Source organism: Callithrix jacchus, chromosome 4 (assembly GCF_049354715.1).
Source record: "Callithrix jacchus isolate 240 chromosome 4, calJac240_pri, whole genome shotgun sequence".
NCBI lineage: Eukaryota > Metazoa > Chordata > Mammalia > Primates > Cebidae > Callithrix > Callithrix jacchus.
Window position 1 is genome coordinate 41,060,858 of NC_133505.1, and position 143,319 is coordinate 41,204,176.

The 143,319-nt window shown below is 42.0% G+C and overlaps 5 protein-coding genes, 3 long non-coding RNA genes and 1 pseudogene across 12 annotated transcripts; 3 read left to right on the forward strand and 6 right to left on the reverse strand.

Annotated features, from left to right (window-relative positions):
- Positions 1 to 17,518: 17,518 nt before the first annotated feature.
- LOC128931734 (HLA class II histocompatibility antigen, DO beta chain) lies at positions 17,519 to 35,495 on the reverse strand. Of its 2 annotated transcripts, XM_078370649.1 has the most exons (6): positions 35,439 to 35,495; positions 24,581 to 24,672; positions 23,086 to 23,355; positions 22,367 to 22,648; positions 21,684 to 21,874; positions 21,154 to 21,292 (listed from the first exon to the last, which is right to left on the reverse strand). In XM_078370649.1, the coding sequence occupies exons 2-5, from the start codon at positions 24,669 to 24,671 to the stop codon at positions 21,699 to 21,701; spliced, it is 819 nt and encodes a 272-aa protein (XP_078226775.1). In that variant the 5' UTR covers position 24,672; positions 35,439 to 35,495; the 3' UTR covers positions 21,154 to 21,292; positions 21,684 to 21,698. The 2 variants fall into 2 exon arrangements, with proteins under 2 accessions (XP_054109828.1, XP_078226775.1); XM_054253853.2 differs by lacking the exon at positions 35,439 to 35,495 and having other exon boundaries at positions 17,519 to 21,292; positions 24,581 to 24,741.
- A 1,636-nt stretch (positions 35,496 to 37,131) lies between these two features.
- TAP2 (transporter 2, ATP binding cassette subfamily B member) lies at positions 37,132 to 47,938 on the reverse strand. 2 transcript variants are annotated; one of them, XM_054253851.2, is made up of 12 exons: positions 47,818 to 47,938; positions 46,896 to 47,389; positions 46,692 to 46,806; positions 44,809 to 44,939; positions 44,321 to 44,526; positions 41,176 to 41,373; positions 40,891 to 41,019; positions 39,146 to 39,334; positions 38,789 to 38,962; positions 38,455 to 38,614; positions 37,970 to 38,103; positions 37,132 to 37,601 (listed from the first exon to the last, which is right to left on the reverse strand). In XM_054253851.2, exons 2-12 carry the CDS (start codon positions 47,383 to 47,385, stop codon positions 37,422 to 37,424), a joined length of 2,106 nt encoding a protein of 701 aa, XP_054109826.2. In that variant the 5' UTR covers positions 47,386 to 47,389; positions 47,818 to 47,938; the 3' UTR covers positions 37,132 to 37,421. The 2 variants fall into 2 exon arrangements, with proteins under 2 accessions (XP_054109826.2, XP_054109825.2); XM_054253850.2 differs by having other exon boundaries at positions 37,967 to 38,103.
- A 1,605-nt stretch (positions 47,939 to 49,543) lies between these two features.
- On the reverse strand, positions 49,544 to 52,802 carry PSMB8 (proteasome 20S subunit beta 8). 2 transcript variants are annotated; one of them, XM_035297652.3, is made up of 6 exons: positions 52,616 to 52,802; positions 51,750 to 51,897; positions 51,480 to 51,591; positions 50,948 to 51,077; positions 50,345 to 50,549; positions 49,544 to 49,871 (listed from the first exon to the last, which is right to left on the reverse strand). In XM_035297652.3, the coding sequence occupies exons 1-6, from the start codon at positions 52,760 to 52,762 to the stop codon at positions 49,783 to 49,785; spliced, it is 831 nt and encodes a 276-aa protein (XP_035153543.3). In that variant the 5' UTR covers positions 52,763 to 52,802; the 3' UTR covers positions 49,544 to 49,782. The 2 variants fall into 2 exon arrangements, with proteins under 2 accessions (XP_035153543.3, XP_054109827.2); XM_054253852.2 differs by lacking the exon at positions 52,616 to 52,802 and adding an exon at positions 52,426 to 52,570.
- Positions 52,803 to 53,966: 1,164 nt separating this feature from the next.
- TAP1 (transporter 1, ATP binding cassette subfamily B member) lies at positions 53,967 to 61,884 on the reverse strand. The gene is made up of 11 exons (XM_008994222.5): positions 61,244 to 61,884; positions 60,596 to 60,710; positions 60,317 to 60,447; positions 59,323 to 59,528; positions 58,707 to 58,904; positions 57,740 to 57,868; positions 57,393 to 57,581; positions 56,663 to 56,836; positions 56,259 to 56,421; positions 55,822 to 55,958; positions 53,967 to 54,540 (listed from the first exon to the last, which is right to left on the reverse strand). Exons 1-11 carry the CDS (start codon positions 61,839 to 61,841, stop codon positions 54,334 to 54,336), a joined length of 2,247 nt encoding a protein of 748 aa, XP_008992470.4. The 5' UTR covers positions 61,842 to 61,884; the 3' UTR covers positions 53,967 to 54,333.
- A 507-nt stretch (positions 61,885 to 62,391) lies between these two features.
- PSMB9 (proteasome 20S subunit beta 9) lies at positions 62,392 to 71,421 on the forward strand. Of its 2 annotated transcripts, none has more exons than XM_078370650.1 (6): positions 62,392 to 62,491; positions 64,269 to 64,336; positions 65,376 to 65,507; positions 66,118 to 66,247; positions 66,483 to 66,624; positions 69,892 to 71,421. In XM_078370650.1, the coding sequence occupies exons 1-6, from the start codon at positions 62,432 to 62,434 to the stop codon at positions 69,966 to 69,968; spliced, it is 609 nt and encodes a 202-aa protein (XP_078226776.1). In that variant the 5' UTR covers positions 62,392 to 62,431; the 3' UTR covers positions 69,969 to 71,421. The 2 variants fall into 2 exon arrangements, with proteins under 2 accessions (XP_078226776.1, XP_002746462.1); XM_002746416.4 differs by lacking the exon at positions 69,892 to 71,421 and adding an exon at positions 67,504 to 67,682.
- LOC103792383 (uncharacterized) lies at positions 65,527 to 105,301 on the reverse strand. The gene is made up of 4 exons (XR_013534786.1): positions 105,184 to 105,301; positions 93,262 to 93,369; positions 92,521 to 92,642; positions 65,527 to 65,661 (listed from the first exon to the last, which is right to left on the reverse strand). It is a non-coding gene; the product is annotated as an uncharacterized LOC103792383 (long non-coding RNA).
- Positions 89,957 to 90,843, reverse strand: LOC144582324 (protein phosphatase inhibitor 2-like; annotated as a pseudogene).
- On the forward strand, positions 104,652 to 105,351 carry LOC144582325 (uncharacterized). The gene is made up of 2 exons (XR_013534787.1): positions 104,652 to 104,787; positions 105,124 to 105,351. It is a non-coding gene; the product is annotated as an uncharacterized LOC144582325 (long non-coding RNA).
- A 151-nt stretch (positions 105,352 to 105,502) lies between these two features.
- Positions 105,503 to 106,735, forward strand: LOC144582326 (uncharacterized). Its single transcript, XR_013534788.1, has 2 exons — positions 105,503 to 105,740; positions 106,112 to 106,735. It is a non-coding gene; the product is annotated as an uncharacterized LOC144582326 (long non-coding RNA).
- Positions 106,736 to 143,319: the final 36,584 nt, after the last annotated feature.

The following is a 143,319-nucleotide window of genomic DNA, read 5'->3' on the forward strand; positions in this document are numbered from 1 at the left end:
GCATTCATCTCTCTGACGCCTTCATAATGGATTTTGAGGCTTATACTGATTTATGTATTTGTTTGTTTTTAGAGATGGGGATCTCGCTGTGTTGCCCAGGCTAGCCTTGAACTCCTGATGTCTAGTGATCCTTTCACCTGGGCCTTCCAAAGTTCTCAGATCATGGGCATGCACCCAGTCACATTTTTAACCTATATAAATAGAGATGGGGAAAAAAAACAAAACTCCAAAGCATTTTCCCTACTGTCTTACACAGTTACTTCTGACATCAGGTGTGTGGAGATTTTTCCCCCACACCAGGTAATTCTCCAGTAGACACTGGCTGGGTGTCCAGCTAATTCAATTCAATTCTGACACTATTTACCTAAAAATAGCATCAGATCCCAAAGATTGAGGGCTTAGTCATACAAACCTGCCCCCTCCCCACTTCAGATGTCAGTTGCTAATAGGCTGTCACCTGTACTTCTGACCATCCAACTATAAATTGTGGGTTTCCACAAACCTTTCCTCGGGTTCCATTAATTTGCTAGGGCAGCCCAAAGAAGTCAGGGAAACACTTACTTACATACACTGGTTTATTACATAGGACATGACAAAGGAGACGGATGAACAGATTGATAAAGAAATGCAAAATGCATAGGACAAAGTATATGGGAAAGAGTGTGGAACTTCCATGCCTCCTTTTTTTATTTTTATTTTTTGAGACGGAGTCTTGCCCTGTAGCCCAGGCTGGAGTGCAGTGGCGCAATCTCGGCTCACTGCAACCTCTGCCTCCCAGGTTCAAACAATTCTCCTGCCTCAGTCTCCCAAGGAGGTGGGATTACAGGCACTCACTACCACACACAGCTAATTTTTATATTTTTAGTAGAGATGAGGTTTCACCATGTTGGCCAGGCTGGTCTTGAACTCCTGACCTCGTGATCCACCTGCCTCAGCCTCCCAAAGTGCTGGGATTACAGGCGTGAGCCACCATGCCTGGCCTCTTCCACACTTTCTTCAAGAGCCTACCCTCCAGCCATCTTTCTGTGTTCAGCTATCTGGAAATTCTCCAAACTCTGTTCTTTGGGGTTTTAATGGAGGCTTTGTTATGTCAGCATGATGGGTTGATTAAACCATTGGTCAACTCAGCCTTCAGCCCCTCCCTTCTCCTCAGAGATTGTGAGCGGGTTGAAAATCCCAAACCTCTAATCCTGCCTTGGCCTTTCTGGTGACCAGCCCCCGCCACCAGTCACCTCATTCTTATGCAAAAGGCACTCCTATCACTCTGGAGATTCCAAGAGTATTAGGAGCTGAAGGACAGGAACCAGGGTCAGAGACCAAATATATACTTTCTATTATATCACAGTGTCACACACACTAGCTTGGGTCAATCAGTTGCATTTGTTAGATAGAGTGAACCCCAAGTTTCTCTTCAAAGAATTAGTACATCAGTATGTTCAGCTCTCTTATTCTTTAATTCTCTGTTTTAAAGTTTCACTTCCCTGTAGTTTCAGTAAACAGCCTTTTCCACCAGTTCTAATCAGGAGTTCACATCTATTCCCTGGTCCCCTGCTCCATCGTGACTCATCCCAGTCACCTGCTCCATTCACCTGCTTTGACCCCTGCTTACTTGTTCTGACCTCCCCATAACCGTCCTTCCCACCAAACTACCCACCCCGCCACTCCGGCTCATACCCCTACTCCCTTTAAAATGCCAATCAGAGTTAGACTAGACTGTACCATCTAACTCTAACCAAGAGGGGGATGACAGCAGTAGGGGCGACCTCCGTCAGGCATAAGTACCCCTTCCCCTCCCTGTCCAGGTGTGCACTCCCCATTGTTCCATCTGTGAGCCGCACCTTTCTATAGAAGTAAATTACCTTGCTGAGGAAATTTATATTCGAGTGCTACTTCTTTTGTGGCATCAAAAATTCTACTTATAACACATGAATTATTTGTGTACAATGTGAAGTACTCTTTTTTAGTCACAAATTTGTCTCTTTTGAATCACCAGGTAGGAAGTCAAAGAGAGCATCCTTTTTTTCACTTTTGGAAAACGAATGAATAAACTAAATTAGTAAATTCATGACATTTCCACTTCTGTAAAAATGATATGGACCCTAGAGGCCTGTTACAAATAATAGATGAGCTTTGCAATGAAGAGCTGTGCATGTTACTTTTTATTAGAATGAATATGGCTTCACTTTTTATGTGACTATCGAAAGAGAAATGTGGTTCTTTTGTCTAATTTAGAGTTTATTTAATAATGGTCCGTGAGCTCCTGTGACCTCTCTTTAAACTAAGGAACATCTCACCATTTCAACCCATGCCTGTGTGTCCTGCTCAGTGATTCATCATCTTCCATACAAGGGATCCCCGGCCTAGCGAGCTCACCTGCAAACATATAGTCTTATTCTTTGAACAGAGTTCCCAAAAGCAGAGGCACACACAAAAAAGTCTGTATTTGAGAGCTCAGGAGAGAAAGGAGCCAAAAGAAACATTCTACCAGCAGCTAATGGTTTGGCTCCTGAAGGGATTCGCTTCCATGAAGAAGAATACAAGTGGGTACTCCCAACGGTATGTTCCCCTTATCTGTACGTGCCTGAGATGAGTGTCCTCTAAACCTTCTGTGATGCTAGGTACACTCAGCATCGTCCTCTAAACCTTCTGCGATGCTAGGTACACTCAGCATCGTCCTCTAAACCTTCTGCGATGCTAGGTACACTCAGCATCGTCCTCTAAACCTTCTGCGATGCTAGGTACACTCAGCATCGTCCTCTAAACCTTCTGCGATGCTAGGTACACTCAGCATCGTCCTCTAAACCTTCTGCGATGCTAGGTACACTCAGCATCGTCCTCTAAACCTTCTGCGATGCTAGGTACACTCAGCATCGTCCTCTAAACCTTCTGCGATGCTAGGTACACTCAGCATCGTCCTCTAAACCTTCTGCGATGCTAGGTACACTCAGCATCGTCCTCTAAACCTTCTGCGATGCTAGGTACACTCAGCATCGTCCTCTAAACCTTCTGTGATGCTAGGTACACTCAGCATCACTTTCTTTCTTTTTTTTTTTTTTTTTTTGAGGGAAAAAGAGAAAAAGAGGGAAAAAGGAATATTACTTCATTCCTAAAATGGGTTTCAATAATGGCCGATCAATATTTTGAGTGTTTAAAGTGGTTAATGCACATTTTATGTGTTTAAAATGGAGACCTCTATTGTGTTTATTTGTTCTGGCTCTGAGTTCAAGTCCTGGATATCGTTATCAATTTGTTGTCTCGTTGAATCTAAATCTCATTATGTGTCTTATGTATCTGGGTGTTAAGATCTCTTATTGTTGCATTAATCCTTTTACCCTTGCATCCTTGTAGCTTTGGAATCTATTTTATTAAGTGTGAGAATTGCAACTCCTGCTTTTTATTTATTTATTTTTGCTCTTCATTTGGTTGGTGAGTTTTTTTCCATCCCCTGTTTTGAGTCTTTGTATATCTTTAGATATATCGTTAGATTTTGTGGATAATGTATAATGTGTTTAAAATGGAGAGTTCTATTGAGTTTATTTGTTCTGGATCTTAGTTCCAGTCCCGGATATCGTTATCAATTTTCTGTCTCGTTGAATCTAAATCTCATTATGGGTCTTATGTATCTGGGTGTTAAGATCTCTTATTGTTACATTAATCCTTTTACCCTTGCATCCTTGTAGCTTTGAAATCTATTTTGTCAAATGTGAAAATTGCAACTCCTGCTTTTTATTTATTTATTTTTGCTCTCCATTTGGTTGGTACATTTTTTTTTTCCAACCCTTTATTTTGAGTCTATGTATATCTTTGGATATACCGTTAGATTTTGTCTGTATCTTTTGATTGGAAGATTTGGTCGATTTAAATTTAGGGTTGCTGCCATTTGATATTAACTGGCTATTTTGTCCTTTCGTTGACAAAAATTCTTCTTTATGTTAATGCTCTTTACTTTTTGGTGTATTTTTAGAAAGGGTCATACTGGTTGTTCCTTTCTGTGTATAATGCTTCTTTTAGAAGTTCTTGTAAAGCAGGCCTGGTGGTAATAAAATCTCTGAGTACTTGCTTGTTCCTAAAAGATTTTATTTTTCCTTCAAATGTAAAGCTTAAATTGGCAGGATATGAAATTCTGGGCTGAAAGTTCTGTTGATTAAGTATATTGAATATTGGCCCCCACTCTCTTCTAGCTTGTAGGGTTTCCGTTGAGAGATCTGCTGTAAGCCTAATAGGCTTACCTTTATGGGTAACTTGATCTTTCTCTCTGGCTGCCCTTAATATTTTCTCCTTCGTTTCGATCTTGGTGAATCTAACGATTATGTGCCTTGGGGTTGGTCTTCTTGAGGAATATCTTTGTGGTGTTCTCTGTATTGCCTGGGGTTGAATAGTGTCCTGCTTTGCTAAATTAGGAAAATTTTCCTGGATAATGTCCTGGAGAGTATTTTCCAGCTTGAATTCATTCTCTCCGTCACATTCAGGTACACCAATCAAGCGTATATTAGGTCTTTTCACATAGTCCCATATTGCTTGGAGACTTTGCTCATTCCTTTTTATCCTTTTTTCTCTATTCTTGCCTTGTTTTGTTTCATTAAGTTGGTCTTCGACCTCTGATACCCTTTCTTCTGCTTGATCCATTCGGCTGCTTAAGCTTGTACATATTTCACTAAGTTCTCGTATTGTATTTTTCAACTCCATAAGTTCATTTGTATTCCTCTCTATATTGTCTATTCTTTTCAACATTTCATCGAACCTTTTTTCCAAGTTCTTAGTTTCTTTACATTGGGTTAGAACAAGTTCCTTTAACTCCCAGAAATTTCTTATCATCCACCTTTTAAAGTCTACTTCAGATAATGGAACACAGTCCTTTTCCATCAGGGCTTGTTCGGTTGCTGATGAGTCCTTTTCCATCAGGGCTTGTTCCGTTGCTGATGGGTTCTGATTTTGGGTATGCTCAGCCTTCTTAGGCTGTTTTTTTCCCTTCATTGTAGATGAACCGCCTTTCTAATTAGGTTTCTGAGTCGATGTCCGACTTATTGATTCCCAGTGCTGGGATCCCAGCAACCCACTGTGGCAGCCTAAATAGCAGCGGTGAGACTGATGGTGCTCTTCTGCCCGGGAATCTCTGGTCTGGCTTCCCTCTTGAGTCCGCAACAAGCGGCTCTGACTTCCTGGAGCTCCAAACTCTGGTCAGTAGGTGAAGCAGTCCCGTTGGCTCTGCGTGAAGAGCTGCTGTGCCGAGACGCCGGCAAAACCGCTGCGGCAGCCACAAGAGTCGCGCTGGCGACCCGTGGGGCTCCTCCACTGGGAATCGGCTAATCGGTGAGTGACGAAAATTCGTCTACAAGTGTGGCGTCGTCTCGTTCTCTGAGCTTTCACTGGGAGCTACAATCCCGAGCTGTTAGTGGTCGGCCATCTTGGATCGATCTCCAGCATCACTTTCTGTAACTGAGGATAATAGCTTCCCCTGCAGCCCTCCAGCTCTATTGTGGGAAAATAATCAGAAGATCACATTTTAAAGTAGGAATAAACTTGTTTTTACAGAATCAGCTCCCCTTCCTCTGCACTTGTGGTTTCCATGACTATAAAAGAGAGCACTGAAGTCCGAAGATAAACTTATTTTTACAGAATCAGCTCCCTTCCTCTGCAATGGTTTCCATAACTATAAAAGAGAGCACTGAAGTCCGAAGAAACCGCTGTGCATTTCCCTTGGGGGGCCCTGATTTCCTGCCCATGGCTTTCATGCTTCCAAAATTGTTTCATGCCACCATGAAACTGCCTCCATATGGTGGCCATCCTTTTCCCTTCACTCATATACTCAACATTTCCAGAACCAGAGAGAGAGACAGAGAGACAGGGCAGGTCTGACTTCAACACCACATTTTCCGACAGAATATGCAGCACCTGTATTTTGTCAGAGGAGACAAATGCTGTTGTTCCTCAGATTGGCAGGATTCATGGGCATTTCTTCCTCATAATATGAGACTGCATGAGGCAGTGCCTCCTGGTATCCAGAAGCCATGTGAGTTACACCACAGAGGAGAGGAAGTTAGGGGGTTAAAATATTTCAAAAAATAAGGAAGCCAAGTCATACTCAGAAGTTAAGAACAACTTTGGGGAGAGAGGAAGTCAAAACACAGAAATGCATTCAAAAAATAGTTTGGGATGTAGACGAGGACGGATCACCATGAGACAGCCATCCAACACCCATATTTCCTGTTACAGTAAACCATGTCTTCAGATACAGAGAGAAAAGGCCACATGTATACTTGCCTTGTGTGAAGGAACACTGTTCTTTAATGAATTCTATCTCTTCCCCTCTTTTTAGTCCCTTCATCCTCATTGTGATGACAAGACTGCTGGGGATGTGACCTGCACAACTCTTGTCCCTCGTTTTCTTTCCAGCTCAGTCTTTCCCTTTTCTCCACTTCAGCTTTTCCTGGTGCTACCTGGGCTCTCCCCAGGGGCTGCTCCTCACCGGGCAGCTGGTTACACGGCCACCACCACCCTGCCGTCTACACAGAGGCCGCCACCACCCTGCCGTCTACGCAGAGGCGGCCACCACCCTGCCGTCTACACAGAGGCCGCCACCACCCTGCCATCTACTCAGAGACGGCCACCACCCTGCCGTCTACGCAGAGGCCGCCACCCCCCTGCTGTCTATGCAGAGATCCCTCCATCTCTCTGTGACAATTCGATGAGATCTCTTTTTTTCATGGCATCCATCTTGGCAGTAGCAAGTCCACAGCCAGGAATAAGAGGAATGCATGTTGGGATACACAAAGGAATTGAAACCTTGTTAAAATTCGTGGCCCAAATCATTGTTTATGCTTAACAGAAATAGCAGCAATAAGATTGAGTGAGGAATTGTCTCACATACTAAAACAGAAGATCTATCCTTTCGTGGGAGGTGGTAGCCATGAATCCAGACCAAGCCTAGTAGTAGTACATTCCCCAGTGTGCTCAGAATATGCATCGAGAGTTTATACCAGGGCGCAGGACTTTCCAATCCTTCCATCTGCATGGCCAAGCCCCATTCATGTTAGTGCTGGAAGCATTCTTCCTGGATCTCATTGGTTGCTCAGGCACTTTTTCTCAATGTCTCCATTTAAAAACCTTTATACAGAGTTCTGGTTTCTGCTTGGGAATTCAGAGAACTGGAAATAATGATGCTCCCTTGCAACAAGAAAAAGTCAGACAAATTGCAAGGTTGCAATTTTTTTGAACCCTTCACAGAGCTGAGGTTGAGCTTCCAACTAGCTAAAAGTCTAGGAGAGTTGTGACCTGAGTGCTTTCTTACCTAAAGCAAGTACAGCTGGGCACTGGCAGGAAGAATTTAGCTGGAATCATTTAAAAATTAAGGTCAAGTGTGGGTAGGAAAGAGTGCAGAGCCCCAGGGGCACGCGGGTATAGCAGGGTTCACACTTTCTTGCAAGCTTCTTATCCAGGAACCCCAGTGGGTGTTCACAAATAAAAAACGGGAGAGTCCTGAGACGGTGTTCCTCATGCTTTTCAAGGAAAAGAATAAATAGAAGTTAAAGGCTTTATACACTGATGTGTATCAAATGAGTTAATTACTAGAATATAAGGGAAGCAAAGACTTTTTACTATCTCATGATGAGGACAGATCACGTATTCAAACCCCATTTCATCTGGTTTGTTTGTTTGTTTGTTTTAAGACAGTGTCTCACTTTGTCACCCAGGCTGGAGTGCAGTGGCGAGATCTCGGCTCACTGCAACCTGCGCCTCCTGGGTTCAAGCGATTCTCATGGCTCAGCCCCCCGATTAGCCAGGATTACAGTCATGTGCCACCATGCCTGGCTAAATTTTCTTTCCTTTTTTTTTTTTTTTTTTGTATTTTTAGTAGAGACGGAGTTTCACTGTGTTGGCCAGGCTGGTCTCAAACTCCTGACCTCAACTGATCCGCCCACCTCAGCTTCCCAAAGTGTGGGATTACAGGCGTGAGCCATCATGCCCAGCTTCCTCTGTTGATATATTATCATTCTTCTCTGATATTCTCAAACGTACTTAATTTGTTAACGTAATATATGTGGACATCTCATTAAATATATATCTATTTATTACATGCTAAACAGCATGTGTGTAGTGTTATAAAACTTTAATTTATGTTATGAATATTTAACACTTACTGAGTGCCAGGCATTCTTTTATGCATTTAAGAAATAGCAGACAGGCATGGTGGCTCACTCCTGTAACCCCAGCACTTTAGGAGGCTGAGGCAGGAAGATCACTTGAGCCCAGGAGTTCAAGACCCTGTGGTCCCAAAGGCTGAAGTGGGAAGATCACTGGAGCCCAGAAGTTCAAGACTGCAGTGAACCATGATTGCACCACGGCACTCCAGCCTGTGGCACAGAGTGAGTGAGACCTTGTCTCAAATGAAAAAAAGAGAGAGGCATAGAAATGCATATGCACACAACGATTACATGGTAGAGCTGTTTAAATTACTCAAACATTCTGGCTCCAGAGTCTGTGCTCTAAACCATTATTGGTATGCTATTTCTGCCTGGCTGGTCTGGAAAGCTTCACACCTCCCCTTCTCCCTTCCCTGAATTTCCATATCTGCTCCCTCGCGCCTCCTCTTCGCGCATTATGCTTTTCAGAGTCTCGCAGGTAGAGGTGATGTGAGAGCGCAAGCTGAGGCTAAGGCTACACGGGAAAGCCCCTTGTTAAACTTGGGGTTTTCACGGGGATTCAGTCCAGAAGAATGCGAGGAAACCAACTTAAATGACGGTCTCTGTCGCCATCTGGCGGTAGAAGTGCCGTATTACCTCCTCGAAGCAATGGCTGGGAACGTTACATAATAGAACGGAAGTCAAATTCCAAATTAAGTTTCTGAATTTTTTCCATACGGGATTTCATTTGATGATTAATCTAGCATCGTGTTGGTGTCCTTCGTGTTGACATGAAAACCCAGTCTTCCTTCCCGTTTATTAGGAATGCAAAACAATAAATTTTTGTTTTAAGCCACTAAATTGTAATTTTTTACAGCACCAATAGGAAACGAATATACCTGTGATTAAGAAGCAACATAACTCAAAGCTCAGGTTCTTGGGCCATATGGACTTGAGTTCTTATCATAGCTCCATCACGTCCTACCCATATGAACTTCCTACCCATATGGGTGTGTTAATTAACCTCCTTAAGCCTCCACGGTCTTACTTGTAAAATGGGACTATCTACTAGAATTTCTGTCTGGAAAGAGGAATGGGGAGGCAGTGTGTCAGCTGTTTTGCATAACAAGCCTTGTAGAAATACAGATGCTCCTTGACTTAAGATGGGGTTGTGTCCTGATAAACCCACTGCAAGTTGAAAATGCATTCAATACCCCTAACCTATCAAAATCAAAGTTTAGCCTGGCCTACCTTCAACATGCTCAGAGCACTTACATCAGCATGGCTGACTGGGAGGTGCTCCTCGCTGCTGCTGCTCAGCGTCAGGTGACAGTGCTATATATCACTAGCCCAGAGAAAGATCGAAATTTTAAATTTGAAGTACTTTCCTCCAGAATGTGTACTGACTGCTTTCACACCATCATAGCTGAAAAATCTTTTTTTTTTTTTTTTTTTTTTTTTGAGACAGAGTCTTGCTCTGTAGCCAGGCGCCAGGCTGGAGTGCAGCAGTGCGATCTGGGCTCACTGCAACTTCTGCCTCCTGGGTTCAAGCAATTCTCCTGCCTCAGCCTCCCAAGTAGCTGGGGCTACAGGCACAAGCCACCACGCCCAGCTAAGTTTTGCATTTTTAGTAGAGACGGGATTTCACCATGTTGGCCAGGATGGTCTTGATCTCTTGACCTCATGATCAGCCGCCTCGGCCTCCCAACGTGCTGGAATTATAGGCATGAGCCACCTCACCCGGCCAATAGCTGAAAAATCTTAAGTGGCGCCATCATAAGTCAGGGGCCATCTGCATTTAATGTTTTAAACCATGTATAACTTTTTTAAGAAGTTATTTTAAAAAAAAGGTAAAATAATTTTAAATATTAAAATAGGAAAAATTTTTAAAGAAAAAAACTTTCACTTTCTAAAGTGAAATTTTCAGACATTTAATTTTAGTCCCCTTCAAAAAAGTACTATGTTTATGAGATTTATAGAGAACTCCATATAGTTAATATTAAATGCATTCCTACATCAGAATTTAATACAAAATCAATTATTTTCTATTAAAATATTAACACTCTTCTGCTTAATTATCACTGCAACTGTGTAACTTCAAAACGCTCAGGATTGTCAACAGAGGAAACAGAAATTGACATTCTTGCACAGTAGTCAAAGAAAATTGACTATACAAGATTTTGGATGCTCGTTACACTGTTAAAACAATTCTAAACAACTCAATGTACTCGGACAGAGTGTGCTAAGAAACCAACAAAAGCAATTCATTTCTTACTTAGCTACACAAGCTGAGAAAATCACAAATGCTGACAGCAAAGAAAGCTTTCCAAGCATAGAAATAAACTCTGATAGATTATTTCAGATCCACGATATTTGGAAAATAAATCAGGTTGCCTTTTTGGATAAATCCTCAAGAATCACACAATTATGCCTTTTGAATTCTTTATTAATGGAAGTTACAACAGCCTGAATAACTTGAAAAGCAGGGTTGGCCCTCAAATAACATGGAGGGTTTGTTTTAGAGGAAACACGTGACATGACAGGACTGTCCAAAAGCAGGTGCTTTCAGACATAAGGACATGCACCTGTGGTGGCAGAGGACATATAAATGTTGTGAGTCCAAATGTATGGGCCACTTGTTCAAGAAAAAAAAGTCTAGGAGGCCAGGCACAGTGGCTCATGCCTGTAATCCCAGCACTTTGGGAGGCCAAGGTGGGAGGATCGCAAGGTCAGGAGATCAAGACCAGCCTGGCCAACATTGTGAAACCCCATCTCTACTAAAAATACAAAAAAATTAGCCAGGCGTAGTGGCGCATGCCTGTAATCCCAGCTACTCAGGAGGCTGCAACAGGAGAATAGCTTGAACCCAGGAGGCTGAGGTTGCAGTGAGCCGAGATCATGCTACTATATTCCAGCCTGGGTGACAGAGAGAGACTCTGTCTGTAAAGAAAAAAAAAAGAAGACACTAGGAGTATAAAAATGAATCAAATGTAGGTGCAAACTCACGATAGAACTAAACTACATGAGGCATAAAGCCAAAATTAGGGCTTAAGTGGCAGAATTAGTATCAATTTATATTGGAAACCTGAAAGAGTAAATATATGACATAGAGTCCATGACATTAAATAGAAAGGATACAGCTCATTCGACAATGTAGAAAAGACAGCTATTTTTTAAAAGTGTAATCCAAGTTAATTATGTACATATATGAGATATTAAAATATATCATTCAATGGCCATTCATGATAAAATGCTCAGGAAAATACAAATAGAGAGGAACTGCCTCAACTTGATCAAAAAAACTTCTGCAAAAAATCTTACAGCTAACTTAGTGGTAAAAGACTGAAATTTTTCCCCACAAGGCAGTGATGTCTGCTCTCATCACACTTATTCAACATAGTGTTGGAAGTTCTAGCCAGTGCAATGGGCAAGAAAAAAAAATGAAAGGCATGCAGATTTCAAAGGAAGAAATAAAAATGGATCAAAGACTAACATTAAAACAAAGTCACAAAACCGTCAGCAGAAAATCTTCAGGACCTAGGGTTGAGCAAAAAGCTTTTCAGCTTGACACCAGAGGCATAACCCATAACAGGAAAAGTCAACGATGTGCAACTACTAGAGTTCTGTTCCACCAATTTGTATTTGAGGTTTATGGGGATACTTAGACACTTAATTTAGTTGAAAATGTTAATATGTTGTATTAAATTATACTTTTTATTGTGATATAATTGTTGATTCACAGACACTTTTAAGAAATAACATGGAGACATCTCAGGGACATTTTACCTAGTTTCCTCTAATGATAACATCTTTTAAACGACAGTAAATTATCACAGTCTGGATGCTGATATTGGTACAGTTAAAATAAAGAACACTTCCATCACTGTAATGTCCCTCATTTTTCCCTTTTGTAGCCATAGCCACTTCCCTCCCATTTCCACTTCTTCGTTAACTCCAGCAACTGTTAATCTGTTTTCCATTTCTATAGTTTTTGCATTTTGAGAATGTTATTTAAGTGGAATCGTTTAGTAGATAACATTTTGCCATTTTTTTCACTTAGCGTAATTCCCTGGTGAGTTATCCAGGTCGTGGTGCCTATCTTTAGTTTGTTCATTTTTGTTGTTAAGTGGTATTTCATAGCACGGATATATCACAGTTTGTTTCCGGTTTTTGTCTGAATAAAGCTGCTATGAGCATACGTGTGCAGATTTTTCTCTGAACATAAGTCTTCATTTCTCTGAGATAAATGCTCAGGAGTGCAACTGCTCAGTTGTATGGTGGTTGCTTTTAAAGAAACTGACAAACTCTTTTCCAGTGTGGCTGTACAATATTACATTCCCAGTAGCCAAACATGAGTGATCTATTTTCTCTGCATCCTCACCAGCGTGTGGTATTGTGCCTACTTTTTATTTTAGCCATTGTGATAGGTACATAGTGATATCTCATTGTGGTTTTAATTTGTAATTCTCTAATGGCTAATGACATTACACGTTTTTATGTCCTTATTTTGTGTCTATGTATCCTCTTTGGTGAAATATGTTTTTTGCTCATTTTCTAGCTAAATTTTTTAATTTTTATGGATACATAGTGTATCTGTTATTTTTTTTAACTTTTTAATGACAGCCATTCTGACTGGACATGGTATCTCATTGTGGTTTTGATTTGCATTTCCCTGATGATCAGTGATGTTGAGCTTTTTTTCATATGCTTTTTGGCCACATGTATGTCTTCTTTTGAAAAGTGTCTGTTCATGTCATTTGCCCACTTTTTAATGGAGTTGTTTTTTTCTTGTAAAGTTGTTTAAGGTCCTTATAGATGTTGGATATTAGACCTTCATTGGATGCATTGTTTGCAAAAATTTTCTCCCATTCTGTAGGTTGTCTTTCACTCTGTTGATAATTTCCTTTGCAGTGCAGAAGCACTTTAGTTTAACTAGATCCCACTGGTCCATTTCACTTTTGTTGCAATTGCTTTTGGCATCTTTATCATGAAATCTTTTCTGGTATGTCCAGAATGGTATTGCCTAGGTTGTCTTCTAGGGTTTTTATAGTTTTGGGTGTACATTTAAGTCTTTGATCCATCTTCAGTTAATTTTTCTGTATGGTGTAATGAAGGGGTCCAGTTTCAATCTTTTGCATATGGCTAGTCAGTTATCCCAGCACCATTTATTGAATAGGAAATCATTTCCCCATTGCTTGTTTTTGTTAGGTTTGTTAGAGATTAGGTACTTAGTTGTGCAGCCTTATTTCTGGGTTCTCTACTCTGTTCCATTGACCTATGTGTATGTTTTTGTACCAGTACCATACTGTTTTGGTTACTATAGCCCTGTAGGATAGTTTGAAGTTGGGTAGCATGATGCCTCCAGCTTTGCGCTTTTTGTAATGCCCTTCTTTGTCTTTTTTTATTTATGTTGGTTTAAAGTCTGTTTTGCCTGAAACTAGTATTGCAACCCCTGCTATTTCCTGTTTTCCATTTGCTTGATCGATCTTTCTCCATCTCTTATTTTGAGCCTGTGTGTCATTGCATGTGAGATGGATCTCTTGAAGACAGCATACCAATAGGTCTTGGTTCCTTATCCAGATTACCACTTTTAATTGGGGCATTAGTCCATTTACATTTAAGATTAGTATTTATATGTGTGGATTTGATCCTGTCATCATGATGTTAGCTGGTTACTTTGCAGACTTGTTTATGTGGTTGCTTTATAGTGTCACTGGTCTCTGTACTTCAGTGTGTTTCTGTAGTGGCTGATAACAGTCTTTCCTTTCCATATTTAGTGCTTCCTTCAGGAGCTCTTGTAAGACAGGTCTAGTGATAACAAATTCCCTCAGCATTTCCTTCTCTGAAAATTTTCTTATTTCTCCTTCACTTATGAGGCTTAGTTTGGCCAGATATGAAAATCTGGGTTGAAATTTGTTTTCTTTAAGAATATTGAATGTTGGCCCCCAGTTTCTGCTGACTTGTAGAGTATCTGCTGATAGGTTCCCTGTTAGTCTGATGGACTTTCCTTTGTAGGTGTACTTTCCTGGCCTTCTCTCTAGCTGCCTTTCCCTTTTTTTTTTTTTTTTTTTTTTTTTTTTTTCATTTCAAACCTGAAGAATCTGATGATTGTGTGTCTTGGAAATAATCTTCTTGTGAAATATCTTACTGGGATTCTCTGCATTTCCTGTATTTGAATGTTGGCCTCTTTAGATAGGTTGGGAACATTCTCATGGAAGATACCCTGAAATATGTTTTCCAAGTTGATTTCATTTTCTCCATCTCTCAGGAACACCAACAAGTCATAGAATTGGTCTCTTTACATAATCTCATTTTTTTTAGAAGTTTTATTCCTTCCTTTTCATCCTTTTTTCTCTACTGTTGTCTGTCTGTTTTATTTCAGAAAGCCAGTCTTGAAGCACGAAGATCCTTTTTTCCAGTGGGTCTATTCTGCTATTAATACTTGTAATTGCAATATGAAATTCTTGTAGTGTGTTTTTCAGCTCCATCAAGTTAGTTATCTTCTTATCTATACTGGCTATTTTATTAGTTCCTGCATTGTTTTATCATAATTTTTAGCTTCCTTAGGTTGCATTACAATGTACTTCTGTAGCTCAATGATCTTCATTTCTACCCTTATTCTGAATTACACTTCTGCCATTTCATTCATCTCAGCCTAGCTCAGAATCCTTGCTTGTGAGGAGATGGAGTTGTTTGGAGAAAAGAAGGCACTCTGGCTTTTTGAGTTGTCAAGGTTCTTGCCCTGATTATTTCTTATCTTTGTGGGCGTATTTTCCTTTAATCTTTGAGATTGCTGACCTTTGGACAGCAAAGGTCATCTAACCCTTTTAATTTATCCTATTTGATGACCTTGAGGGTTTGATTTGGTATAAGGTGGATTCAGCCAACTGATTTCATTTCTAGAAGATTTTAGTTGGCCAATATTCTATCACAACTCCTGGACTGCATGCTATAATTCTTTGGGACCTGTACTGGGCCCTGACTTTGTTCTCTGTTTCCTCAGAGTTAGGAATCCACTGTGATGGCGGCGGGGAGGGGAGAAGGTGGCAGTCCAAAGTGCTCCCAGACCACTGGTCAGTACACACTGATGAGTGGTGTCAGCCAAAGTGCTTCATAGTGCAGTGACAGTAGGATCTGTCCTTGTTTGCATTTGCCAGCAGCAGTGGTAGTGGCAGTTGCAGCAGGGTGCTAGCAGGTGCCAAGGTGCCTGCCTCCCTGCAGGCATCCACCACAGTGGCAGAGACCATGCAGCTGTTAGAAGGGCTGGAGGAACTCTGCTAACAACTGTGTGTGTGGTCACACAGGAGGCGGTGTTGGCTCAGGGGCAGGGCATCAGCAGGTGCAGGTCTGCGTGCCTTTTCTGTGTAGGAGTGGTCACTCGGGGTGGGGGCGGATCTGCTGTTCTCTGCACAGTGTTAGCACAGGGTGGATTGGGGCTGGCTGGCTCTCTGCCCACCAAGAATCTGTCTGCAATGGGGGTCAGTAAGGGAGTGATGGGGGGGTGAATTGCACTCCCACTTGCTGATGAGGCAAGGAAAACAGCAGGCAGGTACCAGCAAAGTGATGTAGGGAGTTGCTGTGGGCCCAGGGGAAGCTGCAGTGTGGGGAGGGAGCATGCAGGCTGGTGCCTGGTCAAAGGGGCCCCCTTGCTGGAGCTCTCCACTCACTGGCCAGGCATGGTCTGCCAGTGTAGAAGCTATGGTGCAGGCCCACAGGGCTCCTGAGGCTGCCCTGCAAGCAGATGTGGCCAGGCTGGGGTCCCAGGAGAGGGCAGAAGATGAAGGGGTGTTCAGATAGAACCAGCTCCATCTGATGGGCAAGACCACCCTACAGATTTCAGGACTAACAGTTCCCCTAGGGCTAATGTCTCCTATGGGGGTAAGTTCAGCCTAGAAAAATGGCCATTCCTGGCCATGCTCCACTGTAGACACTCCTGCACCAAATCCTCTGGGCTCCACACCAGCTGGCTTGCTGCCCCCGCCACTTCTCTAAATGGCTCTCCCTGCCAACTCAAGTGTCCATGGTGGTGGATGGTCTCCTCCTGCCATGGTTCCAGAGGCTGTGAGAGTGGGTTGCTCCTTGCCAGTCCAACTCACCTATTTCCCTAGGGCCACTGGAGGACAGGAATGAGTCCGGATGTGCTGTAGCCTCATGTAAGCTTCCCAGCTTTCTCCCCTTTCAGCCCAGGCTCTGTGTCTACCCTCTGTCCACTCTAAGTGCCTTCCATCTGAACATCTGTTAGGGACACACCAGTCGTCTGGGTTCTTCGGTGAGAGCTGTTCCATCTGGCTGCATCTAGTCAGTCATCTTGCCCTCCCCCCAACGAGATATTTTTCAGTAAAGTTTGTGGATACTAAAGAAAAAGAAAATACCATCTGGACATCTCAGCAAAAGTAGCAATGACTTGTTAATAATTAGGGTATCATCAGACTTTTTGATAGCAGCTATGTGAAAATGTAGTAACTTTTTAAGATACTCAAGAGCAGAAAGTAGAACCGAGATTTTTATATCCACAAAACTGACTTTCAACTATGAAGTGCAAGAACTTCCTGCTATAGACTGAATGTGCCCTCCCAAGATTCATACAATGAAACCCAAACATCCAAGGTGATGGTAGTAGGAGATGATGCCTTTGGAATTAATTAGGTCATGAGGGTGTGGCCCTTGTGAGTGTGATTAGGGTCCTTATAAGGGAGACTCCAGAGAGCTCGCTCTCTTTCTACCATGTGAGGACTTAGTGAGAAGATGCTGCCAGCAGCCCTCACCAGATCCCTACCGGGTTATCGCCCTGATCTCGGACCCAGCCTCCAGAACTATGAAAAATACATTTCTGCTGTTTTTAAGCCATCCAGTCTCTGGTAGTTGTTATAGTAGCTCATACATACTAAGACACTTTCCTTAGTCTTCCTGAGGCACCTAGGAGAAATAATTTCAAACAGTCACAATGACTACATCCGTAGTTTATAATTCTTTTGGTATCAGGATCCCTTTTTATTCATAAAATTGTTGAAAACACCAAGAAGCTTTAGTTTATATGGGTTATGTAAAGTGACATTTTATATATATATCTATTTAGTCCAAGGCTTGCTCTGTCGCCAGGATGGAGTGCAGTGGCATGATCTCAGCTCACTGCAACCTCCAACGCGCTGGTTCAAGGGATTCTCCTGCCTCAGCCTCCCTAGTAGCTGGGATTACCGGCATGCATCACCACGCCCAACTAATTTTTGTATTTTTAGTAGAGACAGGGTTTCACCATGTTGGCCAGAATGGTCTCGATCTCCTGACCTTGTGATCTGCCTGCCCCAGTCTCCCAAAATGCTGGGATTACAGGCGTGAGCCACTGCTCCCGGCCCCGTTTATTTGTTTTTAAATAACAACGACAAACGCATTACATGTTACCATAAATAACATATTTTTATGGAAAATAGCTGTCTTTTCAAGCACAGATAAATAGTGAAAAAGAAGGAATTATTTAACATTTGTAAAAATCTCTTTAATGTCTGGCTTAATAAAACTAGCTTGGTTGTATATTCTTCTACATTCAATCTGTAACAATATGTTGTTTTTGCTGAGGTACAGGAAGAAAATCTCATCTCACTCAGATACACAGTAGGAAAAAGAGGAAAATTTCAATAGCCTTTTCAGCTATTGTAACTATTCTTCCTTGATAAGACACCAAAACTCAACAAATGGCACATTCTTACAGGTTAGTTGCGGTGTAGAATCTGAAACCTTATCAATTAACTTTTCATATTCTGTTATGTAAAATTCACTAATCTATCTTTAAACGGATCTTTTCATCTACGCATGACTTAGCAATATCATGCATTGATTATTTGTAAATTATTGGTTCATGGGGTTATGCAGATCTTAAAGTACTGACATATTTTATGAAACAATGTTTTTAAAACCGTATTTGTTAATATCACCACCAATCTCATCAGGAAAATCTTTAAGTAGTGAGCAGCTGCAGCACACATAAGTTTTCCAAAATTTTAGTTTTCTCTTGAAATTCCAATTTCCACTGTCAATATTATTTTCTTTGATAGGATAAGCTCATTTTGTTCATTTTTGAGAAAATTTCTACCAAATACCCAAGTCTGAATAATCACATTGTGCCTTTCAGCCATTCTTTCAAGGGAAATGATGACCCACCCATTAAAAAAAGAAAAAGGAGTGTCTAGCTTCACTCACAACTCATGCAATTATACAGTGGCTTTTCCACAGAACATCTGCCTTTCCATCAGTGCGCACCAGAAATGCTGCCTATTTTCTTACACTGGATATTAAACAGATGTGTGCTTGAGGTTTAAAATTTAGTAAACTAATGATTTTATTGCTTCATCAAAGTCACTGGTTCTTTCTTTCTTTCTTTCTTTCTTTTCAGTGCCCTAAGCTTAGGGCACTGAAGAACATGACTACCTACACGGCTTGGTGTCACCACCTTGATTTGTGCTAAGGCACTAACAGTCTCACTTACCATAGATTTCTGTACCACTATGCAAATAATACAGTGAAAAAGGCAAATAACATCATACTATTATTACAAAAATGCTTGACTTCGTAGGCCCCTTGAAGGGTCCCAGGGACCCCCATGGATCCAAAGAACACACCTGAAAACACCGCATGACAGGGACATCAGCATAGGGAATGATGGTGAGCATTACACACAGCTCCACTCATAGAACCAGGACTCATAAGGGAGCAAGTAGTCTCTGTGATGGCACGAGATCAATTAATATAGACATAGTTCAACTGGAAAGGTGGGGAGAACACAGGTAAACATGGAGGATGCAGCTAAAAAGAATGTCAGCCGTTTTCAGTCGCCATTTTGTGGTTGCACTGTGAGTGTTATTATCCTTAGACTGCTGTCTATGTTAATTCAGGAAAAGCAAGTAAGTGTGGACTTTCCAATTGTGTCTGTCCCTGCGTCCTTGAAAACTGGAGCTCTTGGTGTAAAAGAAAGGAGGTGCAGATGTAATATGGAAAAGACCGATGTTTTTAAATGTATACATATGTAAATGGTATCTTTCCATTGAACAGCTGGACACAATGCCCACTCCTATTTATTTAGGCTCCTCCACTACCCCCTCCCTGCTTTCTTTCCATATCCTGACCGAAAAATCACAGAATGCCTCTGTGACCCAGCCAACTGCAGGTTTTCCCCAGCAGGCCTGAACCCAAGCCAAGGCCTTGAACACTCCAGGCACTAGGTATCTAGGTTGTTGCCCTGAACACCGAAACTGTGTCCCAGCCCTGAGCCAAATTCTTTAAACCCTCATATAAACTCCATACCCTGACCCCCTCACTGCAGAAATACCCAGGCAGAACACCCCTTTTCTCTTGCTGTCTGTTAGGACTCCTGAACCCTCCGCAGGTAAATTCCCCAAATAAATGCCTGGGACTGATCACCCTGACATGTCGTGCTTCTTTCTTTCACTCCTGACCCACACCGCCTCAGGATGGTTTGAACCACTTCCTTGTGGAAACTCCCTTGCTGCCACTTTTGAGGTGACTCAAGCAGTGGGTTCAGTAGGATGAAACTCCCTAACTCCAGATTATAGTCTTAAGTCATTTCCCACTAAAATAAACCAGGGATTTCTGAAAGGAATGGCTACCTCCAGGTCTGGGCAAGAAATGAGGACGGTGAACCAGAAACATCTTGTCATCCCAGATAACAAAGAAATTATCAAAAGAACTTGGTGTCAAAGGAACTCAGTTGCATTTTTAGCCACTTGAAGAAGTTTTCACTCACCAAAAAGAAAGCATATAATCTTCAACAAGCATAAAAATTGCAATAGAGTAAAATCTAACAAACATTTAAATCCTTCTGTTTATACTTACTTAAAAAATGAAAAGTTATTTAAGAAAAAAACTTTTTTTAAAATCAGGCCAGAAAGCCTGATTGGCATCTGTAGATTTTATTACTATTAGGAAACCAACTTATTAGCTTAAAAATTGGTAAATAAAAGGAGAGTCAAACATTGATTCTGCCTTTCCACTGACTAGTAAGTGAAGTGTCTCTTCACTAGAAAGGAAAGGAATTGTCCCTTTATAGCATTAATGAAGCATATAAATGAAGAAAAAAACGACAAAATATCACCATTTAACAATCCCCAACAAATTAACGACCTAAGCAATTAATATCAATGATTACAAACATCACAAAAAGAGAAACAGCTGGAATTTTATCTCATGGTGAAAGACCACAGTACCACGTACAGACTTTCCAAAGGAAAAGATCAAAGCAGAGTCTGATCCAGCCTCTGCGTTCAGATGCCAATTTGCAGGAGATACAGAGGGCAGAGGACATGTTACATGTACCATGTGTATGCAGCCAGCAACATCCAGAGTGTGGGAAATGCTACAGTCAAATGGCTCGAGCTTTTCAGCAGATTAATCATAAGGGGACACAAAGGCAGATGAGAAAGAAACCGGTGAAGTATAAGAGATTTAAAAGGCAAGTAAGCCGTAGCGTCCAGGGACACATACCTGGGGGAATAGACTACAAGAAAGGCAAGAAAGAGGTTACCAGAAAGTCAGGATATGATCACCTTTGAGGGGAGGGAGAGGTTTTGATTGGCCTGAGGTATGTGGAGACTTCTGCTGGAGCTGGCAAAGTCCTGTTTCTTGACTCAATTACAGGGAGTTTTCCTTAAATCATTCACTAACTTATACATTTTATGTGGTTCTCTGTATCTCCATTTTATTTTACAATGAAGAGGTTTTTAAAAAGAGTGAAAAGGAAACAGTGACTACCTGAGCATAGTCTTCTAAGACTGGAGACTGCAGTTGGAACACAGAAAGCGTTGGAGATCATGACTTATGGGGCAGGGCTGGACCATAGAAAAGCAAATGATTTGAGGCTGGAAGAAGTAAGGTCTTAGGGGAGTTTCTGGACAGACTCCTTGGCAATGGGGATTAATGATGTATACATGTAGGAGGGAGAAGGGCAGATGGGTGGGAGATGCATGATCTCAGAGCACAGAGTTCCAGAATCGCATTGGACTCCTCCAAGGATCAAGGAAGAGAGTTATTCCCAGAACACTGGCCTCATGAATGTCCTTCACCTCACCCAGGGCCCAGACTACCCATCACTACTTTAGGCTCCAGGGAGAGAAGCTTCCATGAGGACTTTAGTATGACTGAGGCAGCAGAACAGCTCTTGAGACCTGGAGAAACAGTGATGAAGGTCTCAGGAGGCAGCCTCACCACCCCCCACAGCCGTTCCAGAGACTCAAAGGACAATGTCACCCAGACAGTAGCAACCTAACTCCTCCCCACCCCCATGGCATATTCCTCTGGCCAAAGAACTGGGAGAACAATCTGCCACTCAAAGACAAGGGAAAAGAGACGTTACCTCATCACCAGACATGTGCGTCCCCACATGTCCTGGGAAGAAATCGAGCAAAGAATGGATTGCCCCAATTAGGACCAAATATAGTTGTCCCAAGGGAAGACAAATGGCTGGCAATGTCAGCACTCTCTCTGCTTATTCCCTGTTTCTAGCTTCGGAAAAAATTATCCCAATGATCCCCAAGAGGTACAATCAGCTCTCCTTACCTCAGATCTTTGATGTTAGGGAAGATGGGAGCAGGGAAGCCTTTGGGCAGGCCGCAGGGCACTCCTCACAGGTTCATTACCTTTCTGAGCCCTGAGCTGGATGACGATCCCCACCAGAAGGAAGATTAGCCCAAATAGGAAGCCTGCAATGCCACTCAGCATCTTTCTCCAAGAATATTCAGACTGAGCTCCTATGGGAAACAGGTCTTAAAATTAGCAAAGATATCCCAATACTTAATCCACCTTCTTGAAATCCCAGAATCTATACTAGATACCAAATCCAATGCTAGTTAGAGAAAAATAAATAAATTTAGAAATGGTTAATTGAAACCAAAATTGGCACCCATGGAGTTACTACCCATCTGTTACTGATTCTTACAACCCATAGGAATGCCTCCTAATTACTAAGACCAAAGAATTAGAATTAGAGGATACCAGTTCATAGGGTTGGAAGCATATAATGAGGTGATTAGACCTCCTTATTTCTTGGAAGATATGAGGATACATATCGGCCATGTTTTCTCCCACCCTAACCCAAGAACTCTGGTTTCGGTGACTGTCCCAAATCAAGGGAAAGAAGAATTAATGTTGTGACCCAGATAAATGCAGAAGTGACACAGGCTCTGTATTGAGTCAGTATAGTCCTGAGTCAGGCCCAGAGAGCACTAGAAACTAATTCTCACTCCACTCCACAGAAACAGGGCTCAGCAGGCTGGAATGATCGACAAGGCAGGTGTAGACGTCTCCAAGTTCAGGAGTCATTTCCAGCATCACCACAGTCTGAAAGGTCCAGTCTCCATTCCCGATAAGGCCAGTGGACAGGACCCCAACTCTCTCCTCCTGCCCATTCAGGAACCACCTGATCTTGATGTCCCCTGGATAGAAGCCCGTCACAGAGCAGAGCAGCAGATTATGCTGGTGCAGGAGTGGGGTCCTCTCTGGGTACACCGTCACCTCTGGTTGCACTAGGAAGGAAGAGAAATGAGACATGGTGGAGGAAAACCACCAAACTAGGACACGAGATTCTTTAGGGACAATCACTACCTCTCCTCCCCAGATCACCCAAGTGAACACAAAGTATAGGCAAGTCTCAGCCCCCAAGATCAGTAACAGGGTATGTCAATGCTTGTCAGGAGGATTTGGACTTTCTGAGGTACTCCCATGATCACTGCTTTTCCAGCCCACTTAGAGGGCTAGAAGTCCCCGACAGCCTTGGGGTTCTAAGAGCAAGACCACAGTGGCAGACTTGTGAGGATAATGCATCACAGCTGGGGACAGAACGTCTACACAGACAACCATTTATCCTAAAGCAGAAAATTGATTATTATAAGGAAGAAAATCCATGGCCAGATTCACATGGGGGACATTCCTGAGCCCCACCAGACCCCACCTTTCGCCTCACCTTTTCTCCCCACAGTGAAGGGTGCGCCCAGCCTGTAGTTGTGTCTACAGACCGTATCCACTGCCTCCCTGCTCCTCTCCAAGAGATCCAGCCGGCTGTTCCACTGCTCAGCATCCGGCTGCCCCAGCTTTGTCAGTGCCACAAACATCCCCACATCGCTGTCGAAATGTGCATACTCCTCCAAGTTGAAGATGAATCTGACCACAAACTGCACCTTTTCTGTCCCGTTGGTGAAGTAACAGTCAGCCTTTGCCTGAATCACAAAATCTTCTGGAAAACCAAAACAGGGACCATGAACCAGCCCCCTCCTTGGGGAAAACCCATGCCTGGTAAATTACGTCAGAGCACATGGACCTAAGAGGAGGCCTTCAACCTCAGTATGCTTCGAAAGCACAGTGTCAAGTGAGAAAGGAAACAGAATGTGATTCAATGCACAATGACATTTATTAAATCTTAAAAATACATAAAGAAAAACAATGCTACATATTTTTAAAGGCCACTCTCATACTTAGAGACATCCCAGACACCTTTAGAATGGATTCTCTAGGGCAGGGAGAGAATGAGAATGGAGGCGAGGGAAGAGAGCAGAGAGTCCTGTACTACCGCCAGTGATTACAATGTGCTGTGAACTCACTGGGCAAAATTAACCCAATTCTATGTACTTGAGAACAACAACTACACTACAAAGGAAATTCATATGGGGTTCATGATACAGTAAGTCAGGAAGGACTTCCTAAAGAAATGGAATCTAAGTTGAGACATGAAGGATAATTACTATTAATCTTGGGTTGTAAATTTACTTTCATTTCTAAGTTCAGACGCCTCCTCCAACTCTTAAGGTCAATCCTCCATAAGAATGACCTTCCTGGGTCAACCACACTTATCCCTCACTTAGTAGCTAATATCAGATGAAATTCCAGCCTGCAGTTTCTGAGCGTGTATATTCTTCTCTATTTCCTCTAGTAGTCTAAACCGGGGGCGGGGGAATCTGAATCTTTCCTCATCATTTAAAAATCTATGCTGATTTTGGTATTGCTGAATGGATATTATAAACTCAGGGCGGTTTCTATTCTCTAATAATGATGAGCTCCCCCAGCCAGGTTTGTTCCTCTTTTGTGTTTAATGAAACTAACATGCAAAGGGGATTCTGTTCTTAGCACATTACATCCTGTTTCTGCTCATTAATATGTGCTTTCATGGTCTCACATTGCTTCATGGCTGCATAGGAGATTGATACATACGATAGGAACCCTAAACAAGGCACAATGTTTCCCTCTTCCTGAGTCCCTTCCCCTTGAATAGGTGGCTCTGGCATGCGAAGTTCATCCTATGTAGAGAGGGAAGGAGTACCTTTCTGCCAAAGGGAAGAACACAGCTCTTTGAAGCCAAAAGCCACTTCCAGTCTGGTCTGTGGCCTGGACTTATAAGGAAAGGCATTGCTCCCCCATGGTAATTCTTCCACACACATTGGAAAAAATAATTGCCCTGTTCTTACCTGGAGAGTCTGTGTCTTGAGTCACGGAGGAATCCAGTCTGGTCAGATTCACTAGCAGGGCCACCACCCAGGGGAGCCACCTAGAATCCATTCTAGAGAAAGGAAAAAAATGAGATAGTAAAATCATCAGCCTCTTCAGGATGGGTTCACAAAACTCAGTCAAAAAATATTCATTAAGAGTATAAGCAGCTGTATTCTGGGTGCCTCAGGATTGGAAACTCCTCAGATTGACAACCAATCAAGATAGAAGAGTTTTTCATCATCAGGTACTGGGTAGGATACTTTCACAAAGTTGTGTCACACCACTCAAGCATTGTTTGCCTGCAGAATCACTGACAGCAATGTAGGTATATTCAAAATGGGCTGGGAGAAGAAGTAAAAATATATGTTCTACATATCATGCGGCTCTAGAAGAACTAGGCGAATTGTTTATTATGTATTCTTCTATTCCCTGGCCTGTTCTGACCAATAGGTCTCCCTTTCTATGGAGTGTTGACATTGCCAACAGAGAGTGTATAAATTAAGAAGGGATTCAGAGTATGTAAATCAAGCATTCCGAAGCATAGGCCTCAAGAGGATTTAGTAAAGGAATTCTCAGAGAAGAAATAGAAGACATAGAGAACATTTGGAGAGTACAATTTCCTACTAGCCAAAAGGAACACAAAAAAGAAAAGAAAAAAAATAGAGATTCTCAAAGAATAGAATTCTGCAAAAAGGTTCACTGGGATGCAGTATTAGAGGATTGTTGTGTTCTACGATTAGTAGGGCACCAATAACCTTCAAGAGAACAGCAGAGTGTTAAAGGTAGAAGCCATGTTTCAAAAGAGTGAATTTGAAAGAAGAAAACAAAGGCAGGAGATTAAAACAGTCAAGAATTTTGAAGGTGAAAACAAAGGAAAAAATGAGACACACTTGAGAAAAAAACAACACTAAGAAAAAATACTTTTCTTGGGTTTTTTAAATTGACATGTAATAATTGTACGTATTTATGGGGTACAGCATGATGTTTCAACACATGTATACCTTGTGTAGTGATCAAATCAGGGTAATTAGTATTGAGAAGCTGCCCCAGGGAATCACTCCCACCTACAACACACTGGGTATGAATGAGAAACACTGTATATATATACACTATGGAATACTATTCAGCCCTAAAAAAGCATGAAATCCTGTCATTTGCAACAGCATGGGTGAAGCTGGAGGGCCATATGTTACGTGAAATAAGCCAAGAACAGAAGGACAAATACTGCGTGATTTCACTCATATGTGAAATCTAAGAAAGTTGACCTCATCGAAGTAAAGAGTACAGCAATAGTTACCAGAGGCTGGGGAGTCAGGGATAGAAGTGGGGGGAGTCAGGGATAGAAGTGGGGGGAGGCTGGTGAGAGTACGAAGTTACAGTTAGAAGGAATGAGTTCTGGTGTTCTGGGAAAATAAACTTTTAAGATAGGAGAGATCTTAACAAGCTTCCAAGTGAAGTGGAAGGCATCTGTAGAAAAGAGAAGCTGAAGATTAAAAAAAAGAAGAAAGGGGAAACGTTCTCCAAAATGCTGTGGTCTGAAAGTCACTAAAAAGTCATGTGTTCCAACGTAATCACCAATGCGATAGTATCAAAAGGTGGGCCCTTTAGGAGGTGATTAAGTCATGAATGCAGAAGCCTCCTGGATGGGATTAGACTTCATTAAAAGGGCTAGAGAGAGCAGTGATAATGGCTCATGCCCATAATCCCAGCACTTTGGGAGGCTGAGGAGGAAGATATCTTGAGGCCAGGAGTTAGAGACCAGCCTGGAAAACATAGTGAGACCCCCATGTCTAAATTTAAAAATAATAATAAAGAAAAAAAAAAACACGGTGGCATGCACCTATGGTCTTAGCTACTTTGGAGGCTGAGGTGGGAGGATTGCTTGAGCCCAGAAGTTCAAAGTTGCAGTGAGCCATGAACACACCACTTCACTCCAGCATGGGTCACAGAGCAAGGCCCTGTCTCAATCAATCAATCAATTAATAAAAACAGAAGGGTTGGAGAGAATAGCTTGGCACTCGCCCTTCTGCCTTCCTTCTTGTGAGGACTGTTACACTGGAATGATTTGATGCAAGTGTTTAGTTAAGTATTCTTACAGTAAAACCCGGACAGTAAAACACTATTTTGAAGCAAATGAAACCAAAAGTACAGATTGTGATTCACCGTCTATCATCCTATTTATAGGGCGATGTTTACTCATCATTTCACATCATCTTTCAGCATGAAATGTGGCCCCGATTTGCCTATACTGTGCATGTTAATAGTGAACCGGCCAGGCGCGGTGGCTCACGCCAATAATCCCAGCACTTTGGGAGGCCAAGACTGGTGGATCACGAGGTCAAGAGATCGAGACCATCCTAGTTAACATGGTGAAACCCCATCTCTACTAAAAATACAAAAATTAGCTGGGCATGGTGGTGTGTGCCTGTAATTCCAGCTACTCAGGAGGCTGAGGCAGGAGAATTGCTTGAACCCAGGAGACGGAGATTGCGGTAAGCCGAGATCCTACCATTGCACTCCAGCCTGGGTGACAAAAGCGAAACTCCACCACAAAAAAAAAAAAAAAAAAAAAAATGAACCCAGGATATCATGGTAACCAGAAATTCACTGCAGTGACTTATTTTTCAATGGCCAAGGCATCAAACCTTCCAGAGCATTGACCTTGAACTTCTAGCTCCAGAACTGAAAAATAAATTTCTGTTCTTCATAAATTACCCTGTCTCACGTATCTTGTAACAGTAACAAAAATGGCCTAATCTAGAGAGCATAAGTCTTGGGGGAAGAAAGGAACACTTCTTCAGATAAAAGAGCAAAGGATGATTAGTGGGGGAGAAAGGGGAATGAGGGAGTTCCATTTAGATGGTTGCAATGGACTCAGCTGAGAACAAAGCAAAATCTAACAAAAAGGAGTTGGAAGAAAATATATTTGATAACTAAGAAGAGCAAGAAGTGGTCCGTACGTGAGTTTTTAAAGTTTTAGTTAAGCAGGATTCAGAAGAGAGGTGAAATGCAATTGTACACCCTTTTACTGTTCTGTGACCTTTAGTAAACATGCCCTGGTTAGAGGCCTTGATCAGACCAATCAGAAAAATAATTTCTTCTCCATGGAAGATTATACCAGCAAAGAAGAAGAGAGCAAGTTGTGGAAGACATCACGAGTCCTCATCCTGTAATTCCTAGGCCCATGGAAAACGAGAAGCTAGACTTCCTACTCTCCTGGAGTTGTGTGACTTGTTCTCACCAATGGAAAGTGAACAAAAGGTTCCTGGTCAAAGAATTTAACTCCCTGCGCGTGACTCTTCTCCTCCTCCGCTACCAAACCAACCAAGACAGCCTTGTGTTGAGATGTCACAATCCCAATATAAAAGCAGTCCAATCAGCTGAGTCACCGTGAAGAGCAGCTGCCCCAGGGAATCACTCACACCTACAATCCGCTCTGTATGAATGAGAAACAACTGTTCTTTAATGAAGGCAATGGAGGTTGTTGGTTACCACAGCCCAGCCTGACTTGACTTAACCTCAACAGGACAGGAGCTAGGATGCTGCCCCATCGCCCTCCACATCTCTCATATAAATGTGACAATTCATGAAGCAGAAGGCTAGCCACAGGCTTACTGGTAGACCCCACATACAAGGCATTTGACCCCGATTGTGAGTACTTCTCCAGGTGGTTGGCTGTGGAGCTCCAGCTTGTGAGGGCTTGTGTGAGTCTGAGGAAAAGGAGGCATCAGAGGGCGCTGAAGCCACTGGGTCTGACTTCCTCTCTTCTTCCTGCTGACACCTACCTCAGTCTTTCCCAAGTGTTTTATCACATTTGGAAATAGAGACAAACACCTAGCTTAGGCTAAGTGAACAAGGACATGGCACAGAGATGATCAGACGCAGTAACAGCATGAGTGGGTGGAAGAGGTGTGTGTCCCCTTCTTTGCAGAAGCACCAGGCTGGGCTTCTGCAGCTTCCTTCAGAGACGAAGGAGGGGCCACGTGGAAAGGAGAGGAAGGGCCTAGGTAACATGGATCAAATGGGGGCCTGTGTTTGGATTTAGAGGAGAGAGGAGGTTGAAAGATGGCAAAAGGTAGGGAGGAAGTGGAGGATATGATGCTGGACCAGAAAGTTTTTCTTCTGTATAAATGTGTCTAAGGCTCACAAACTCTAAAATCTGACTTGCCTACATAATAATAACAGCTAACATTTGTCAACTGCTTATTATGAGTTCATTTTCTAAGCACTATATAAACATGTCTGTGTGTGAGAGAGAGAGAGAGAGACAGCGAGAAAGAGAGAGAGACAGCGAGAAAGAGAGAGAGACGGCGAGAAAGAGAGAGAGACAGAGAGAAAGAGAGAGAGACAGCGAGAAAGAGAGAGAGAGACAGAGAGAAAGAGAGAGAGAGAATCATCACAAAACCCTTTGCAGTAGATGCTATCATGATCTCCCTTTTACAGATGAAGTAAAGATGGAATGAGCCAAAGGTTCATAACAAGTGAGTCCCTAGGCTGTACTGTTCCCATCACACTGCATTTCTTGGGAATCCAGGGAATCCATTACATTCCTATAATGATAACGTGCACAAAAAGAAAAAAGAAAAAAAAGAATTTCATCATAGCTATTTGGTATCAGGACAGATCTCTGTCAGGAAATCATATCCTATCCAACGAAAGGAAATCAGAGGTCTCACATCACAAGCAAGGAATGGCATAGAGCCTGCCAATGAGAACTTAGAAGAGAAAGCAATAAGCTTCAGTTACCAAGCGATGGATCCCCTTGGTCAATGGCCTCTGGTACATCTTAAATAAACGGAAGCATCAGATTTACTCAGTTAGAAGCGTTTTTGAGTCACTTTATTTGCTTAGTGTCAGTGTCTACAGTAAAAGGGCTTCTCCCAGAGACATGTTCAGCTCTGGGGAGACCACAGGGAAAAGGTGTGGTTTGCTTCCTTTCTTCCATAGTTCTGTTTTTGTCTTCTACTTGAATGAGCCTGAAAAATAGGGCAGGGTGTTTTGATCTTTCTCTTCCTGTCTGACTTCAGCCAGCTGCCCTCCCTAAATAGCTATAAGTTTCTCTGTGATTTTTTATTCAAGCTCATATTTTGCTTCTCTCTTTTCTTTCCTTCCCTGTTTTCTGAGGAGTGAGAGAATTTAAGTGTATGTGTGGTTGTTTTTCTGCGCGGTATGAAATTATTATTCTCCCTATTGCTTGACAGAAATATCCCTTCAATTGCTATTTTGGTGACATTAACATGGAAGTAAAATGTTCGTCTAAATTCATTCTCTTCTTTCTCCTACCTCCTAACACTTTCACATAAGCCACACTGCCCTTCAGGAGTCATGAAAAACATTCTGAGTGGCTAGATGGAAAATTAAAACATTTTTAGAGAACAGTATTGTTGCGCTACAGTTTAATTGAAGGAATTGTACCAGGTTAAGAATTTTGCCAGCTCAAAATACTGGTTTAATTCTTTCTGAGTGGTGATTGATGTCTCAAACTAGCAAGAGGTGTAACATGAGGGGAAGGGGCTGGGGAAGAAGGAAAGGATGTGAGAAACAAAAGAAATAGTTAGAATTTTGGGGTGTCCAAAGCAAACCCATGATCCCACTTAGTGAGAATTCATTTGGAAACCGAGGAACCAAAGGCTTTGGGCTCCAATCTGCAGCCACTTCTTCAATATGACTTTGGGATGGGTGGACTCACCCAAAGTATTGTTCATATGTCCTATTTGCCTCAATTTCTCTATGATGGTTTTGTCTGTCACCTTGTCACGAAAAAATAAGCGTTTGTTCATTTGAACTCATTATTCATAGAAAATATCCATTGAAATTCAAAATATCCTGAACTTCCAAAAGGTTTCCTAGAAAAAAAACACAAAAAGCCTTGATCCTGATGGGTGTTTTTAAATCTGTGCTAGGATCTGTTAGCAGTGTTTTATATTTAGGGTTTTTGCATCAATAGAATAAGTACATTGATCTACAATTTTAACTTTTGTACATTGTCATAATTTAACATCAATACTATACTTGCTTCATTAAAAAATTCTCTTCTATGCCATTGAGCCACTTAATTTTTATTTATTTGTTTCTTTGTTTTAGAGACAGAGACTCACTCTATTGCCCAGGCTGGAGTGCAATGCCACGATCATAGCTCACTCAAGCCTCGAACTCCTGGGCCCAAGAGATCCTCCCACCTCAGCCAAGTAATTGGAACCACAGGTGCGAGCCACCACATCCAGCTAATCTTTGTATTTTTTGTAGGGATGGGTTTTTGCTGCTGCCCACATTGGTTTCAAACTCCTGAGCTCAAGCAGTCCAACTACTTCAGCCTCCCAAAGTGCTGGGATTACAGGGCTGAGCCACCGCGCCCAGCCTTGATTTTTCTTATCATCTAGTTTGTTCCATTATGATCAGAGAATAATTTCTGTGACATTTCTACTTTTTTTCCTAACTTACTGAGGCATTTTGTTCCACAATATATAGTCTATTTTCATGAATGTTTTGTTGAAACTTGAAAGGATGTGTTCCCTATTTTCAATTTTAAAAGTTCAATATAGATGTAGCATATCTATTTTTTAATTGACAGTAATATCTTCTGTGTTCATACTTATTTTTTTGTCCACTTAACTGGTCTAGTCCTTGTATCTACCTTAATTACTGCCTTATGAGAGCTACCTATTTGGCATTTAGAACTTAAATATATTCATAGGAATCTTATACTTCACATTAAAAAGTGCCTTCTTGTCACACTCAATTTTTTTTGTTTTGGTTTGGTTTTTTTGGGTTTTTTTGACAGGAGTGTCTGAATTTCATCATGTTTGGTAAGAAGAAAGTGACCTCTGCTTCCTTTTTGTTTGCATTCTATTGTTCTGCCTTTGCCCATCATCTTATTTGTTGAAAATAATGAATACATCTTTCTGAGTGGCTTTATGTTATGTGTCTTTTGCATATTGCAAATAATCTACTCTAAAAATACTGTTATTTATATACTTCAGTTAAGAAGCCCATTTATAATTATTCACATGGCAAATAGATTCAATGTAATTTGGAGATATAATCTTCTGTTAAATATATTTATATGAATATTTATTTTTTAAAAATATTTCAGTATATCTTTTTTGTGCATTTTTCAAAATTTAGTTTTTCAGATATTAAGAAGGTATACATCTCGGGGTTGCCTTGATAATTTTATTTGTTTATAATACGCTTAGTTCCCTCTTTCTTTAGATAGTTCCTATTAGCTTTCTATATTGAATAATCATAAAACTAGTTCATATCCTCTCCCTTCCTCTTTCTTTTTTTTTTTTTTTTTTTTTTTAGAGACGGAGTTTCGCTCTTGTTACCCAGGCTGGAGCGCAATGGCGCGACCTCGGCTCACTGCAACCTCCGCCTCCTGGGTTCAGGCAATTCTCCTGCCTCAGCCTCCTGAGTAGCTGGGATCACAGGCACGCGCCACCGTGCCCAGCTAATTTTTTGTATTTTTAATAGAGACGGGGTTTCACCATGTTGACCAGGATGGTCTCGATCTATTGACCTCGTGATCCACCCGCCTCGGCCTCCCAAAGTGCTGGGATTACATGCTTGAGCCACCGCGCCCGGCCTCTCCCTTCCTCTTTCTTTGTGTGTGTGTGTGTGTGTCCCCACCTTTATACTCTTAAATATGTTTTAAATATGAGTACTTAATTTATTAGTTTTAAAGAATATATTTTGACTCCTATATGTCACAGACGAGAACATCAACAAGCTTATTTTATATCCTTATTCGTATTTCCACTTATTCTACAATTATTGAAAAATGTGTTTCAATTTGTCAATTAGTTTCTTCTTATAATTCTCTAATATTTCTTACATTTTTGTGGTTTTGTTGCTAGGTGCAGACTGATTCAGCTTTATGATAATGTTCTGGTGACTTTGGTATTATTATGTAATGGCTGTCTCTGTTTTCACTAATGCCTTTGGTCTTAGACTATGCGTTTAGTTATTTCCGTAACTACATAAGTTGTCTTCTGTCTTCTGTTAGTGTATGTTCTGTGTATCTTATATCAGGTTTTGATTTAACATTTTCATGTTTTTAGGTTTTTATGTGATCTTGTGAAGGGCATGTAACTGGATTTTGTGATATTTTGTTAGTCTAATCTAATAACTTTCTTTTAACTCCCCAATTTAAGCTCTGTACACTTGTGATTACTGTGCTGTTTGGATTCGTTTCTGCTGCAGTGTATTGTGCTTTCTATCTGCTGTGTCTTACTCTGCTTCCTCTTTATTCTCCTTGTATCACTTATGTAATCAAATTTTTATTTAAAGTATTCTTTAATTTCTCCCTACTGGTTTAGGGGTTTTAAATTCTAAATATATTCATCAAAAGTCAGTCTCACATTTTTAACATGTTTACCAAATGTGGAAGTATCTGAAGGTAATCAATATCTCTATCCTCCTTTCAGACAAGGCAAAGACTTTAGAGTGCTTTAACTTTGTCTGCCTCATTCTCGTGTTATTTGTGGTTGCTCTGCCTTTTTTAAAAAAAATTAACAGTCATTCTTATTGGTGCTTCTTATCATTACTGTCATATGTCATTCCTCATTCTGATTTTCCAATATTTTAGATGAACTTTTTATCTTTGTTGTGTCTACGTGTGTTTGTTTTTCTCATCTTCGCTCCTTTATCATTCTGGGTTTAGTATGTCTGTTACATACATGATAATATTAAAAAGCAAATGACAACTACAGTACAATGCTACTTTCACCCAGAAGATTGGCAAAATTTTAAAAATTAACACTCTACTGGTAAAAAAAAAAGTATAGATATAGATATAGAGAGAAAGGGATAAACTCATATATTGCTGCTGGAACTGTAAATTAATATAGCCTCTATGAGGCAATTTTGCAATATCTATCAATATTCATAATGTATATATTGGACTCAGCAATTCCCCTTTAAGATTTTATCATACTCATATTTTTGCATATGTGCATTACAATGTCTATACAAGACTAACCAGCAGCAGCAAAAGACTTCCAATAACCTAACTGGCCATCAGTAGAAGGAAACAGGCTAACGAAATATGGAACTTCCATAAAAGAGCATACTGCGTAGCCATATATTTTTAATTTAAAAAGTGAAGTTCAGAACAGTGAACTTAGGGAGCTGCTATTTGCGAAAATATTGAGCAAGAATATAGATATACTTATTTGTGTAATACACAGTAAACTTCTCTAGAAGAATAAACACAAAGCTGGAAGCATGGATTGCCTGTGCAAGAGGGATTAGCAAACCTGGGGGAAGGATGAGAGTGACACTTTCTTCTGTATATTTCTTTGTGTTTTTTGAATTTTAAAACACATTAAAATATTGCCTATTTAAATAAATAAATAAAAATAAATAAATAAATAAAATCTTATAAAAAGAGGATAGGAGGAAAATAAGTGGAATCAGGAAGTATAGACAACTCTTTTGAGGAGCCGTTTTGCAAAGCTGGGCAAAGTCCACCATCCTTAGCTATGTGACCCAGGCAAGTTACTAAATGTTTCTAAAACTCCATTTTCTCATTCTTAGAATTGAGATAGTAATACCTGCCACATAAGATTATCCTGAAAATAAGGTAAGAAGATACATGTCAGATTCTTAGCACAAGCACCAGTCAATGCTTCGTAGTAGTAGAGTACCCATGTAATTCCTAAGAGCCTGTAAGAGTCCATCGAACTCCTGGGAAATCTAGTATCTCCTGGGACCACTAGATGGCATCAGACTCAAGCATGTGCTCCCTTAGCTTACTCAGCTCTAAAACACAACAAAGATCATTGTTTTCCTTATTCCCTAGTCCTTTCCCCCCAAAATTCTGACAATTCCACATTTCCTCCTCTTGTTTCACAATTGCCATGTGAATTCCAAGTGACTATCCACTGGCTGGAGGCTTAAAATACTTGAAACTCAGTGCTGTTTCCACATAGGCCCCAGGCTGACAGGGTAGGAAGGTGTTTTGGGGTCCAAGGAAATCTGTGAGTTTCCAAAGCTTTCCCCTCTCCATTCTTACTTTCCCTTAGAAAGAATAAGGCATGCCTGGGTGAGAAAGATACTGCAGGGAAGTGACAGGAAGGGGAAATTATAGGGTAAGGAGATTGATCAAATGGTGATGGGGGCAGGAGTGAACGAAAAGAACTCTGGAGCAAACCAGGATTATTGATATCTGTGGTTCCCAGACAAACCACACTTACAGGAATTTGTCTGTCTAGGCTGAATATTCTGACTGTCAGGGAACATTTTTCTGTGTCCCTGACATAAAGCCTACCTGGGAGTTTTCCCTGAGACAAGAAACTCTCAGGATAACTTGAGGTCTACTGAAACTTCCTGTGCTGCCCATCAAAATAAGTTTTCTACCCAGCTTTATCCTGATTCGCTGTGTGCTTTCTTGTCAGTTTCTCTGTAAAATTAGATTTGACTGTTACACTATCTTTAAGATGCCTTCCAGGCTTAAAGTATGATGATGCATGGGTGTAATTGTACTGAGAAAATCAAAGGATTTCTCAGATCATCTTCTTCCATGAGAGCTTCAGCTTCCAAAAAGTTGGGAGATACAGGAATTATTGTTCCTGTTTTATGAATAAACAACATTTGTGGGGAAGGAAAGGGGCTGGGCCAGAGTTCTTTCTCTCCAAATGCCTATTTTACCCTCTCTGAAATTTGAGAAATGGATGGGTATGGAGCTGCACGTCAGCCAGGATGTAAGAGGCGAATCTGCACAAGAAACTGCCCACTCTCACCCCACCCTCAGCCCACCCTGCTCCCAAAAGCTGCCAGGCAATAAAAATTCCAAACAGCAGTTCTGGCGAATCCATTGCCAGCACTGGAACGTACCTGCTGATTCCAGGAATATGAAGGTTTCTCTTTCCTAGAATAGAAATCTTCCAAGGTAAGTCCCTCCTAGCAACCAGTGATGTGTACAATGCTGCATTTTCAGTGGTGAGGATGTGCAGGAAGGATTAAGAATGAGGATGATGGAGGATTTATTCATTTGTTCAATAGACTTTTTATTTATTCCCTATTATAAATCAAGCCCTCGGCCAGGTAGCAGATATAAAGCTTAATAAGATACATGGCTTTCCCCTCAGGTGCTCATAGTCTAGTGGAAGGTCAAAAAAGCAGGGAAGGGGAATATAGAGTTTGGAAAGGGCTGTGAAAGGTAACCATGCAAGGACAGAAGCACGTGGAAACGGCACTTTCCCCAGACTGAGGACATAAGGAAGGCTTCCTGGACAACTGAACCCTGAGTTAAGTCTTGAACTTGAAAATCGGGGTCGAGTCAAGCAGAAAATGGGCAAGAAAACACCATATGCAAAGGCACAAAGGTATTGGGGAGGGCAGGAAGTTTGTTGTGGAGCTGAATGCAACAGGAAAGGGTGAGACAGATGGGCTGGAACACTTTGTGTGCTCTGAAAAGGATCTCAGCAGTAGGGCTTAAGAGCACCTGAAGGAATTTTCAGAAATGCCGTCATCCTATGTGACAGAATTTAGAAAAATGACTTTGTGAAGAATGGCTGGGAGAGGGGAGCTAATAATAGAGAAATTTCTGGAGATGGGATCATCTCAAGACCATCAGTGAAGGCTCTAACAATGGGCCTGGAGAGAAGGGAATCGATTCAGAATTATTTGGAGCTAAAAGCAGCAGAGCTTTTCTTGATCTGATTATGGATTAGGGTTTATGGACACAAGATGCAATATAATTTATTGGGTCAGGGTGTGGATTCTAGGGTCAGGCCTCTATTCAAACTCCAATTCCACCACTACAACCACCTTGGGAAAGTCATTTCGCTTCTTTGAGCTTCGGTTTCCTCATCTGTCAAATGGGGATAACAACCAACCTCACAGGGTTGGGGATAATGATTAAAAATGGTAACACATGAAAAACACTGAGAATAGTTCCTACTCACATTAAAACTCAATAAATGGCCAGATGTGGTGGCTCACGCCTGTAATCCCAGCACTTTGGGAAGCCAAAGCGGGCAGATCACAAGGTCAGGAGTTCGAGACCAACCTGGTCAACATGGCAAAACCCCATCTCTACTAAAAATACAAAAAATTAGCCAGGCATGATGGCATGCACCTGTAATCCCAGATACTTGGGAGGCCAAGGCAGGAGAATTGCTTGAACCTGGGAGGCAGAGGTTGCAGTGAGCCAAGATCATGCCACTGCACTCCAGCCTGGGTGACAGAGCAAGATTCCATCTTAAAAAAAAAAAAAACCTCTATAAATGGCATCTGTTACCAATGTCATTATTAATATTGTTAATCAGAGAACTGTTCTCTGTTCCTCCACACCCTAGCTTCCCCAGAATAGCAGACACTGGTGGGAACAGGGAAGGATACAGAATGGCAATCTTATGAATATTTATGTCATTTTTGGTTAATTTCTATCTCAAAATCAAACAAATAAATGGGACAGACAGCAAAATAGTTAACTATGGTTATCTCCGGCAAGTGAAACAATGGGTACTTTTTTATATTGTCTAAATTTTCTGTATGAATGTATATAGTCCAGGTAAAAAGGAAAGTATTTAAAATATATTTATTGTTTCACAAAATACTATTCATCATTAGGCAAAGCTCTAGTCACCAGGAAATTGTTTCCTGGACACAGACAGTCCCCCACCCCACCCCACCTCTCCACCCCTCTGCCCCACCCCACCCCTCCACCCCATCAAAAACACATAGGGTCTGAATCTCCATCGTGCCTGCAGCTCAGGAACAACTATCTGGCTGCACAGCTCTAGGGAAACTCAAAGCAAGAACAGCTCTGGGTCCTGGAGACGTCCCTGAGAAGGGCCCAGTATCCCTGGGGCCTCAGTCCATCAGCCACTGCTGTACCAGGTGGGAATAGAGGTCCTGCCCCTCCTGGAGCTGGGCAAGCTCCTGCAGCTTGCCCTCCTGGAGCACCAAGATCTGGTGGGCGCTCTGAACTGTCTGCAGCCTGTGAGCAATCACCAGCACCGTGCGGTCCCCACGGGAATTCCAGTCCTGCAGCTGAAGGGGTGATCACAGTGCCTCAGAAAGACAGGAATGAAATGGACACCATATCCACCTGGGCACCATCCCTTATAATGTAGGGCAAAGAGGTGTGAAATAAAAGAAGGTAGGAAAGGGCAGTAAATACAGGCCTAGACTGCCCTTCTCTCCCAGCTGTACTGCCACAGCTGGAGGAATGGAAGCCCAGGAGGAATCGGGGCTGCCTTCCCACCACCAGGTTCCATTCCCCAACCCCAAGAAGGCACAGACTCTTTCCACTAGTGGGTCCTTTGTCCTCCCTCTGCCCACTTCTGCACAGGCTGATCCTCCCAGCATGCCCCCTCCCAGGCCCCACTGTCCCCTGTCCCTCTCACGGTGCTCACCACCTGCTCGCACTGCACATCCAGGGCACTGGTGGCCTCATCCAGGATGAGGACCCGTGGGTCTCGCACGAGGGCCCGGGCAATGGCCAGACGTTGTTTCTGTCCCACAGCCAGCTGGCTTCCCTTCTCCCCTACATCTGAGGAAATGAGAGAAATTCCCTTCCTCAGATACAAGTGATGGAGACAAGATATCACAAGGAGGGACAAGTGCACACCAGGTACTTCCACTAGGACCTCGGGAGTGTGGGGAGGGCCATGGGATGGGGACCTGACAGGGCTGCCCACGTGGAGGGAGCACTACTGCTGCATTGCTCTCTGCAAACAAAGACTATTGATAACAGAGGCTGAAGAATTCAGGGTGTGGGGACTGGTGGAAAGGGCCGGGAAACAGCAAACATCAAGTTACAGGCACACAACCCTCACTACTAACAGTTAGTCTGATTTTCTCTTTTTACTGATGGAGCAGTTCTACAATCTGCAGAAGATACCTGTGTATATTCCATGCTTCATTTCCTGTATGAAGTCATCTGCGTGGGCAGCCCGGGCAGCTGCCATCACCTTATCATCTTCGCAGCTCTGCAGCCCGTAAGTAATGTTGCTCTTCACAGAACCCGAGAACAGCACAGGCTCCTGCCCAACTGAAACCACCTGTGCAGAGGGGACAGGGGCAGGGGACTATGTGTAAACCCCCAAGGCTGGGGCCCTCTTGTCCTCCCCACCTGCCTCCCTCAGCATGAACACCTGGTGCTTCTTCCCATGGATCTCCCATCCTCTCTGTACATGCTCCCCTCTCCTGTCCCTGTCTTCTCCCTCCTCACCCACCTGGCTGTGCAGGTAGCAGTGTTCATATTGCGAGATGGGCTTTCCATCCAGCAGCACCTGTCCCCCTGTGGGCTGGTACAGATTCTGCAGTAGGGCAGCCACTGTACTCTTCCCAGACCCATTGGGTCCCACCAGCGCTGTCACCTCACCAGGACGTAGGGTGAACGTCAGCCCCTAGAAAACCAGAAAAGCGTTAAAGGCCTGCCCCTTCTCCCTCAAAATCCCTCTGTTTCTCTTCCTAGCGGAGGCAAGATCAGCTTCTCAGAGGCAAGTGATCTACAGGCTGTGATGCCCAATTATACATTAGCAGCAGAGAGCAAGGGTCCGGGTTTCCTCCCCAGGGCCTCTTTCAGGCACCTTAAGCACAGGCTTGTCAGGGCGACTGGGATATGCAAAGGAGACATCTTGGAACTTCACAACCCCCTGCAGAGTGGTGGGGGCCAGTGTGCCAGGTGAGGGCAGGTTTGGCTGTCGGTCCAGGTAGGAGAAAACCTTCTCTGCAGCACCCACTTTGCTGAGCATATCCCCACAAATGAATACCAGGGTCTGGAAAACAGGGATGGGAAGGCCAATTAATCAAAGACACTCCCACCAGAGACCACCCTCCCAACTTCTCACACTCCACCCAACACCACACTGCTCCTCCTTCATATTCAATAGAGATTCTCCACCTTTAAATGGACAATTTGGATGGAATTTAAAACTGGCACCAATACCCCAGTGTTCCAATTTGCAATGTAAAGGACATACAGTCCATTCTCCTACCACAGCATTGCCTCTAGCCCCAGACCTTTTCAGTTACTGCTTCCTATTACTTGTGCCCAGCTCTGTCTTGCTTGACTAGATGGGGAACTCCTTAAATGCAGGCACTGTGCCCAATTCACCTTCATAGCCGTCAGAGTGCCGAGCGCAGTTCTCTACACAAAAAAGATGTTTATCAACTGTCTAGGAAATTGTTAAAATAATTCCCTGGATGAAGTAACTGTTTTTGAGAACTGGTAAATGTAGGAAGAAAACTAATGCTCACTCTCCCTTTCCTAATCAAACTGTACCACTGGGTAATGAAATGGCAGATGAGGGGAAGAAGTCTCCCTTCACAGATGTACTTCAGCTAACACATGAAGAATGGCAGAGTCTCTCCCTTGTGTAGCCCTAACTATGTCATCATGGATCTGGGTACTGCTCATCAGTGGCTGATGTTGCCACAAATAGAGAACCAAACATTGTGCGCCTCTTGGCGGAAGAATGCATCAGCACCTAAAAAAGTACTGTTGGGAAAAGAGAAAAAAACCCTCAATCTCACAAGTTTCAAGGTTTATCTATCAATAGACAGGAAATACAGAGGCAGAAGAGCACATAATACCACAGGGATTCAGTCAACAAAATCCATAAGAAACTCCACAGGACAAACAACCCATTTCTTCAGCAAATAAACTTTGCAAGGGAAAACTTTTAGAAAGATACATGGATAGATGGATGGATGGATGGACGGACGGATGGACGGACGGATGGATGGATGCATAGATAGATAGATAGATTATAGATAGATAGAGATTTAAAAGATGTATCAACCAATCACAATATGTGGACCTTTTTTTGGATCCTGATTCATGCAAAATATAATAAACACATTCACACACCTATATTACATAGATAACACAAGTGGAAATTTGACAACTGACTGTATTTGATGAATTTTAAGAATTATTGTTAATTTTTTGGTGTGATGATGGCTTTGCTGTTATATATACTTTTAAAGATGTTTATATTTTTTAAGAAACATACTGAAATATTTACAGATGAAACTATATAGTATCTTGGATTTGCTTCGGAATAATAGCAAATCCACGTTGCGCGGAAGTGGCTGGCGGTACAGATCAAACAAGATTGGGCATGAGTTGATCACTGTTAAAGCACAGGATGTATATGTGTGAGTTTGTAATATTATTTCGTCTCATTTAAAATTCTCCATAACAAAATCACTTGGGGTGTGTTTTGTTTTGTATTGTATTGTTAAAAGGATCAAATGAAGCCCAAGGCCCAGAAGGCCCGAGAGAAAAAGAGAGAGAGAAAAGGAGAGCATACTTGGATGTCTCACTCACATGCACATCGCTCCGCACGCTCTCCTGGTTGATCATAAAGGAAAGCAGGCTGCCCTGGGTGAGCTCCCCAGCCAGCATCTGCTGCAGCCCACAGCTGAGCATCAGCACCTGCACCCCCAAGTGCAGCACCTGGGAGAGGAGAAGAAAGAGATGAGGCTGAGAATCTTCCCATTCTTTCCCCGTGTCTGCCTCTATGAGACTGAGGTGAAAAGGACCCCAGAACCAGCTGTAGCTTCACCTTCCTTTTCCCTCCCCTTCTCCTGGGCTCCTCCCACAGCCACTCACCCTCTTTAAGAGCAGGTACAAGGCTTGTTCCTGGTCTCTCCGCCAGCACAGCTGCCGCCATTGTTCAAGGGCCTCTTTATAGCGACAGACCTCATGCTCCTCAGCACCAAAACTGCGAACAGTCTGCAGCCCTCCAACAGCCTCCCGCACCATCTGCCCCGCCCTGGCCACTGCATCCTGGATCTCCCGAAGCACTGCCTGGAAAAGAGGGTCAGCAGACACCGGGGCTGTTGTGGCAGAGGACAGCAGGCCCCCACATCTTATTTCAGCCCATGGGATGCTCCCCAGTCTACCTAAAAATACCAAACTGTAAACTGTTTCTTTCCCTCTTCCTTACTCTTCTTTCCAGAAGGAATAAGAGGGAACAAAATAACAGTGAACAAAGGGGGCCGGGCGCGGTGGCTCAAGCCTGTAATCTCAGCACTTTGGGAGGCTGAGGCACGTGGATCACTAGGTCAACAGATCGAGACCATCCTGGTCAATATGGTGAAACCCCATCTCTACTAAAAAAAAAAATACAAAAAAAATTAGCTGGGCACGGTGGCGCGTGCCTGTAATCCCAGCTACTCAGGATGCTGAGGCAGGAGAATTGCCTGAACCCAGGAGGCGGAGGCTGCGGTGAGCCGAGATCGTGCCATTGCACTCCAGCCTGGGTAACAAGAGCGAAACTCCGTCTCAAAAAAAAAAAGAGTGAACAAAGGAAGGAGGGAACAAAATATTGTTGAGCTCTCAGGGTTAGGTAGTATAGGAGATAAATGCAATTTTTTTAACCTTCATTTGAGGCAATTCTCCCATCCCCCGCATCCCATGTCTGAATCTGGAAGGAAGGGTTGTTTTCCCAAGATGCCACAGATAGTTAAGATAAGTGGAGATCTAATTCCAAATAAATCAGAGGCCTAAACATAAGAGCAAACACTATAAAACCCCTAAGAAAATGCAGGAGAAAAGCCTCATGCCACTAGCTTTGGTAATGATTTCTTGGATATGACACCAAAAACACAGGAAACAAAAAACAGATAAATCAGACTTCATCAAAATTTAAAACGTCTGTGCATCAAAGAACTCTGTCAACAAAATGAAAAAGCAACCATGAAATGCAAGCAAATATTTGCAAATCATAAATCTGATAAGGAATTAATATGCAAAATATATACCAAACTCCCACAACTCAAAAAAAATCAAAAAATGGGCAAAGAACTTATATTCTTTAAAAAAAGATGCAAAAATGGCCAAAAAGCATACCAAAAAGTGCTCAGCGGTTACCAATCATTAGGGAAATGCAAATCAAAACCACAAAGAGATAATCCTAATCACCTAATCACCACCATTAGGATGGCTATTAAAAAAAAAAAGACAACAGAATGAGGATGGGGAGAAACTGGAAACCTAATGCACTGCTAGTGGGAATTTAAAATGGTGCTGCCGCTACGGTGATTTGATATGGCCTGGCTGTGTCCCTACCCAAATCTCACCTTGAATTCCCATGAAAGGTAATTGAATGATGGAGGCAAGTCTTTCCCTTGCTGTTCTTGTCGTAGTGAATAAGTCTCACAACATCTGATGGTTTTAAAAAGAGGAGTTCCCGTGCACTAGCTCCCTTTCCTCTTGCCTGCTACCATGGGAGACACATCTTTCACCTCCCACCATGATTATGAGGTCTTCCCAGCTACATGGAACTGTAAGTCCAATAAACCTCTTTCTTTTGTAAATCGCCCAGTCTTGGGTAGGTCTTTATCAGCAGCATAAAAAATGGACTAATAATGGTTCCTCAAAAATTTTAAAATAGAATCGCCATGTGATCCAGCAATTCCACTTCTAAGTATACATCCAAAAGAACCAACAGCAGGGTCTCAAACAGGTATTTGTACACTTGTGTCCACAGCTGCATAATTCACAACAGCCAAAAGGTGGAAACCATGCAAATGTCCATTGACAGATGAATGGATAAGCAAAATGTGATATATGCACACAACAGAATTATTTATTATGCTCCCTTAAAAGGGAGGAAATTCTAACACATGCTACAATATGGATGAGCCCTGAAGACATTTTGCTAAGTAAAATAAGTCAGTCACAAAAAGACAAATAGTGTATGGTTCCACCTATGTACAGTGCCCGGAGTCATCAAATTCATGGAGACAGAGGTAGAACGACGGCGGTCAGGGGCCAGGGGTTGGAGGTAGTAGGGAGTTACTATTTGGTGGGTACAGAGTTTCATTTTAGGAAGATGAAAAATGTTCTGGAAATGGATGGTGATGATGGTTGCCCAATAACAATGCAGGTTTCTTAGATGTCACCGCACTGTACACTTCAAATGGTTAACGTGGTAAATTTTATGTTACGTATGTTTTACCACAATATAAGAGAAAAAGAGAAGGTGGGCCGGGTGCGGTGGCTCACGCCTGTAATCCCAGCACTTTGGGAGGCCGAGGCGGGTGAATCACGAGGTCAAGAGATCGAGACCATCCTGGTCAACATGGTGAAACCCCGTCTCTACTAAAAATACAAAAAATTAGCTGGGCACGGTGGCGCGTGCCTGTAATCCCAGCTACTCGGGAGGCTGAGGCAGGAGAATTGCCTGAACCCAGGAGGCAGAGGTAGCGGTGAGCCGAGATCACGCCATTGCACTCCAGCCTGGGTAACAAGAGCCAAACTCCGTCTCAAAAAAAAAAAAAGAGAAGGTGGAGCTGACATTCAGACTCAGGACTTCCCAGCGACACCTCTTTTCCCTGTTCTGCATCCAGACTTCTGCTGATTTTAAAGGGAAAACTCCCTACCTAAAACCCTCTAAGAAATCATTTTTAATCTCTGCAGGAGGAAAGGAGGATGTAGAGACTCATTTGAGAGGCTAATGAAAAGTTTTTCCCTATCGTCTCCCCTCCCTCTTCCCTCTTCCACGCATTCTCTCACACACTTTTACATTTTTGCTTGCAGTTCTGGAGAATCATAAACCTTCTGAACTCGAATATCCATTGTTGGATGGCTGGATAAGCAAAATGTGGTATATACATACAATATACCTTCCCCCACTACAGGCTGAGAAGAGACCATCTCTCTCTAGAAGATCCTCTAGCCACAAATGTGGAAGCCTCCTCACCTGTCAGTTTTATTCTCCCCTTGCGGGTTCCCTTACACGAGCACTCACCTGATGGCGGGCGTTGTACACCTTTTCAGCTGCTATTATGAAGGGCATGTCCAGCAGGGAAAGGAAGGTGAGTCGAGGCGATATGCTGAGCATGAAGCCATACAGCCCCACCACTTTCACCAAGCTTCGCAAGAGCACATTGGCATTAAAAGGAAGCCAGTTACTCATCAGGGTGGTATCCGAGCTCAGCCGTGAGTTCAGCTCCCCTAAGAAGGACAGAGCAGGTAAAGAAAGGCAACCATGTGTACTGCAGGGTTCCCAGAAACTCCCTCCTGACCATCCCTCTGACACAGCCCTCTCCTCTGAACACCCTCCTTCACTTGTGGAGAGGGATAGTAGAGGCCATTTCTCCACCCTGTCCCAAAAGAGAGAAAAGCATCCTCAGGCCCTGGCACATGGGTGAAGGCAGGAGGAGAGGCTGTGGGTGGAGGGTCACTGAGGGGCAAGGGATGACCATGGGAATCCCAGACCTGGACTCCAGGCCCCACCTGTCTTAGTCTCCTGAAAGAAACCAAGGTCCTGGCGCAGCAGGGAGGAGAAAAGCTGCTCCCGGATCCGCAAGTTGATTCTAGACATGGTGTACGTGAAGCAGCCTCCTCTGCAGCCTGCAGACAGTGAGCTGCCGGGTAGGAGAATGAGGGGAGAAGGAGGTGCAGAGAAGGAGCAAGCCAGCGGGTGAAACAGACAGAGGAGCAAGCCAGGAGTGCAGAGAGGCACAAAGTCGGGGGAAAGTTTGCCAGGAGAGGCAAAAGGGAAAGAAATGAAAGACAGACACAGAGAGAGAGAAGAGGTAAAGAATGCACAGAGGAAGAAGAAAGGGAAGACATGGTGAGCTAGATGTGGGAACAAAATCATAACACGTACAAATTCACAAGTATTTATGGAGTGCACTCTGTACTAGACACAGTAGAAGACTCCAATCAGGGTGAAAAGATATTGTGAAAACAAATATCCCAGTGCTTGCTTCTGTCCTGGCCTCCCTCGGGCTTATCCCTCTGTGTGTCTCCTCTGCACTGGTCTCCTTCCTGCCCCATACCCAAAGCCCTTCTCTGTCATCAGATACTTCGTCATTGGAACTGCAGTAATAAACTCCATCCCCACCATTCTCTGGAGCCTCAGAGTCATGTGGTTCCCATCTTTCATCCTTCAAGATGGAGAATTCCTCTTAGACCAACTACATGTCTACAATAAAATGTAGAGGAAAAAATATACAAGCGGGCATTTTAAAAAGTATAGGTGTCTAATACAAATTTAGTTACCATATTGAAGAGTCGCTTGGAATAGTCAGACATGATATAATGAGGGTTTGGCCTTTGATGTGGGATGTGTTCTGAGAAATGTGTCATCGGATGGCTTCACCGTTGTGCGAACATCATAGAACGTACTTACACAAACCTTGATGTCAGAGCCTACAGCACACCTAGGCCATGCAGTTAAGCCTCTTGCTCCTAGGCTACAAATCTGTACAACATATGACTGCACCTAACACTGTAGGCGACTGTAACACAGAGGTAGATATTTGTGATTTGGAAACATAGAAAAGGTACAGTAAAAATATGGTGTTATAATCTTGTGGGTCCACCATCTTATATGTGGCCCCTCATTGACCTAAACATCACCATGCAGTGATTACTGTAGTTTCAGCAGAAAGCAGCCAGGATGGAATGAAGGCACAATGGAGAAGTGGTTTTGAAGGTATTCTAAATTAAGTATGACCATAGAAATAGAGACATTCAGGCAGGCGGGGATTGGGGTAAGGCGAGGGCCCATCTGCTGAAACTTTGCACCCCAGGTGCCTCACTCACCTCATCCCAGTCCCAGACCTATCAAACAGTTTGTTTGTTTGAGTATGTCTAGAAAGAGAAGGGAAAGTAAGCGAAGGGAAAAGAGTAGTGATTCTGGAAAGAAAGGTGATGAGCCTCAGAGAAGGATCTTCAGGGATTGGCAAGATGAATCTGGAAAGAAGAGTGGCGGGAGAAGCATGCCCATCCCGAGGAGAGAGTGAGCCTGGAGAGATACTCTACAGACAGACTCAGGGATAGGAGGTAGGAGACAGAAAGAACGGGAATCTCATGGGCCTGGGAATGGTGAGAAACAGCTGAGAGACATTCCATCTGACACTTAAATGCCTTTTGTACTACTTCACTCAACTTGTACCTATAATAAGATCAGATCGACTTGGAAGATACTGGATGCACAGGAATGAAGAAATGAATGAATAGATGAAAGAGAATAGTGACTACATTCGCCATATTTTAGTTTAAGTATTTTTGTGCTTTGTGCCTGAAAGGGCCTGGAAATGGAGTTAGGGAAGTGAAGACCCATGCCATTTTTTGGAGCTAGCAAGTGGAACCGGCTGCCCATCACCTACCTGACAAAGGAGAAGAGGCACATGAAGAAGATGGCACTGGCAAAGGCATGGGGGTCAAAATCGCCTCCAAGGATGTCAATCACACGACCAGTATAGTGAGGGATTAATGTCTCACCTGAAAGAGGCATGAAAAATAGTACATGAATGTGCTGGTACCCAGGCCCATCTCCCGCCTCCAACTCCCAACGTCCTCTCCTGACTCACCCAAGACAGCAAGGGCAAGGAAGAAGATAGCGGCAATGACGAAAGGCAGGTCCGGCCTGGAGAGCTTCAGCAGCCTCCACATCAAGACTTTGTTCTTGTCCTGGGCCTCCGTCTCCTGGGCTCCAGGAGGGCTCAGCACAGCCCACAGTGACCAGCTGAGCCCCGCGGCCCCATACCCCACCAGCAGCCAGCTCCAAGCGGCTGAAGCGACTCTCGCTGGGGGAACACTTGAGGCCCCCGCGACCAGGGCTCTCAGGGAGACAGTCAGGGGAGTGGCCAGGCAGAGTGGGGGCAGCAGGGTCCCCACAAATCCCAGTAGCCCTGTTAGCTTTAGCAGCCCCCACAGCCCTCCCAGCCTCACGGTCCCCTCCAGCCATAGTCCTGGCAGCCCTTGAGGAAGCAAAGTCCCCAGAGGGCCCTGCAACAGCCACAGTAAAGCCGCGTCCACCAGCAGCAGAGAGGTCCAGGGTCTCAGGTCAGGGAGCGGCATGACCCTGTCAAAGGGGAAGAGATGAGAAATTACGGTAGTTGAATCCCAGTCCTTGTCCCCGCCCTCCTACCCGCCCTCCTTCCCGCCCGCCTCCGCCCAACCCGTCCTTCGGTTTCTCATTTTATCCTATTCGACCCTGAGAGCTCCCCTGGGCAACCGGTTCTCATCCGTACACCCCGCCTACGACAGACAGCTTTCTGCCTGTCTAGGGAGCTGGAAGCATGACCATCAGGAGTCTCGTGCTTTAAAAAAAAAAAAAAAAATCCCCGGGTCCCCACCCCCACCCCCGCCTGCCGCGGTGAGCTAAGCGGTCCGGGCTCTGCTCCCTCCTACCGCCCCGTGCAGAGGGACGGGGAAGCTGGGTGACCAAGTGGCAAGTGGCTTGGGCTGCGTCCATCTTGGTGCTCCAGGTTCCCCTCTGCACCAACTCACCAGCCGCGGCGGGGAGACTGCAGCTCCGGGGCTTCTGCTTTAGCGCGGAGGTCCTCTCCGTCTCTCCCAACTTCGCTAACTGCTCTGGTCCAGCAGCCGCGCTCAGCCTGGGCGGGCGTCTGGGCTCGGGCAGCTTTCGCTTTCGCTTCCCCAGCGGAGGCTTTCATTGTGGGCGGGGCCGCCGGCAGGGGGCGCGCGAGACCCGCAGACAGTCAACAGGAGCCCGAAATCCGGTTCGCACGGCCCAGGCCTGCGGTGAGTCGCACTCACCCTTAGCGGCGGTTACTCTGGGATATAAAACTGCAAAAAATGTTTCTTTGTCATTAAGTAAAATACAGTTGTTTCAGGACAACTTTATCTGTTGTCTTTACTTTGTAACTGGAGAATCAGTAGATTTTCTCAAAGTTACTACTTCAACCTCTGAGCCTACTATGAAGAAGGGCTGCTCTCTTCTCCCAAGCAATCTCCAGTTTGAGGCTAGCGAAAAATAAGCCCGGCTCTCCTAAATAGAAGGTTCCAACCACACTCACCAGGCCAAAGGGGAATTCCACGTACACATTTGGCATTTAGGAGGCCCTGATCTTTTATCTTCATCCATCCTTCTCAGCGGAGCACCTTGAGCTAGCGCAGGTTCAGATGCCTCTAAGCCTGTACTCCAGATTCTGCTGGGAGCACCTTCGGCCTGTGAGGGAAATGCACGGTACTGGGCTTTGGTTCTTGTTCTATTTTAACACTGTTTAGAACAGTAATCGGGTTTCTACATGTCCTTCCTGACCCAGAGCCTACCTATGCAACAGAAAAATATGTTTATTCCAGAAAGGACTCCTGATTGAAACCACCTCGCAAACTGAAAACAAAACAAAACAAAATCCCCAAAGGAAGGGTCACTTGGATTCCAAATCACCGTTTTGAAATGTTATTTGTGTGTCTACCAGTGAGTCAAAGTGTAAAATAGTGGTGGGGGAGAGGGGGTTATTTTAAGTAGGGGCTCGCTAAAGTTTTACAACTCTATTCATTCTGGCATTTTAAGAATCTCTCCCTAGTGAAAAAAGCTCCGTGCTCAGCTGCTTCCTACTTTGAAGCATTTGTTTCCTTTAGTCTTTGGAAAGTGACGTGGCCCATAGTTCCAGCGTGATTTCAAAAATCTCATGATGTGTGTCTCTTTCTTTTAACCTGGGTTTTTACATTTTCCCCACACTCCCCACTTAAGGGAGCCCTCCTGATCTCTTCTTCCTCTCAAATTATAGTCCCGTCATCTTGCAAATCAGCATGACACATCATGAAATGGGAACCCTAATGTCTGTCCATATTCAATATCTCCCAAGTGTTATTTGGGGTAAATGGTATGGTGTTTAGGATTGCCATATTAAGGTGAAGTGGAAGCTTTTTCATCCCACTCTATAAAGTCAAAAACAGCTATACTAGGTGCCCTATTCCCTGTTCCCCAAACCATTAACAGTGGACCACACAGGAGTCTCCAGGTATCTCTCTATGGAAAGGACCCTAACCTACATGAAATTGCAAACAAGTGTCCATGGACAAAAATGAACAACATTCCTGCAGTCTTGGAGAGATGAGTGTGGAAGGAAACTCCAGAAAGAAATACGTGGTGAAGCCACATTTCTGAGACAGGGGTTGAGTCCCTTCCCCAGAAAAAGCATCTCTTTATTTCCTGTCCCACCCAGCAACCACAGGCCCAACCCCACTAAGCCACAAGACAAAGGCATTTATAACCGTTTCTCTTTATTCTACTTAGTTGGGCACCAAGAAATTTCCCCTGGGGAAACGCTCGTTCAAATAGAGAACACACCGAAGATGCACTACACCAGCCTCCTCCGGCTGCTGAGCAGGTACTTTCTCTTTGGCTCAAGCTGGGCCTCATCTTCTCCGGGGGCTTAACATGGCTCAGGTCTCTGATCGGCCAAGCCCTCCCGGAGGAGGCCTGCCCAGATGCCACCACCACTATTACTGATTGGCTTCCCGGTACCGGTGCAGCAGGTCACTGACGTCTGTACTTTCTACTTTCACCCAACCATCTTCCTTCATGTGGTACACTGGGCAAATGAGAAAAGAGCACGGAGTCACCTTTCACCTCAATTCCTGTCAATGGTGTTATGCTAAAGGCAGCAACAAGATGCATGTGCAGGCTTAAACCCATATGATTGGGCCTTCAATGCCCTTCTTCTGATTCTGAAAATTTCCTCCCTACCATTCTGCCTCCTTTGAGTCTCTCAATCTTTTTTTTAATTAATTTATTTTTTCTGAGACAGAGTCCTGCTCTGTGGCCCCAGACTACAGTGCAACAGCACAATCTCGGCTCCCTGCAACCTCCACCTCCCCAGTTCAAACAATTCTCCTGCCTCAGCCTCCCAAGTAGCTGGAATGACTGGTGCCCATCACCACGCCAGGCTAGTTTTTGTATTTTTAGTAGAGATGGGGTTTCACCATGTTGGCCAGGCTGGCTCTCAATCTTAAATCACCCTCCCGACCCCTCCCAGGCATGGCGATGGGAACATTGGTCTCTTACTATTAACAACGCCTCCAGAATAGCTGTCTCTGTGAGTGGCATGAGCAATAGCCCTGCGGGCAAGGTCATAGGCCTCTTCAGGGCTAAGATTAGGCCGATAGCCACTGTCCATGACCCCGTAGGCATAAGTGTTCCCACTACCAGTGGAGAACATATTTCCTGAGAGCCGAGTCCCATTTTCATCCACATAGTAGAGTCCAGGACCCTATAAGATGAAAAATTTCAGGCTGAAATTGGAGAGGGAAATGTTGGCAACATAAAGGTTCAAATGTGAGTCATAAAAAGTGGACAAAAGAATGAATATTACCGCAAGAACATTGGAAATAAGAGAGCACTTTGGTAAAGTCATAGAACTTTAGAAATAAAAAAGGAAAAACAAACTTGAAATTAACTATTTGACAAAAGAGACAAGCTTACAAAACACATACAATGATCCATATCTGGACCAATAAATAGTCCACAGATATACGGGAACAGTTCTATACCGGAGCATTCTATATGCCATGCATCTTGTCAGGGAGGGAGTAGGAGTATATGATGGGAAGCAGATCTGTCATCCATGGGAAACATGGTGGGGGAACATGGAGAAGGAAGAGCACCCACCTTCTTATCCCAGCCACAGATCATACTGCCCATAGAGAGGCCCATGCCCCGGTACTGGCACATCATGTTGGACAGCAGCTTGGAGGCTGCGGACACTGAAATGCGTTCTCCATTCCGCAGATAGTACAGCCTGGGTGAGGACAGGGTGGAGGGGAAGGAAGGTTAGCTTTTTCCAACTCGATAGGGCAGGAAATTATTGAAGAGATAAGCATTGGAAAGGAATTATTTTGCAGAATCTAAAGATCAGAAACAATTTTGGAATTTGAAGTATCTGAAACATACTAAGGCAGCCTAGTAAATGATACTATCCCACCAGGGTAGATGTGTCAGTGCTAAATAACTGACATATCTGGTTTATGAGTGGGGCACAGGATGAGATTTGGGAGAAGGTTCTTATCATCAAAAGGCTGTTTTGTGAAATATACTATAAGCACTAAGAGGGACCACATGGGACAAGAGTGCGGAGCAATGATCTGAGAGATCCAGGGATTAACCACTAGACTAAGAAAGGAAAATGAGAGGCCTCACTTACCTGCATTCCTTGGCCAGCAGGCGCTCCCAGTACTGACAGTCTGCTGCACAACCAGACATGGTGCCAAGCAGGTAAGGGTTAATCTCAATCACCTTGTTCACCCGTAAGGTAGCTGGAAGAAGATGGAGTTTGGGGAGAGAAAAGATGACCTCACAAATCCCCCAGTGTGTCCTAAATCAATATCCACTTCCACTTTGCTGCAGAGTTGAGCTCCTGCAGAAAGGAAAGCCCAGATCCCCAGATTCTGCCTGCTGGAGCATATACACTCACCAATGTAGGACCCAGCTGAGGCCCGAGAATCCACTGCTGCAATCACTCCATGCTGGAACTTGAAGGCGAGCGTGGTGGTGCCATGGGCCATCTCAATCTGAACGTTCCTTTCTTCGTCCCCACATAGGGACTGGAAGAATTCTGTGGGCTGATAAGAGAAAAGAGGTAGAGAAAGGCGATGAAAAATTCTGTAGTAAGAGGCTCCAGGAAATGGTTTCAGAGAGTATGAGGGTGAGGAGATATGCAGAAATTGTCTAACCATCAATAAATGAAACAACAAATTAGAAGAAATGGCTTGGAGAAGGAAAAGAAGAGGCATAATAGAAATAAAGGCAAGCACATGTTACCATTACTAAAAAATTTTGAGAGTGACTTTAAGGGTTTCTTCCATGCATAACTCATTTGACTCTCACAAAACACATTTAGTAACAGTATCCTCATTTTACAGAAGAGGGACTTGGGACCTATACTAAGTTACTTGTTCTAAGTCACTCAACAGAGAGTTGCTGAGAGGAAGCTAGCAGGCAAAGTTCATAGGTTTTCCAAGACACTACACAGCTCCTATATCATGTGATAACCCATGAAAAAGGCTCCACGATTTGTCTGTGGACAAGGGCAGGAAAGCTCTCTTTTCTTCCCTTGGGAGCCCCCACTTCACCTGTAACTCTGTCCTAACCTGCATTTCCTCCTCTCAGGCGCCATCCCCACATGGCCTCTTCCTTCGGTCTGGCGCTCTCCAGGACTGAAGGCTGCCCCCAAACCGGTCCCCTATGCTCCCGCGCTCCCGCTGTCTTCTCCTCTCAGGCGACCATCTACTTCTCAGCGCCCGCCTCCCGGCATCCCCGGGGATCCCTTACAGCCCCGACCTGCATTCCTCGGGGTAAGGCGAGCTCTGGAGATCGCAGGGAGAAACTGTACTGTCCCGGGTCCGAGCGACTCCGGCTTCCAGCAACCGGGAGAGCCCATTCCGGCCTCTGCCCTCTGGGGGCTCCGCATACATCCAGTAGCGCCATGACTACACTGCACCCGGAGGTCTGTCGGCTCTCGGAGAAGGAAGTGAAAGCGAAAGCCACAGATCTAAGGGGAGGGAACCAGAATCTTTTCCACATCCCCCTGCCTTTTCCGAGAAAAGGACAATTAGTGCCTGGACCAGGACTATCACACTGGGGGATTGGATTCTGTGCTCTGCCTTAATGGGGGTCGGGGGAAATGATGGGTCAAGGACTGTAGGAAGAAAGCAAGAAAGCGACGGGCACCTGCAGAAGCCCCCTTGGTGATGGGTTACAGTGAGAGGCACCTCCAGGGCCGAGCAACCGCTGGAAACAAGGGTGAGTAGGGTCGTGTCATCTAAAGGCGCAGCCTCAACCGGAAAGCTGGAAGTCAACAGGAGCTGGGAGCAGTTTCAAGTGGGGTGAGGGTTCCCATGACCATCACGCTACAACACCGGGAGGGACAGGAGGGACGGGCAGAGTCTTGGGAACAGGTCCTGGGGCAACTGCAGCAAAATATACCCGCCGCGTGTGGGGGAAGAGGGCTCCAGGGAGAGGACGCAGTCTCTGAATCTTTCCACGAGGTCCCTCCTAGGGTCCCTCCCGGTTCAACGCTCTCCTAACCCTTAGTCAACCACAAGAGCCCTTTCTGCCCGCCCTTCCTCGCACTGCTCTCTGCTTAGCTGAGCACTGCGGAGTTTAAGGCATCTGAACCCCGCCTCTCTTTGCAACCTGTGTTGGCCTCATCTGCCCAGCAACTGTTGACGTCACACGACCCGGGCCTCCCTGAATAGGAGAGATTTACTAGACAACCCCGCCCACTGTTGGGAGGTTTCTCCAACATGCTCCGCTTCCGAGCCTGGTGAGCCAGGACCCGAGCCGGCTAGGTGGTGAGTTGTGAGGTGCACCCAGTCCCTCCGTTCATGCCTGGCACTTGCCCTGGCCGCGCCCGCCCTATCTTCCACCTCGGGGAGGCCACGGCTCTGAGCTGCGTCCGCTGGTGCCCTGGTGGGCCATGTCGCCGGGGTCTTGCTATTTCTTGGGAGCGGCCCTAAAGGGATGGGGAAGTGGAAGGGGCTTCAAAGGAATGAGAAAGTTTAAGAGGGAAGATGATGCACGTAGGGCGTAAGACATTGAGGATGATGAAAGAGGAAACACCCCGCTGCTGAAAAGTGCGCTGCAAAAGGCAGTGAGCCGTTTGGTGTGTCGGAAACATAAGAAACCACAGTACAAAACACCAATTTTATTATAAATATCAAGAATCTACAGGGTGTTTATTGGCCAGCATATGCCTTCAGTCATATTGAAAATAGCTGACTTCTTTCTGTACATTCTGAACATTTCTCGATTTTCAGTGTGCTGGCCACACCAAAGCACCAACCCTGGCTCTAAACCCCTTTACGCTAAGGAATTACAAATCCTGTGTTTGCCTTGTAGGAAGTCTGCATCATCAAGAGGAGCTTGGAAAGGAGGTAAACACTCTGGAAATTTCAGGTAACTCCTCCTAGAAGCAGCTGCCTACTCTGCAGCTGTGGTTCTTCACAGCGAGGAGAAGAAAAGGGAGGGAGACGGAGTGCGCAGGTCTGAGAAGGCTTTCATTCAGGAGCATCTGCAGGAGCCTGCACCATGGCCCAATAGCACCCCTTTTTTTCTATGAGCTGCTGGTGGGTTCCCCTCTCCCGGATAGCGCCTCCTTCTAGAAAGAGGATGTGGTCAGCCTGCTCCACCAGGCTGAGGCGCTGGGTGATGAGTAGCACTGAGCGAGAGCACCTCTCAGGGCTTTCGTACAGGAGCTGCTCCACCTGAGGAAAGACATCGGACTGTCAGAGCAGGGGACCCTCAGCCCAGGGAGACACCTGTGTTTCCAGGGCTGGCACTGACTTCACAGCATCACTGCTGGCTCTGCCAACAACCCCCAAAAGGTTTCCCATTTTGAGTGCTTTGCCGCAAACCCCTTTTTTTTGTTAAGGACTGTTTTACATGGAGGGGGCAAAAGTGGGATAAACGTAAGATCCTAGGGTGAAACGCGACAGGAGAATAAAGACTATTGAATAGTCCTCTTCTTTACCCATGGACTTGAAATTTTTATATTAGATTTTAAGAAAATATAATTTAGTAGTAAAGAGATGAGCATTCAAGTCAGGCAGACCTGAATTTGGGTCAAGGCTGGACCACTCAAAAGCTATATGACCTCTTTTAGCCTCCGCTTTGTCATCTGTAGAATGATGATAACAATGCCTGGCTCAGGATTCCTAATGAATAAATGAGTGAGAGTGCATGTAAACAGCCCAGCTTAATTAATATTAATATGATTAGGATGGGATGGGCCTGGTGGCTCATGCATATAATCCTAGCACTTTGGGAGGTCAAGGCGGGAGGATTGCTTGAGCCCAGGAGTTCAGGTCAGCCTAGGCAACATAGTGAGACCCTGTCTGTACTAAAAAGAAAATTTTAATAAACAATATTATGAGGATGATCTTTTCCTTATGTTTCACTTTAGAAATTCAGTCTATAGGGCTAGGCAAGGTGGCTCACACCTATAATCCCAGCACTTTGGGAGGCTGAGGTAGGCAGATTGCCTGAGCTCAGGAATTCAAGACCAGCCTGGGCAACATGGTGAAACACCATCTCTACTGAAAATACAAAAATCAACTAGGCGTAGTGGCATACACCTATAGTCCCAGCTATTTGGGAGGCTGAGGGGAGAATCGCTTGAGCCCAGGATGTTGAGGCTGCAATGAGCCAAGATCATGCCTCTGTGCTACAGCCTGGGCAATAGAGTGAGACACTGCCTTAGAAGAAAGAAACGAGGAAAGAAAGAAAGAGAGAAAGAGAGGGGAAGAAAGAAAGAAAGTAAGTTAGTTCAGTCTGTAGTGTAGATAGGCTCTTTTAACTGGTTCTAGGTGTCTCATCTTTGCCTCATCTTCTATCTCTACTCCTTGGGGAGGCATCCAGTGGAACTGGATTTGGGAACTGAGAATCACAAGGACTGATTTGTATAATTATGTTAGTAAAACCAACAGAAGATGTATGAGAGAAGCAAGACTGGTGGGATATAGGCATTAAGAAGATGACTGCCTCACCCGTAACTGGCTGTCTGCATCCAGGGCACTGGTGGCATCATCCAGGATGAGTACACATGGTTTCCGGATCAACGCTCGGGCCAGCGCCACTGCCTGTCGCTGACCCCCTGATAGCTGGCTCCCAGCCTCGCCTGCCTCTGCAGAGCAAAGGGCCAAGATGAGAACTGTATAGCCATATATGTGTGCGCACACTCACACACACACATGCATTCACACACTTACACACACCAAGGTCTGACAGTTGTAGCTGGACAGGGGAGATTCTGGGAAGATGAACAGAGTCCTGAGGATGTTAGGATGGAGAAGCCATGGAAGCAAGATCTGACAACTTCAAATTCATGTCCATGGAGCAGGAGGAACTGGGGGATAAAGGCAAGACTACTGGGGTTTCAGTAAAGGTAAAGATGGTTGGGCAATGAGATGAGCGGAGACAGTACCTGTGTCATAGCCCTGAGGAAATCCAGAGATGAAACTATGGGCCCCAGACTTGACTGCAGCAGCTGTGATTTCCTCCATAGTTGGCTTCTGGGTCAGGCCATAGGCAATATTTTCTTGAAGACTTCTTCCAAATATCTGTGGCTCTTGTCCCACTGCAGCCACCTGAGATGAAATATGATGAAGAGTCATAGAACAAGGCACACAGGAGCATGGTTATCTAGGGATCGAAGATTCAAAATCTTTATTGAGAACATCACAAAATCACAATGCCTCCCTCCTGACCACACCACCATCTCTACCCAGGGTCTCTTATCATTCCCTAAGCCCCTTTTCAGAGTGCTCAGTAAGAATACTCTTCTTATGTGATGCTCTCTGCCGTCCTTCATGCCACCTTCTTGCATACCTGCCTGTGCAGGTAGTGGTGCTCATATTGGGGAAGGGGCTTCCGATCCAACAGCAGCTGCCCCCCGGTGGGCTGGTACAGATTCTGCAGCAGGGCAGCCACTGTGCTCTTCCCAGAACCATTGGGCCCCACCAGCGCCGTCACCTCCCCAGGGCATAGGGTGAACGTCAGCCCCTAGAGGACAGAGAAGCACACAATAAGAGGCTATCAAGGCCTCTAACCTCGAGAGTGTTGTTGCCTTGTTACATAGCATGATGTCTTACCCCAGAAGAAAAACGGAAATATAGCAACTCCTACCCTCCCACATGCACAGATTTCTGGGTGATGCCTCCTCAAGGCATAGAGATAGAAGATGAGGCAAAGACAAGGGCAGAGACCTAGCACTACTACACCACACACTTGACAGCAGATCCCACCAGGAAATGGAAAAATCACAGTCCAAATCACAAAGGAAAAGGAAAGAGATAGACTGAAGACACAGATTTTGTTGCAGCAATTCCTTGGAATGTGAGAGCGCTCTCTTCAAAACCTCTTCTCCCATTCTCTTTGGAAGCCCAAACTGGGTTCTTGAGTTTGGGGAAGATTTATGGAACAGATGATGCTTACCATTGCCTTTAAAGGGTTAGGAAGCATATATGCTTGGTGGCAAGCAGGCTGAAGGCAGGAAGAAAAGTTAGGATGGCAGAATTGCAGGTGGTGCCAGTGGGATACAGGGATTGGTAGGCGGTACCTGTAGCACTAGGACATCTGGACGGTTTGGGTAGGCAAAGGAGACATCTTGGAACTGGACAAGGCCCTCCAAGTGTAAGGGAGTCAACAGACCACTGGGTGGGCAGCGAGGGGTGCGGTCCAGGTACTCAAATATTTTCTCGGAAGAGCCCACAGCCTTCTGTACACTGGGGTAGGTGGATAGCAGTTCCTAGAGGGAGGTAAGAATAGTGAAAGTGAGGTGGGAGACCTAGTCTGCTTGCCAGCATTATGTGAAGTGAGAAGGGTAAAGAATGGAAGGAAAGCACACAGATGGCGCTGGGCCAGAGGAAGGAATCACACTGGGAAGTGAAGGTGGAGGGACCTCACCTCCACAGCCTCAGTGAACTGCATCTGGTAGAAAACAAATGAGACAAGGTTCCCACTGCTTACAGCACCACTGGTCACCAGCTGCCCACCAATGTAGAGGATTCCCACCTTCAGCAGCATCCCTGAAATCTATAAAGAGACCACAGAAAAAAGGGACTAAAATAGAGAAATCTGGAGGGGACACAAAGAACCACAGTCATTAACATAAAGGAAATATCAAGTCCCTTTGTCCCAAGTGACATCAGCAGGCTCAATAGGTAGACAGGAGAATGAACCAGAGACCCCATGGAGTCTGGCTCAGATGCATGGACGTCATGGTTCTCTCCACCACCATCACTGCTATCACCTTGTCTGGGAAGCATTTTACTCTTCACAAAAGGCTTTCATTCATGTGATGTCAGCTAATATATCAGGAGCTCTATAAGGAAGGTTATATCACTCCATTGTTTAAAAATGAGGAAACAGCCTCAGAGAAGGCAAATTAGTTGCCATGATCACAAGGTAAGCAAATGGCATCAACAAGCCAGGACCTTCTGATCACTGGTGTAGCTCTCTTTCCAGTGCATCACAGATGTCCCTCATCCCTGGCTTCCCTATTCCCATCACTCTCACTAGCACGTCTACACAGTACCAGCATGCAGCAGGCCCAGGTGCAAGAATCTATGGCTCCCTGCACTTCCTCTGAGAGGCAAAGGAAGGCCCCAGGACTGGAAGAAATGCATCTCTCCAATCCACATGGTTGGGTGGATTTTATGTACCATACTGAAAGGAAGCCCCCTGGCATCTTTAAGGAGAGGGAGGGGGTTAGGGACACTAAGTAGAGTCATTGAGCCTCAGGTTGCTAGGATGAAAACACTGAACCAACCATTTCCCAGTAAAGGAGTAGTGGAAGCAGAGTCATAGGAATGGGAATGGAGTCACGGCATCTTGGGGACAAGGGAATGGGTATTCATCTTCAGGTGCTCACACTGGTGGTCCAGAAGTTGACTGCATAGGCCAGAGCCTCCTTCTGGTTGATTGTTCTTATTTCTTGCAGCTTTTCCCTAAACTTCTGGGCTTCACCCTCCTCATTGGCAAAGCTTCGAACCGTAGACATGGCCGACAGAGCCTCAATGGCCACCTGGCTGGATTTTGCCAGAGATTCCTGCACCTGCACTCCCAGCAACTGTGGAGACATGGACAACAGCGGTCACATGGGTTGGCAAACCATCAGGGACATTAATACCTGAGTTACCTAGTTGGAAATTAAAGGTGAGAAGAGGCAGAGGAAAGGGAAAGAAGAGAAAGAGGCACAGCTATGCCCCTTGGATACTAAAGAAATACAAGGAAGAGGAAAATGACTCAGAACAGGTTGGGGATCAAATTCTTAAATAGAGACTGTGCTAGAAAGGAAGACCTAGAGAGCATAGAGAGTAATGTTGAGCAACCTGGGAACATGGATCACAGGGACAGGGCGCTCCGTGAAGATGGAGAATCAGTAAGCGCACCAGGAAAGTTGGACTGAGAGCAATATTAGAGGCACTGAGTCTACCAACTCTGGGAGATGAGGGTCTGTTTAGAGCGGGCCAACTCCATGAACATACCTGGTACCATTTTCCCAGCTTCTTGGGCAGAAGGAAAAGCAGAGGCAGGGCCACCAGGGTGACCATGGTGAGGGGCACTGACTCCCAGAGCATGATCCCCAAGAGACACATGCCTCGCACCAGGTACCACAGAAGTGAGCTCAGATTCCCACTCAGAGACCCACTCAGGGTGGATGTGTCCTCTGTTACCCGAGACGCGATGGTACCTGCAGGGTTGGGAGAAGAGAGTGAGGCGAATCAGACAGGTTCCAAGTGAGGAGAGGAACTAACAATGAGCCAGGGTACCAAGGTGAGGGGCGTCAACAGGGGGTTCTAAGGAGGCTGTAGGAAACACGGCTAGGGGTTCTGCAAATCTCAGTGCAGGGAGGATGAGTGTTAGAGAGGAAAGGCCTGACCCAAGACCTTAATTTTTATTATAAAGACATTGATGCACATGTGAATTTCCATTTTCCTGAAAGCATTCTGTTCCCTAAAGAACCTGTATGTCCCATGCTATACACACAGGTAGGAAGAGCTTAAACTGGTCACATAACAGAAATGGAGGAGGAGGGTGCTGCTAGGAAGCATGCCAGTCTGTGGAGCCCTCACTGGGAATCAAGAGACCCCAGGTGTGTCTCTAGCCACATGTAACTGTGCGGTTTCAGCATTTAGGGTCTCAGCCTCAGTTTCCTTCTCTGTCAGATGAGGCAGTTGGTCTCTATAAGCTCAAAATTTCTGGGTTTGAAATTCTATGGTTTCTATCTAAGGATACATAGGAACAGACTTATGAGAAAATCCTTGATGAAAACTCTAGGCTTTTCTCAAAGTAAGGACAACAATATTTTGCTCCTGAGGTATATCAAGAATGAGAAAGAACAGTGTGTGTGTGTGTGTGTGTGTGTGTGCGCGCGTGCGCGTATGCGTGTCAGAGAGAGAGAGGAGGGAGGTGGGAGATCAAAGCAGATGTATGATATAAATAGTACATGGTGTATAATGAAAGAGTTTCATGAGAAACCTGTTTGGTTCTGTTGGAAAAACTCTGTCTCCTGGCGCAGGACAGCTCCAAACACCTCTCCCTGCAAGTGGCTGTGAACGCGGCCCATGGTGCTGTTATAGATCCCGTCACCCACGAACTCCAGCACTGCACTAGAAAGAGCCCGGAAAAAGGGGGTCACGGTGTGTTCAGGGAACAGACTGAAGGTCCCAGGTATCCCCATGTAAGTGCGTTTTGGACAGCAGCCCCAAATTCCAACTCCCTCTTTTGCAGAGTGAGAGCCATTTTCAACCCCCAGACCTGGCTATGGTGAGAATGGACATAAGAGTTATGTTTCGAGTGAAGGTATCCACTGAGCCTTTTTGTAGAATCCAGTCAGTGAGGCGGCCCGTGAAGAATGGAATGGCCATCTCCCCTGGGGAAAAAGAAGAGAGGTCGCGCACAAATATTGTCTAGACAGGTCAGTTCCAGTCAGACTGGCCCCACCACGCCTCCTCCCCCTCACCATTATCCTAGAGGGCATTAGAAGAAAGGAAACACTGACATCTCAATCCCGAACCTAAATAGGCTGCCCTGGAACTCACTACCCTGTGGTTGGCCTCCCAGAACTTTCAGGATTTCATTAGGAAGGCTGGAGATCATGAAGCAGAAAAGCCTCCTGTTAAAGATGAGGATGCCCGGCCCCTCTGCCCCAGGGCAAAGAACTTCCCCGCCCCCGCCGTGGCCCAGAGAATCAAGACCCGGCCAGCAACGGAGCCCAGAACTCCTGACTCCCTCCAGTTCAATGACGTTTCTTCTACACTGAAGTGGTCTTCCAAGACCCACGCTAGGACTTCTTCCCCTGCTGCACATTTCCCAGAACCCACGCTACTCTACCTCACTGACAATTACCTTAGTTTCCTGCCCGGTCCCCTTGTGTCGCCCCCTCGCGCCCTGCGTTCCCCTTACCAATAGAGGATAGGACCACCAGGACCAGGAACAGCGAGAGGCGGCGCATCTCCGGGCCCAGGAAACCTAGAAGCCGACGCACAGGGTCTCCAGAGCCTCCCTGACTGCCGGGCACCCAGAGGCCCCCAAGCTTGTGCCACAGGGCGGCTGCGGGCAGTGCCGCCGCGTAGCTGACGACGAAGGCGCTGGGGTGACTTCCCCAATGCAGTAGCCTGGTGCTATCCGCGGCTCCGGGGGCTCCCCACGAAACCAGCTCTCGGAACGAGGCAAGTCCCGGCAGGGCCAAGCCCAGTGCCGCAGCCAAAGGCTCCAAAGCCGCCAGCCAGCCCTGGGCACCTGCATTTTCGCTCTTGGAGCCAACTGTTGCCCTGAGGACCCCGCGGGCCCCCAGCCACAGCATGGCCCAACGGCTCAGGCCCACCGCCCAGACCCGGAGCAGCGGCAGCGTCGCGGGCACCAGCAGGGAGAATATGCAGGGCAGCGAGGTCCGGAGCAACACCCCGTCGGCGAGAAGCAGCAGCACTGTCCCCCACCACGCGACAGAAGCTCCGAAAAGGCAGGGGCGCCCGCGGGGAGCGGGACACCTAGAACTAGCCATGGGCACGCTGACGCCGTCCGGGTCCGGGCCGGACCTGAAACTCTCCTCGCTCCGGTTGGGCGGGAGTCTCTGGGTACCGCTGAGTCCGCCCCTACCGGCGGTTGAGGGACAGAGCGAGGGCGGGGCTCTCGGAAAGTCCCAGAACCGACTGATCGGTGCTGGCGAGAAGCGCAGCCATTTAGGGGAAAGCGAAATCGAAAGCGGCAGTCTGCCCACTAGATACGCGCACTTCCAAAAGTGGCCTGCCCAGATTATTTTGGGAGCAAGCGTGGAAATCAAATCTGAGAATCTGGGGAGCAGCACTGGTGCCCAATTTTCTCCATCACGCACACCGCTCCCGCTTCTCCCTGCCTCCTGCCTCTCCACTAGTACCAGTTTTCCCACCCAGCCTCAGGGCGGGGCTGACTCGTCACTTGTCTCCGGGCAGATCCAGCCTACACAGGTTAGCGCCGGGCGCTAAGCCGCTCCGCGGCACCCAAGCGCCTCCTGGCGGTGCCGCGGGGGGCGGGGCTGCCGGCTGCGCGCTGCGCGCTGTCCCAGGTCCGAAACTAGTGCCCCAGGCGGCGACGAGCGCGAGGTGCCTGGCAGGGATGCTGCGGGTTGGAGCGCCAACTGGGGACTTACCCTGGGCAGGAGAAGTCCACACCGGGGTAATGGGTCTGGGCTTGAGGGTTGGCAGAGGGGTGGAGGAGGTGCAGCGGCCGGGAAGCGCGGAGAAGTGACTGCAGAGACTGACCTGAGAATAGGGTGGTAGTCTCTAGCAGCCAGCGGTTGCAACGCATAATGAGCATAGCGTATTTCTATTCTGAGGGGGGTCGTCTAGGGTGTCCCTGAAGGCACGCAAGGCTGGTGGAAAGGGGGGTGCTTTGACTCTTAGCTAGAAGCGTCAAGGGGAAGCTGCTCTAAAGCGCTTTCGCTTTCACTCTGGTCGGGACAGTGGGGGCTGGTTAAATCAAGAAAGGGGGTTGGGGACATGCAAAAAGATGAGGAAATGGTACCGGGGTGAAGCAGAACACCACTTGGGAGAAGGAAACATGGTCACTTAATTGAGAAGGACCAACTCATCACGCAGACTTTTGATAAATTTGCCACTGGGTAACTCTTAACCCAAGCACTGATAATGGGGGTTCTGCGTTAACCTGTGATGCCCTTCCCTAGCTTGACCCAGGAAGGCCCCTCCTTGACCCAGATGCTGCCTTGCTCCCTTTTCTGTGTCTTCCCTGCCCACTCCCATGTGCCCACTGGGGGACTGTGCTTAGGATGGGAGCCTGGGGCAGATGGTAGCCCCAAGGCTGGCTGGCTTCTGCTCTCAGACTACTGACACCACTTGTGTCTTGGGTGAGGCTTTTTTATAGAGGAATAGCTCCTAAGATGAAGCTGACTGTTCTCTGGCCCTCTATTCATGATAAGTTGGTCTGGCAGAAAGCACACTCAGAGGAGTGTCCTTTGGGGCCAGAGTAACTTATGGCCTGGTAAGAAAGGCACAGTAAAACCACATAATTTGTGAAATCTCCCCTAACTGCCAAATGAGCAGTGGCAAGTAGGAAGCAGAAGTCAAACAAGGGATAAGAGTTAAACCTGAATTTTAGTCCCAGGTCTACTATTAATTCTGTGTGACTTTGTATAAGTCGTTCGCATTTTCTGTGACTTGGTTTCCTCATTTGAACCAAGCATCTTTAAGGCTCCTTCCAACTCAACAGTAGAAAAAATATACCTTTATCTTCCATCACTTTCTCATGATTCTTTTCTTGACCTGGAAAAGTCAGCTTAAACTCTTCAATCAAATCCTCTCTTGGTACAGATTGACCCCGCTGGCTGCTCAGATATCTATTTATCTCTGGATCAGAAATTCTGTAACTGAAACTTTTTTTTTAAACCATCTGCATGTTCCTTGCTGCTTCTCTCCTGCCTCGCCTCCGGCCATGCTAACCACTGCCCTCCTCGATTTTTTCCAATGTTCAGTAAATTGAAAGAGCTCACTTCTGATGAAATGGGAGTGAGAGTGAAGGACTGTGGGTCACAGTCACTTGCTCTGAGTTGGGTCTATACCGCATCTGCACATATTATGAGCCCTTCCAGTGGAGAAAGATTTCACTTGTGGAGCAGCTTCACTTCTACCTGTAGGGGCTTTATCTCCACCTCTCTCTCTACAGTGGAGAGGCTTCCACTAGGCAAGTCGGAACTTGGGGACACAGTTCTTTCTGTGTTGTATCACAACTGGGCTGTGGCATTCCACTGCAGCTGGATGAAGCAATAGAGAAAGTGGAAAGATGAAGGGGAAAAGCCTGTACTGACAGTCAGCTCTGGCCTGTTACTGTGTGATCTTTGAGCCAGTCACTTCGCCTCTCTGGGAATGTTTCTTCTTCTCTAACATGAGGGGATCAAGGCTCTTCTTGCCCCGACATTCCATGTTCTGTGTCTCTGCAGACAACCATCATGGCAGTGGAGTTTGACGGGGGCGTAGTGGTGGGTTCTGATTCCCGGGTGTCTGCCGGGTGAGTAAAAGGGAAGCTAATGGCCTCAAATACACATTTTTCTTACCTATTCATGCAAAGACTGGTGAACTGGAGCTTTGGAGGAATGGAGTTGACCTTCCCAAAAAGCCACTATAGTAAACTATTTGGTGGGTGCTTGGGTCTCTGAATTTCTGGAGGAGGATCTGGGGTCTGAATGCCTATGTGACCTGTCCCAGTAGTGTACAGGGATGAGTGTAAAGGAATTGGATCTGAGAGGGGGACGGGAGATAGATTTTTGAGGGGCTTCTTTCCCTCTGTGTTTAGGGATCAAAAAGATTATTTTGTCAAGCAGATATCTGGTTTCTCATTTACCATGTACTGAATATTTTGTCTCTTCTCCCCCTCCTAACCAATTTCCTCACATGCAAAATGAGTATATGGGGTTAGATCAATATTACTTACATGAAGTTCCATAGAACGTAACTCCCTCAAGACTGTTAATAGCAAAGGAAAATTGATGAGGCATATTTTTCTGAACTTAGTGTTTTTTTGTCTTATTATAAAATCTAAGCCTGAAAAAATAGGCCTAATTTTGATTAACACCTGCAATGATTAATAATATCTAAGATTATTATTTGCCTCCTGCTTTAATTCGAACATTAAACCTCATGCTATTCTCTTGTCAAATAAATTTGAGAGACATTGAATGAGCACCCTCAAAAACTCCTGAGTTCTGGTTGGGTGCAGTGGCTCATGTCTATAATCTCAGCACTTTGGGATGCCGAGGTGGGCAGATATTGGAGGATAAAATTTCGAGACAACCTAATCAACCGGTTGAGACCTGGTCTCTATTAGAAATACAAAAATTAGGTTGGCTTAGTGGTGGGTGCCTATAATCCCAGCTACTTGGGAGGCTGAGGCAGGAGAATTACTTGAACTGGGAGGCGGAGGTTGCAGTGAGCCAAGATCATGCCACAGCACTCTAGCCTGGGCAACAGAGGGAGACTCTGTCTAAAAAAAAAAAAAAAAAAAAATTCCTGAGGTCTAACGTTGGTGACTGTTGACTCTTTCTTGACAGCAAGGCGGTGGTGAACCGAGTGTTTGACAAGCTGTCCCCTCTACACGAGCGCATCTACTGTGCACTCTCTGGTTCAGCTGCTGATGCCCAAGCCATGGCCGACATGGCTGCCTACCAGCTGGAGCTCCATGGGTATGAAGCGCTGGGTTTCTGACTCCACACCAACTAGAGCTCCCCTAACTTGCATGAATCTCTGTACAGTGTGCTGTTCCAGGAGCTGGACACTGGAAAGTGAAAGATTCTTGTTGTGGCTCCTGCTGGCACTTAAATCTGCCAGTTTCTGCACCTGTAAAGTAGAGATAATAGTATCTCGTGAGACGGTTATTTTGAGAACCACGTGATATATATGAACACAGTTTAAAAGCTGTAAATCACTATCCTAATATAAATAATCAGGACAAAAGCAATATTGTGACCCACCATAATATCAGGCAATTACCATAAGAGAAATCAAGGTCATTGGGATGGAAGTAACCTTATCTGCTTTTCCCCATAAAAGCAGGGCCCTGGCAGCCAAAAGAAAGTTATGTCGGCGGGGCTGAGCAAAAGAGAGTGAGCAATTCAAAGCTTCTTACCTGTTAGTGGTGTGGGACTCTGGTTCCCCTGTACATGTGGGAGGGAGGCTGCAGTTTGAACTATTGCAGCTATAGTTTTCAGGGGTCATTTAGCAGGGATGGTGGTAACATTATAGGAGAGTGAGACTTAAAATTCTCTCAACCCTTACTCCTCATCATTCCTTCAGGATAGAACTGGAAGAACCGCCTCTTGTTCTGGCTGCTGCAAATGTGGTGAGAAATATCAGCTACAAATACCGAGAGGACTTGTCTGCACATCTCCTGGTAGCTGGCTGGGACCAACGTGAAGGGGGCCAGGTGAGTTTCTCCTAAAGCACTCTCTCTGCTGGGCTTCCCCACTCTCCTGTAGCGGAAGATGGAAGTCCTATGTCATTCTAGCAATTAGTTCCAAGGACACTACCTCTGAAAGTGTAGTACATTGGGGATATGAGATACTAGTGCTTCATTTCAGGGTGCAGAGGCCACTGAATGTCTTAGTGGGAAGGAAGGGTTTGATGATTCTTTAGTCTAACCTGAGGATGCCTCTCCCCAGGTATATGGAACCCTGGGAGGAATGTTGACTCGACAGCCTTTTGCCATCGGTGGCTCCGGCAGCACCTATATCTATGGTTATGTGGATGCAGCATATAAGCCAGGCATGTCTCCCGAGGAGTGCAGGCGCTTCACCACAGACGGTAACCCACCAAGTGGAAGGGTACCTGGGGAGGGCTTTTAAACAAGGGAAGGAAGTCGATTATGAGGAACAGGAAGAGAAATACAAGGGTGGCCCTTTAAGTTAATGTCCAAATTGGTACTCTTTTAAGAGTGAAAAGGGGCAGGACAAATGCAAAGCTCGATGGGGCTCTTGGGCAATAGGGATAAACCAGGGCTGTTCTGAGTAAATCAAATGAGGGTACACAGTCACCGTAAGAACCAGGGGTGTGCTAAGCACAATGGCTTACACCTGTAATTCCAACACTTGGGAAGGCTGACGCAGGAGGATTACTTGAACCCAGGAGTTTGAGACTAGCCTAGACAAGATGGTGAAACCCTGTCTCTACAAGAAAAAAATAAAAAATATGAAAAACGATCTGGGCATGGTAGTGCACACCTGTAGTCCCAGTTACTCAGGACGCTGAGGTGGAAAGATCGTCTGAGCCAGAGAGGTCAAGGCTATGGTGAGTGGTGATTGCACCACTGCAGTCCAGCCTAGGCGACAAAGTGAAACCCTGTTTGAAAAATAAATAAATAAATAAATAAAAGAACCAGTGGTGTGCTGAGGCTGGCTTGGGACAGCTCAGGAGAGCTGCTTGTTAAATATCCGAGAATTTGTGGGCTGCTTGTTAAGCTGTTTGTAACTTGCGATTGATCACAGTGGAAGCATTTACACCATGGACATCAGCAGAAGCCTTTGAAAAAAAAATGATTTATCAGCACACCACTAAATATGCCTTTCTGGAAGATGGGTTTTGAGGTGAAAGCAGTAGTAGGCATATGGATGGAGGGGGAATAAAAAGATGTTTGGAGCTAAGCCAGTCTCTCTCTCCCTCTCTCCAACTTGAAACCCTCTGTAGCTATTGCTCTGGCCATGAGCCGGGACGGCTCAAGCGGAGGTGTCATCTACCTGGTCACTATTACAGCTGCTGGCGTGGACCATCGAGTCATCTCGGGCAACAAGCTGCCAAAATTCTATGATGAGTGAACCTTCTTCAGATCCGTTTCTTATTTTGTAATAAACTCTCTAGGACCAAAACCTCATATGGTCGTTGGGAAACGGACGCTCGGGGAGGGAGCTTCATCCCTCCAAGTGTCAGCACACACTCTTTATTCTTTTGTCCCAGGTCTAAAACATCTTCCCCAGAGAAAAGAATAGGGACTAAACTAGAAGTATAAAGAGCCCCATACATGACAGGTCATCACATACTGAATGATGATTTTTTTTTTTTTTTTTTTTTTTTGGAGACAGAGTCTTGCTCTGTCACCCAGGCTGGAGTAAAGTGGAGTGATCTCAGCTCACTGCAATCTCTGCCTCCTGGGTTCAAGTAATTCTCCTGCCTCACCCTCCTGAGTAGCTGGAACTACAGGCACATGCCACCAAGCCTGGCTAATTTTTGTATTTTTAGTAGAGACAGGGTTTCACCATGTTGGCCAGGATAGTCTCAATCTCCTGACCTGGTAATCCACCCGCCTCTGCCTCCCAAAGTGCTAAGATTACAGGCATTAGCAACCACACCTGGCTGAATGATTTTTAAGTAGTACGAACAATAAAAATTCTCATTCTGATGACCAAGGCATGAGGATGCAAGTGAGGATGTGGGACTCTTTCCTTTAAGGTTAAGACTGACAGACAAGACACCTACAAAGGAGAATTAGCTAAGACTATCAGCAAACTTGCATGTAAAAGAATTCCTTTCAAAATGCATTCATTCACATTAAAAAGCAATACATGAAAAATGCCTAAATATTTTGGGGCACTTGTGAATTTCAAGGAATAATAACAATAACCAAAAGAAGCTACGTTTGTGGAGCCAGGCATTGGCTAGACGTTTCATAAATTTTATCTCGCAAAAGTCAAAGCAAAGAACCCACTGTATTCACACCTGTAATCCCAGTACTTTGAGAGGTCAAGGCAGGATGATTGCTTGAGCCCAGGAGTTCATGACCAGCCTGGGCAACATAGTGAGACCCCCATCTCTACGAAAAAATTTTTAAAAGTAGTCAGGTGGCCGGGCGCGGTGGCTCAAGCCTGTAATCCCAGCACTTTGGGAGGCCAAGGCAGGTGGATCACGAGGTCAAAAGATTGAGACCATCTTGGTCAACCTGGTGAAACCCCGTCTCTACTAAAAATACAAAAAATTAGCTGGGCATGGTGGCGTGTGCCTGTAATCCCAGCTACTCAGGAGGCTGAGGCAGGAGAATTGCCTGAACCCAGGAGGCGGAGGTTGCGGTGAGCCGAGATCGCACCATTGCACTCCAGCCTGGGTAACAAGAGCAAAACTCCACCTCAAAAAAAAAAAAAGTAGTCAGGTGTGGTGGTGCATGCCTGTACTCCCTGCTGCTTGGGAGGCTGAGTGGGAGGATCACTTAGGCCTGGAAGTTTGAGGCTGCAGTGAGTTGTGATCACACCACTGTATTCTAGTCTGGGTGACAGAGAAAGACCCTATCTCAAAAAAAAAAAAATGCCCAACCCTATATAGGTACTATATGACTTCTATAGGACAGATGGTGGTATATAAAGATTAAATCACTTGACCAAGGTCACAAAATAAATTCCGAGGCTGGGATCTGGGATTCAGTTTTATTATATGCCCTTCCTCTACTACTACCTAAAACTTCTCTCTCCCTCAGTCCCCGTAGATCATCCTGAAATCTGCAATAAGTATCCCCAGACATTTGTTGCCACTTAAGAAACTGTTACCAGATGCCTGAGTAACTGCATTAAAATGAATAGAGTTCTCTTCTATCTTTGCCCTGCACTCCCTGAGTGACCGAAACATGATTCACCTTCTGTGAACTCTCATGTCCTTTTCTGTCAAAAGAAGGTGCTGAATGATTTCTAAGGTAGTTTACAGTTCCAACATTCAATGCCATTTGGCTAACAAGTGGGCAGTCAACAGGCACATTCAACAGAAATGCTAATAGGATCTCAGGCTAAACATACAAATTCAAAATACTCTAAAACAGCCACATGCCCCTGGACTGTAAATAAACATCTGAAATTACACGTGCCTGGAGTTGTTTCTAGCCATGATATTTAACTTATCTGGAATTTTAAAACACTAGTTTAATGGGCCATTTTTCCTACTGATCACAAATAGAAATTCGGGGCAGTATACAAAAATCAAGAACTCACGAATTCCAAAAAGTAAACAAATGCAGGTGGATTGTGAAGAGGGTCAAAACTTGGAGAAGGGCCCTTCCTGGGGAGTGGATTTTTAATGTTTTCCCCTCTTTTCCCCCAGCTCTTCCCTGGCCTCAGGCCTCAGGTGCAGAGCTGCACAGTGTGGTAACACAAGCCCTGAGACTACAAGAGAAATGACAGCTTTCTGGCCAGAGGAACCAAGAGAAAGGGCCCTGCGGGCAGGAAGGGGGATCTTCCATGTAGGGGAATCTCCAAAATGAGAATGCAGGAGGAAATTCCCTAATTCTGAGTCTGAACCCTCAGGAGTACCAGGTTACCCCGAGCGGCACATGTGTGTGACACGCCCTAAGTGCACAGAAAAGACTTTGAGAACTGAACGAAGATTCAACCTTTTAAAATTTGAAGACTTCAGCCAGGCTCACACCTGTAGTCCCTGCACTTTGGGAGGCCAAGGCAGGTGTATCACCTGAGGTCAGGATTTTGAGACCAGCCTGGCCATCGTGGTGAAACCCTGTCTCTACCAAAAACACAAAGATTAGCCTGGCATGGTGATGTAATCCCAGCTACTCAGGAGGCTGAGGCAAGAGAATCGCTTGAACCCCAGAGGCAGAGGTTGCAGCGAGCCGAATTGCACCATTGCACTTCAGCCTGGGTGACAAGAGCGAAACTCTGTCTCAAAAAAACAAACAAAAAAAGAAATTAGAAGACTTCATTTTTCTGCATTGACCAAATAACTATGTACTGATGCTCCTCATCCCAATAAAAGATTTGTAGCAGCTTACAGAGACAATTTTAAACAATTTTTAAAAGAAGAAGATGACATTGGGTCAAAGAGAAAATATGGCTAAGAAAATAAGTGAAGCCAAGGAGTAAGACTAATGTACAGCATGAATATCTTTAAAAAAAAAAAAAAGTGGTGTGCTGTCTTATACTGGCTAGCAAGAGCAGACTGTAAAATATTCTGGATTTTTCAAGACCGTTGTTAACTGTTGGCAACTTGATACTGATCACGATGGAAGTATTTATACTATAGAAATCAGCAATGCTACAAGTCAGAAGCATTGTATTTCTTCTGAGATTCAGTTGAACAGGACCCAAGCCAACTACAAATGGATAAAAAATAATTGGCTCTGGGCCATAGGGTAGTGAAAGGAAAGAAGGAAATAAAATTAGGTATGAGATTCTTAAGATTCATTTTTAAAAGTCACCAAAAAACCAAAACATATATATAATAGTTCAAGCCACATTTACTCAAACGGGACGTGCATCACTCCATAAAGGTAACTCCAATAAATTCCCGAGTATCAGTATCTTAGAAACTACCTATATTCTAGGCCAGGAGCAGTGGCTCACGCCTGTTATTCCAGCACTTTGGGAGGCCAAGGTGGGCAGATCCCTTGAATCCAGGAGTTCAAGAACAGCCTGGACAACATGGCAAAACCTCATCTCTAAGAAAAATTTAGCTGGGCATGGTGGAGTGCACCTGTAGTCACACCTACTTGGGAGGCTAGGTGGAAGGATCGCTTGAGCCCGGGAAGCAGAGAGGTTGCAGTGAGCTGAAATTGTGCTGCTGTACTGCAGCCTAGGCAACAGAGTGACACCTTATCAAAAAATAAAAAAAATAGAAATATATTTTGCAAGTATATTGTAATAAAATTAGAATTCGATTTTTTTAAAAATATACTTAAAATTTTAAGTAAACAAAAGTATTTATCAGTAACATGGATTTAAAAGGCAATAATGGGCAGGAGGGTTGCTGGGGTCCAGGAGATCGAGGCTGCAGTAAGCCCTGATTGCACCACTGCGCTCCAGCCTCGGCAACAGAGTGGGACGCTGTGTCAAATAAGTAAATAAACAGCAGTTATAAAGAAAATTAACTCTTTTAGAACCAGGTGGTAAAAATGTTACACATAAAATATACATATAAAAAGTTATAATTTTAAATACATTTATTAGAACAAGAAAAGTTAAAATAAATGACCTAAACATTCTACTCAAAAATTTGGTAAAAGAGAAGTTTGGCAAACCTAAAGAAATAAGAAGGAAAGGAGTCATTAAAACAAGAATAGAAAGCAATGAAACAGAAATAGAGAACAAAAAACTAGGTAGTGAAATTAACATACTTTTGATTCCAAAAGCCGATTATTTAAAAATATTTGTAAGATACTCAGAGTTACAACAAGACTGATTATGGATCAAGGGAGAAAAAAATGAATAAACAAACACAAAAGGGGGACAAACAAACAAAAAAAGGGGAAGCCGCTGTAGATATGACACAGATACAAAGCGGAGTGTTATGAACAATTATACGCTGATGAATGTGAAAACCTAGGCAAGATAGGTAAATCTTTAGAAACATTTAATCTATCAAAATTAGCACACCAAGAAATACAAAACTTGACTGTACCAATAAGTATTAAAGCAATTTTTAAAGTTATCAATGGCCTCTAATACAAATATGTTTTTTAAATGGCCAGATGATTTCACAGATGAGTTCTATCAAACATTCAAGAACATGAAACTCCTACATTATGCACTTTTTCTAGAAAATAGAAATAAGATGAAAGCTTCCAAGCTAGTTTTATCAGGCTAGTGTAATCTTGATTCCAAATTGAATGTGAAAAACTCAAGGAAAGAAAATAATAGGCTCATTTCACCTTGAACATAGATAGATGAAGAAAAAATAATTATTTATGAACAGAATTCAACAATATGACAAATAATAACACTGGGAGGCCAAGGTGGGAGGATCGCGTTAGGCCATGAGTTCAAGAGCAGTGTAGACAACATAGTGAGACCCTGTCTCTACAATAAAATTAAAAAATTAGCCAGGTGTGGTGGTAAGCACCTGTAGTCTCAGCTACTGGGGAGGCTGAAGCAGGAGGATCACTTGAGCCCATGAGTTTGAGGCTACAGGAAGTTATGATTGCACCATTGCACTTCAGCCTGTGCAACAGAGCAAGACCCTGTCTCTAAAAAATGTATAAAAATAACAATAATAATAATGACAATGCTAATAATGATTCATCAAGATCAAATGGGAAATCCTTGGAATGCTAGGCTGGTTCAATATAATAAAATATATTGTTGCAATATTCACCACATTCATAGGCAAAAAAAGTCATTTCCTTTGCTCAATCAATTAATAAAAGGCATTTGGCAAAGTGTATCCATTTGTAATTTTTGAAAAACAGTTGAGGAAGCAGGAATGAAAACTTTCTTGTTTTGGTAAAGGTTATATTCCAAAAAATCTGTAACTACCAGTATAAATAATGGAAAAATCTCTGGTTCCCAAGACAAGAATGTTCACTATAATTACTAGTTTAACATAGCACTAAAGCCAATGGGCAACATAGCAAGACCCCATTTACCAAAAATAAAAATTAAAAACTTTTAATTAGCTGGCATGGTGGGATGTGCCTGTAGTCCTAACTTCTTGGGAGGCCAAAGCAGGAAGATTGCTTGAGCCCAGGAGTTTGAGCTTACAGTGAGCCGTGATAATACCACTGTACTCCAGCCCGGGTGACAGAGGAAGACCCTGTTTTAAATATAAATTAGCACTAGACCAACAATGACTGTGTAGCATGAACTGAGGAATATTATTAATTCCACCATCTGCATCTGAGGTTAACAATATATCAATGACTTAAATAATATCATATCTCTGAGAGTAATTTCTCCTATATTTCCATGACAAATGTTAGATCATTTTCCATTTTTTCCATCTAACAAAATAAACAGGGAATATAATTAACGTGTTCAGTTGAAGACTGGGATTTAGAAAGGAAGATAAGAATTAAGAATAATCCTTAGTTCTCTTCCTAATTTTCAGCCTCTCTCACTGTACATATGTATTATTTTCTTTTTATGTCTTTTAGAATCTAATAAACATGTTCTATATTATATAACAAACTGGAATATATGGATTCGTCTTTGGTCTTCCTTACCATGTTCTTAACTCTGCTGGCTCTGGGGCACTGGACATACCATGTAAGAAGAAAAATGTTTTAATTCCATTGAACTTACTCAGAAGCATTGGAAATAGGTTCAGCAATATTCAACTTTGCCCAGCAGTGTTTATGACAGTTTTATATATAGTATAGTATAAGTATGTATAGTGTAGAATTTATGCTCTCAAGAACTAAGAGATAAAGTATGGAGATTCTAAACTGTGTTGACATAGAAGAGGGTGGAGTTCTCGAAGAAACAGCCTCCTATAGAAAATTGCTTGTATGAATCGGATTCTCCAGAGAAGCAGAGCCAATAGGATGTTGGCAGAGAGAGATTTATTTTAAGTAATTGGCTCATTCTACTGTGGGGGCTGGCACGTTGGAAATCTGCAGTCAGGCTGGAGACTCGGGGAAGAGCTGACGCTGTGCCTTGAGACAGAAGTCGGTGCAGAGGCAGAATTTCCTCTTCCTTGGGGGACCTCAGTCTTTGCTCTTAAGACCTTAAACTGATTGGAAGCCCCACTTACATTATGGAGCATAATCTGCTCTACCCAAAATCTAATTGATTAAAATGTAAATTTCATCTACAAATACCTTCATAGCAATATCCAGACTGGGATTCAAATGTCTGGAAATCATAGCCTAGCCAAGTTGACACATAAAATTCGCTCTCACTTGGCTCAAGGTGAAACTTCCAGATCAGTGTGGCAGGAGTGTTGAGGAAGGAAGTGAATTCAGTACTAACCAAGTGGGATGGCCAAATCATCACTGAGTGTGGCACTGGCCTTTCACCAAAGAACATATGATTAGGACAGGTACCAGACAAAAGCTGGGTGAATCGGTGGAGGCTTTTGTGCCAACCTTCATAGACTGGCTACATCAGACTGCCCTAAAGAGCATACAAAAGAAAAAGGACAAATTAAAACCCTTTCATCGAAACTGAAGACATGAACGAAAAACTGTAAATGCCTCTGCAGCAGTTTTAAAGGCTGTCTTTTCTCCTGCAACCCAGCACAGATATGGCTGAGGGCCAAGCCCAGGGCGCTTATGATAAAGGCTGTGACACTGTAGAAATGTTTGTTGCATAATCTAACAGGGACTGGTTGGGATAGACTGGACCCTGAGATATGAAATAGGGACATATGAACAGACACAGAAGTCTGAGTGAATCACCACATACACACACACACCCCACCGAGGGTCCTTCCTGGAAGAAGCAGACTCACTGTGTGAGTTATTTATTGCCATGTAATGAATGACAACAGCTTAAAATAACAGACATTTACTATTGGGCATTACTGGGACAATGGGAGATTTCTTAATATGGATTGTGTGTTTGATAATATGGTATCAATTGTAAGTATCTTGGGGGTGATGACGGTATTAGGGCTATGCAGGAGAAATGTGCTTGTTCTTAAACTATATCTGACAAAATATTTAGGAGTCAAGTGGCATGATGTCCACAGACTACTCTCAAATGGTTTAACAAACAGTACATGGATAAACAAAACGTAGTATATTCATATAACAGAATACTATGTAAGCAATGAAACTTCATGAACTACTGAAAATGTAGCAACATGGATGAATCTCACAGAAGCAGTATTAACTGAAGAATCCAGCCTTGCAAAGGTGCAAAGGTACATACCGTGTGTTTCCATTTTCTATTGCTGTGCAGCACACCACCTCCAAACCTCATGGCTTAAAACAAAAACGATCATTTTATTACCTCTTGTGAATTTGTCCATTAACTGGACTTTAAGAACCACTGATGTAGCCCATGAACCAAGCATATATTCACGGCACCCACTCCACCCAGCACCTCACACCTGTGATTTTTACTGGCTGCCCATCAGATTTGAACACCCTTAGAGTACTGCAAAATTTCCCTACATGATGAGTCCTGCCTCCCTAAAGTAGAAACCAGAAAGCCCGCTTCCCCTAGCCTTCTTTGAAGCTAAAGCACCAAAGTTCCACCAATTAAATTCGTCCACCTAAGACTTCAGTCACAAAGGGAGCCACAGGAGGAAACCGTGTCAGTGGGACGGGGTGCGTTTTACTCTATTTCTCCAGCAAAGGTGACAGAAGAAGCAACTGTCTTTTGGAGAAGTAGTGTTCTTTTTTTTTTTTTTTTTTTTTTTTTTAAGTGAAGTCTCTAGAACAGAAGTGGTTTAGGAGGTGTCTTCAGCAGTGGCCGCAGCAATGTCCAGGTCCTAACAACAGAACAAACAGCAGCGCCTAGAAGCCGTGGGCAGCAGCAGTGGTGTGGCTGATCAGACCTGCTCTCTCTGTGGTCTGGGCCTTTATACACATGTGCCTCTCATCCGTAGTTCCAGCATTTCCACTCTAAAAGCCTAGTTCTGAGAGAAATGTCTTTGGTAGACCTTTCAAAGTTTTATCAAACTCAACGACGGAACTAGGAAGAATACAAGAGCCTTCAAAGAGTATTTGAAAAGCAGAGCTGTATCTCTCTGTGAGGAAATAATTTCTAGCTAAGGTACTAGCGGACAATAAAATCAGAACCTTGGTGTGATCTTCTTTACCAGATAAAAGAGAAAGCCACCATCCCTCATCAGCTCTCTGCAGGGTAACCTCTAATGGCACACGGCAAACACTCAGGTTTTAATCAGGCAGGATTATGAGCAAAGGTTCAAGTATGATATTAAATAATCAAGCATGTAGAATTTTGCCTTGTTCGTAATTTTGAAACACTTTTCCTACACAATTTCTGATCTTAAGGGGCAGAATTAACCAAAAAAAACTTTTCAGAAATGCCCTAATTCAGTCCACTAATTTTGTCGTCTCTATTTGGCCTGTTTTAGGGTTAAGACATAAAGAGTCGCTTGTCGTGTAGTTAGCAAAACAAAAGTCTGATGCTATGAAGGCTCTACAGTTCACCTCTGTCTGGACTGGCTTAGCCCATACGATCCCAATTATAACTACTTCTATCATGACCTAGCAATAATAGTATTTTCCCTCATCAACTCGTTTATTCTGAAAACTCTCCCTCAGGAGAAGTCACCAGCTAAGGATTTTGCTTGCAACGCCTGTAACTGTGGATTAAATATCATTTTGTCCAAGATGCCCAAAGTTTGCCAGTGATTCGGACTTGTCAGAAGTAGCATCATTTGCTACCTGTCAGGTGGGGACTCAATAAGCTATGAGCTCCTGTCCTAGGAGAACTTTATAGACTCTGTTTCCACCTGTGAACTGCAATCCTTGCTCTTTAATAATCTAATACCCAATTTAATGAAGTTTTCCATTAAACATAACATCTCTGCCATAACCGTGATTCCAGATTTACAGATAGGACTATTGAACCATTGCACATTTAATACGTGGCTACAAAAACATAAAGTGATCCATAAAAGCACCTAGCATAGTTTGCAGAAAATAACTATATATCAGATTTTCTATAGAATCATCATATATTTTACGAGTGATCCTGTCTATAAAAATGCTTGGTTCTGTATAGATGTATGAGAGCAAATTTTCACTCAATGTTATTTCACAAAGGATTGTTGAGATTTTTCTAAGCTTAAAATATTGTAAAAGTTCCAGGATTCCAGTCAATAAAATTATCATCCTCAATTTCTCCCAATTATCTTGTAATCTATATTAAGATTTACTGTAGTTTATTTTTCCTGAATTCTGAGATTCCTTGGGAACAAGATACCCTTCAAAGAACATTTAGTTTAATTTTCTACAAGCATAGGCTAAAATGGAGGAGTGTAGATAAATAAACCAAGAAGAAATAAAATGTTTTCTTATATATTTATCATAAAATAGAACATTGTTTCCAAAGGACAGGACAGGCTTATCAGAAAAAAAAATAGAAAATTCAAATCAATATTCTAAAATAAATCATCATAATTAAACATTGGTTTACAACTTTACTCAGTCTCATTTCTTGTTTCATTGATCTGGGGATATGGGGTTAGCAGACTACATTGATGAAGGCATCTGCTTCTGTACTAAAACAGTTCTATGAATGCTAACTTTTCAGTACCCTGGCATAATCTGACCCAGGGTGGCAACATCAGCCTAAGCTAGCATATTTGTTCTTGCAATTCTATTTTCCACAATATCAAGAGTCAAGAATACCTGGTAGAGGCCAGCTGGAGTTGCTCATGCCTGTAATCCCAGCACTTTGGGAGGCTGAGGTGGGCAAATCACTTGAGGTCAGAAGTTTGAGACCAGCCTGGCCAACATGGTGAAATCCCATCTCCACTAAAAATACAAAAATTAGCTAGTTGTGGTGGCGTGCACCAATAGTCCCAGCTACTCAGGAGACTGAGGCAGGAGAATCACTTGAACTCAAAAGGCAGAGGTTGCATTGAGCCAAGATCTCACCACTGCACTCCAGCCAGGACAACAGAGTAAGACTCCACCTCAAAAAAAAAAAAAAAAAAAAAAAAGTAGAATCATTTTCACAGAGCCTCTGAGGTTGTCCTGTTGTTTCTCTCAAAAGACCCAACTTTTGATGAGTAGCTTATTGCAGAGGCCTTCAGACAAGCATGAGGAAAAAGCAGAAACCATCTGTTCATGGCAAGGCCAGATGGCTCTGCTTATTACAGTGACCAACAATATCAGAATAGAAAAGCAGGATCTTCCATGTCACTATTGCACAAGGACTAACAGACATTAATCCAAAGATGTGAACACACTTTAGACAGTGAGGGCATTGACAACTTTCCATGGTCTTCTTTCTAATCTACCCTTTAAAGTGTATATTAGGATTCCTACAAATCAACAGAAGTATTTTAAACCCAGAAGCAAAATCTTCTTCAAAACAAATGTATTAACATTCACCATGCCAGACTTGGAGTATGAACAAAAGCATGCTTTCACCCGTACTGAAACCTATGATATGTGCCGTCTCTAAAACACATATCAGTAATATTTTTAACCTGGACAAAACTAATCTAAAAAAGATTGAGCTGCTGTTTTTAATTTGTCAGCTTTTACCACATTATGGGTTTGAGGCACAGGGTAGCTCTTTTGATAGTACAGTGTTAATTTAAAATATGTAAATCATGCCAAGCAGTTCTAATTACTTTTAGTTTACAGTAGGCGAAGGAAGATGAAAGATTAAGCATTTGGCGCCACCTTGTGGCCAAATGGGTAGTGGCTGTCTCGTGAGAAAAAAACATTTGGGGGAATGAATGCAAAATAGCTAGACAGTATTCTGAATTCGGGGTATGAGGTTTGAGTATGGCAACAACAAAAAATAATTTCCAGAGAAACTGGTCACTGAAGTGCACAGGTACCTGAGAGTGAGCATTGTTTTAGCTTTGGTATTTCAATAACCAGAGTGACAATAAAACATTTGAAAACAAACATAAAGAAGGTAACAATTATAAGAAACTCGGTGTCTCAGAAGCAAATGGTTTTTTGTTGTTCTGTGTTTTTAAACTAATTTAAAAACTTGATGCTATCAGCACAAAGCACTAAAAATGATCAAGATACTAAGTGAGAGCATTCTGGTAAGAAACCCCTGCTAGCTGGGCAGATTACACTAAAGGGAAAGAAAAGCTTTTCCTATTCTTTAACTGTAGCCTGTATATTCCAAGATCAATTTTTAATTATAAATCTTCTCCTTTTTTGCTTATTAATTCAAATTCATCATTATGTGTGTTTTGAACATACAGAAATATACATATAGTTGAATGACAATTTTATTTACAACTTTCAACTTTATATGTTCTGACAATCAGTCCCACGTGGAGAAAAGAAAAAATAAAAAATAAAACATAATTTTTAAAAAGGTTTAAACTTTAGTTTTAAAATGTACTTAATCTTATCAACACAATACATGAATGTGTATATCCACACTGAATTTACCACCTTAATTTGAGTTTTGCAAAAATTAAATATGGACAAACATATATACATAGAAAGCCACTTAGTGACTTAATACTTTTTCTCTCTATGATATACTTAAGAATTTGTTTACATAATGAAAAGTCACTTATTAATTAACTCAATGAAAATTAGTCCAAAGTAACAAAATCATTTCAGATCACAAAACAACATTATCACTACTGATAATAGGAGTTTTTCAAAGAGATAAAATTTTAAAATTTTTACATAGAATACAAGTGAAGTAACTAAGTCAAATGATTTGCAATATTTTTCTGAAATTCACAAGAGCCAATCGCTTAAAAATATAAAAGCATCTCTTGTAACATTTAAATAAACACGTTTTCATTTAAGTTCGGTTCCCACAAACCATTGATACACTCATTGACACAGTGAATAAGTTTAGTGATGGGAAACAAATCCTTTTTGTTAGGTCATTTCTAATACTCCGCCTTCCACCAAATAAAGAGGACCTATTCAAGTTGTCAGGTATTACATCATTCAAAATAATTTTGGGGAGGAGGCCAAGGAGGAGGATTGCTTGAGGTCAGGAGTTCAAGACCAGCCTTGTGCAACATAATGAGACCCTGTCTCTATTAATAATAATAATAATAATAATAAAATTAGTCAGGCATAGTGGGATGTACCTGTAGTCCTAGATACTTGAAAGGCTGAAGCAGGAGGATCACTTGAGCCCAGGAGTTCAAGGTTACAGTGAGCTATGATCACACCACTACACTCCATCTTGGGTGATGGGGCCAGCTAAACACCACAGAAAAAACTGACTCCACCCCCACCAGCTAAGGTCAAATGAGGAGCCTAGGCTTTCATCTTCACCAGACAGTAATAAGGAGCCCAACACTTCAACACACACCAGGATGGTGTCAGAGAGAGTGAGCAGGGAGTCAGGATGTTCATGCCCTCTTGGTGAAAATGTGCTCCCTTCCCCTAGCCCCTGAAATGTCAGTGGAAACCTAGACTTCCATCCCCCACCCAATAGTAATGAAGCATCTCTTTCCCTTCCCTCTAGAGTAGTATCAGACAATGCCTAATGGAGAGTCAGGATTTTCTTTTTTTTTTTTTTTTTTTAGGGCATTTTTATTTTTTTTTATTGCATTTTAGGTTTTGGGGTACATGTGAAGAACATGCAAGATTGTTGCACAGGTACACACATGGCAGTGTGATATGCTGCCTTCCTCCCCATCACCTATAACTGGCATTTCTCCCCATGCTATCCCTCCCCAACTCCCCACTCCCCACTGTCCCTCCCCATCTCACCCCCGACAGACCCCAGTGTGTGATGCTCCCCTCCCTGTGTTCATGTGTTATCATTGTTCAACACCCACCTATGAGTGAGAACATGCAGTGTTTGATTTTCTGTTCTTGTGTCAGTTTGCGAAGAATGATGGTTTCATATCCCTACAAAGGACATGAACTCATCGTTTTTGATTGCTGCATAATATTCCATGGTGTATATGTGCCACATTTTCCTTGTCCAGTCTATCATCGATGGGCATTTGGGTTGTTGGTTCCAGGTCCTTGCTATTGTAAACAGTGCTGCAATGAACATTTGTGTGCATGTGTCCTTATAGTAGAACGATTTATAATCCTCTGGATATATACCCAGTAATGGGATTGCTGGGTCAAATGGAATTTCTATTTCTAGGTCCTTGAGGAATCGCCACACTGTCTTCCATAATGGTTGAACTAATTTACACTCCCACCAACAGTGTAAAAGTGTTCCTATTTCTCCACATCCTCTCCAGCATCTGTTGTCTCCAGATTTTTTAATGATCGCCATTCTAACTGGCATGAGATGGTATCTCAATGTAGTTTTGATTTGCATTTCTCTGATGACCAGTGATGATGAGCATTTTTTCATATGTTTGTTGGTCTCATGTATGTCTTCTTTTGTAAAGTGTCTTCATATCCTTCACCCACTTTTGAATAGGCTTGTTTGTTTTTTTCTTGTAAATCTGTTTTAGTTCTTTGTAAATTCTGGATATTAGCCCTTTGTCAAATGGGTAGATTGCAAAATTTTTTTCCCATTCTATTGGTTGCCAATTCACTCTGACTGTTTCTTTTGCTGTGCAGAAGCTGTGGAGTTTGATTAGGTCCCATTTGTTTATTTTGGCTTTTGTTGCCAGTGCTTTTGGTGTTTTGGTCATGAAATCCTTGCCTATGCCTATGTCCTGTATTGTTTTGCCTAGATTTTCTTCTAGGGTTTTTATGGTGTAGAGTCTTATGTTTAAGTCTTTAATCCATCTGGAGTTAATTTTAGTGTAAGCTGTCAGGAAGGGGTCCAGTTTCTGCTTTCTGCACATGGCTAGCCAGTTTTCCCAACACTATTTATTAAACAGGGACTCCTTTCCCCATTGCTCATTTTTGTCAGGTTTGTCAAAGATCAGATGGTTGTAGATGTGTGGCATTGCCTCCGAGACCTCTGTTCTGTTCCATTGGTCTATATCTCTGTTTTGGTATCAGTACCATGCTGTTTTGGTTACTATAGCCTTGTAGTATAGTTTGAAGTCCAGTAGTGTGATGCCTCCTACTTTGTTCTTTTTGCTTAGAATTTACTTGGCTAGGCGGGCTCTCTTTTGCTTCCATATGAAGTTTAAGCTGTTTTTTTCCAGTTCTATGAAGAAGGTCATTTGTAGCTTGATGGGGATAGCATTGAATCTGTAAATCACTTTGGGCAGTATGGCCATTTTCATGATATTGTTCCAATTGAGTAATAATGAGGACCTATCTAAGGTGTCAATGAAGGCAGAGTGAGAGACCTGGACTTCTACCCCTACCTGGCATGATGAAGTTCACCCACCTACCTGCTGGTGTGATGTTAAAAGAAGCCAGCTGAAACAGTTTAAATAAGACCAATAGCCTTAGAACATAATGCCCAAAATGTCCAAGTTTCAACTGAAAATGATTTGTCATTTCAGGAACCAGGGATATCTCAAACTGAATTTTAAAAAGACAATAAAAAGATGCCAAAACTGAAAGAAAAGGCTTTTAAATGAGGATTTTAAAGCCACCATCATTAAAATGCTTTGACAAGCAATTAAAACTTTAAAGAATGAAAAAAATATGATGTCCAATTTGGTGTTTTAAAAAGAAGAAGAAGAAGAAAAGAGCAGAAACGAGAAACATACGATATTTCAGCATTAAAATAGGAAAAAAAGGAAGAAAATGTGAAAATTTTAGAACTGAAAATTACAATAGCCAAAATAACAAGTACAATAAATAAGGTCGACAGCAGGAGACAACAGAGGAAAGAATTAGCTACCCTGAAGAAAGAACAGTAGCAATTACCCAATCTGAAAGGAAAGAGAGAGAGAGAGAGAGAGAGAGAGAGAGAGAGAGAGAGAGAGAGAGAGAGAGAAAAGAAAGAAAGAAAGAGAGAGAGAGAGAGAGAGAGAGAGAAAGAAAGAGAGAAAGAAAGAAAGAAAGAAAGAAAGAAAGAAAGAAAAGAAAAACTTGTAATACTGTGTCATATGTTTATAAACATATACAGAGAAAATATTACAGGTAATTATAAATGAGGGAGGGTAAACAAACATAAAGGAAAAGAAGTGTCAATGCATCACTCAGACTGCATTGATTAATGACAATAGACAAGTTATGTAAATATAATGTAATACTTAGAACAACCACTAAAACAGCTAAACAAAGTGGTACACACACATAACTATAGATAAATAAAATAGAATTTTAAACTTGTTTAGAAAGCAATGAAAAAGAAAACAAAGAAATGAAAAACAGAAAGAATAAACAGAAAACAAAAAATAAAATGTCAGACTTAACCCTGGACATAACAATATTATATAAAAAATAAATGGCCTAAATACATCAATTATAAGAGACAGAGCTTGGCAGAGTGGTTTTAAAATATGACTCGATTACTTGCTGTTTATGATAAACTTACCTCAAATATAATAGCATAGGCAGTTTGTAAGTTAAAGGATAGAAAAACATATAACATCCAAAAACTAATAAAGAAAGAAAGGGTGGCTATATCAATGTCAAATAAATTCAGAACAAAGAAAACTATTAGAAATGAATAAGGACACTGTATAATGATAAAAGGGTCAATCTACCAAAAAGACACAGCAATCTTAAATATGTATGCACCAAACAACAGGGCTGCAAATTACATAAAACAGAAGCTGATAGAACTGAAAATAGGCAAATCAACAATGATAGTTGAAGACTTCAATAGTTTTCTCTCAACAATTGATCAGACAAAAATTCAGAAAAAATATAGAATTAAACAACATCACCCAATAAGATCTAATCATTTATAGAACACGCCATCCAACAACAGAAGATACATTCTTTTTTTTTTTTTTTTTTTTTCTTTGCTCTTAGTAGATTCCATGAGATTTTCTCCCCTGCCTTTTAAGTTCAGGGGTACATGTGCAGGTCTATTACATTGGTAAACTTGTGTCATAGGGGTTTGTTATACAGATTATTTCATCATCCAGGTATTAGGTCTAGTAGTCATTAGTTATTTTTCCTGATCCTCTGCCTCCTCTCAACCTTTACCCTCCAATAGTCCCCAGTATGTGTTTTTCCTGTCAATGTGTCCATGTGTCCCACCATTTAGCCCCCACTTGTAAGTGAGAACATGCAGTATTTGGTTTTCTGTTCCGCATTGGTTTTCTAAGGATGATGGCCTCCAGCTCCATCCATGTCCCTACAAAGGATGGGATCTCATTCTTTTTAAGGCTACATAGTATTCCATGGCAGAATATACTTTTTTTTTTTGAGACAGAGTTTCACCCTTATTGCCCAGACTGGAGTGCAGTGTCACCATTTCAGCTCACTGCAACATCCACCTCCAGGTTCAAGCAATTCTCCTAACTCAGCCTCCCAAGTAGCTGAGATTATAGCCACACGCCATCATGCCCAGCTAATTTTTGTATTTTTAGTAGAGACAAGGTTTCACAATGTTGATCAGGCTGGTCTTGAACTCAAGACCTAAGGTGATACACATGCCTCAGCCTCCCAAAGTGCTGGGATTACAGGTGTGACCCTCCGGGCCCAGCCAGAATACACATTTTTTAAGTGACCAGAGGATATATGCCAAGATAGACCATATCTAAGACAATAAAACAAACACCAACAAATTTTTGTAATAAAATCATACAGAAAGTGTTCTCCTACCACAGTGGAACCAAACCAGAAATCAACAACAGGAAAATCTCTAAACATTTGGAGACAAAACAACACACTTAGAATACACGGGTCAAGGAGGAGGTCTCAAAGAAATTTTTCAAGAATACACACAATAAACACAACTAAACAAAAATGAAAATACCATATCAGTATTTGTGGGATACAGTTATAGTAGTTATGATGAGTAAATTTATTTTAAGTTCCAGGGTACATGTGCCGGATGTGCAGGTTTGTTACATAGGTAAATGTGTGCCATGGTGGTTTGCTGCACATATCAACTCATCACCTAGATCTTAAGCCAAATATGCATTAGCTATTTTCCTAATGCTCTTCCTGCCCCCACCCCCACCCCAGACAGACCCCAGTGTGTGTTCTTCCCCTCCCTGTGTCCATGTGTTCTCATTGTTCAGCTCCCACCTATTAGTGAAAACTTGTGGTGTTGGTTTTCTGTTCCTACATTAGTTTGATGGGGATAATGACTTCCGGCTCCATCCATGCCCCTGCAAAGAACATTATTTCATTCCTTTTAATGGCTGTACAGCATTACATAGTGTATATGTACATTTTCTTTATCCAGTCTATCATTGATGGGCAGGTGGGTTGATTCCATGTCTTTGTTATTGTGAATAGTGCTGTAATGAACATATGCATGCATGTACCTTTATAATAGAATGATTTGTATTCCTTTAGGTATATACCCAGTAATGGGATTGCTGGGTCAAATGGATTTTCTGGTTCTAGATCTTTGAGGAGTTGCCACACTGTCTTCCACAATGGTTGAACTAATTTACATTCCACCAACAGTGTAATAGTGTTTCTATTTCTCTGCAAACTTGTCAGCATCAGTTGTTTCTTGAGTTTTTAATAATCGCCATTCTGACTGTCGTGAGATGGCATTTCATTGTGGTTTTGATTTGCATTTGAGAAGTAAACTTAAAGCACTAACTGTATACATTGGAAAAGAGGAAAAGTCTCAAACCAATAGTCTATGCTCTCACCTCAAGAATTAAAAAAAAAAAACAGCAAAATAAAAAGCAAGCAGAACAATGAAACTGAAAACAGAACAACAAAAGCAAAAACAAAAACAAAAAATCAATGAAGCAAACAGCTGGCTCTTTGAAAGATTAATAAAACTGGCAAACCACTAGCAAGACTCACAAAGAGAAAAAGAACACAGAAGATAGAAATTACCAACATCAGAAATGAAGTCCGGAGATCATCAAAGATTCTGTAGACATCAAAAGGATAATAAAAGAATTCTATGAATAATTCTACATACATAAATTTGACATTCAAATTAAATAAATCTTTTCTCAAAAAATATAAAGTGCCACAACTCACTAATTCTAAAATAATTCAAAAATTTCTACACCTATAAAGAAATTGAATTCATAATTTTAAAACTCACAACAAAGAAATATTTAGGGACAAATAGTTTCAACAAAGAATTCTACCAAAGACTGAAAGAAGAATTAACACCAATTAACCATCTCTTCAAGAAAACAGAAGCAGAGGAAGCATTTCCCAGTTTATTTTATAAGGCTAGAATTACCCCTATTTCAAAACCAAACAATGACAATGGGAAGAAAACTGTAGACCAACATTCCTCAACATTCCTCATGATGCAGCCATCTTAACAAAATATTGGCAAATAGAATTTAGCAATATATAAACAGAATTATATAAAACAACCACGAGAGTTATCTCAGGGATGCAAAGCTGGTTGGATATTCATAAATGATCAATGTAATCCATCATATTACAGGCTGAAGAGGAACATTTACTTGTTAATATCAATTGATGAAGAAAAAGTATTTAACCTACTTTAACACCCATTCATAATTTTTTAAATCTCAGAAATATAGGAATAGAGGAGATCTTTTTTTACTTGATAAAGATCATCAACAAAAATCCCATGGCTAACATACTTGATTGTGAAAGATCGAATAGTTTCTACCTAAAATCAGGAACAAGACAAGAATGTCCACTCTCACCACTCTCATTCACAGTGTTGGAAGCTCTAGACGGTGCAATAGGCATGAAGAAAGAAATTAAAGGCATACAGATTGTGAAGGAAGAAATAAACAGTTCCCATTTGTAATGACATGATTGTTTATGTAGAAAAATCACAAGGAATGTACAGAAAAGCTTCCAGGATATTTGATTTCAGCAAATTAATAGAATACAAGATAAACCAGTATGAATTGTATTTCTACATACTCACAATGAACAGGTGATACCAAAAGTATGAATATGTTATTTACAATTATTCAAAGACATGAAACACTTATGTGTAAATCTAACAAAATGTGCAAGACTTGTATGCTAAAAACTATGTAGTGCCAATGAACAATATCAAAGATCTATGTAGTCTCTATCTACATGGAGAGAAATACTGTTCATGGATTGGAAGATTCAACAAAGTAAATATGTCAATTCTCCCCAAAAACTGATATACAAATTCACACAATTCCTACCAAAATCTCTGCAAGATTTCTTGATTATAGGCAGGATTATTCTAAAGTTTACATGGAAAGGCGAAGGAACTAGGATATCTAAAACATTCTTCTTTGTATTATTTTATTATAGTATGTGTAGTGTATACTAACATAAAGAAAAAAATATAAACAAAATGAAAGTCATAGGGAAAATGGCATCTTGCTTTAATCTTCAGCTTAAAGTTACCCTTAACAATCCATTTATATCATTATGTCAAATTTTAGTCATCCCTGCAGAATTTTAGACAAATGAAAATGGACAAGGTAACACCAAAGAGTTAAGCACAGAAAGTGATATTGATTTAAAAGTTGAAAGTAAAATCTGCCTTCGCTAGAAATAAACATTCAGATCTGTCTCTAGAGGAAAATCTAACTTGAATCATAATGGTTCATATTTTGACTAGTTCATACCATATCAATTAGCAACTTATGACTTGAAAAGACTTTTTCTCAGCTGCACTTGACTACCTAAAATCCCACTGAGCATGCTGTTCGGCATGTCTTATGCCTCTGAAATCATCATCTACTTTCTAAAAACCAGAAAATGAGTCTGCTTGTGATTTAAATTTCAAAAAATAGTTTGTAGAAAACACAAAAAGAATCAACTGTTTAAAGTCTTACCCTTTTCTTCATTCTACAATAGCTACTTCTACCAAAAAAAAAAAAAAAAAAAAAAAAGGAGTATGTGAATACTTTCTAGGAACTCAAAAATGAGGAAACCAAAATCAGAGAGTGCATGAATATATGTGCACACATATGTACAGACTTAATCAATCTCTCTCTCTCTCTCTGTCTCTCTATTTTGAGATGCAGTCTCACTCTGTCGCCCAGACTAGAGTGCAATGACAAGGTCTTGGTTCACTGCAACCTCCACCTCCCAGGTTCAAGCAATTCTCCTTCCTCAGCCTCCCAAATAGCTGGGATTACAGGCACTCACCACCACGCCAGGCTAACTTTTGTCTTTTTAGTAGAGATGGGATTTCACCTTGTTGGCCAGCTGGTCTCAAACTCCTGACCTCGTGATCTGCCTGCCTCAGCCTCCTAAAGTGTTGAGATTACGGGCGTGAGCTACTGCACCCAACCTGTACAGACTTAATCTCTACATCCCTCAAAACAGATTTAAACAGGTAATCCCAACATTCTAAATTCAGAAAGCAAAAAAAAAAAAAAAGTTTTTTTCTAAATCAGTGGTATTACTAGCTGAAATGTTTAGTAGATACTTTACCTATAGTTCAGCAGTACTTTGTATCCCATTTAAGAAATCAAAATAATAAGCACATTCTTCTAACAGCAAAGAATTCCCCACTTTTTATTTATTTTGACCTACTGATATTTCCATTAACTTGCACATGAAAGATAAACTGTTCAATAAAAGCCTTCATATATATATAATATACAGACATTATTTTAGAAGTCTGTTCATATAACAGATTATTTTGGTACTAACAAAAATTGTATACAATTCATATGGCTAGAAATGAGCCACCACTAAACTAAGATACACAGGGCTTTCCTGAACTTCATTTCAGGAAAAATTCCAAGTAATTCTTACTGTGTTAGAAGAATAAGGTACATTTGTCATAGTATACATTATCATATTCCCTTAAAGCAGTGACTATTTAAAGTTTTTGAACTAAACAATGTCCATGCTTGCTTCTGTCTGTACATTCAGCAATAACCGTATCATGGGTTACATACAATTCTCTCTTCATGCCAAAAAAAAAAATAAAACCTCAAAAAACAAAACATAAAAACCCTCAAAAAACAAAAAAGAAAACCCTCAGTCAGTTGTTTTCTTAAGTGTAATTAAGACAAACTAATAATAGCAATTTAATTAGCAAGCTGTAAATCAGAGAAGTATAGAAATTCAGCAGTTAAACTGTATTTCCCACCTATTACTGCTGTTACTCAATCTATTTTCTTCATGTATTAGAAGAATTGACAGGCATAAAGAGTTCCTAATGTTGTGACAATCTTAATAATCCTTTAAAAGGTAAAACATTGTGTGCATATGTGTGGAAAAGGGTCGGAAATAAAAGCAGAAGGTTAAGACAGGTATTTAAAGGGAGTGCTGAGATAAACTACATTAGAATGTTTATTTTTTTAAAAAACTGCTCTGAAGTCTGCTCAGTGTATCAAAAACATTTAAAAAAAAAAGCAGACATTAGTGCAAGTTTAACTTTATAATACGTAGGGAGGAAAAAAGGCTAGTTTTGATGAGAAAAAGTTCAGACCTTTCCTTGTAAATACAAAGAAACTCAACAGGAATTTTAAAGGTAGTGGCCAGAAAATGCAACTGACTTAGAATCCTTTTCAATGAAACAGACAAATCAAATTGAAGGCAAGTGGTAAAATACTATTCAGCATGAATATTTTTCAGTCTACATATCCTGTTGTTCAATTGGCTTTTGATTTAAAACAACAACAAATCAAGAAACTTTATAAGAGCTACCACCATATTTAGAGTGATGAAAATAAATTAGTTCCCCCCCAAAGATATTGCTTAACCTCTAATACACAAAACTATACACGATCTTATACAAATTCGCCAGTGTTTTTACAAAAGTAGTGCAGTTTTGGACTGATGATATTACACTGTATTTGTGGTAAAGTGCTAGGCACAAGAATATATATATCTCAACCAGGCATTTTCAGTCTAGTCAGCCTCTAAGGTCATCATTTAATTCTTGGCAATGTATAATAACTGGTATCATTTTGGTGCTTAAGTCATGAATTGTGGGGAAGAAGAAGCAATAGATTATAGCAACAGGGTTTATATCTAACAAACAACTGCAGTGTTGAACAAATCTCTCCTATGAACTTCGTGGTTTGTTTTGCTGTTGGTCACTTGCAGTAGAACCTTGATTTGATTCTTCCATATTCAGGCTTTCTCCACCCGGAGTCTCTAACATTGCTTCATCTTCATCATCAACATATAGTTCTTTTGAAATTAATTGTCTAGCTAGTTTGATATTGAGTCCTTCACTGTAGTGAATCTTCCTTTGCATTTCAAATTGTCGCTTTTTTCTCTCCTTCTTCAGGTGAGAGGTCACTATCCTCTCCACGGCCTTCTTGTTCCTGAATCCGATATTTTGGCTCCAAGCCTTCAGCAGCAGCTAATTTCTTAGCTAAGATACTTGGTGCCATGGCGTCAGTGGCTTCTGTATCACTGCACGCATCTTCATCATCACCCAACATACTGTGGTAAGGAGTGCTTGGTTCATCTATTTTCATTAAACCATTGTCTTTGCTGGATGATACGTCGCCAGGATGTTCATTTCATCCCACTTCTGGGATTTTGTGCTCAGTTCCTCGTCGACACAACCGCAGCCTGTTCGGTAGATGCCACCATAGAGGAAGTCGTAGAGGTTTTGTTCTTCAGGATCCCATTGATGGGCGGGTGCGAGGCCATCCAGGCTGCCATTGCCGGGCGCTCAGGCTGTCAACTCAGGGTAGCCGCTTGGCGTGGGGTCCGCGAAGAGAAGGGTCAGCACTGGCAGAGGGCTGCAGGCAGCTGCGGAGCCCCCTCAGGGCGAAAGTGGCCACCTGCTGCCTCTGACACGGCTACTCGGCTACTGGAGCGTTCTGGGGGCTCCTTGGGCACCCTTAGACCCAGCACTTCACTTGCTCGCGGGAGGACGCCGACCTAGAGCTCCAGGGCGGGAGCAACGCCTATGCCTAAAACATTCTTGAAAAAGAAGGATAACGTGATTGAACATCAGCCTGCCCTATTTCAAGTCTTGTTATATAGCTACAGTAATCATGACTATGACTATGGCAGAGGAATGGGCACACAAATCAGTGGAACAAAATTGAGAACCCAGAAAAAGATCCACAGTCTGCTCAAATGATTTTTGAAAAAGGTGCAAAAGGAAGTCAGTGGAAGAAAAATGGCCTTTTTAACAAATGGTGAATTGAACAATGGTGACATGGAAAAACTGGGCATCTACAGGCAAGACTGTAAAATAAAAATGAACCTTGACGTAAGTCTCACACCTTATGCACAAGTTAATTCAAAGTGAATTGGATTGTTTGAGTCCAGGAGTTCAAGACCAGCCCGGGTAAGATAGCAAGACCCTGTCTATAAAAAAATAAATAAATAAACAATGAAAAATTAGCTTGGTGTGGTTGCTCCTGCCTGTAGTTCCAGCTAATTGGGATGCTGCAGCAGGAGAATTGCTTGAGCCCAGGAGTTTGAGGCTGCCATGGACTGTGATAGCATCACTGTACTCTAACCTGGGCAACAGAGCAAGACTGTCTCAAAAAAAAAAAAATTGTCAGAGAAATGCAAGACCTTAACCTTTACCATATACAATTAATCAATTAATTAAAATAAATAAACAAAATGGATTAGGGAGTAAATGTAATGCATAAAACTACTAAAAGTTTTCAAAAAAGGAGAAAATCTTTGAGATACAAGACTGGGCAAAGAATTGTTAAGTTTCACATCAAAATCATTATCTATAAAAGGAAAAACTGATAAATTAGACTTCATCAAAAGGTAAAACTGTTGTTCTGTGAAGATCTGGTAAGAGAATGAAAAAATTAGCTACACAGAAGGACAAAATATTTGCAAACCATATATTGAACAAAGGACTAGTATCTAGAATATATAAAGAATTCTCAAAACTCAACCAAAAAAACACTAAACAATTCAATTAGAAAATAGGCAAAAGACTGAGGGTGATATTTCACTAAGGAGGCTATAAAGATGGCAAATTAGCACATGAAAAGTTGTTCAACATCACTGACCATTAGGGAAATGCAAACTAAAACCACAATGAGATATCACTCCACACCTATCAGGATGGCTAAAATAAAAATAGTGACAATGCTAAATGCTGACAAGGAAGAGGAGATACTGGATCACTCATAATTTCTAGTGGGAATGTAAAATGCTATAGCCACTCTGGAAAATGATTTGGCGGTTTCTTATAAACAAAACAAAACAAAACCAACAACAGCAACAATAACAAAACCCGAGAACTAAGCATACTACTATTAGCCTGCCCAGCAACTGCACTCTTGGGTATTTAGCCCCGAGAAATGAAAAGTGGTACACACAAACACACGCACACACAATGCCTTCACACAAAACCTTGTATGAAAATCTTTGTCTACTTACTCATTCTAGTAAAAAATAACCCAGATATCCTTTAACAGGGAAGTGGTTAAACCAACTATTGTACATTTATACCATGAAATACCACTCAGCAATAAAAGAGAGTAATTGAGACACACAACCTGGATCAATCTCCAGAGAGTTCTACTGAGTGAAAAATGCCAATCCCAAAAGGTTACATACTGCAGTCAGCTGTGATCGTGTCACTTCACTCCAGCCTGAGCAACAGAGCAAGACCCCGTCTCTAAAGACAAAGAAACAAAGACGGATTATCGAGTAAACATAAAGTGTAAAATAAAACTAATAAAATTTTAGAAAATTAGGAGAAAATCTTTGAGATGTCAGGCTAGGCAAAAAATTCTTAGGCTTGACATCAAAAGCACAATCCATTTGTATTAACAAGCTTGAAATGACAAAAGTACACAAATAGAGAAAAATAATTCATGGTTGCCAGTGGTTAAAGAAGTGGTGGGGATTGGAAGGAGGTGAACTTACCATAAAAGGGAAAGGTAAGGGATACTGGGAGTGACAGAAATACTGTCTTGACTGTAATATTGACATTAATACAAATGTCAATATCCTGGTTGCAATATTGTACTGAAGTGTTATAAGATGTTCCCATTGGGGAAGCTGGATAAAGGGTAAAAGGTTCTGTCTGTATTATTTATTACAACTGCATGTCACTCTCTAATTAGCTCAAAATAAAAAGTTTAATTTAAAAAACATGTATGAGGGTGTGCATACTTTTTCAAAATATATTTAGGAAGTTCATGAGTGGAAAGTTTGAGTGAATATAAATTATATCTGGAATTCTGGTTTGCAAATTAGCCTGGGAAATGTAGCCTGACTCAGGTGTGACTCACCTGTTCTCAGCTCTGCTGTTGCTCACTGCTAACATTGAAGCCAGGTATCTCTTGAGTTGCAGGGCAACCAAGATCCCATGATCCAATGTTGCTCTCACTCACCTTGGCCTTTGAGAGAGAAAAGGAAAATAGTTGGAGAAGGAGGATTTTCCCTTTGCCCCATATTCCTTTGTTACAGGCTGAACTGTGTCCCCCTATCAATTCATAATGCTGAGGTCCGAAATCCAGTACCTCAGAATGTGACTTTTTTTTGGAGTTAGAGTTTTAAAGTGATAATTAAGTTAAAATGAGGTTATGAAAGTAAGTCCTAACATAGCTAGTATCCATATAAGAAGAGATTAGGACATTCATACACAGGGAGCAGTCCATACGAAGATGCAGGGAGAAGACAGTCATCCACTAGCCAAGGAGAGAGGCCTCAGAAGAAACCAACCCTGCCGACACCTTGAGTTCACATTTCTAGCCTCCAGAGCCATGAGGCAATAAGTTTATTTGTTTAAGCCATTCAGTCTGTGGTATTTCTTATGGTAGCCCTAGCAAACTAATACACCCTGCTATATTTGGACCTAGGCCTGTCCTTCTTAAGGGAATGTGAAAATAAGACTTGTTAAGGTTGGTTGGTTGGCTGGTTTTTTGAGATGGAGTTTCACTCTTGTTGCCTAGGCTGTCATGCAATGGTGTGATCTCAGCTCACCACAACCTCTACCTCCCAGGTTCAAGCAATTCTCCTGCCTCAGCCTCCTGAGTAGCTGGGATTACGTGCATGCGCCACTATGCCCAGCTAATTTTTTACATTTTTAGTAGACATGGGGTTTCTCCATGTATGAAGCAGGAACGGCAAGGAACAAACCTCTCCAACACTGAATTGAGGAAGAAAGTGGCTTTTTATTTGGCCAGGAGCTGTGGGGGGTGCTACAGCCTCATTCGCTGAGCTCCCCAAGCTGCAGCTTCTCTCCCCTTTTATAGGCTTACAATGCTAAAGGGGAAACTGAGGTGGAACTATGTCATTGTCCATTTGCTGGACATCTCACCTTACCATCTTTTGGCTTTATTGATTTGCTAATTCATATGCAGCGCGTGCGGGAACGGCAGGGGAGGCGGCTTACAGAGACAAGGTAAAGCCAACAAGCTGTTTGTTGACAGAGGTGTTTCCAGGAGGGATCCTGGTCCGTGGAGACGTGGAGATGTGGGGGCATGAACAGTGCCGGGCTCCAGCCGGCAGGGATAACATTCATTTGCAGCTCTTTCAAGTTAACAGATAGCAGAGATGCTGGAACTAAAAAGGGAGTTATTTTCCTAGCTCTTTGGAATTTTATTTTGTTTTTTCCCTTCTTCACCCTCCTTCCCATCTGGGAGTGGGGGAGGAGGTGAAATAGGAGAAAGTGAGGGGGTCTCCCTTCTCAGTAGAGATGGGGTTTCTTCATGTTGGTCAGGTTAGTCTCAAACTCCTGACCTGAGGTGATCCACCCACCTCAGCCTTCCAATGTGCTGGTATTACAGGCGTGAGCCACTGCGCCTCGCTGCTGTTAAGGTTTAACAAGACTTTATGAAGGCTTGGGCAAAATTGGAAGAAAAAAAAAGACAATAGAAAATTCTTCAATTCTGATCACAGATATTATAGATCTAAGAGATCACAGGCTCCAGCCCATCTAAGGGTTCTCCATCTAGAAACAGACCTGGTATGGCTGATACTACTAATACTTGCCACATTCCTTGGGCCATACCACTGCAGGGCACACTGGCTGGACATCCGCATGCTTTCTGAAGTCTTCATCGAAGCCAAGAAGGGCCATTCTGCCCAACTCACAGAAGACTAGAAGGGCCGAAGAGTTCACATGTCAGGCAGCAGTCTTCAGTCAGTGATCAATGGGAATTGATATACAATTGCCCAACTGCCGCCTTCCGTGCTGGGTTAACTCTGAAGCATGTGCTTTCCCAGAATTTCCCCAGGGGATTAAGTTCCAGTCACTCACCTTTTGTTGGCTGTTTTCCCTTCCCCATCTAACTTTCACTCAGCTGCTATTGAAGTTTCATGTACCTCCAAAATAAATTACTTTCACTCATGTCCTTATGTCAGGGACTGCTTCTGGAATAAACCAACCGAAGACACTCCTGGCTGGCTTCTAATTTGCTTCACAGCAGTAAAGGTCAACTTTCCTCTGCATGTCCCAAGAGAAAACCTAGCCATGACCTCATCATGGTCCTTGGATCCCCAGAACCCTGTCTCTCGTGAAACCCTGATCCTTTCCTTTCCTCCTCAAGATCTTTCCTTACCCAGCATGTATAACCATCCATTCTATTGCGTACTAAGCAAAGAGAGTTTAGAAACTGTGAGAAATATTTTTATTTTGTTCAATTTTTTAATATTTCATAGACCAGAAACAGCACACACTCTCTTTGATCCCACCCTTGTATGCCCAAAATATCTGAGGTGAAGGAATCACTGACCCTCTGTCACACAGTTTAACTGGATTACAGAGTGCAAAGCCCCAAACCAGTTCCTGACGCTCTTTCTTTCTTCAGCGTGTGGATTCCTATCACTTCCACGGCAGGAAAATTGGCTCTAACATTATCCAGAGTCCTTCCCAAATCTATTATTTATGGCACAAGTGCTGATTTCAGATATCTAATAATCTAAGGTTTTTCATCTCCAAAGACCTTTATTTCATTTTGCCTCTGTCATGGTTTTCTATTTTATTTTATTTATTTGTTTTTGGGAAAGGATCTCACTCTTTCACCCAGGCTGGAGTACAGTGACCCGAGCATGGCTCACTGTATCCCCAACCTCTTGTGCCCAAGCCATCCTCCTGCCTCAGCCTGCTGAGTAGCTGAAACCATAAGTGAGCAAGCGAGTGCCACCATGCCTGGCTAATTTTTTTTTAAGAGACTGAGTCTCATCATGTTGTCCAGGTTGGTGTTGAACTCCTGGGTTCAAGCAATCTTCCTGCCTCAGCCTCCCAAATGGTTAAAGGCGTGTAACCATCACCCCTGACCTACCATGGTTTTCCAATGTAAAATTTTAAATGAAAAATCTTAATCTTTTGGTCATTGCTGTCTTGCCGTAGTTTCCCACAGCATGAGGGGAAATGCGTTATCTTCCTCTATTGTAGAAAGACACCTGAGGAAAACAACCTTTGGTTGCTTTCTCAGGATTGCTCCTGCCATATACCTGGAATGTGTAAAAGCACACGAAATATCCTAGCATAACACAAACCACACAGTTACCTTGGGACCTAGAATAGAATAAGGAAGAGGGAGAGACAAAGGAAACCTTTTACTCCATACCCTTCTGTATGGTTCGAACCTTTCATAATAAGAGTGAATCCAGACATTTGCTGTGAAATTTTCTAATTTAGACTAAATGATTAGAAGAAACAGAACTTAAATGAATGTCCACTAGGGGGTGGTAGAGAATCACAAGCCATACCACAGTCTGAAACTGAAGGGCAAAAGTGAATAGTCAAGCTCAGAATCACATGCTGCTGCCCATTTGTAGTTATAAATCTTTATTAACTAGTTCAGTGTGAGATCTAATTTCTTCATAAATGCCAAAAAATATATAATATGCTATTTTGAGCAACGCTTTTCAGATTATGTTCTCATACAGCCTTTTACAGCCCTTTACAGCTTTTCTGTAAACTGGCCTGAGATGTACCAGTAATGAAAAATTGAATGACAGGGTTCCATTGGGGTCCGAATCAACACACTAACTGATTTAGGAGATTAGAAGATAGATAGATAGATAGATAGATAGATAGATAGATAGATAGATAGATAGATAGATATAGATAGATACACACACACACACACTCCTCTCCTTGAGTCCCCCTGGGTAAGCTGAGGCATGAGTACTCTGAAGGAATACCAACCATGAGTGAGCTGCAACATCCGTACTTAACCTGCAAACTTGACATTTTCTGTACTATAGAGAGAGAAATGAATTCCAAACTGAATTCCCTCCTTAACCTCCAGCATGCCTGGCCACTCTGCGTAAATGGCACTATGCCTCTGCCCAGTTTCCTATCCCATCCCCAATTGAATCCTATCTCTGACCTGGTCAATAGGTGTAAGACCCAGATATTCTTACCTGGGAAATGCTATTTCTTTTTTCCAGAGGCCAGAGGTGGTTTCTAGTAACCATCTGTATCATTTTGCAGGGGCTTCTTAAAATGGGTGGCCAGACTCACCTCACTGTGCCTAGGTGCCAATATGGCCTCTCAGCTTTATTCTCCTTGCAATCCAAAATCTGCCAGAACTGGACAGGTGTTTTATCCTTGAATTAAACCCTGGTTCATGATGTTTGCTTCTCACCCTCCCACCAGCTGTGCCTTATTTTTCTTTCATTCTAACTATTACAGAAAAGACAAGTCAGACGACTGCATTGCTGGGCAGTTCCAAGTAAACTGTGTTGGGAATCCTTGGTATTTTAACAACGGCTTCCTGCTGCCCTTGTGACTAATGGGCAACACAGGCCTGTTTATGAGTTCAAGTCTCTGTCCTGGGTCACTTAATTTTAATTGTTCTGTTATTTCATTTCAATCCTGGTATTTTTCTCACTGTTCATTTTCAATTTGGTGTCCAACCTATTCCTGTGAGCTTTCCTCCATTCCTAAACCAAGCACGCCCTGGCTTGCTCACTTTCCCACTTGGACACTCTGGATCCCAGCCAGAGGCAGCCCTTACCATTTGGCCCCTCCCTCGGTGCCCTTGGGCCTCTTTGGCTCCTAACTGCTCTTGCTGAAGGTCTTCCTTTTTACTCCATGATCTCCATGGCTGAGGTTGCTTCATTACTTCCGGAGGGAAATCTTGCTGCTTTCTGTAAACATTATTTTGTCATGGCATATTTATGTGGAAACCGTGCCATTTCTTTTCCTGCTTATTCTGAATTAATTAAGCATTCCTGGACCAGATATTAGTGGAAGACTTCTGTTGTATGGGGGCGGGATGATGGGGTAGTGAGAGAAGACATGGGCAATAGTAACCTTCCAGGTTTTACAGCTGAAGGACTCATCCTTTATTGCTACCACAGTGAACTTTATCTTAAAATATGCCGCATCTATGTCTCTTCCAACTTTGGGAATCTAACCTATTTCAGCAAGGACCTACCACAGTGTTAGAGCTCCATGCATTCCAGAGGGATCCTTTGTGATCTGCCACCTTGAAAACTCCAAAACAATGTCTGCTCCCCCAATATCTGAGCCTTCTTCTGCTTCCCCTAGCATCTGGGCCTCACTGTAGCTCAGGCCAACTGCCAGCAGCTCCAACCTAGCCTGGCTTCTACTCTCAGAGAGAGCATATTTTTGGCCCTTTCCAAGGTCCCTCACCACTAGTTCCCTCCACACTTCATCTGTTGCCACAGCAACATTTTGGCTTCCTGTGCCCAGTTCTGCTGCTCTCCGTTGCTTTAAGCACAAATGACATGCAATTTGGGATGTAATCATACTTTTTGTTTCCTAGTTTCACTAAAAATGAAGTTCTTGAGTGCTTTTCTTTTTCATTCTCTTTGCTGTACTATATAGAGAGAAATGAATTCTGAACTGAATTCCCTCCATATTCCTAGCAAAAACATAACTCCCTTGAATTGCAATTTTGATTTCCTTTTCAACCCAAAAATTAGTGAGATGTTTCTAAGTTTCCAAGTGGATGCTTTCTTGTTAGCATTGTTTTGGTGGGGTTTTGTTTTTGTGGGTTTTTTAAAATTTTATTTTAGTTTCGTTTTTCTATGTATGTATTTTATAGAGAGAATATAGACTGTGTAGTTTCTAATTTCTACTATTTAATTTTACTTTGTGATTTAATGCCTTATATTTGGAAAAATATGTATTCACTATTTGTTGAGTATACAATTTTATAAATATTTGATAACTTAAGACCACTATTTGCTTTAGTAAAATATATTTATATTGTTTTAAAATTTAATATGACAGTTTAAAGTATGCTAAAAGCTCTTAAATGTGTCAATTTATCCTTCCTAACAAAGCACATTTTTTCCCTAAATTTTGAAGACTTGTTTAGGATATAAAGACTTATAACTTACGGGCAGTTGGTGAACTGTACATTTTAGCATAATAAAGTATCCTTCTGTGACACTGAAAAATGTCTTCATCATTTATTCTACTTTGTTCAGTGTTAATATTTGCAATGGTTTGAATATGTCCCCAAAAAGCATATGTTGGAAATGTAATCTTCAATGCGACAGTGTTAGGAGGTGAGGCCTAATGAGAGGTGTTTAGGTCACAAGGACTCCACCTCATAAATGAATTAATGCCAATTTCAAAAAGGCTAAAAGCCTGTGAATTCAAATTCTTGTACTTGGGCTCTCTCCTCTCTCACTCTTTCTCTCTCCCTCCTTCTGTGCTCTTTTTATCCCTCTTGCCTTCCACCATAGTATGAGACAGCCAAAAGATTTTTGCAAGAGGCAGGCTCTCAACCTTGGACTGCCTAGCCTCTAGGACTGTAATAAATCAATCTCTGTTCTTTATAAATTATCCAGTCTTGAATATTGTTATAGCAGCACCAAATGGAGTCAATCAGTATTTCTAAGTTTTCTTAGCATTTGCCTGAGTTTATCATTGTCCACTGGTTTATTTTAATCACTTTGGTGTCATTTTGTTTTACATGCTTTTAGTTTTTGTTTTTTGTTTTTGTTTTGAGACAGGGTCTCATTCTGCCGCTTACGCTGGAGTGCAGTGGTGCGACTATGGCTCACTGCAACCTCAACCTTCCAGGCTCAAGTGATCCTTGCATCTCAGTTTCCTGAGCAGCTGGGACTACAGGCATGCACAACCACACCCAGCTAATTTTTTTATTTTTGTAGAGACAGGGTCTCATTATATTACCCAGGCTGATCTCAAACTCCTGGGGTCAAGTGATCCTCCCTTCTTGGCCTCCCAAAGTGCCGGGATTACAGGTATGAGCCATTGCCACCAGCACTTTTTGAATAGCAAATAACAGCTAAGGTAGATACACACACACACACACACACACACACACCCCTTTACTGAGCAGCAGAAAAATTTAGATTTAATGCAATGATATAAATGGGGACTACAAATGCATATATATCTGGATTATTTCTGCCATATTTTTATATTTTTGTATGTACCATGCTTTTTCACTTTTTATTCTTCTGTCTCAATAATTTAATCAAATTGTCTTTGTTACATCTATCCCTGTACAAATGATTTCTTATACATCTTTCTCCTTTTCTTATTTCTCATGAATCTGGTTTTTGAAATTTTTTTTACAAATAAATAATGCATATCATGCATATCTTCAAGAATTTTAAACATCCATTTTTTCCTGCCAGTCACATGAAGGAATGGAACATTACCCTTAACATTAAAATTTCCTGTGTTTGTCTTCCCTTAGAATCTCCCTTCCTCTCTGCAAAATGCAACTATTATTCCACATTTGGAGTTGATAATTATCTTGCTTTTCACTCATCATAGTAAATATTGTCTTTGCTTCTGACAACAAATTAACATAATAATTAATATCATAATGTATTTTTGTTATTTGTTTGCTTCATTCAATAATGTGATTTTAAGAATTATGTAAGTTAATTATTGTATCTGTCTGTATTCCACTGATTTCAATGTTGCAAAGAAATCCACATTATACCAAAATTTGTGTATCAGTTTACCTGCAAATGGACACTGGGTTGTTTTTAGCTTTTTGCAATTACAAAAAAATGCTCTCATGACTTTTCCTGCACATTGCTCTTGGTGCCTTATTCAATAATTTCCCTAAGGTGCATATATACCTAAGAGTAGAGCAGCTATGCTTTAAGATATACTTAGCTTCAACTCTACAAAATACCAACTTTTTTCCCAAGTAGATTATTTCAGTTTGAAGTCCACCATCAGAGTCTGAGTTCCCCTCACTCTGTATCCTCACTGATTTTTGATAATGTTAGACTTTTCAATGTTTGTCTACTTAGGGATTTTAAAATGTTATTTCAAGGGCTGTTCTAATTCACAATCCTCTGACAACCATTGTGAGTGAGCTCACCTTTTGAATATTTACTGGTCATTTATATATCCCTTTTTGTGAACTGCCCTTTCACATCTTTTGATCATTTTCCTATGGGGCTATTTTTAGATGTTCTGGATATTGATCCTATATAAATTATGTGTGGTACAAATAAAGTAAGTTTCTGGCTTTTTTTTTTTCTTTAGAGTCTATTTTGATAAACAAAAGTTTCGAATTTTAATGTGGTCAAATTCATTTATCTTTTTATATTTTTAAAATTTGTATGTGTGCGCCTTTTTAATAAATATTTTTCTGCCTTTGAGTCAAACAAATATTTCTTCCACATTTTCACTTAAAAAGTTTTACAGTTTTGCCTTCAGTAAGTCTTCAGTTCATCTGAAGTTTATTATGCATGGTGTATATATATCCATTAATCTAGTGTCATACATTCAAACTTATTGAATTATACATCCTTTACCCACTGGTCTTTAATAACCATTCTTCATATACAAGGGGTCCTGACACACTTTCCATTCTATTCTATTGGCCCAGTTGTCTTCTCCCCCCACCACCAATAATAGCACATGGTCTTAAATCCAGTGGTGCATATAATATCTTCTGATGTAGTCAGGAAATTCCCCAACTTCCTCTTTATTTTCAATGGTATTTTGGCTCTTGTTGAACTTGTGCTCCTTCATTTCATTTTAAATCATTATGTCTAATTCTATAAAACAGTTTGTTGAAATTTTTCTAGAAATAGCATGAAACTACAGATCATGTTGGGGAAAACTGGCATTTTTATGATATTGATGCCTCCTGACCATGAATATATCTCTCCATCTGTGCTCTTTGACTTCTTTTAATGATTTTAATTTTCCCCACTAAGATCTTGCATGCCTTTCCTTTTTGAGAATTTATTCCTCATTACAGTGGATCCTTCAACAATGTGAGGGTTGGTGGTGCTGACCAGCCGTGCAGTCAAAAATCTGCATATAATTTTGACTCTTCCAAAACTTTACTAATAGCCTACTGTTGACCAGAAGTCTTACCAATAACATAAACAGTTGTTTAACATATACTTTATATTTTTATTTGTTATATACTGCACTCTTACAGTTAAGTAAGCTAGAAAAAAGAAAATGTTGGCCAGGTGCAGTGGCCCATGGTTGTAATTCCAGCACCTTGGGAGGCTGAGGCAGGAGAATTGCTTGAGACCAGGAGTTCAAGACCAGCCTCAGCAAAATAGCGAGACCCCATCTCTACAAAAATAAAAATAAAAAAGAAAATATATTTACTATTTATTAAATGGAAGTGGAGCATCGTAAAGATCTTCACCCTCATGTCTTCATGGTGAGTATGCTGAGGAGGAGGAAGGGGAGGAGGGGTTGGTCTCACTGTCTCAAGGGTGGCAGAGGCAGAAGAAAACCCATATACAAGTGGACCTGCACAGTTCAAGCCCATGTTGTTCAAAGGTCAACTGTACTGGAAGTTTGTTATATTTTATTAACTATTTAATCACATTTTTACTTTTTTGTTTTTATAGAAAATGCAATTGATTTATATATTTAGCCAACCACTGTGCCAAACTCTTAATTCTTATGTTTTAAATTATTTTTCTCTGTAGATAATTTATCATCTATGGATAATAAAAGTTTGCTTTCTTTCATTCCTGTTCTTCCAACTTTATTTTTGTTTTTTGGTCTGTTGTTAAATGCCCCCATCCCATGCTTAAGTAATAAGTAATCTCAATATTATATTCCATCTCATATAATAAAATTTGACTTCCTAAAAGGGCCTGCTTCTTTTTAATTCAATGTCAATACTGGAATTTCAGTTCTTAGCCTTGAAACACTGGTGAAAAAATTCTCAGCAAGATAAGGAAAAAAATGTTCTCCCCTGCTCCTAAAGCTGGGGAGAACAATAATTGAAAACTGTCATCATAAATTATTATTTCTAACAATTTTTCAAACCTCTAGACTTCAAATATTTTGGACAAGACCTGACAAAACGATCCTTAATGCTGTAAAACTTACATACTTTTGACAACTCATCTTTCTTAATAATTTAGTTCTCTGGTGATAATGTTTGAGTTTAAAATCTCTGCCTTCAAAAGGTAACGTGATTTGTGAATTTTCTCTGTCAAATCAGAAAAATCTCATCCCATACAGGCATAGGATAAAATGGCTCTACTGAACTTTTTTTTTTTTTTTTTTGAGAAGGAGTTTCGCTCTTGTTACCCAGGCTAGAGTGCAATGGCTTGATCTCGGCTCACCGCAACCTCCGCCTCCTGGGTTCAGGCAATTCTCCTGCCTCAGCCTCCTGAGTAGCTGGGATTACAGGCACGCGCCACCATGCCCAGCTAATTTTTTGTATTTTTAGTAGAGACGGGGTTTCCCATGTTGACCAGGATGGTCTCCATCTCCTGACCTCGTGATCCACCCGCCTTGGCCTCCCAAAGTGCTGGGATTACAGGCGTGAGCCACCATGCCCGGCTGAACTTTTTATCAAGGAGCCCGAGAGATGGTTGAATGGCTGAACCAAACAGGGAGTGGAGACTTGGGGAGGGTAATTCCTTGCTAGGCCTTAAAAGGAGCCCACAAGATGGAAAAGAAAAAAAAAAAGCCAAATAAGAAAAACCTCTAGGCCTCATTCGGAGCCTGCTTGATTCTGATCTTTCTTTAGCTGGCTCAAAACTTTGTTCTTAAAGAATTATTTTTACTCAAAATCAAGAACTATTAGAAAATAACAAAATTATGGAGTTTTATTTTGTTTTGATTTCCACCTCTCTCTCTCTACATATTATATATATATATATATATATATATATATATATATATATAAAACCTGCATGTGTGTGTACACACGCACACACACAAAAGCATATTTAACAGAAACAAAGTTTTCATGAAACTATAGTTACTCTGATTGCCTGTGATGCAGGCAAGTATTTTCAATTCTATTTTATTCTAAAAATAAAATAAAATGAAACGAAAACGAGATTAACCTGGCCAACACGGTAAAACCCTGTCTCTACAAAAAAATACAAAAATTATCCAGGTGTGGTGGCGCACACCTGTAGATCCAGCTCCTCAGGAGGCTGAAGCACGAAAATCGCTTGAACCTGGGAAGCGGAGGTTACAGTGAGCCGAGATCGCACCACTGCACTCCAGCCTGGGCAACAGAGCAAGTCCCTGTATCAAAAAAAGAAAAGAAAGAAAAGAAAAAAAAAATCCAATGTATCCCTACTTTGGCTCTCAGGGTCTTAGATGAGGTTTGGAGGTAGACTAGAGCCTTAGGAGCGCAGCCAGTGCTGTGGATTCCCACATCCACATGACCTGCGGTTTCAGCTTATTCCGTTAAGGGACAAATGACGTCCCTCATTTCTACCTACCAATGGGGAAGATGCAGGGCTGGTCAAGATTCTTATTTATCAAGTCAGTTGGAATGGGCTTAAGTAAGTTCTCAGACAAGGCTGTGGGGTCTGGAGGACCAGATATCCCGACCAAAAGCCCCCTTCCCACTCCTTCACTCGCCCACCGCAGAGATGCACAGGTAGGAGTGGGGAACTGAGGCTAGAAGCAGCAGCTGGGGCGGGATTAAGAGAAGAGAAACTATCCTACAGTTAAAGCTCGAGCTGTTACTCCTTCCCACTTATTCTGCGTCCCCTCTTCCCCCTCTCCTGCTTTCCTGGTCCAACCCTCTTATGCTCCTAACACTGGCACCTCCTTTTCTTCCAGCTGACAAGTAATTGTCGGCGTAGCAGCCCCCCTGGGGCACGGAGGGGCGGAAAGGTTAGAGGGAGCCAGGGCTAGAGTCCTGGACAGTGGCAGTCAGGTCGCGGGGCCACAGCAGTCACTCTGGGACTCTCTCTTCCGGGTGTTTCTCTAGCGCCGCGCGAGAGAAGACGGAGCCTGGGAGCTGGGACTGGAGGAGCAGGAAGTGCAGTACCTGAACCACGGCCTTGAGACCAGGAACACGCAGACCCGCCAGGGCCAAGTTTCTACTTCAACCAGCGCGAGGCCGCGACGACCAGGCGCCGACCATCTCAGGGAGCGGGGATCCCCCTAAAGGACTCGCGAGCGTGGGACTCCCCTAGGGGAGGTGGAGAATAACCCCAAGGGGCGTTAAGCAGGCGGGGCCTGCGGCGTCCCTCCCGCCTCCACGACGCCGAGCCCTGATTGACGTTCAGCAAGGTCAATCATGGCCTCAGCGTCTGAGGCGGGCGGAGCTGGAGCGCCCCGGGCACGCCCGCGGGGGCGGGTCCCACGTATGCAATGTGTCCGCGCGCCAGCCGTAGGGGCCTCACACCTGAGCGGTCCTCCTTGTTAGCACTTCCCGTCGCCCGCACTGAAAGGTCTGCACCCGGGCCTGGACAGAGGCAGACACTGGGACTCAGAATCCCCAGGGGAAGTGCCTAATGTGCAGAGTCCCGGAACGCCTGCCTGGAAGAAGAGTTCCGGCGGCTCCCCGAACACTTGGAGAAAACGCTCGGATGCGGTCGCATGGTGAAATTTGGGACGGTGATTGTGTCTTCCAGAAGGCGCCCAGCTGGGGTGGTGAAGGAGGGATACAGACCTCTAGATTCCCCTCTCGTTGGGGTGGGGTGGGACACAGCAGTGAGAGTAGTTCTTGTCCCTGATGCTCCTCCGGGGCCGGCCGGTGGAGGAGAGGGAAGGGGAGGGAAAAGGGTCTGCCCAGGCCCTCAGACCCTTTACTTTGTGAGAGATGTATGTATTCTGAGTGTCCCTGCTCTGGAGGAATCGTTAAAGAATCCATGTTCTTGGGGAGGGTCTCAGGAGAGCACTCCGGGTGATATTCTTATTCTTCCTATTTTCACCGTGTTTGTTTGGTTATAACTTGTTCCCTTTAACCCGAGGTGGCCTTGGTGTCCGGCAGTTGTCTTCTCTGCCAGGCACCACCCTCTGGGCTTCACGTCTTCATCCCTCAAGTCCGCTGCCTCTAAGCTGCTATTTGAACCTGGTCTGTTTCTACCTCTGCTGGACCAGAAGTTTGCATGATCACCCCCACCCCATCCTGCAAGACCACCGCTTCCAACCCAGCGTGCTCTCCTCTGAACCTCGAACCTGCTTGGAAATCTGAGTATTTCCTCTATGCCTAGTTGGACATCGATGTTTGGATTTCACATCTCCCAACTCTGTTGGGTATTATGTCGTTTCTCAGCTTGGTTACATGTGCCTCCATTGAGTAGACCGTATCTCCGGAATTTCTCCTAACCCTCGCTGTATACCCCCGCCCCCGCAATCTTCTCTCTTTTTTTTCTTCAAACTCCCCTTCCCCCACCACAAATGACTTTACCCCTGCGCCACCTCTTCTGGCCTGGAGCACTAAGGAGCCGTGCTACACCCAGTGCCAGAGGTGGAAGAGGAATGAAGTTTGAAATGTGGGGAATCAGAAGCTAATTAGTGGGAAATTCTTCCACTCACAGGTGTGAAGATGTGTGGAGACTGTCATAAATATATACTCAGTAATGTAGTGTATACAGTGATGACCATGTATTCATTTTTTATGGGAATCAACAATTCAGAATGATCAAAAATCCCTGTGTTTAGAGGACAAGAATATGTAGAAATGTCATACATTAGGAACACAACTGTGAGTGAAATCCCATGTTTTGCGCATCCCAACAGTCCCAAAGGGAGGTAGGTGTACAAGATTCAGACCTAATGTATCTGTCTATGCTCTAGCTGTGTGAGCTGTTACCTCAATCTTGATGAGGTTACTCTGGAAGTCTGGGCTCTTGATTTTTGCCTGTCACTGATCACCTGGCTACGGGAAAGAAGACCTAAATCCAGAACTTAAATATATGAACACCAGGTCTGTGGGCATTAGACCTCAGAAGTAGGTGGCTATTTGTTGGTCTCCTCTGGAGTGAGGCAGAGATCCTATGCCATATGCAACATAAAAGGCTGCCTGAGCCCCTCATCCTGAGGTGTAGAGTAAGGAGGGAGAGGTAGAGAGGGACTTTCTTCTCAGACCAGGGAAATCAGAAGCTATCAGATGCCTTCAGCAGGACCAGCGATCCAGTGCAAAGGATCGTAAGTCATCTCCCTGCTTCTCTGTAGTCACCACAGACATAATTGCTAGCCTACCCTTCCTTGGTACTCTGGTTAGTAGAGTGAAGTTGAGATAATATAGGTGAAAAAGCTGAGCAGAAAGGGAGTGAGGATACAGGGCCTCTTCAGTTTGCCTTATGGGTTTCTCATTCTAAATAGATGAGCACAATATTCTGGCACTGACACATTAGGGCCAGAGTTGGTGGCTCATAGATAGACAATAGAGAATGGAAGGAGTATGCCTCTCAGGCAGGCAAGTCTAGCCTGGTAGACAGAGGATATGGCTGAAAAGTCACTGCCTACAAGACCAGCGCATGCAAGCAAGTCCCTGTTGCTGCTTGAGTTAGAGGAGGTGAGGCAGGAGGCTGATGAACACTCACAGACTGGTGGTCAGTCTGAGAAGCAGTCAAAATGGAGAACTGCAAAATTAGCAGCACAGGTTTTCCAGGAGTCTCAGTGTCCAGTGTCAGGTCTACTAGGCATGGCCAGCCCCTGTGGTCTCAGCCTCAGTAGCCTGGTCTGGATGTGGATCATGGTCTGGATGTGGATGATCCCCTCTGCTTATTCACAGGGGCCTGAGAAGCTGAGCCAGAAACCTGGATGGTGACCAGAAAGTCACCCAGCCACCTGAGAAATGCTTCCCTTATATCCACGAGATCCCTGTGTGTAGAAGACATGAATCTATAGGAATATCACACACAGTGAGCAAACTCTTCTTACATTTACTAAACTCTCTTCTTAGATTTACTAAATTTTTCACCAGTGATTCAATGGAGGGAAACTAGGTCCTAGATTCCATTAAAAAAAAAAAATAACTCTTTGGGTGAGCATGTATGCATGGATAAATGGTACTATACAAAGTATGATTGGATAATCAAAGGAATATCTAACCCAAGTGTAAATAAGGAGTAAATTTGGAGTCAGAGGAAATTGGTCATAGTAGGAAAGTCACTGCTGTAAGAAAGATTTCTTGGAATGTGAATGTCTAATGTGAGGCATTTAGTCTCTTTTCCTCCATGTGTGTAGTTTCTGCCTTGGGTTTGGCATTTATTACTTATCCTGCTTCAAGTGTAAGACTAACTGTTTATCTGAGGACCCACAACTTTACTTCTACCCTGGCCTCACACAGATTATTTTCTCTTCTTAGGTCATTTTACTTTCACTGGTAATAAAAGAGGATACTATCTCATCTTCAAGTAAATTAGGGGGAGGGTTTCAAATTATGAGGGAAAAGAAAAACTGGTTCTTCTGCTGTGGGGAAGAGTTGCTGAAAATTAAAGGACAACTTACTGAGTTGAAGAAAGCTTTGGGGTTTGGTAATTTGGGGTGTGCGGTGGGCCTTCAAGAATGCCATGGACACAGGGCGCGGTGGCTCACGCCTGTAATTGCAGCACTGGGAGGCTGAGGCAGGCAGATCACCTAAGGTTGGAAGTTCAAGACCAGCCTGACCAACATGGACAAACCTTGTCTCTACTAAAAATACAAAATGAGCCAGGAGTGATGGCACATGCCTGTAATCCCAGCAACTTGAGAGGTTGAGGCACGAGAATTGAGAATCGCTTGAACCCAGGAGGTGGAGGTTGCAGTGAGCCAAGATAAGTGCCATTGCACTCCAGCCTAGGCAACAAGAGTGAAATTCCATCTCAAAAAAAGAAAAACAAACGCATGGGCTTTAGGACTAGTGTGTCTCTCCCTTAGTATTTTCTTCCTCAGTTTGAGAGGACTTCCTGGTAAGAGGCTGAAAGAAATGTCCACTCCATCATGTCTCTGCTGACACCTAGCTTCTCTTCTCCAGTTGTAAGTCCATGTTCCTATTGGGATAACACAAGAAGAAGGAAGAATAGCTCGATGGTGTTCCCTTCACATCTCTCCTACAACAATTGTAAAATGTCATACACCTCCTCCCATAGACTTAGGTAGACCTAAAATTGTCAACATGTGTCCAAATAGTTGCAAAAAATATATAATTTCCAACATATTTCCCATATTAACACTTTAAAACTGTTAATTACTCATATGTTCAATTTAATCTAAATCCCATAATGTTTTGACACTCATTATTAAAAAATATACAAACAATCTCTTTCTTAATGGTTGGAAATTTTACATTGCTCTTTTTTTCCCCCTTTGAATTAATATTTTTATTCTACTCCCCATGTAGATTTTTTTTTTTTTTTGGCGTGCTCAACCCTGACAGCAAATCCTAATGTAATTTTTTCCTTGTTCTTGGAAATCTTTTATTGAGCTACCTATTATGCGTCTTTGTAACAAAATATGTTCTTATACTGAATTTTTAATTTCTTGTTCTAAGTGTTTAAAAAGTTATATGGGCTGGATGCAGGGCCCACACCTGTAATCCTAGCACTTTGTGAGTCTGAAGCAGGAGGATTACTTGAGCCAGGAGTTCAAGACCAGCCTCAGCAACATAGGGAAACCTCATCTCTATTAAAAAAGAAAGAAAGAAAATTGCTGAGCATGGAGGCTCCTGCTTGTAGTCTCAGCTACTTGGGAGGCTGAGGTAGGAGGATCACTTGAGCCATGAGGTCGACACTGCAGTGAGCCATGATCATGCCACTGCATGCACTCTAGACTAGATGACAGAGTGAGACCCTGTCTCAAAAAAAAAAGTTATATGGATTAAGATAGGATTACTAACTGGTAGAGATCAAAATAATGTTAATACAGATTGAATATCCCTTGTTTGAAATACTTAGTACCAAAAGTGTTTTGGATTTCACGTTATCTTGGATTTTGAAATATTTTTATATACAAAATGAGATATCTTGGGGCTGGGACCCAAGTCTAAACATGAAGTTCACTTTTGTTTCTGATATGCATTATACACATACCCTGAAGGTAATTTTATACAATATTTAAAATAATTTTGTATGTGAAACAAAGTTCGTGTTAAGTACAGTACTTACATGTGGCATCACATTGGTGCTCAAAATGTTTCTGATTTTAGAGCACTTCAGATTTTCCAACAAGGGATGCCCAATCTGTAATGTACATTTTGGTAAATAAAAGTGTAAATTTATAAAGGTAAAATTTAACTGGAAATGCATCTCTTAATGAGATGGATAGGGACTTTATTTTTCTAATTTCATGTTGACAAATGTTACTTATTGTTAATGAATATGAAAAATTAACATGAACGAACTAAGGAATCTTGATCATATAAATGAATAAGAAAATAAAGAATTTTGTTCAGGCAATTTCACTCAATTTTTAAAATTTCTTCTTAGTTGTATGTAAAACTCACATAATGGGCTATTATTAAATAATATTTTTTAATAATTTGTCAGCTGACAACTCAGATATAAGGTTCTTCTTCAATTTTGTTGAAAACAAAGAATTAGAAACCACCTGACTTGCAAAACTATTTTTATACATACATTTATACATTTGATCTTTCACCTTTAGTTTTTAGAACTATACCAAAGACTTCACAAAGTCTTATAAAATAACTAATAATTATACCTGCTGCTCTTTCACTTAGAGATACCTTGTTCATGAATCTCAAATTAGATAAAACTGGGGTTAAAGAAAAACAACCCCTCCACACACAAGATTGGAGATCAAAAATCAATAGGTTCTGGATAAAGATCTATTTTTATTTTTTATAAGTGCCTTTTAAAAGTATGACGCAGAGATGCTGTATAGTTTACAGAACGTGTGTGTGTGTGTGTGTGTGTGTGTGCTTAATTTTATTATTGTACAAAATGGTTAATTTTATAATCATGCATTTGATACATGTAGAACAGTGTGTCAACCTCCAAGCAGGAGAAATTAATCCAAAATAAATGAAGCTGGATTTCTAAAGTTTAGAGCATCACATCCAAGATTGCATTTGGGAACATTTTGTTTTGTATCCATAGACAAATGAATTTCTGCTTTTAAGAACACAATTTAATCTACTTGGTGGAAATCAACAGCAAAATGAAGAGAAGTTATTAGGTCATTACTAAATCTAGGTTTACAGAAATTCTATTACTGACTCTGCTACTATTGCATTATTTGCAGCAGAATCCACAAAATATTTTCATCAAATTAAATCCTATTCTAAGAGGTATATAATGAAAATAAATAAATGATTAGAGAAATAACAGCATACTATAAACTGTTATCCAAGTAGAAAAATATATTTACATGATCCAGTAATCTTTGGTAAAAATTAATGAAAATATTTTCCCTTTGAGTCTGAAGAAGTTCAACAAAACGTACATTAAAATACCTTTAGTATGAGTTTGTTTTACTCCAAGATGTAATGTTGATCTGTGAGAAATTGATATTGAGTGTTTTATCTCCACTGTCTTGAAATAATGCAAAATAAGCAACTGAGCTGTGGGCAGTGGCTCATGCCTATAATCCCAGTGCTTTGGGAGGCCAAGGTGGGGGGATCGCTGGAGCCTGGGAATTCGAGGCTGGTAGTCACAGGGAGCTGTTATCGTGCCACTGCACTATAGTCTGGGTGACAGAACAAGACCCTGTCTCTATGTATGTGTGTGTATATATATACGTATATATATATATGCAACTGAAGCACAGATGGGACACGGGAAAGTGGAAGAATTCACCAAGCTCTTTGTTAGTACTTAGAGTGCTTCATAGAAAGTTAGTATTTCTTCACTTTTTTAAAAACAAATTTAGAATATTCTATCTCTGAGACAAAAATTGGAACCTCAGTATGAGTTTGTCACCTGAAAAAAATTTTAAAAATCACGTTAAAGACTGGGCACAGTAACACATGCCAGTAGTCCCAGCTACTCTGGGACTGAGGCAGGAGGATCACTTGAGCCTAGAAGTTCAGGAATTCGAGACCGGCTTGAACAACATAGCAAGACTTACTTCAAAACAAAGAGAAAAAAAACCCTACCACCTTCAGTATTTCTTGCCAAAGCCAAGGAGCCATTCATTCTTCACAATGGTGAGGAAAGGAAGCATCAAGATCAATGTCTCTCATGTTTAAGATACAGATTGGAATTCTTCTCAGCACTCTCTTGAAAACAGTTAACAGTGGGACCCTGTAGGTTCACAAATCTTAGACTTTGATTGTAGCCCAGGCTGGAATTTTTCTTGAATGTTATGAACATTCAAAGCATTAGGAGCCTGGTTTAATTTCTTAATTTTTTTCTTCTGGGCATATTTGAGACTCATCTTGGATTCAAATAAGTTGGTAATAGTCTCATGAAACTGAAAAAAGAGAAGCTCCATTGAACATGAGAGACATTGATTCATATTTTTTAACATCCTCCAATGAGAATCCCATCCCTAATTTAGACACATCTTTCAAAGGAGTCTCCTTTCCTTCGTTATCTGTAATATAGTCACTCTAGTCCTGAAAAAAAAATGATGCAACAGACTCCAGGTCTTTATATTTCATACTCTGAAGTCATACAAACCAATCTGCATTTCCTCTAGTGGAAACCATATAGCTGGTCATCTTTATAGGGTCCTTTTATCAAGAAACAATGCAGCTTCTACATTTGTGCTGTTTTACACCAAAAGAGCTGGTGTCTGTATGGTATGGTTCTGGATGCTCTTATGTACCTCACTCTTTATTTCTCACCTAACCCATGTGCTGTGGTTTGAACATTTCTCCCCTGTGAAATTCATGTCGAAATGTAATTGCCATTGTAACAGTATTAACAGGTGGGATCTTTAAGTGGTGATTGGGCTGGGCATGGTGGCTCATGCCTGTAATCCCAGCACTTTGGGAGGCCGAGGTGGGTGGATCACCTGAAGTCGGGAGTTCGAGACCAGCCTGACCAACATGGAGAAACCCCATCTCTACTAGAAATACAAAATTAGCTAGGCATGGTGGCACACGCCTGTAATCCCAGCTACTCAGGAGGCTAAGGCAGAAGAATTGCTTGAACCCAGGAGGCAGAGGTTACAGTGAGCCAAGATTGCACCATTGCACTTCAGCCTGGGCAACAAGAGTGAAACTCCATCTCAAAAAAAAAGGTGATTAGGCCATGAGGGCTCCACCCTGATGGGTGGAATTGGTGATGTTATAAAAGGGTGAGTTCGGCGCCTGCTTGCTCCCTCACCCTTCCACTCTGTGTGATGATGCAACAAAAAAAGCCCTTGTCAGATGTCAGCAACTTGATTTTGGACTTCTCAGCCTACAGAACTATAAGCCAATAAATTTCTGTCATTGTTAATTACCTAGTCTGTGATATTCTGTTATAGCAGCACAAAATGGAGTATGATACCATGTGTTTACACAGAAAGAAAAAAATCTCATACAGTAATTGCCCCTTATCTGCAGAGAATATGTTCCAGTATCCTCAGTGGATGCCTGAAACTGCAGATAGGACCAAACCCTATATATACTATGTTTTCTCCCATACATACCCATGATCAAGTTCAATTTATAAATTAGGCAGATTAAGAGATTAACAATAATAACAAAATAGAAGCATTATAATGGTGTGCTCTAATAAAAGTTATGTGAATGTGTCACCTCTTTTTCTTCCTCTTTCAGAGTATCTTAATATTTTCAAGCCATGGGTAACTGAAACTGCAGAAAGTGAAACCGTAGATAAGAAGGAACTACTCTATTTAAACAATAAAAATATGTTATTCTTGGGAAAATTGACAATTATCCAACAGCCCCTCTGCAAAGGAAAAAAAAATCTCAACCACTGGGTCCTCTAAGCTTCTCAAACACTAAACAACATCCACCTATCTATCCTCAGAGAGCAACCGTTTTACTGTTATTTAGAAAACGCAACCATTTCAGGCTGCAGGTTCTGCACCTCAGCGCTTTCCAGATCTCTATCAGTGTGGGAAAACTGACTATCCCTGACTTCAGTTATTGTGAAGCTAGATGACTCACTAGAGTCTAAACTGAGGCTAATTGGAGATCACAAAATTTTAGATGCTTGCTAGAGGTGAACCACAATTTTGATTAGAAATTTTCCAGCAACCAATTCCAAAACATGTTAATAGTGATTATTTTCTAAAACAAATCTGAAGAGTAACTAGTATGATAAGACCAGAAATATAATTCTCTGGTAACTATAAAAAGAAAACTATTTAATTAAATAATCTCTCAACAATATTGTTTTAGGAAATCCAATAGGGAGTTTCACAGGCCCATTTCTTATGTGATTGCTCAATGTAGGTAAATATTATCAGACCGAAAGATAATTTTGTAACAGGAACTCTACAAAGAGCCTCAATACCTTAGAGAATGATCAGTACAACAATACAAACAAATAGAAGATAACCTAGAAAAATAAAGCCTTTTTCTTTTTTGAGACGGAGTTTCACTCTTGTTGCCCAGGAGGGAGTGCACGGCGAGATTTCAACCTCCGTGACCTCCGCCTCCCGGGTTCAAGGGATTGTCCTACCTCTGCCTCCAGAGTAGCTGGGATTACAGGCATGCACCACCACACCAGTCTAATTTTGTATTTTTAGTAGAGATGGGGTTTCTCCATGTTGGTCAGGCTGATCTCAAACTCCAGACCTCAGGTGATCCGCCCAACTCAGCCTCCCAAAGTGCTGGGATTGCAGGCGTGAGCCCTGCACCCAGCCCAGTGAATTAATGGCATGAGTCAGGTTAAGAAAAGCTTCCTGGAAAAAGAGACATCTGAATAGAATTTTAACAGGTATAGCTAGGAATTTCCCAAGCAGGTAGAAGAAGGGGGTGATTCCAGGCAAAGGAAACCATGTGAATGCAAAGGTACAGCGTCATGAATCAATGTGTTGGGGCTTTTTTTGTTTTCTTTTAATAAAGAGCTATAATAGGCTGGGCATGGTGGCTGTAATCCTAGCACTTTGGGAGGTCGAAGCTGCTGGATCACTTGAGCCCAGGAGTTTGAGACCAGCCTGGGCAACATGGTGAAACCCCATCTCTACAAAAATACAAAAATTAGCCCTGTGCAGTGGTGTGCGCCTGTGGGCCTAGCTACTTGGGAGGCTGAGATGGGAGGACCACTTGAGGTGGGAAGTGGAAGTTGCAGTGAGCGGAGATCACACCACTGCACTCCAGCCTGGGCAACTGAGAAAGACTCTGTCTTAGAAAAAAAAAAAGAGACTCCTCACTCTGCTCAAGCCACAGGGACCTCCTCGCTGTTAATTCAAGAATCCTGACGGCAGCTTCCAGTGAAAGCGCAGATGGTGAGTGGACATCGCATTTCCAGACGGATCTTTATTGCCCATAGACCAGGAGATTCCCAGGTGTAGGAGCCCCACGGGCCACCAGTGCGGCTGTTTGGGCCGGTGCTGCTCTTTGGGCCGGCGAGGCTCTTTGGGCCGGGGCCACAGCGCAACAGCACTCCATACAAAATACACTGGTTTGGTTGCCCTGTTAAACTGGCAATTGGAGATTTCGGAAGGCAGATTAGCACATTCATCTGATTAAACGGGACTTAAACAGCGAGCCAGGCCAGGAGATTCCCAGGCAGCAACGTGGTTTGAGCCAGCACAGTGGGTTGCTGCACGGGAAATCACACAGATCCCGGCGCCCTTTCAGCAGGCAACTGGAACACCTGGGAGAGAGTCAACCGTCCAATTTAAAAAAAAAAAAAAAGGCTCTGAGGCAGGGAGCCAGGTGATCAGGCACGGCAGGTCCCACCCCCACAAGAACAAACAAAACAGCAATTGGAAACGCTCAGAGTTGAGAGTTTCACTGCAAGCACAGCTGAACCCAGGACAGTACAGCTCGGAGGAGGACGGGCATCTGCCATTACCGAGGCACTCAACCCCTACGGAGGTAGTCTGCCATTGCTGATGCAGCCTGCCATTGCTGAGGCAACCCGCCATAACAGAGAGAGTCCGCCACTACAGAGGTGGGCCACCATCACCATGGCAGCTCTAACCACACCCATATAAACAGGACTACAGGGAATTACACAGGACAGCAGGGCAAAGCCCATGGCAGCAGGGCGGAGCCCACGGCAATAGGGTGGAGCCCACGGCAATAGGGTGGAGCCCACGGCAGCTCAGCACAGCCACTACAGGCAGGCTGTGATTAGACTGCCTCCTTGCTGGGCAGGACAGTGCAACAGATATTCATAAATAAAGCCCTAACTCCCTGGGACAGAGCACCTGAGGAAAAAAAGGGGCGTTATGAGTTCCACTGCAGCAGACGTAAACGTACCTGCCTAGCAGCCCAGAATGAACAATGGAGCTCACAGCTCAGCACTTGATCCCCTATAAAGTACAGACAGTCTCCTCAAGCAGCTCCCTGACCCCCATATATCCAAAGAGTCACCTCACAAAGGACTGATCAGACTGACATTTGGTGGGCACCATTCAGGGACAAAGATAGCAGAAGAAGAAACTGGTAGCAACCCTCACGGTTCCACAGCTACTACAGGAGTTCCCCAGGCAAGCAGGGCCTGGAGTGGACCTCAGCAGTCCTACAGCAGAGGGGCCAGACTGTTAGAAGGAAAACTAAGAAACAGAAATACTTCATCATCAACAATCTGGACATCTACTCAGAGACCCAATCAGAAAATCAGCAACTACAAAGATGACAGCTGGATAAATCCACAGAGATGGGAAGAAACCAGTGCAAAAAGGAGGAAAACACCCGAAACCAGAACACCTCGCTTCCTACAAGGGACCACAACTCCTCACCAGCAAGGGAACAAAGCTGGATGGAGAATGAGTGTGATGAAATGACAGAATCAGACTTCAGAAGGTGGGTAATGAGAAACTTCCATGAGCTAAAATAACATGTTCTAACTCAATGCAAAGAAACTAAAAACCTTGAAAAAAGATTTGATGAAATGATAACAAGAATGGACAACTTAGAGAGGAATATGAGTGAATTGAAGGAGCTGAAAAACACAACATGAGAACTTCACGAAGCATGCACAAGTTTCAACAGCCGAATTGACCAAGCAGAAGAAAGAATATCAGAAGTCGAAGATCAACTCAATGAAATAAAATGAGAAGCCAAGATTAGAGAAAAAAGCACAAAAAGGAATGAACAAAGTCTCCAAGAAATGTGGGACTATGTGAAGAGACCTAATCTACGTTTGATAGGTGTACCTGAATGTGACAAAGAGAATGAATCCAAGCTGGAAAATAATCTTCAGGATATTATCCAGGAAAATTTCCCCCACCTAGCAAGGCAGGCCAATATTCAAGTCCAGGAAATACAGAGAACACCACAAAGATATTCCACAAGAAGAGCAACTCCAAGGCACATAATTGTCAGATTCGCCAGGGTTGAAACGAAGGAGAAAACGCTAAGGGCAGCCAGAGAGTGATGTGATTCACCACATAAACAGAACCAAAAACAAAAACCACGTGATTATCTCAATTGACGCAGAGAAGGCATTTGACAAAATTCAACAGCCCTTTATGATAAAAACCTTCAATAAACTCGGTATTGATGGAACGTATCTCAAAATAATAAAAGCTATTTACGACAGACCCACAGCCAATATCATACTGAATGGGCAAAAACTGGAAGCATTCCCTTTGAAATCTGGCACTAGACAAGGATGCCCTCTTTTACCACTCCTATTCAATATAGTACTGGAAGTTCTAGCCAGAGCAATGAGGCAAGAAAAAGAAATAAAGGGTATAAGAAAGGAGGAAGCCAAATTGTCTCTATTTGCAGACGACATGATAGTATATCTAGAAGACCCCATCGTCTCAGCCCAAAAACTCCTGAAACTGATAAGCAACTTCAGCAAAGTCTCAGGGTATAAAATCAATGTGCAAAAATCACAAACATTCCTATACACCAATAACAGACTTAAAGAGAGCCAAATCAAGAACGAACTGCCATTCACAATTGCTACAAGGGAATAAAATACCTAGGAATACAACTAACAAGGAACATAAGGGACCTCTTCAAGGAGAACTACAAACCACTGCTCAACAAAATAAGAGAGGACACAAACAGGTGGAGAAACATTCCATGTTCATGGTTAGGAATAATCAATATCGTGAAAATGGCCATACTGCCCAAAGTAATTTACAGATTCAATGCTATCCCCATCAAGCTACCATTGACTTTCTTCACAGAACTGGAAAAAACCACCTTGAACTTCATATGGAACCAAAAGAAGGCCCGCATAGCCAAGTCAATTCTAAGCAAAAAGAACACAGCAGGAGGCATCACACTGCCAGACTTCAAACTATACTACAAGGCTACGGTAGTCAAAACAGCATGGTACTGGTACCAAAACAGAGATATAGACCAATGGAACAGAACAGAGGCATTGGAGGCAAGACAACATATCTACAACCATACAGTCTTTGATAAACCTGACAAAAACAAGCGATGGGGATTCCCTGTTTAATAAATGGTGTTGGGAAAACTGGCTAGCCATGTGCAGAAAGCAGAAACTGGACCCCTTCCTGAAACCTTACATTCAAATTAACCCCAGATGGATTAAAGACTTAAACATAAGACCTGGCACCTTAAAAACTCTAGAAGAAAATCTAGGCAAAACCATTCAGGACATAGGAGTAGGCAAGGACTTCATGACCAAAACACCAAAAGGATTGGCAGCAAAAGCCAAAATAGACAAATGGGACCTAATGAAATCCCACAGCTTCTGCACGGCAAAAGAAACAGTCACTAGAGTGAATCGGCAACCAACAGAATGGGAAAAAAATTTTGCAGTTTACCCATCTGACAAAGGGTTGATATCCAGAATTTACAAAGAACTCAAACAGATTTACAAGAAAAAAACAAGACCATTCAAAAATGGGCAAAGGATATGAACAGACACTTTACAAAAAAAGACATACATGAGGCCAACAATCATATGAAAAAATGCTCATCATCATTGGTCATCAGAGAAATGAAAATCAAAACTACATTGAGATACCATCTCACGCCAGTTAGAATGGCGATCATTAAAAAATCTGGAGACAACAGATGCTGGAGAGGATGTGGAGAAATAGGAACAATTTTACACTGCTGGTGGGAGTGTAAATTAGTTCAACCATTGTGGTAGACAGTGTGATGATTCCTCAAGGACCTAGAAATAGAAATTCCATTTGACCCAGCAATCCCATTACTGGGTATATATCCAAAAGACTATAAATCGTTCTACTATAAGGACACATGCACATGAATGTTCATTGCAGCACTGTTTACAATAGCAAAGACCTGGAACCAACCCAAATGCCCATCGATGGTAGACTGGACTGGGAAACTGTGGCACATATACACCATGGAATATTATGCAGCAATCAAAAACGATGAGTTCGTATCCTTTGTAGGGACATGGATGAATCTGGAGAACATCATTCTCAGCAAACTGACACAAGAACAGAAAATGAAATATCACATATTCTCACTCATAGGTGGGTGATGAACAATGAGAACACATGAACACAGGGAGGGGAGCACTACACACTGGGGTCTATTGAGGGCAATAGGGGAGGGACAGCAGAGTGGGGGAGCTGGGGAGGGATAGCCTGGGGGGAAATGCCAGATGTGGGTGAAGGGGAGGAAGACAGCAAGTCACACTGCCACGTGTGTACCTATGCAACTATCTTGCATGTTCTGCACATGTACCCCAAAACCTAAAATGCAATAAAAAAAAAAGAAAAACCTCACTGAGATAATACAGTTTAAAGTGACCCCAGATTAGTAGACATTTAACGTCCTTGGGTAGATAAACTATAATCCTATCTGGAAGAATGCAATTTCAACCCAAGCCTATAAAATTCTTATAGAAAAATGCCCATCAATAATAGACTGGACAAGGAAAATGTGGCATATATGCACCATGGAATATTATGCAGCCATAAAAATGATGAGTTCGTGTCCTTTGTAGGGACATGGATGAATCTGAAAACGACTATCAGCAAACTGACACAAGAACAGAAAATCAAACACCACATGTTCTCACTCATAGGTGGGTGTTGAACAATGAGAACACATGGACACAGGGAGGGGAGCATCATACACTGGGGTCTGTTGGGGGTACTAGGGGATGGACAACAGGATGTAGGTAGGTTGGGGAGGGATAACATGGGGAGAAATGCCAAATATAGGTGACGGGGGATGGAGGCAGCAAACCACATTGCCATGTATGTACCTATGCAACAATCCTGCTGATCTGTACATGTACCCCACTACCTAAAGTACAATAAAAAAATTTAAAAAAAGAAAGAAAGAGAGAGAGAAAGAAAGAAAAAGAAAGAAAGAAAGAATAATAAGATCAGCTTACTAGAGAATATAGTGAAATGGGGGAAACCGGAGAGGTGGGCAGTGGCCTCTTATGCTGTGTAAGAAACCTGACATAAAATAAGTTGCCGGAGTTCTGAATGAGGGCATTAAAAATAGTAACAAACAGGAGAGCATACACTTAAGAACTGTCTGGGAGGTGGAAATTACACTAAGTACTGAGTAATACGATAAAAGTGTTGAGGGAAATTAAGAATCTAGGGTGAGTGTAAATTTTCCGGTTTGGGGATAAACAACAGGAAGTCACTGAAATCTATTGGCCTATCTTGCACTTTGAAATGATTTTTACTCATGTAAGATTCTGTAACAATACATGGTCATTAGGAAATATCTGTTTACTGAATTATGCAGGAATTTGAAATGTTCAAGCATTTCATGCAATATCAACAACTCAAACTGGCTGCAGTGCCTGTAATCCCAGCACATTGGAAGGCTAAGGCAGGAGTACTGCCTGAGCCCAGGAGTTCAACACCAGCCTGGGCAACATGGCAAGACCTCATATCTACAAAATTTTTTAAAATTTGCCAAGAGTGGTGGTGTACACCTGTGGTCTCGGCCACTTGGGAAGCTGAGGCAGGAGGAAGACTTGAGCCCATAAGGTCGAGGCTGCATTCAGTGAGCCCTGTTCAGGCCACTGCAATCCAGCCTGGACAACAGAGCAAGACCTTGTCTCCAAAAGATATCATATTCCTTAATGTTGCTGCTGATATCGGAAAAAATTGTAAGTATCCCACAGTAGCAAACACAAGCTTTCAAAATTCCAACTTCTACTTTTAAAAGCTTCACTTTTAGCACTGACAGCAAATACAACTAGTTGTTTTCCCTAAAGTGACAGTAACACTTTGTTTATTTTCAAGAAAATGTCTACCAAATTCCCAAGTTCAAATAATCAATTTTCTGTCAGTCTTTTTTTTTTTCCTTTCCAAGTGAAGAGATGGTGTTTCAATGAAAGAAAAGAAAAAGTGGCTAATTCAGCTTGCAACTCAAACAAGTGCTTTTCCTAGAGACAGCTGTATTTCAGCATGTGGCAGAAGTGTTTTATGGGTACATCACATTGTATCACAAAGAATATATTTTTTAATGTGCTTAAGGGTTGAGATTTAATGGAAATAATTTTTACAGCTTTATCAAGGACATTCCTTAGACTGACTTTTACTGTGAATGCATAGTGGTGAAGAATACAATGACTACTAATAAAAGTTGGTGCCATTGCCTTGATTCATGCTAAGACACCAGTCATTTTACCCACCGTTGGTAAAATCCACCATTTTTGTACCATCGGTGCAAATGTTAACACAGTTGACCCAGTTGTTGAGGATAAACCACCAGATTCAAAAAAGTCATATAAGATTCGACTTTAGGCCGGGCGCGGTGGCTCAAGCATGTAATCCCAGCACTTTGGGAGGCCGAGGCGGGTGGATCACGAGGTCAAAAGATCGAGACCATCCTGGTCAACCTGGTGAAACACCGTCTCTACTAAAAATACAAAAAAATAGCTGGGCATGGTGGCGCGTGCCTGTAATCCCAGCTACTCAGGAGGCTGAGGCAGGAGAATTGCCTGAACCCAGGAGGCGGAAGTTGCGGTGAGCCGAGATCGCGCCATTGCACTCCAGCCTGGGTAACAAGAGCGAAACTCCGTCTCAAAAAAAAAAAAAAAAAAAAAAGATTCGACTTTATAACTTTTAATGTTTCAGAACCCCTGTTGCCCAGAATTCACATAAAAGAAGATCATCAGTGGTCAATCGGTGCCAACACCTGATGAGTGAAAGCAAAACAGCACGTATAGACATCTGTAGATCAGTCCATTTGTAAGGCTGAGTTACAATTCTTTAGATGACATATTAACTCAGTCTGTATGTCTACAGTTAAGTCTTTAATTTGACATGTTATTGCATCATTGGAAAATGACAGCACTATGCATAGTGATTTTTTATCCAGCAGGTATTGAGCAACGTCAACTGTTCAAGCCTTTACTAGTCTCTCTGTGATTGTGTGTGCTCCTCCCAGCCAATAAAATATGATGGCTTATCCTGTAAGAAGCTTTTAGAGTGTATTACATCTACATTTAGGTTATTTAATTCCTTTTTTTAATAAACTCTGAATAATGGGTCCCAGTAGGATACTGCAACTTTGTTGGAACCATGTTAATATTTTAAAATGTTTTATTGCATAAGACAAAATATGATAAATTATTAATATCTATAAAGCTGAAGGAAAGATCACTTTAGACATATTTTTGTTATGTACAGTCATGCTCAGTTTCTTTGGAATAATTCCTCCTTTTTACAAGGAATCAGAGAACTTCCTGATATGTCGGCGTCTTCCTTTTCAGCATCGATAGACATAAGCAATCTAGAAATCTAGATACCAGAAAATGTGTTTTCTCATCTCCCTTCTTAAAGCCAACCATCCACCCTATTTGGATAAATTTTTCTAATTAAAAAAATTTCTCAAAAATATATTATTACAAAACAACAAAGTAAACATAATTTTTGTTATGTTTCTGTGTAAAAACAGAAAACATTTTGGGATTTAAAAATGATTTCTTGGAAGATAATGAGATTACAGAGATTATAACATAGCAGTTATAACTGAAGGTAACTAGTAAAAGCACAGTAGAAAAGAAAAAATAATTTCTGCAAACTGCATATTTATACCATAAACTCACTATCATAGAGAACTCTAGAAAATACAATACATAGGCACACAATTTGTTAGGTGCCAGAGAAATTCATAACATGCCATTGTTGTCTTTGGAGAACTCTCCTATACACTTATGAGAGTGAGAGTAAAAAAGCAAATAACATCTTAATATTCTGAATATTTTTTACTTTGTTGACCTCTAAAAGGATCCAAGGGATCCCTCCCAATATCCCCAGGGATCCTCTAATCACACTTTGAGAACTGCTGGATAAGTCAGTTAATATTGTGGGAACATAGGCTATCTCCATGGGGAAAAAAATGAAACCAGATCTCTACCTCACACCATCACAAAAATAAATTTTAAATTAAATAAAGGACTAAATGTGAAAAGGTAAAGGTTTAAAGCTTTGGGGGTAAATGTAGAATAACTTTATTATCTCAAGGTAGATAGCCTAACAATACCCCATGCTGATAGAGAAATATGAAGAAATGGGAATTTGCATAGAATCTTGGTGGAAGGGTTAGTTTTCCCACTTATTTCAACTACTTATTTCACATATGCAGTGTTGAATAAATTTAAAGAGACAAGTGTCCTACAGGAAAGCGATTCTACATTTATGTGCCCTAAAGACCTGAAGACATTCTAAAATATATAGACAAGGAAGTATGCATAAGGATGTTCATTGCAGGTTTGCTTATAATTAGTGGAAGGTCAGGGGATGCCCATTAGTGAATAAAAAAGTAAATATAATTGTGTTGCCTTTCTATAGTATAACATTGTGCAACCATTAAAATGAACTAAATGTCCATATTTCACAAGGACAATTCTCAGAACGTAATAACAAATGATATGCACTAACTTTAAACTAGTAATTGCATCTGGGGAGGGAAAAGAAAGGTGAACCTGAAGTCAGGTGCGAACAGCACAACTGTGTTTGAGCAGTGGTTGCATGACTATTGTTCCATGTATTTTCTGTATGTTGCAAATATTTACTATTAATTATAACAAGATGTACTCTAACTCCTTCATGCTGCTAATTACAGAATGTCTGCTTTGTTAACTAAACCCTTTAGCTTATATACATATATTGTCTATTTCTTTTCATGGTTCTTTAGATGAATAACAGTTGATGTTGTTCCTCTGCTTAGTATTTTTTAAAAATCTATTAGTTTACCATTCCCTCGCTGATTTTTGGTTTTAATATTTTTATTAAGTATTGTAAACACACAGAAAAACTAATGAACCCACATTACCCAAACACCCATCTTCATTAAATCTGAGTATTTTGTCCTATTTGTTTCAAGGTTTTGTTTAAAAATTAATGACTGTAATAAAATTGATACCTCTCAACCCCATTTTCTTTTCACCACCCCCAGATATAACCATCAACATGAAGTCAGTTTTATCATTTCTATGCATGTTTTTAATATTTTTACTAAATGTTTATGAATTCTTAAGCATTATAAAGCATTATGTTACAGAGTTTTTGTTTTATAAAATATTATCTAATATTGCTACTTTAAGAAAACCTGCAGTAACCCCTTCTGAAAAAGGATAATCACACACAATTTGTTACATATTAAAATAACTGCTCCTAAATAGTGATGTGGCCTTGGGCAAGCTTTTTCAAGTTTCTCTGAGCACCAACTTTTCCTTATCTGTGTGATAAAAGAGTATGAGACTATGTCTGAGTCCTCTTTCAGGTTATAAGCCTGTATAAATTATTCAACTCAAATGTCTCCATTGGTTTACTTAAAGGATAGTTCTGTCCACTTATGAACAACTCTGTTTCATCAAAATTATATATACTGAATGTTTATTGGTTTTAACTCTTTGAAATGGTTTGTCACAGAATTCCTTTCAATGCTGAGATTTTCAAATATATTGCAATTGAGATATATTCTTGAATATCCACTATGAGCCTGATGCTGTGTGAGGTGCCAGAGATACAAGAAGGAACTTGACAGGTACATTCTGTCTCCCACAAAGCTATGGCTGAGTTTTTAAAATATAATACAAGCTTTTCAGGAACACAATCAATCCATAAACCAAAAAGGAGGAACATTTCCTTTATGTTACAGAGGCACCGATGAATAAATGTATGAATAACTAAATTTTGTATTTATTTTATCTTTTTGTAGACATAAAAAATAAGCATTCACTGCATAATCCATAAATAAAATCATTGGCAAACTGTAGCCCATAAATGTCTCCAAATACCTCACCAAAGATAGAGACAAGGGCTAGAAGACATTTTGCCAGTAGGAAGGAAAGTTTAAATTTCTGTACTGTGTTCATTTTTCCTCTACATATGCATTTTGTTTTATGCTATGTCTCCTTCTTAATAGGCTTTGACATGAACCCAAAGCAAATACTTCCATTATTTTATCTATTTATTGAATATACATTGTTTTCTGAATGCTATTCATTTCATTTACCAGTTCTAATAATCTGGGTTTGCTCTTGTTTCTCTTTACTCTAAAATGTTTCTCTTTTATCTGTAACATAAAACTTAGTGCTTGATTATATACAGGAAGGCATTGTTTTCTGAAAACATTGGTTTACAAAATGGAACATGCACACTACAAGGAATGTGCAAATGATCCTTGAGGATACAAGCAGGAAATGTTGTTTCTATTTATTTTGGCAACTTATAAACTTTCTGTTTGTTACAGTGTGAGTTTTGGTGTACATAGTTAAAGCATATGCTAGTACACGGGATAATGTATAAATAAATGTGTACATGTAGGTAAGTAATCAACTATTTTTTACTGAGAGGGCGTTAGGCTTTTTTTAAAAAAGTTTCAGGGGGAGGACTCAAGATGGCGCTGTGAGAACAACCCAGGATTGAAGCTCTCGTTGAATCCGCAGAGAGGTGAGTCAGAGCTGCATTTCCAGACTGATCTTTGTTGCCCACAGAATGGGAAAATTCCCAGTATAAAGGAGACGCGGGACGCCAGGCAGAGGTACTGCCTGGCGAATCCGGCAGCCAGGGTGGCAGTGGCCGGCCCTACCCAGCGCTCCCCACAGGGCGCGCTTGTCCGGGTGCCCTGTTGAACCGGCAACCTGAGACTTGAGAGGGCTGGACTTGAGACTGAATGGGACTTGGGCAGTGGGCCAGCCCAGGGGATTGCAGGGACAGAGCGTTTGGGGTAGCCCAGTGGGACAGACAAAACTGCGATTCCAAACGCTCCCCGTGCAGACGGTCCCTGAGAAGTTCTGTGGGGGAGGGGCGTCCACCATTACCGAGGCAACCCACCCCTACTGAGATACACGCCCACTGCTGACACAGCCAGCTGTTGCCGAGGCAACCCGCCCCTACTGAGATACACGCCCACTGCTGACTCAGCCTGCCGTTGCCAAGGCAACCCGCTACAACAGAGAGACTCCACCACAGGGTGTAGCCCGTGGCGGAGACCGCAGCAGAAAAGCAGAACCTGCAGCAACAGGGCGAACCACACAAAAACAGGGCGGAGCCTCGGCAGGCAAACAGTGACTAGACTGCCTCCTAGCTGGGCAGGACACCTCAACGGACATCCAAAAATAAAGCCCGAACCCCCCAAGACAGAGCATTTGAGAAAAAAAGGGTTTTTTTAATGAGCTCTGTTGCAGCAGAATCACACATAGCAGCCTAACAGCCCTGAATGAACAACAGAGCTCACAGCTCAGAAATTGAGCTCCTATAAAGTACAGACTGTCTCCTCAAGCAGTTCCCTGACCCCTCTATATCCAAAAGACTGACATTTGGCAGGCATCATCCTGGGACAAAGATAGCAGAAAAAGAAACTGGTAGCATCCCTCACTGTGCCACAGCTGCTATAGGTGCACCCCAGACAAGCAGGGCCTGGAGTGGACCTCAGCAGTTGTACAGCGAAGGGGCTAGACTGGTAGAAGGAAAACCAAGTAACAGAAATACTTCATCATCAACAATCTGGGTGTCCACTCAGAGACCCAATTGAAAAGTCAGCAACTACGCAGACGACAAGTGGATAAATCCACAAAGATGGGAAGAAACCAGCACAAAAAGGAGGAAAACACCTGAAACCAGAACACCTCGCCTCGTAGAAAGGACCAAAACTCCTCACCAGCAAGGGAACAAAGCTGGACGGAGAATGACTGTGATGAAATGACGGAATTAGACTTCAGAAGGTGGATAATGAGAAACTTTTGTGAGCTAAAAGAACATGTATTAAATCAATGCAAAAAAACTAAGGAACTTGAAAAAAGATATGAAAAAAGATTTGAGGAAGTGATAACAAGAATGGATAACTTAGAGAGGAATATGAATGAATTAAAGGAGCTGAAAAACACAACACGAGAACTTCGCAAAGCATGCACAAGTTTCAATAGCCGAATTGACCAAGCAGAAGAAAGAATATCTGAAGTCAAAGACCAACTCAATGAAATAAAACGAGAAACCAAGATTAGAGAAAAAAGTGCAAAAAGGAATGAACAAAGTCTCCAAGAAATGTGGGACTATGTGAAAAGACCTAACCTACGTTTGATAGGTGTACCAGAAGGGGACGAAGAGAATGAATCCAAGCTGGAAAATACTCTTCAGGACATCATCCAGGAAAATTTCCCCCACCTAGCAAGACAGGCCAACACTCAAATGCAGGAAATACAGAGAACACCACAAAGATATTCTGCAAGAAGAGCAACCCCAAGGCACATGATCGTCAGATTCAACAAGGTTGAAATAAAGGAGAAAATACTAAGGGCAGCCAGAGAGAAAGGTCGGGTCACCCACAAAGGGAAGCCCATCAGACTCACAGCAGATCTCTCGGCAGAAACACTACAAGCCAGAAGAGAGTGGGGGCCAATATTCAACATCCTTAAAGAAAAGAACTTTCAACCCAGAATTTCATATCCAGCCAAACTGAGCTTCATAAGTGAAGGAAAAATAAAATCCTTTGCGAACAAGCAAGTACTCAGAGATTTTGTCACCACCAGGCCTGCTTTACAAGAGCTCCTGAAAGAGGCACTACACATAGAAAGGAACAAACAGTACCAGCCATTCCAAAATCACACTAAATGCTAAAGAGCATCAACATAATGAAGAATCTACAACAACTAACAGGCAAAACAGCCACTTAGCATCAAAATGGCAGTATCAAATTCACACATAACAATATTAACCCTAAATGTAAATGGACTAAATGCACCAATCAAAAGACACAGACTGGCAAACTGGATAAAAATCCAAAACCCATCAGTGTGCTATATCCAGGAAACCCATCTCACATGCAAGGATACACAAAGGCTCAAAATAAAGGGATGGAGGAAGATTTACCAAGCAAATGGAGAGCAAAAAAAAGCAGGAGTTGCAATTCTCATCTCTGATAAAATAGACTTTAAAGCAACAAAGATCAAAAGAGACAAAGAAGGCCATTACATAATGGTAAAAGGATTGATACAACAAGAAGAGCTAATGATCCTAAACATATATGGACCCAATGCAGGAGCACCCAGATACATAAGGTAAGTTCTCAATGGCTTACAAATAGACTTAGACTCCCACACAATAATAGTGGGAGACTTTAACACTCCACTGTCAATATTAGACAAATCAACCAGACAGAAAATCAACAAGGATATACAGGGCTTGAACTCAGACCTGGAGCAAGCAAACCTGATAGACATTTACAGAACTCTCCACCCCAAATCCACAGAATACACATTCTTCTCAGCACCACATCACAGCTACTCTAAAACTGACCACATAATTGGAAGTAAAGCACTGCTCAGCAAATGCAAAACAACTGAAATCATAACAAACAGCCTCTCAGACCATAGTGCAATCAAGTTAGAACTCAGAATTCAGAAACCAACCCAGAACCACACAGCTTCATGGAAACTGAACAACTGGCTCTTGAATGTTGACTGGGTAAACAATGAAATGAAGACAGAAATAAAGAAGTTCTTCGAAACCAATGAGAATGAAGACGCAACATGCCAGAATCTCTGGGACACATATAAAGCAGTCTCTAGAGGAACGTATATAGCAATAAGTGCCCATATGAGGAGAATGGAGAGATCCAAAATTGACACCCTATCGTCAAAATTGAAAGAGCTAGAGGAGCAAGATCAAAAAAACTCAAAACCCAGCAGAAGACAAGAAATAACTAAGATCAGAGCTCAACTGAAGGAGATTGAGACACGAAAACCCCTTCAAAAAATCAATAAATCCAAGAGCTGGTTTTTTGAAAAGATCAACAAAATAGACAGACCACTAGCCAGATTGATTAAAAAGAAAAGAGAGAACAACCAAATAGATGCAATACAAAATGATAAAGGGGAAATCACCACAGATTCCACAGAAATTCAAACCATCATCAGAGAATATTACAAACAACTCTATGCACATAAACTAGTAAACCTGGAAGAAATGGATAAATTCCTGGACTCCTGTGTCCTCCCAAGCCTAAACCAGGAGGAAGCTGACACTATGAATAGACTAATAACAACGTCAGAAGTCAAGGCAGCAATTAAGAGCCTACCACACAAAAAAGCCCAGGTCCAGACGGGTTCACAGCCGAATTCTACCAGACACACAAAGAGGAGCTGGTACCACTCTTTCTAAAACTATTCCAAACAATCCAAAAAGAGGGAATCCTTCCCAAGTCATTTTACGAGACCAACATCATCCTGATACCAAAACCGGCAGAGACCCAACAAGAAAAGAAAACTTCAGGCCAATATCCATGATGAACATAGATGCAAAAATCTTCAATAAAATATTGGCAAGCCAATTGCAACAGCAAATCAAAAAACTTATTCATCATGATCAAGTAGGATTCATCCTGGGGATGCAAGGCTGGTTCAACATACGCAAGTCTATCAACGTAATTCACCACATAAACAGAACCAAAAACAAAAACCACGTGATTATCTCAATTGACGCAGAGAAGGCATTTGACAAAATTCAACAGCCCTTTATGCTAAAAACCCTCAATAAACTCGGTATCGATGGAACGTATCTCAAAGTAATAAAAGCTATTTATGACAAACCAACAGCCAATATCATACTGAATGGGCAAAAACTGGAAGCATTCCCTTTGAAATCTGGCACTAGACAAGGATGCCCTCTTTCACCACTCCTATTCAATATAGTACTGGAAGTTCTAGCCAGAGCAATCAGGCAAGAAAAAGAAATAAAGGGTATTCAAATAGGAAAGGTGGAAGCCAAATTGTCTCTATTTGCAGACGACATGATAGTATACCTAGAAGACCCCATCGCCTCAGCCCAAAAACTCCTGAAACTGATAAGCAACTTCAGAAAAGTCTCAGGATATAAAATCAATGTGCAAAAATCACAAGCATTCGTCTACACCAATAACAGACTTAAAGAAAGCCAAATCAAGAATGAACTGCCATTCACAATTGCTACAAAAAGAATAAAATACCTTGGAATACAACTCACAAGGAACGTAAGGGACCTCTTCAAGGAGAACTACAAACCACTGCTCAACGAAATCAGAGAGGACACAAACAGATGGAGAAACATTCCATGTTCATGGTTAGGAATAATCAATATCGTGAAAATGGCAATACTGCCCAAAGTAATTTACAGATTCAATGCTATCCCCATCAAGCTACCATTGACTTTCTTCACAGAACTGGAAAAAACCACTATGAACTTCATATGGAACCAAAAGAGAGCCTGCACAGCCAAGTCAATTCTAAGCAAAAAGAACACAGCGGGGGGCATCACACTACCGGATTTCAAACTATACTACAAGGCTACAGTAATCAAAACAGCATGGTACTGGTACCAAAACAGAGATATAGACCAATGGAACAGAACAGAGGCATCGGAGGCAGCACAGCATATCTACAACTATACAATCTTTGATAAAACTGACAAAAACAAGCAATGGGGAAAGGATTCCCTGTTTAACAAATGGTGTTGGGAAAACTGGCTAGCCATGTGCAGAAAGCAGAAACTGGACCCCTTCCTGACACCTTACACTAAAATTAACTCCAGATGGATTAAAGACTTAAACACAAGACCTGGCACGATAAAAACCCTAGAAGGAAATCTAGGCAAAACTATCCAGGACATAGGAGTAGGCAAGGACTTCATGAATAAAACACCAAAAGCACTGGCAACAAAAGCCAAAATAGACAAATGGGACCTAATGAAACTCCACAGATTCTGCACAGCAAAAGAAACAGCAACTAGAGGGGATCGGCAACCAACAGAATGGGAAAAAATTTTTGCAGTTTACCCATCTGACAAAGGGCTGATATCCAGAATGTACAAAGAACTCAAACAGATTTACAGGAAAAAAAACAAACAAGCCCATTCAAAAGTGGGCAAAGGATATGAACAGACACTTTACGAAAGAAGACATATATGAGGCCAACAATCATATGAAAAAATGCTCATCGTCACTGGTCATCAGAGAGATGCAAATCAAAACCACATTGAGATACCATCTCACGCCAGTTAGAATGGCGATCATTAAAAAATCTGGAGACAACAGATGCTGGAGAGGATGTGGAGAAAAAGGAACACTTTTACACTGTTGGTGGGAGTGTAAATTAGTCCAACCATTGTGGAAGACAGTGTGGCGATTCCTCAAGGCCTTAGAAATAGAAATTCCATTTGACCCAGCAATCCCATTACTGGGTATATATCCAAAAGACTATAAATCGTTCTACTATAAGGACACATGTACACGAATGTTCATTGCAGCACTGTTTACAATAGCGAAGACCTTGAATCAACCCAAATGCCCATTGATAATAGACTGGATTGGAAAAATGTGGCACATATACACCATGGAATATTATGCAGCAATCAGAAATGATGAGTTTGTGTCGTTTGTAGGGACATGGATGAATCTGGAGAACATCATCCTCAGCAAACTGACACAAGAACAGAAAATGAAGCACCGCATATTCTCACTCATAGGCGGGTGATGAAAAATGAGAACACATGGACACAGAAAGGGGAGTACTAAACACTGGGGTCTATTGGGGGGAAAAGAGGAGGGCCAGTGAGAGGGGGAGGTGGGGAGGGATAACCTGGGGAGAAATGCCAAATGTGGGTGAAGGGGAGAAAGGAAGCAAAACACACTGCCATGTGTGTACCTATGCAACTGTCTTGCATGCTCTGTTCATGTACCCCAAAACCTAAAATGCAATAAAAAATTTTTAAAAAAAAGTTTCAATACCCCAGTTCAAATGTATGTGTTGGTCTTATCTATGTAATTGTTGTGTATGCTCTTCCAGGGAATGATGGTGTTGTACGTCTCTTACTCTGTCATAAAGACTTGTATATATAAATGCTAATAAATATTTATTGAACTCCACCAATAAATGATTACATTCTTCAAATCATCAAGCTAAGGACTACCCTTTGAACATGCTTTGGAAACATCTTTGTTAAAGCTAATAACCTCTCAGAAAATTTTAATTAAAAAATAAAATTGGCCGGGCGCAGTGGCTCACACCTGTAATCCCAACACTTTGGGAGGCCAATACGGGTGGATCACCAGCCTGGCAAATATGGTGAAACCGCATCTCTACTAAAAATACAAAAATACAAAAATTAGCCCATAGTCCCAGCTACTCAGGAGGCTGAGGCAGGAGACTCACTTGAACCCAGGAGACTGAAGTTGCAGTGAGCAGAGATCGTGCCACTGCACTCTAGTCTGGGGGACACAGCAAGACTCCATCTCAAAATACATAAATAAATCAAATAATTAAATTAAATTAAAAGGGAAAACAAAGATGTTTTTCTTTGTACCAGCAAAAGGAAGGTTTAATGAAAAATAAACTGAAATAGTAAATTTAGAAGTAATACTGAAAGAGCAACTGAGAAGTCTTAGATAAAGTCACCAGCTTCTTCAAAGCCATGAGATGTCCGGTTGTCTCATTTAATTCTCATTTGGTATAATTTTTCATTGATAAGAATAATTCATAATTAACAAGTTTACCCATGCTTCTTAAATTTTAGTGTGCATAAGAATTACTAAGAAGTAAACTAAGTAGACTTAAATGCAAATTCTCAGGCTCCAGCCCAGGAATCCTAATTCAGCAGTTCTAGAAGGGATTCAGAAATCTGCACTTTCATGAAGTACCCCAGATGATTCTGATGCATACTATCTGTAACATAAGTTTGAGATAAATGTCCTGTACAAGCATATTCTATCTTGCCAGCAGCCATGAGAATTTGATTAAAGAAACAAATCTAAGAACCCAACTACTAGTCTATTACTCCAGCCATTCTTTAACGCCAACTGTGATCAGAAGTATGAAAATAACAGCCCATGTTCTTTCTTAGAGGAAGATCACATTTCAACTGTGAAATGGTCCAGACATCTTGGAACTGAATATGGATTGTGATCCTGATACCCCCAACTGTCACTGCTCTTCATATACCAGCCGAGCATTTCATAATATTTATTTTATAAACCTTTCCTTGATCCTGGGCCTCCATGCTTCCTGTCCATGAGGTGGGCGGTCTTCCAGCCCTCTCACCATCCCAATAGATGTTAACACGAGGGATCTTGGAGCAGGGGGAGATGCCCCAGTGCAAAATAGTGGACACTCACCTCCTCTAAGACCTTTTATAAATCATGCTCTAAACACCTCTCGAGCATGCCCTTCCCTTGTATTTTCTTTATCAGTGGATTAAACCACTGTCCACTCAACTGTCTGAGTGAGAAAATTGGATTCAGTGAGTTTTCAGGTCCTACCAAGTCTATTTCAAAGTGTCATTTCAATGATTTTATCTCCTTTGCTTCTAAATAGTGGCATACATGGATATCAAGTGTAGTAGTGGGTTCACAATTGGAGAAATGGATTTTGAAGTCATCTTTTTGCAGTTACAAGAGAAGCCATATTGAGCCAGTCAGAGGAGAGAAGATAAAGAAAAAGTAGAATCAAATCTTTGGAATATTCAAAGCATTACATACATGTAATTTTTTTATTAACTATGACTTCATTTTGGTTCCAATTCTGTCCAGAGAAATTTGGATGTTAGAGCTTTTGGAATTTAAAGGCCTTTTATTATCTTCTACTTATTACTTGTTTATTTACAATAGAGTTTCAGCATGAAGAGAGCGTTATTTTTGTAGGGAAAAAAAACCCTACAATCTCACTTCGTACAAATTAGCTGTGTGTTGGATTCATATTAACATACACACTCAAAAAATGTAGTGGGCTGTTCTATGGCACCTTATTCACTTAGCTTTGTAGAAGAAAATTGAATGTGAAAACAGCTTGTCAGCCTGACATCATTAGATATCTTCATCATGAGTCTTTACATATTCTAGGTGCTGCTTCTCAATCCTCTCATCTCATGGAAATATGCTTACGAGACCACATGAGTAGAGGAGAGGTGGCAGGGGAGCCATTCTAGGATGGAAGAATCTCTCACATGACAAGAACCACATCTTATACCAACCCTTGAGTGGGGATTCCAAGCCAACAGGCATATTCAGATTCAAGAAACACCGTAACAGAATCCAGGGCCTACATTTCCCAACAGGTTTTCATACAGGTCCACAAAGTCTAAATGCCTGCCCACAGTCTGCCCAGCATAGATGTAGTTCACAAACCCGGGGTCAGTACCACAATTTTTTTAAAAAAGCTGCTTTTTTAATACAGCTGACATTTCACATTTATCTAAACACAGTACATTCCAAAGAAACAGTAAGTATAAGGCAAACTTGAGTTCATCTTCCCATGGGAAAAAAACAGCTTAAAACTGTTGTTAACCCTTTGACCTACCAACAAACATGGCTTACTGCCACTCAATAAATAGCTCATTCCAGTTAGGACACAAACTGGTGATAACACTTCCTGGTAGCAACTACTGAGCATTGCAAGGAGAAGAAATTGGGATGCGTGCCTATAAAGAGAAAAAAAAAAACCCTCTTTTTAACCTTCGAGTCTAAAGAAAATCAATTCGACAAGCATTTGCTGCAAACTTAGTGCCAAATACTGCCACATAGGAAGATGCATCTGCCATCTGTCAAGACAGACGGAGGGAGGAATGGAAGTGGAGGCCAGTTAGAAAACAGGAAAAAACGAAACCAGCTGGGACAGCGGCAGCAAAGTACCCTGAGGATACTAACACCCTCAGTATTTAGCTAGGGTGGCCTAAAAGAGCTAATCTGAAAGAATTCATAAGTCATATGGAGGCTTCTTTATAAATTAGAGAAAAGGCAGATGTAGCCTAATACATCATGAACACTATAAGGTAAATAATATCTAGCAGTGTGATACAGCTTCACCACACAGCCTTCTGGAAACCAGCAGATACCTTCCTTGAAAGGACCCACTGAAGGCATTCCTCCTGGATTCTGTGAAGTAAAATGGCCCTCAAGGTGTACCCAGCAAGGGCTCAATGGAGTACACGATAAATGCTCAACACACATCTATCTCCCTCCCCTCTCACTATCCAAGCTTCATGCCTACCTCATGAATCTTCAAGTTTCTTTCTCTTCTGTCCCTGGAGCATAGACGAATCAGAATCCCTACCAGCCAACTTATTGGGCACCTTGAAAAGAGACCTTTGGAATGGCTGCCGTCAGTCCTGGCAACAAGTGTAAGACCCTGGGAATCAGGAAGCCTCAGACCATGAGCAATTGAATGTCACCTGTCACTTTGCCCTCTGAGGACCAGAAATAAAGCTTCCAGTTCCTGTGAAATGGCAAATAGGTAGGTTCAGACTTCCAGCTCCCTCACCCAAAATTAATTTTTGTAAAGCAGGAGAAGCAGAAGGAAACAAGGATCTGGGGAGCTGACAACACTAAAAACAAGTATAGTGTTTATATATTTGCCAGGAGAGACAGAACTGGTGTCTTGAACTGGTGTGTGTAGGGAAAGGGCAGGGCTGCATCCTGGGAGATAAACCACAGTGGGAGAACAGGCTTCAGGAAGACTTTTTAATTTCTGCCCTATGTCCTTCCCAATTGCCTTGGGATAATCATTGCCTCCCCTTCACACATAAAAAGGCTACAGCAAGCCAGGCTGCTTCTATCTGCCAGGTTAATCAGTAGGGAACTGATGAAACTAGGTGTGAGCTTTTGGGTATTCTCTTCTCCGCTACTCACAACCACTGTCCCAACTCCCAGAGCTGGTGAATTGCAACGTGGAGTGCCTGCCTACTCCCAGTTGTGCTTTTCCTAGGAGCTGCCTGATAGAGTAGTGGCAAAACGGGAGTTCTATAGTGTTTCTGGGCTCTCTACCATGGAAGGATCTGGAGGGACACAGACCAGTACTTGACCTTCATCTCTTCCCTGCTACACATTACCCCACAGACTAGCAGATGCCCTCATGGAGACGTGAGCTCACAGACCCCAACATAATTAGATGGCTAACGAACAAAACTATTGCAAAGCATAGACAACAAATTAACACCATATACTATCTAATGCAGAATTGTGAGAAAGATGAACAAAGAATTTAAAAGAAAAGGGCAAGTATACTTAAGATGGAAGACACCAGCAGCATAAAGCAAAACCAATGACTAATAAAAATAAAGAGATAATACTAGATGTTGAAACTATAACGGTAGAAGGAGTAAATGCTATAGATTAGACAAGTACCAGGATGGATATAGCTGAAGAATAATTAGTGAGGTGAAAAATAAGATAAAGATAATCCCAGAAGACAGCAGGAAAGAATAAAGACATGAAAAATATAAAAGAAAGTTCAGCAAAATGTAGGCTAGAAATAGAAGTGTCAATATTGGAATAATAGAACTCACAGTGAGAGAAAAATATATATACTTGAGAAAATAATGACTAATAAATTTATAAATTTTTTTAAGTTATGAAAGGCTTCAGAACAAAGGGCTCAAAGGATACTTAACAGGAGCTTTAGAAAAATCCACACCTATGCTCATTATATTGCGACGAATAAATATTTTTAAAACTTAGGATACTTTATCATCCAGGCACGGTGGTTCACACCTATAATCCCAGCACTTTGAAACTTTGGGAGGCTGAGGTGGATGGATCACTTGAGGATAGGAGTTTGAGACCAGCCTGGCTAACATGGTGAAACCCTGTCTCTACTGAAAATACAAAAATTTGCTGAGCCTGATGGTGTGCACCTGTAGTCCCAGTTACTTCGGAGGCTGAGGCAAACCTGGGAGGTGGAGAGGTTGCAGTGGGTGACAGAACAATACCCTATCAGAGGTGGGGGAAGAAGAGTTTGCAAAGGAGTAAGAATCAGACTGATGTCAGACCTTTGAATAACAATTAATGCAAGAATAAATTAAAATAATATTTTTATAGTAGTGAAAGAAAGTAAACTGGAGCTTAGAACTTTATATATATCAAAATTGCTATTCAAGTGAGATGCATAACAAATATATTTTCATGCAAACAAAGTCTTAGAACCCAAAGGCTCATATTAAAAACACTCTTGGACAGGGTTTAAAAAAAAGACACTCTCAGAGGAAGTACTCAAGAAGACAATCAAATCAAAAAAGTTACAACAAATTTAAGGGTGATTTGTCAACAAATCCAGGACCATATTTTTTAAAGAGGGTAAATGAATGAATGTGTGTGTGTGTGTGTGCGTGTGTGTGTGTAACTCCAAAATTAAAAGTCTACATAAAGGTAATATCTACTTGGTAGGAGAATTGACATTAGGGTGGGGGAAGTAGAAAATCACATGAGTGTGCTAAAGAAGTTGGGGGGCAAGATACGAATATTAAGGTAGTTCAGACATTTTAAAAAGTAAATAAATGCTGACTGTTTGTATTAAATTAAAGGCAACCCCCATAGGAACAGAATCAGTATGTATGACTTTTACTACAGCAGAAAAAATTAGTCTATCAAATGGAAAGCAAGACAAGGGAAGACACATTGTACAATAAATACAGAATGTGAAATGAGTTGCAAAAATAAACCTTTACCTCAGCAATAAAAAGACAAAGGCTCTAATAATGGAGGAAAAAAATGAACCAAATAATGTGTGATTTATAACAAATACTCTTTTTTAACTTTTAAGTTCAGGGGTAAATATGCAGGTTTGTTACATAGGTAAACTTGTGTCAGGGAGGTTTGTTGTACAGATTATTTCATCACTCAGTTATTAAACCTAGTCATTTTTCCTGATCCTCTCCCTCCTCCCACCTCCACCCTCCAACAGGCCCATGTGTGCAGGTCCCCTCTGTGTGTCCTTGTGTTTTCATAATTTAGTTCCCACTTATAAGTGAAAACATCTGGCATTTGGTTTTCTCTTTCTCCATTAGTTTGCTAAGAATAATGGCCTCCAGTCCCCTCCATGTCCCTGCAGAGGACATGATCTCTTTCTTATTTATAGCTGCATAGTATTCTGTGGTGTGTATGTACCACAGTTTTTTATCCAGTCTATTATCGATGGGCATTTAGGTTGATTTCATGTCTTTGCTATTGTGAATAGTGCTACAGTGAACATATATGTGCATGTGTCTTTATAATAGAATGCTTTCTATTCCTTTTGGTATGTTCCCAGTAATGGCATTGCTGGGTCAAATGGTATTTCTGTCTTCAGGTCTTCGAGGAATTGCCACACTGTCTCCCACAATGGTTGAACTTAATTTACATGCCACCAACAGTGTAAAAGCGTTCTTTTTTCTCCATAGCCTAGCCAGCATCTGTTATTTTTTAACTTTGTAATAGTAGCCATTCTGACTGATGTGAGATGATGTCTCACTGTGGTTTTGACTTTCATTTCTCTAATGATCAGTGATGTTGAACTTTTTTTCATATACTTCTTTTGTACATATGTCTTCTTTTGAAAAGTGTCTGTTCACGTCCTTTGCCCACTTTTTAATAGGATTGTTTGTTTCTCGTCAATTTGTTTAAGGTCCTTATAGATGCTGGATATTAGACCTTTGTTGGACGCATAGTTTGGAAAATTTTCTCCCATTCTGTAGGTTGTCTATTCACTCTGTTGATAGTTTCTTTTTCTGGACAGAAGCTCTTTAGTTTAACTAGATCCCATTGGTCAGTTTTGCTTTTGTTGCAATTGCTTTCGGCATCTTTATCATGAAATCTTTGCTGGTATGTCCTGAATGGTATTGCCTAGGTTGTCTTCCAGGGTTTTCATAATTTTGGGTTTTACATTTAAGTCTTTAATCCATCTTGAGTAATTTTTGCATATGGTGTAAAGAAAGGATCAAGTTTCAATCTTCTGCATATAGCTAGCCAGTTTTCCCAGCACCATTTATTGAGTAGAGAATACTTTCCCCATTGCTTGTTTTTGTCAAGTTTATCAAAGATCAGACAGTTGGAGGTGTGCAGGCTTATTCTGGGTTCATTCTTCTGTTCTGTTGCTCTATGTGTCTGTTCTTGTACCAGCACCAGGCTGTTTTGGTTACTATAGCCCTGTATAGTTTGAAGTTGGGTAGTGTGATGCCTCTTTGTTCTTTTTGTTTCAGATTGCTTTGGCTATTCGGACTCTTTTTTGGTTTCACATACATTTTTAAATAGTTTTTTTAGCTCTGTGAAGGATCTCACTGGTAGTTTAATAAGAATAGTATTGAATCTATAAATTGCTTTGGACAGTATGGCCATTTTAATGATGTTGACTCCTCTTATCCATGATTATGGGCTGTTTTCTCATTTGATTGTGTCATCTCGGATTTCTTTGAGCAGTGGTTGGTGGTTCTCCTTGTAGATATCATTTACCTCCCTAGTTATATTCCTAGGTATTTTATACTTTTTGAGACAATTGTGAACAAGAGTTCATTCCTGATTGGGCTGTCTGCTTGACTGTTGTTTGGTGTATAGGAATAATAGTAATTTTGGCACATTCATTTTGTATCCTGATACTTTGCTGAGATTGCTTATCAGCTTAAGAAGCTTTTGGGCTGAGACAATAGGTTTTTCTAGATATAGGATCATGTCATCTGCAAACAGGAGTAGTTTAACTGTCTCTCTTCCTATTTGGATGCCCTTTATTTCTTTCTTTTGCCCAATTGCTCTGGACAAGACTTGCAATACTGTGTTGAATAGGAGTGGTGAGAGAGGGCATACTTGTCTTGTGCTGGTTTTTAAGGGGAATGCTTCCAGCTTTTGCCCATTCAGTATGATGTTGGCTGTGGGTTCTTATTATTAAGCTCTTATTATTTTTGAGGTATATTCCTTCAATACCTAGTTTATTGAAAGTTTCTTTGAGGTATATTCTTATTATTCAATACCTAGTTTATTGAAAGTTTTTTGAGGTATATTCTTATTATTTTTGAAGTATATTCCTTCAATACCTAGTTTATTGAAAGTTTTTTTATATGAATGGATACAGAAAATCCTCTTAAAGCAGAAAGATATGTAAAGATTGAAATTAAAAAGAAGGAAAAAAGATTTACCTGGTGGCAAATATGACATAAAAGAAAGTTGAGTGACAATCTCAACATGTAATAAAATAGAAAAAATAGATTTTTTTTTTCTCTGTCTCCCAGGCTGGAGTGTAATGGCGCGATCTCAGCTCACTGCAACCTCCACCTCCCAGGATCAAGCAATTTTCCTGCCTCAGCCCCCCAAGTATCTGGGATTACAGGTGCGTACCACTACGCCCAACTAATTTTTTGTATTTTAAGTAGAAATGGGGTTTCACCATGTTAGCTAGGCTGGTCTCAAACTCCTGACCTCAGGAGTTCCAAAGTGCTGGGATCACAGGCGTGAGCCACCGTGCCTAGCTCAAATAGAATTTAAGGTTAAAACAAAGTGCATAGGCCAAGCCTAGTAGCTCACACCCGTAATCCCAGCAATTTAGAAGGCCAAGGTGGGTGTATCATCCGAGGTCAGGAGTTCAAGACCAGCCTGACTAAAATGGTGAAACCACCTTTCTACTAAAAACACAAAAAATTAGCCAGGCATGGTGGGGCACACCTGTAATCCCAGCTACTTGGGAGGCTGAGGCGGGAGAATCACTTGAACCTGGGAGCTGGAAGTTTCAGTGAGCCAAGGTTATGCCATTGCACTCCAGGTTGGGCAACAAGAATGAAACTCCATCTCAAAATAATAATAATAAAGTGCATAAAGGACAATTTTTAAAGAAACAAGAAGATATAGTAATCTTATATATAAACTCAATAGTTTTATAGCTATAGTTAATAGCTTCACAATTTATAAAGCAACACCTGAAAGAACTACAGTTAGAAGTTGACTTTTTTAAAAATACATGTGACAATTTTTACAAACCCAAATGGACTTAGGAATATTAATTTTTTTTTTAGAAAAAAACATTAAAGAGAGAAACAGAGACAGGGAGAAAAAGAAAGCAAATATGGCAAAATGTTAAAAATCACTGAATTTGGACACGTGTACATAAGAATTCTTTGTACTACTCTTATTAAACTACTTCAAAATAAAAAGATTTAAAATGTCGTAAGTAATCTGTAAGTTAAAAGAAAAATATAAATAATATTTGGAATTAAAAAAATTAAAACACTGCACATTAAAATGTGTTAGATACGATCAAAGCAGAACTTAGAGGGAAATTTTTTACCTTTAAATACACTTACCAGGAAACATAAAAAAAGACCAAAATCAACAAGCTGAGCATTCAACTCAAACGCCAGGTAAAAGAGGAACAGAACACACCCAGAGGAGGAAGGAAATAATAAAGATACTGTAGATCAGTGAAATAGAGAACTAAAAACAATAAAATCGATTAACAAAAACAAAGGCTGGCCTTTGAAAAGATATTTCTATATATTATTCCAGGAAACAGAATGAAGAAAAAAATCTGCATAGGTTACTGTTTAGAGAAATTTTTATTAAAAAAACAAATAAGGAAATACAAGAAAAGCAAGTTTTATGTCCGTGCTTTATAAAATGTAATACAACACCCTAAGTAAAATATCAATTAAGTAAAACCAACAGTAAATTTGTAGCTGTAGGATGAATAAATCGGGTTTATCCCAAGAATGCAAAGATGTTGCACATTTAAAAAATCTCTCAATATAAATCACTATATTAGGAGATTAAGAAGGAAAATACATACAATGAAATAAGTCAATTCTGGTAAACTATTGTTTAAATGTAAAAATCCTTTTATGTTTAAAAAATAAACTTTTAGAAAACTAGGAATAAAAGGAAATCTACTAATTTAGTGAAGGTTCTAGTCCTATGGCAAAGACAGTTCTAGAAAAATTGAGTAGACATGCTTTTTCCTATTCGTCTCACTACAACTAAAAACTCTGGACATCATATATAAAGCAAACATAAGAAGACTCTAAAAGGTGGAGATGAGAAGGCAGAACAGCTAGAATCTCAGCATCTTATGAATGACATAATGGTGAGTTCCCTGGGCTTCCTTTTCACCTCATATACCCCAGGCTTGGAGCTGAAGAAACACAATTTGGAAAGACCAACTGGCAAACGGAAAAAAAGTGCCAACAACACTAACAACAAAAGCCCTGGTAGCACTAGCAAAAGACCAACACAGAGGCAGCTGATCAAGACTGAAAACCCTTAGAAAGTAACTGGTCAATTCCAGGCAAGTACCACAGAAATAACTGTGACTTGACCAGGCACTGGCTCATGCCTGTAATCCCAACACTTTGGGAGGCCGAGGCAGGTGGATCACTTCAGGTCGGGAGTTTGAAAGCAGCCTGACCAACATGCAGAAACCCCATCTCTACTAAAAATACAAAATTAGACGGGCATGGTGGCACATGCCTGTAATCCCAGCTACTCAGGAGGCTGAGGCAGGAGAAGCGCTTGGACCCAGGAGGTAAAGTTTGTGGTGAGCTGAGATCACACCACTGCACTCCAGCCTGGACAACAAGAGTAAAACTCTGTCAAAAAAAAGAAAAAAGAAAGAGAGAAAGAAAGAACTGTGACTCTACTGCTACTCACACCAGAAAGAACAAGTGGGAGACTTAGACTTTTACCCTCTTGAAGCTGCAACAAAATGTTCCAACATCACTCTTCAGTGGTGTCCAAGAATACCAGTTAGGAAGCTAAGAATTTCATTTCTGCAAGCCAGTAAAGAGGCCCCCTCTGTAAGATGTCAATGGAGATGGGGGTGGGAGGAGAGCACCTGCCCAGAAATAATGCCTAAAAGAAGTTATCTAAGAATATAAATGATAAGATAGGAAACTTGGAACATCAAGGAAGGAGAAAGAACAGGGTAAGCAAATAGATGGGTAAATACAATAAGTTTTTCTTCTCCTCTTAAGTTTTCTAAAGTATGTTTGATGGTTGAAGCAAAAATTATAATAC

Coding starts and splice junctions, on each gene's coding strand:
- LOC128931734 (XM_054253853.2), bottom strand. CDS start 24,707: ATGATTTTACTATCTCATTTTTTTCCTTTCTCTAGAATGGATTCTAGG. Junction 23,356..24,580: donor TCAAGACACAGACTCTCCAG/GTAAGAACAGGG, acceptor TTGGTTTTCCAG/AAGATTTTGTGATTCAGGCA. Junction 22,649..23,085: donor CTTCACTGTGGGGAGAAAAG/GTGAGGCGAAAG, acceptor CTTCCTTCCTAG/TGCAACCAGAGGTGACGGTG.
- PSMB8 (XM_035297652.3), bottom strand. CDS start 52,762: ATGGCGCTACTGGATGTATGCGGAGCCCCCAGAGGGCAGAGGCCGGAA. Junction 51,898..52,615: donor CCTTACCCCGAGGAATGCAG/GTCGGGGCTGTA, acceptor TTCTCTTATCAG/CCCACAGAATTCTTCCAGTC. Junction 49,872..50,344: donor TTCTGGAGGCGTTGTTAATA/GTAAGAGACCAA, acceptor TCATTTGCCCAG/TGTACCACATGAAGGAAGAT.
- TAP1 (XM_008994222.5), bottom strand. CDS start 61,841: ATGGCTAGTTCTAGGTGTCCCGCTCCCCGCGGGCGCCCCTGCCTTTTC. Junction 59,529..60,316: donor TTTCCAACAGAACCAAACAG/GTTTCTCATGAA, acceptor CCAACCCTGCAG/GTACCATCGCGTCTCGGGTA. Junction 55,959..56,258: donor TCCTCAGGGCTATGACACAG/GTACTGTCTCCG, acceptor TTTGCTCTGCAG/AGGCAGGCGAGGCTGGGAGC.
- TAP2 (XM_054253850.2), bottom strand. CDS start 47,385: ATGCCGCTCCCTGACCTGAGACCCTGGACCTCTCTGCTGCTGGTGGAC. Junction 44,940..46,691: donor TGCCTCTTCTCCTTTGTCAG/GTAGGTGATGGG, acceptor CCTACCCGGCAG/CTCACTGTCTGCAGGCTGCA. Junction 38,615..38,788: donor ACTGCTACCTGCACAGCCAG/GTGGGTGAGGAG, acceptor CCCTCTGCACAG/GTGGTTTCAGTTGGGCAGGA.
- PSMB9 (XM_002746416.4), top strand. CDS start 62,432: ATGCTGCGGGTTGGAGCGCCAACTGGGGACTTACCCTGGGCAGGAGAA. Junction 65,508..66,117: donor TACCAGCTGGAGCTCCATGG/GTATGAAGCGCT, acceptor TCATTCCTTCAG/GATAGAACTGGAAGAACCGC. Junction 66,625..67,503: donor CAGGCGCTTCACCACAGACG/GTAACCCACCAA, acceptor AACCCTCTGTAG/CTATTGCTCTGGCCATGAGC.